This window comes from Oncorhynchus mykiss, chromosome 22 (genome assembly GCF_013265735.2).
Source record: "Oncorhynchus mykiss isolate Arlee chromosome 22, USDA_OmykA_1.1, whole genome shotgun sequence".
Classification (NCBI taxonomy): Eukaryota; Metazoa; Chordata; class Actinopteri; order Salmoniformes; family Salmonidae; genus Oncorhynchus; species Oncorhynchus mykiss.
Genome location: NC_048586.1, coordinates 27316215 through 27456121, shown reverse-complemented (window position 1 = coordinate 27456121; position 139907 = coordinate 27316215). Strand labels below are relative to the sequence as shown.

The window sequence follows — 139907 nt, the reverse complement described above, 5'->3', positions numbered from 1 at the left end:
ACCCATTTGTCTCACCACTGTGTGAATTGTATCTTCCCAATAGTTACGGAGTTTTCCTGGTTCTCCTCTTGGTATAAGGTTTTTAATCAGAACTCACTCGCCAGGCTGTAGCACTGAACTCCTAACTTTAGTGTCATAGTACTTCTTACTTCTTTCAGCGGCTTTCTGAGCATTTTCATTTGCAATGGTGTATGCTTCTTCCATCCCTCGTTTCCAGTTCTCCACGTAGTCTCAATGGTTACTGGAACCTGCCTCTGTGCACAATCCAAAGAGCATATCAACTGGAAGCCTGGGTGATCTCCCAAACAGAAGATAAAATGGTGAATAGCCAGTCACTTCGCAACGGGTGTAGTTATAGGCATAAACCAGTTTGTTCAGAGACTCCTTCCAATTTGACTTTTGTGTCTCAGTTAGTGTCTTTAACATTTGCAACAATGTTCTGTTCATGCGTTCCACTTGACCGTTTCCCATCGGGTGATAGGGTGTTGTCCTGGACCCCGCCATGCCACTGAGTTTCTTTAACTGATGGAACAACTGATTTTCAAATTCTCCCCCTTGGTCATGGTGGATGTGGGACGGGAACCCACACTTCAGGGCAAAGTCATTGAAGATGAGATTTGAGGCAGTTTTACCTGACTTTGACGTGGTGGCGTAGGCTTGAGTGAAACGTGTAAAATGATCAACAATCACGAAGATGTACTCATATCCCCCTTTGCATCTGTCGAGATGAAGGAAGTCTACACATACCAGTTCAAATGGCTGTGTTGTCACAATGTTTGTCAGAGGAGCTCTTGCTGCATGGGCTGGCTTTTTCTGCTTGACACAGCTACAAGTTTTAGTCACATAGTGCTCGATGTCAGATTGCATATATGGCCAGAAGAAGCGGTCACGTACTAGTGATACAGTGCGGTCAGTACCTTGGTGTCCCATGTTATTGTGCAACTCTTCCATCACTTTACCTTTGTACTGCTCTGGTAGAACTAACTGCTTGCGGGCTGTAGTGATTCTGTACAGAATGCCATCACTGTCTATTGTCAATTTGTCCCATTCTCTGAATAGGCATTTTGTCTTTTGCTCTTTAACTGGCGGTTTGGAACCAGACAGTTTGAAATTGAGCACAGGACGGATGACCGGATCAGATTCTTGTGCTTCTCTTATCCCATCTTTTGGGATCGAGCTGGTTGTTGCAGTGGTTGTCTCACCTTCAGCTGATACTGACATAGATGCAGCTGAAAATGACCAAGGTACAACAGCCTCTTTCTGTACCTCAACTGCTTGTATCGTGGCGGCAATGGTGTCTGGTGGAAGCTCCTCAGAACATTCTCTCATCAGTGACTCTACATCCAGTGGCATCCTTGACAAAGCATCTGCATCACCGTTCTCTCTGCCTGGTAATTTCTCTGAATCTGCTTTCAGGAGGTCATAGAAAAGTCTTTGATGTACTGTCTGTAGTAAGTGAGTAAACCAAGCAATTTTCTGAGCTGGCCCACAGTCTCTGGTCTGATTTCTTTCAATGCTCTTACTGCTTCAAAATCGGCTGGGTAAACTCGGCTGCCCTCTGCAGACACTATTCTGCCCAAATAACGGACCTGGGGTTTAAAAAGATCACACTTACTTGGTTTGAGTTTAATGCCATACTCTCTGAGACGCTGCAAAACTTTTCGCACATCATTCACATGGCTGTCGAATGTTTTACTGAAAACTAGCGTGTCGTCCAGATAAGGAATGCAGATGTTATCCCGGAGCCCTTCCAAACACTCCTCCATACACCGCTGAAAAGCTGCAGGAGCGTTCATGAGGCCGAATGGCATACGTAGAGTCCCCACGGTGTCACAAATGCTGTCAGTGGTCTGCTTTCTTCAGAGATGAACCCCTGGTGATAAACCCCTGGTGATTTCCCTGATCTAAGAGGGAGAACCAGGAATTACCACCTAAACTGTCCATGATGTCTTGGACCGGAGGGATTGGCTGGCGGTCGGGATGTGTCTTTCTGTTCAGGTCTCTGTAATCTATACACAACCGGAGGGTCCCGTCCTTCTTACGAACGCACACGACAGGTGAAGAATATGAAGAGTTTGACTTCCTAACCCAGCCCTGGACTATGAGGTCATAAAGGTAACCCTTCATCTCCTGATACAGTGGCCTGGGCACTGACATGTATGTGCGCTTTACTGGTTCAGAGTCCTTTAGAGAAATAGTTATTTTCAATCGTTCAATGCAGCCAATGTCATTGTCTGATCGGGAGAAGGAGTGGCACTCTTCTCTAAGCATTTGCCTAACAACTCCTCTCTGCTCTTGGGTTAGGTGAGTTAATTAAACCTACTGGTGGATCCCACTGTTCAGTAGCAGTACATGGGTTTCGAACGCTGTGATTCACTGTGGCTGGGGTGACAGTTTTTTCAAAGACTTGGGCAGGTAACACAGTCATAATGGTTTGTACTGTACCGATTATTGTGCGTCCTAGCAGGGCAATGTCGTTAGAGACATCAAGCAGGATAACTGGAAAAACACCTTTCCTGACTCTGACTAGTGTGTCAAAGAACTCAAGGTCGTCTGGCCACTGCGGGTTCAGATCTGTCTGGAAAAGCATTGTCATGTCATCTTTGAAAGGCAGGGAAGCTACACGGCACTCAATCTGAATGCTACTGTGTTTTGGTACAGCAACCTTCTCTTTCTTGGTTTTCACTGCGTATTCATCTGTCTGTTCTGCGCTAACAGCCTGTATAAAAGCTCTCACCTTGTTTCTTTTGAGGCTTGGGAAAGCTGTTTTTACTGTACTGTATCGTTTAGTCTTTTCGGTCATTGTCAGGATGTGCTCGATAACATTGAAACCTATGTTTGGATGAGATAGGTGACAGCCTTTCATTACCAGCACCGGGATGATCAGTTCCTTTGTTTGGTCAGTTTCAGAGGCTAGCCGAAAAGTTGTTTCAATCCATCCCAGGTACGGTATTTCAGTCCCATTTGCTGCAGTCAACCTTAGATCATCAGGTGAGTCCAGGATTTCTGAAACATCTCTCAGCCTTGCGTTTGGGAGAGATTCCTCTTTCCATCGTTCATCAATGACCGATACCTGAGAGCCTGTGTCCCATAGAGCTTGGAGGTGGTGGCGATTCAGGTGACACTCAATAAGGCACTGTCTGCCGACTAGCGAGGTGACCTTACGGGGGTGGCAACCTTGAGCTAGGGATGGTAAGGAGTGGGCATTTTCCTCTGTGCAGGAAAACCTTTCACTGGTAGAGTCAATTTTCAGGTGAGTGCATTTTTCCAAATGTTTAGTCCAATGTTGGTTCTGACATACTTTGGAACAGTACAGTGTCTCTTTACATGATGAACATTGTTTCAGGTTCTCAAATGAATCTTCTCTGGCACAATTTGCACATTTCTGGGACTTTTTGGTAGCTACGGTTAACACTCGTCCCTCAGCGGTAACCCGTTTCCGTTTAAAGGGGCCTCCCTCGATGGTCTGGCTCCCCGGATTTTACATCCAGCTTGAAAATGTTCTCCACTCCCACATCGGAAGCAGTGTGTGCAGCGTGCATCTGTTCTGGCCTGCTGGCAGACAAAACACCTCCTTGGAGCTTGAGCAGAGCGGTTGGTATACCGGTTAGGTGCATATTGATGCTGCGCAGGGTCAGGTGCTTGGGACCGACTGTAGTTGCTGTAATACTGCTGCTGGGAAACAGGTGGCTGGGGGTCCCTATTTGGCCTCCTAACTGGGGGTGGGTCATAGGTACAAGGCGGTGACTGAAACATAGGCTGCTGTAATGTCTCTTTAATCTGAGCACTGAGACCTTTTAGAGAAGCTACACCTGTCTTAAGTTCAGCTAACTCTGTTAACAGTCCTGCGGGTATCTTAGCTTTGGCTTCCTTCACAGGACACTTTGCAGATGGTGTATCTTCTAACTGGACTACACTTACAGTTGTAGCAGGCTGTGGGGCATTAAACCGCTTTTTGTTTCGTCTTTCTATCTCATTAGCACAAGCAATGTTAAGCTTCTCTAGCAAAACCTCATCTGATGTTTTGCTCTCTAGCAGGAGAGGCTGCACGTCTATCCTGATACTGTCACTCTGGAGACCCGTAAGGACTGTGTGTAAACACATGCTCTGGACTAGAGCAGGGTCATACTTAAGCCCTGATTCTGACTCCTGGGATGCAAACAGTACTTTCTGCCTCAAATCTAAGACGTGCATCAGGAAGCTTTGAGGGGTCTCCTTGCTATGCTGTGCTTCTGAAGCTAGCTGTTTGTAAAGCTCTGTTGCACTCTTCTCTTGGAAGTGGGAACGCAGGATACATCTAAGTGTGGGAAGAGTTAGCTGGGGTTTACCTTCCAAGTAGCTGCTTAGTTGTGAGCCTGGAGAAATAGCCCTGACTACTGCGTCTAATATTTCTACCTCAGGATAGCCTCTGTTAAGTCCATTCTCGATCTGATGGACAAGGCTGGAAAAAAATCAGTTTTTCTTTCTGGCCCGGTTCACCTATCTGACCAGAAATGTTAAACTCTTTGCGCCAGTATGGGCTGGGCTGTGCATTGGGTGAGAGCGGCACGCTCCCCTGAAGATTGGCATGGGGTTGAGGCTGATGCAGAGAATCACTGGCTTTGGCTGCAGTAATCTGCTCAGTTCCCACCCCTTGTTGTGGGGTTACAGTTCTTAGTTCCTCTATTCTGTGATGTGTTCCGGCTGGTTCAATATCATGGTCAATTTGTCCTGTTTTGTTATTTATGCCACTGACCATCTCTGTCATTTCGTCTTCAAGTAGCATCAATTCTGACATGCCACCATCTTCTAACTCTGCAACTTCCTCTCTTTCAAGGAACATCATAACGTGAGTCATTAATGATATGCAGGATTTGTTTTGAACATCTCTTCTCTGTTCGCCTGATATGTCAAGGAAATCACATATCTCTAGTAATTTGTCTTTAGTCAGGGTGTGCAATTCTCCTACTACCTCTTCCTGTAGTTCTTCCAAGGCGCTTGTCATGTTGAGGCAGGGCTCATATTACTCTCTTCAAACTTAACTCTAACTTCCTCATGATGTTACTAAGACACACCTTAAACACTCTTGACATGTTAGCGAGTTATAACATTTAAATTACTATTTTTTTTATCATCAATAACGTACCTGAAAACAGGGGAGAAATAATCACGAGAGTGATACGGTGTTGTTTTCTCAATAGTTCAATGAGAAAAGACCGCGATTTCCCCAGGAATATGGGTGGAGACCAGAGCAATCGATCTCCGGCTCATAGATTAAGAGCATTTTGTAGATCACAGATTAACACTTTTAGGCACCACAAAATAAAGTAATCAATATAATGTTTACACATTACTCTCACAATTCGTACCCTTTGTACGCTTGAAAAAAGTAGGAGGTTGTGGATTTCCCAGTAGCTTGTGTAGGTTTGCTACTTGTTTGCTAAGAGCAGCCACTTCACCCCTGTAGTCCTCTGCAAGCAAATAGTTGCTACATTAAAAGTCCGGGCGGTCCACATTGTGAAGAATGAAGAAAAGTAAACACAGCTCCTGCAGTGTTGAAAATGTTCAATAGCGACCTGCATTTGGGACTGCCGAGCCAGCTAGGCTAGCTGGGTTTCCATGTCTCTCTCTTTACATGGAATCTAGCGTTCACAGCAACTGAGCCCAACTGAGCTGCGGGATCCAAAATGTAAATAAAAAGGTATATAAAATCTTAGGTCTCTCGTTCAGCGTTCAGCGTTAAACAACATACAGTACCAGTCAAAAGTTTGGACACACCTACTTATTCAAGGGTTTTTCTTTATTTTTACTATTTCTACATTGTAGAATAATAGTAAAGACATCAAAACTATGAAATAACACATATGGAATCATATAGTTGTAACGGCTTTCTTCCGCTGAAGGAGAGGAGGACCAAAATGCAGCGTCGTTAGAGTTCAACATGTTTAATCAAGACCATACACGAGAACACTACAAAATACAAAACAACAAATGTGAAAACCGAAGCAGTAATATCTGGTGCAATGACACAAAGACAGAAGACAACCACCCACAAAGTACCCACAGAATATGGCTGCCTAAATATGGTTCCCAATCAGAGACAACTATAGACAACTGCCTTTAATTGGGAACCAATCTAGGCAACCATAGACCTACAAACTACCTAGAAAGGATACAGCCCCATAAACATACAAAAAACCCTAGACCAGACAAAACACATAAATCCCCCATGTCACACCCTGACCTAACCAAAATAATAAAGAAAACAAAGATAACTAAGGCCAGGGCGTGACAATAGTAACCAAAAAAGGGTTAAACAAATCAAAATATATTTTAGATTTTAGATTCTTCAAAGTAACCACCCTTTGCCTTGATGACAGCTTTGAACACTTCTGGCATTCTCTCAAACAGGTTAACCTGGAGATACTTTTCCAACAGTCTTGAAGGAATTCCCACATATGCTGCTTTTCCTTCACTCTGCGGTCCAACTCATCCCCAAACATCTCAATTGGGTGGAGGTCGGGTGATTGTGGAGGCCAGGTCATCTGATGCAGCACTCCGTCACTCTCCTTGGTCAGCCTGGAGGAGTGTTGGGTAAACCAGATGGGATGGCTTATCGCTGCGGAATGCTGTGGTAGCCATGCTGCTTAGGTGTGCCTTGAATTCTAAATAAATCACAGACAGTGTCACCAGCAAAGCACCCCCACACCATCACACCTCCTACTCTATGCTTCACGGTGGGAACCACACATGTGGAGATCATCCGTTTACCTACTAGTCTCACAAAGACAAAATCTCACATTTGGACTCATCAGACCAAAGGACAGATTTCCATCAGTCTAATGTCCATTGCTCATGTTTCTTGGCTCATGCAAATCTCTTATTATTATTGGTGTCCTTCAGTAGTGGTTTCTTTGCAGCAATTCGACCATGAAGGCCTGATTCAAGCGGTCTCCTCTGAACAGTTGATGTTGAGATGTGTCTGTTACTTGAACTCTGTAGCGTTTATTTGGGTTGCAATTTCTGAGGCTGGTAACTCTAATGAACTTATCTTCTGCAGCAGAGGTAACTCTGGGTCTTCCTTTTCTGTGGTGGTCCTCATGAGAGCCAGTTTTATCATAGGGCTTGATGGTTTTTGCGACTGCACTTGAAGACTGCACTTAAAATTTTCCGTACTGACTGAATTTCATGTCTTAAAGTAATGTTCGACTGTCGTTTCTCTTTGCTTATTTCAGCTGTTCTTTCCATAATATAATATAAAATATATATATATAATATATATTTTACCCCTTTTTCTCCCCAATTTCGTGGTATCCAATTGGTAGTTACAGTCTTGTCTCATCGCTGCAAGTCCTGCACGGTCTCAGGAGAGGCAAAGGTCGAGAGCCATGCGTCCTCCGGAACACAACCCAACCAAGCCGCACTGCTTCTTGACACATGCCCACTTAACCCGGAAGCCAACCACACCAATGGGTCGGAGGAAACACTGTACACCTGGCGACCGTGTCAGCGTGCACTGAGCACGGCCCGCCACAGGAGTTGCTAGTGCACGATGGGAAAGGACATCCCTGTTGGCCAAACCCTCCCTAAACCGGATGACGCTGGGCCAATTGTGCAATAATGCCTCCCGGGAGGCCGAGTGGCGCCCTCGGGAGGCCGAGTGGTCTAGCCCTATTTGGTAAAAGACCCAACTTGATCTTTTACCAAATAGGGCTATCTTCTGTATACTACCCCTACCTTTTCACAACACAACTGATTGGCTCAAACGCATTAAGAAGGAAAGAAATTCCATAAATGTACTTTTAATAAGGCACACTTGTTAATTGAAATGCATTCCAGGTGATTACCTCATGAAGCTGGTTGAGAGAATGCCAAGAGTTTGCAAAGCTGTCCTCAAGGCAAAGGGTGGCTGCTTTGAATAATCTCAAATATAAAATATTTGTTTAACACTTTTTTGGTTACTACATGATTACATGTGTTATTTCATAGTTGTAATGTCTTCACTATTATTCAACAATGTAGAAAATAGTAAAAAAATAAAGAAAAACCCTTGAATGAGTAGGTGTGTCCAAACGTTTGACTGGTACTGTACATCACACTCAATTGGCATGGTGACTTCAGGAATGTCCACCAGAGCTATTGCCAGAGAATTTAATGTTAATTTATCTACCATAAGTCGCCTCCAATGTTGTTTTAGAGAATTTGGCAGTACGTCCAACCGGCCTCACAACTGCAGACCATGTGTAACCATGCCAGCCCAGGACCTCCACACCTCTCTTCTTCACCTGCGGGTACGTCTGAGACCAGTCACCCAGAAAGCTGATGAAACTGTGGGTTCGCACAACCAAAGAATTTCTGCAGAAACTGTCAGAAACTGTCTCAGGGAAGCTCATCTGCGTGCTTGTCGTCCTCACCAGGGTCTTCACCTGACTGCAGTTCTGATTCATAACCAACTTAAGTGGGCAAATGCACAACTTCAAGGGCCACTGGCACGATGGAGAAGTGAATCCCACTTTCAACTGTACTGGGCAGATGACAGACGTTGTGTGGGCGAGCGGTTTGCTGATGTCAACGTTGTGAATAATGCCCCATCGTAGCAGTGGGGTTATGGTATGGGCAGGCATAAGCTACGGACAACAAACACAATTGCACTTTATTGATGGCAATTTGAATGCACAGAGATACCATGACGAGATCCTAAGGCCCATTGTTATGCAATTCATCCCCCACCATCATGTTTCAGCCTGATAATGCACGGCCTCATTTTGAAAGAATCTGTACACAATTCCTGGAAGCTGAAAATGTCCCAGTTCTTCCATGGCCTGCATAATCATCAGACATGTCACCCATTGAGCATGTTTGGGATGCTCTGGATCGTCTTCACTGCAACTTCACACAGCCATTAAAGTGGTGTGGAACAACATTCGCAGGCCACAATCAGCAGCCTGATCAACTCTATGCAAAGGAGATGTGTCGCACTCCAAGAGGCAAAGGGTAATTACACCAGATACTGACTGGTTTTCTGATCCGTTTTCTGCCCCAACCTTTTTTTTTAGGTATCAGTGACCAACAGATGCATATCTGTATAGTACCAGTCATATGGATTAGGGCCTAAGAAATGTATTTCCATTTTTGTTTATATTTTTGTTCAATGTAAATTGTGAGGGGAAAAGTTGGAACAAATGATGGTGAAATTGCAGGACAATAAAAGTTCCTACAAGTTTTACTTTAATAAAGTAAATCAACTGGTATTCCTGTTTTCAGAAGGCATCAATCAAAACAAACACGTTATACAGAAATCCACAATGCATTGACAAAAGGTGTAACGCATCTGTTACACAGGCACAGATATACAGTATGTGTTGTTTCTCTTTTTTCTACTGTGAACAATAGCGTGAAGAAACCCTCAAATGAACACACGAATGGCTGTAAATGTGATGTAGTGGATGAGTGACGGATGTCTCCAGTGTTCGACATTTGGGAGCAACTGGGAGCGAAACTCACAGTTTAACTGACAATGAGCCTTCAGGATTCAATTACATACCTACTGTATTATCAGGCCTCTCATCTACAGTATGTCCTACTGCAGGGGAAACTTTATACTGCTCCCTAAGCTGTCACCATTTTTAAGGTGAGTTCAGGTTGGTTTTAATATGGAGGTGGTCCCTGCACAGGGACAGCTCAGCGGAAATTTCAGAGCGCCACCTATAGTACTCGAGTATAGTACTCGTTAATCTCAAACTTTCATAAAAATACACATGCAAGGTACTGAATTAAAGCTACACTCGTTGTGAGTCTAGCCACCAAGTCAGATTTGTAAAATGCTTTTCGGCGAAAGCATGAGAAGCTATTATCTGATAGCATGCACCCCCCCCCCAAAATACCAGCACAACACGTAAACAACAGATTTTGCGGTAGCCGGCGCTACCCAAAACGCAGAAATAAAATATAAAACATTCATTACCTTGGACGAGCTTCTTTGTTGGCACTCCTATATGTCCCATAAACATCACAATTTGGTATTTTTCCCGATTAAATCCGTCATTGTATACCCAAAATGTAATTTGCTGAAGGCCAGTCTGATGCTGCAAAAAGCCCATTTACAAGACGCAACGTCACTTTTTAAAATTACAAAAGTCGCCTATAAACTTTTACAAATCACTTCAAACGACTTTTCTAAACCAACTTTAGGTATTAATAAACGTTAAGGATGTATCAAATTGATCACGGGGCGATCTGTATTCGATAGCAGCAAGTCTGGAAATCATCGTCCATTTTTTCAGTTTCACAACATACTGTGGTGCGCCTCAAGAAAGGAGGGGCTTATTCGTGTTGTAACCAAGGATAAATAAGTCAGAAAATGACAGCAATGGCGACATCGTGTGGAAGCTGTAGGCGTTTACAGGGGATCCTCATTTATTTTAGCCTTAAACAATACATTGAATGGCGGACAAATATTTTTTTTGTGTTTTTGGTAAACAGTTTTACCAGGGATTTTTACTCCTAAACACGTTCTGTTATAGCCACAGACCCGATTTAACCAGTTTTAGAGACTTCAGAGTGTTTTCTATCCACACATACTTATCATATGCATATACTATATTCCTGGCATGAGTAGCAGGACTTTGAAATGTTGCGCGATTTTTAACAAAAAGCTGCGAAAATTCGCATCATCCATAACAGGTGGTTATTTTCGTGTTCTTGTGCTGAGAAAGGTTGATCAGTGGAGTTCAGCACTATGGACAGCTCTCATGTGGGACAAGGGGAAACAAAAAAATTGCTCTGGCCAAAAGTAGTACAGCATACAGTGGTTCGTAGTGTGTGTGTGTGTGTGTGTGTGTGTGTGTGTGTGTGTTTTCTCAGGACTGTCTGTCTGGTTGGTTTGTGTCCTGTGTGTTAATGCCGTCTGTGGAGACTTCCCTGTCACTTCGGGTAGTTTTACACGAGAGCCAGAAGACCACAGTCAGGGCCAGAATCTCTCTACCCCACCACTCCAGTCTCTATACTGGATATACAGTGCTTTCGGGAAGTTTTCAGAACCCTTAACTTTTTCCACATTTTGTTAAGTTACAGCTTTATTCTACAATCAATTTAAATATTTTTTCCGCTCTTCAATCTACACACAATACCCCATAATGACAATGCAAAAACACGTTTTTAGAAATGTTTACTAATTTATTATGAATAAAAAACTGAAATGACACATTTCCATAAAAATTCAGACCCTTTACTTCGTACTTTGTTGAAGCACCTTTGGCAGTGCTTACAGCCTCAAGTCTTCTTGGGTATGACGCTACAAGCTTGGCACAACTGTATTTGGGGAGTTTCTCCCATTTGAATGTGAACCTTTGCCCCAGTCTCTGGTCCTGAGGTTTTCATCAACGATCTCACTGTACATTGCTCCGTTCATCTTTGCCTCGATCCTAACTAGTCTCTCAGTCCCTGCCGCTGAAAATCATCCTCTCAGCATGATGTTGCCACCACCATACTTCACCGTAGGGATGGTGCCAGGTTTCCTCCAGACGTGACACTTGGCATTCAGACCAAATAGTTCATGCTTTCATCAGACCAGAGAATCTTTAGGTGCCTTTTGGCAAACTCCAGGCTTCAGTCTGGCCACTCTACCATAAAAGCATTATTGGTGGTTTGCTTCAGAGATGATTGTCCTTCTGGAAGGTTTTCCCATCTCCACAGAGGAACTATTGATCTCTGTCAGAGTGACCATCAGATTCTTGGTCACCTCCCTGACCAAGGCCCTTCTCCCCCGATTGCTAGGTTTGGCCGGGTGGCCAGGTCTAGGAAGAGTCTCGGTGGTTCCAAACATCTTCCAATTAAGAATGATGGAGGCCACCGTGTTCTTGGGGACCTTCAATGCTGCAGAAAAGTTTTGGTACCCTTCCCCAGATCTGTGCCTTGACACAATCCAGCCTCGGAGCTCTACGGACAATTCCTTTGACCTTATGCCCTGGTTTTAACTCTGACATGCACTGTCAACTGTGGGACCTTATATAGACAGGTGTGTGCTTTTCCAAATCATGTCCAATCAGTTGAATTCACCACAGGTGGACTCCAATCAAGTTGTAGAAAGATCTCAAGGATGATCAATGGAAACAGGATGCACCAGAGCTCAATTTCGAGTATCATAGCAAAGGGTCTGAATACTTATATAAATAAGGTATTTCTGTTTAAAAAACTGTGTGTAGATTGCTTAGTTTACATTTTTTTAAATCCATTTTAGAATAGGGGCTGTAACGTAACAAAATATGCAAAAAGTCAAGGGGTCTGAATACTTTCCGAAGGCACTGAATAGACCAGATCTCCCTCATTGTATTCAAAGAAGATCTATTTGTCTGCCTCTCCCTTTCAAAGTGAAAGTCTAAAGCCAACCATAAACCTCACATGACCTCTTACCTTAGTCCACTTTTTTACTGGGGTGAATATTTTTGCTTGCTTCTAGAGACAGACAAAATCAGAGCAGACATGAAAGACATGGAAAAGACATGACGACACGTGACTCATCACAACTTTGTCATTTGTTGTAAATATCCTGGAATGAATCTGTCAGATCATCCAAAATCAATAAAATGTCAACATTATTTTATTTTATTTAGTATGCCTATGAAATAAGAGCACGATAACAGCACTCCAACTCTTTCTCTCTCTCTCTCTCTCGCTCTCTCTCTCTCTCTACAACTTTCCAATACTTTTCATGTCGTTCGGGCTAATTTAGGAGCTTCAAGGTCAATCAGTTGCTGCTGAAATCAGAATCTACTGTGACATCTCCTCTAATCAACTCTCTGTGTACCTCCCCACTCCTCTCACATATTATGCTATTTACTATACGCTATACTGGCCAATTAGAATCAAACCCAACTGCTGATTCAAATTACTAATTGGCCCTCGGCTTCCTCATCTGGGAGTATGCAAAGGACATCATCACAAGTCAAATCAAATCAAAATGTGTCACATGCGCCGAATACAACAGGTGTAGACTTTACAGTGAAATGCTTACTTACAAGCCCTTAACCAACCATGCAGTTTTAAGAAAATACCACAAAAAAAGCAAGAGATAACAAAAACCAAAAGTTAAAGAGCAGCAGTAAATAACAATAGTAGGGTTATATACAGGGGGGACCGGTACAGAGTCAATGTGTGGGGGCACCGGTGTCAAGGTAATTGAGGTAATATGTGCATGTAGGTAGAGTTATTAAAGTGACAATTCATAGATAATAACAAAGAGTAGCAGCAGCGTTCCAGAGGGGGGAGGGGCAATGTAAATAGTCTGGGTAGCTATTTGATCAGCTGTTCAGGAGTCTTATGGCTTGGGGGTAGAAGTTATTTAGGAGCCTCTTGGACCTAGACTTGGCACTCCGGTACCGCTTGCCATGCGGTAGCAGAGAGAACAGTCTATGACTAAGGTGTCCTGAGTCTTTGACAATTTTTTGGGCCTTCCTCTGACACCGCCTGGTATAGAAGTCCTGGATGGCAGGAAGCTCGGCGCCAGTGATGTACTGGGCCGTACGCAGTACCCTTGGAGGCCGAGCAGTTGCCGTACCAGGCAGTGTTGCAACCCGTCAGGATGCTCTCGATGGTGCAGCTGTAAAACCTTTTGAGGATCTGAGGACCCATGACAAATCTTTTCAGTCTCTTGAGGGGGAATAGGTTTAGTCCTGCCCTCTTAAAATACAATGTGCTCCTTAAAAAATGACTAAAAACTCAATCAAGGTCAGATTGTTATATCCCAGATGTACTTGTACAGGTGACGTGATGTGCTCCGTTTGTCTGAATCTGTCTTTTTTGGTCTTGACCATTGCAGTCTCGAGTCAATGTCTGACTGCATCAACTTTAGTTTTTTTGGCTCAGTATATTGGCTAGTCTTGGATCTTTAGTGCTTAAGCTGGAGCTGCCAATATTTTCTAAACTCTGACTACATCTGAGAGAACACAGTCATCTGGGATATAACAATCTGACCTTGATTGAGTTTAGTCCTTTTCTAAGCACAGAGCACATTGTCCTTTCATTCTGTCACAGTCTAGTATTTGTATTTCTCTGGCTTTATACTGTATTAATAATATTTTACTGCAGTGGGCTAGATCAGGGTCACACAGAGTGTTTCTTGGTAGTCTTAAACAAATCTACTTTGAAACAAAAGTATATGCCTCACACACATGGTTATGTTCTTACAAAGAAGAATAAACCTGCACCATGTCAGATATATAGTTGAAAAGTATTACATTGAGTTTGTATCCCAATATTACACTTTATATACATCACAGAAGACTGAAATATAACAAAACTGTTTGACATAGAAACACCAGATTTTCAGCTTTTAAAAAATATATATAATTATGAAATTATGAAAAATATTAATAACATTCCACCCATGAGGCCATTAGAGGGCGATTTGGTCTGCAGCAGGAAAGGGGTGGAGGTACAAACGCATCAATCTCCAGTGCAGTTCACATGTTGCGATGTGATGTTGTGTGACAGTAATTCATTTCAGGGGAGGGGGGATGCATGGGAACCTCAGCTTTCCTGATGACCTTGTTAGTGACAAACTAATGAGAATGAAACAACTAGACCCGTGACCTTTGCTGACGGGTCATAGAGGCCATGAGCCCACTCTCCGAGGGTGTCTCATTGGTGGGGGGGTTAGAGTTTTTTCCCCTCTAACTTTCACTTTCCCCTCTGTTTTGTTATGATGACAAATCTGTTGTGCTGCTTTGGATTCAGTGGTGGAGTCAATGTTTGTGTGTGTGTGAACCAAAATGTGCCCAAATCCCACACTCCAGCTTTCACCGAAAGCTGTCAATCACCTTTAATGCTAAAAAGATGAGTGCTCACATGCTGCACGCTACTCACTCACACGCTACAGGCCTCGGTACAGCCTCGGAAGCCCACCGATCTCTCCCCTCCGGAAAATAGAACCAGGGTGACAGAGACAAAAGCATATTTGCCAAATAAAAAGTGGCGCCAGATTAGCTTTACACAATTTTCTGTTTTATTCAACAAAGCATAAAATCCCCCAAATCAGCAATATCAGATGGCAAATGGAAAACATGAGCGTTAAAGAGTGTTGGAGGATGGACCTGTGGAAGGATGGTTTACCGTACCCAGACAGAGAAGGGGTGTTTCATTTAACCACTGGGTTAGGAACAGGCTTCCCAACGCTGTCACACAGCCAGGAAGGAAGGCTCACCCTCAGCCTTCGCCGTAAAACAGGCAGCCAGCAGCAGCCTGCTTCAGGACCACTGGGGGTGCAAATGAGAGTGGGAGAGAGTTAGCAAGGCTATGCCACGTTGCTTTGTTGAGACACATCAGCACTCTTGGAATTAATATGAATTTGAGCTTGTTTTGAGTTTCACACTCTAAACATGGTGTTGATGAGTACATGAACCCGGATGTGCATTAGCAGAGTGAGAATTACACCGTGACATTCAGGGGGGTCTCAAAACATTTTTATGGGCTTAAGTTACGGCTAGACGTTCCGTTAGCGGAAATTCAAATTCAATTCTTAGAAATATTGAACTTTCATAAAATCACAACTGCAATACACCAAAATAAAGCATAACTTCTTGTTAATCCAGCCACCGTGTCAGATTTGAAAAAGGCTTTACAGTGGAAGAAAACCATGTGATTATCTGAGGACAGCACCCCATCATACAAACACATGACAATCATATTTCAACCCGCCTGGCGCGACACAAAACTCAGAAATAACGATATAAATGTTGGCACTCCAAAATTCCCCATAAACATCACAAATGGTCCTTTTGTTCGATAAATTCCGTTGTTACATCCTCAAAATGTCCATTTATTTGGCGCGTTTGATTCAGAAAAACACCTGTTCCAACTCGCCCAACATGACAAGTTCTCGTAGTGACCAGACATCGTGCTAAAAGCGGTCTTCCATTTATCCCCCCCAGATGCAGATGAGATTGTAAGCACTACGCAGGTCCAATTTGGTAAAGAACCGGGCCCTGTGGAGCTGTTTGATGGCTGCCGGCACCAACAGGAGAGGATAACGATACTTGGTGGTGATCTCATTGAGTCCTCTGTAACCAATATACGGGCATAACCCTCCATCCTTCTTGACCACAAAGAAGAAGCCTGCAGACGCAGGAGAAGTGAACGTGCAGATGAAACCTTGTTGGAGAACCTCATGGATGTAGTCCTCCATGGCCTTGGTTTCAGTCACCGATAGAGGGTAGATCCATCTGTGCGGGAGCGCAGAGCCTGCAAGCAGGTCGATGGCACAGTCCCAGGGGCAATAAGGAGGGAGACAGGTAGCGCAGGTTTTGGAAAATACCTCCCGCAGGTCCTGGTATACATTTGAGATGTTGGGCTGAAGGGCAACCACAGGACTCTCAACCGACATGTGAAGGCAGGTCCTCTGGCATTCGGGTGCCCAGTCCTTGATTTTTATCCTCGACCATGAGATGGTGGGGTTATGGTGTTGAAACCAAAGGAGGCAGAGGATGATCTTGTGAGCTGGTGCACTGGAGATGAAGGGAATGTTCTCCTGATGGATGGACTCCATGGTGAGGGTGAATGGTTTGGTGATGTTTGTGATGGTCCCGGAACCTAATGGCCGAGTATCGAGGGCTTGAACCGGGAAAGGAGAGGAGAGCGGGAATGAGGTGATGTTAAGAGACGAGGCAAGGGTTGGGTCAATAAATTTCCCCGCGGCACTGGAATCCCCTAACGCTGTAGAAACAGTACATGAGGGACAGTCAACTATTGTGATCGACACCAAAAAGCGTTTGGCAGAAAGTGAAGGAGAAGGGATACTCACACCTGCCCCATGAGGTGGAAGATCACGTGATCGTCTCTCTGCTCTCGTGGATCCCGAGCTGGGACGTACCGGACACTGCTGGAGCCCTACTTGACCACAATAGAGACATAGCCGTCTGCGTCGTTCCACTGCGGGTTGGTGTGCGACCTCTACCTCCATGGGTTCAGGCTCTGATCTAAAGTGTTCACTAAGGGAGGGAAAGAAGTGATGAGATGCCGACACTCCCGAAGTAGGTTATCCAGATGGATGGCCATTGCCATGAGTGCATCCAAGGAGAGGTTGTTGTCTCGACAGGCCAGTTCTGTCTGGACCCCCTTCCGCAGTCCTCTTCTGAATAACGTTTGAACCACCGTTCCTTCCATCTGCTGGATGCTGCTACTGTCTGGAAGGTGAAAGTGTACTAGTTGTCCCTAGTTGTGCCAGCTGGTCGTGGTTGGCGACCGTCTGGGAGAGGTTCTGATTTCCTGCTGCTTCCATTTTGTGAGGCAGTATTCTGTAACATACATGCTGGGACTCGAGAAGCAGGTGGTACGTTTAATATAACAAAGAACATGGAACGATACAACATAGGAGTAGCATCTTGGCATGACACACAGAAACAATACTGCCTGGAGAAAGCACCTAAGGGAGTGCCAAAAAAAGGGGGAGGTAATTAGTGAGGTAATGGAGTTCAGGTGTGCCTCGTGATGAAGCGCAGGTGCGTGTAATGATGGTTACCAGGACCAGTGGTTAGTAAACGGACAACGTCGAACGCCGGAGGGGGGGAGCGGGAGTAGCTATGACACCATGTATTTTCCAACCCTGAAAACAACCAGTCATGATGTTTTCATCTGATTATCAAACAAATCACTTGTCGTGGTGGAAAAAAACATATACTTTTAATGTTTTTATTTCTTAAAAAGGTGAGTAAACTGCGTTGGCTTGCGTTTACCCTTTACTATGCCCACACCACTGTCGGTAGCCTACCCTCTCAGCCAAGGCAATTTTACAAACATGAACACACACAGAACAGGTAGCCTACATTCAATATAATACATGAGTTGAATCAAAACATGTTTACACCCTAGTTTGGGAGTTGTCCATAATTCACGAGTTGAATGCTTGGAGTCTTGCCAGATCGTATGACATAAAACACCACCTTTCTTTCCTTACTTTAATTACATTCATGACGGTGTTATTTGTCATTATTAAGCATTTGACAGTTGAATTAGAACATTGAACTTAAACCCTGTATGTCACATATACACAGGGAGTCAGGAAGCAGGTGTAGAAGGAGAGTTTAATAACGAAGGTGCAAGGCAAATGAACAAAACAGGAGATGCGTACTGAACATGTAAACAAACTAATACTAATACTAATGATGAGTGAGGCTACTGAGGGCTAAATAAAGGGAAAGTAATCAAGGTGATGTTGAAGTCCATGTGTGCGTAATGATGGGGAGCAGGTGTGTGTAATAATGGTTGCCAGGGCCGGTGTTTAGTCAACCGGCGATGTCAGGCGCTGGAGAGAGGGAGCGGGAGTAGGCGTGACACTGTATGATTCCTGTCTCTTGGCGATCTCGGAAAGTGCTCTGTAAGTGTAAGTATGCCTAAGTCATTATATTTTGCTGTGAAAACAATACTAATGGGCACACAAATCCAAAATAATGTAGTCCTATGCCATTGCAGAATCGAATCCATCTAACCGAAAGAGTCAACTATAGGACTACTGTCATTCATGATGGATGGATTGGATGCAAATTGGTGTCTGGCTATAGGCTAGTTGTCTAGTGATATTGGCGACCATAGTCAGCTGATCCAGCAAAGAAAATAAAGATCGATAGAAAATAATAAAGTTAAATAAATGGTCTACTTCTTGTGGCCACGGACATGACGGAGAACACCAATACGCCCTCACACCTGAAAAACAAAGCAGTGAGTTCTCTAAACAGCTGACTGACAAAAGCAAACAATGTTAAATCAACAGATAAATCTAATGCGTTGGAATAAAGGCTATTTTTTATCAAGGGCGCATGGCAAACAACTGGCAAAAATGATCAGGTACAAAGGAACATCTACGCGTTTAAAGGAACTCAGCTGATGCCGAAATCCAGCACTACTGAGTGGACAGCACTTTAGACAGGGAGACGGTGTGTGCAGCCACATAGAATAAATGGTTTAAACCATGGCAGAAAGGTGGGGGTGTTCATTTCATTTGGAAGCTTTTATTTTCACATTTAGCACAGTAAAATATATTTACCACTGTATTTAAACAAATAGAAGATTGGTTAAATTAGCATTATTTAGAGACACCCCCTCCAAGTTGGACTTTTGTTGCGTTTAGGGGAGCTAATGTCTCATTCAGGGGAGCTGAGCCCCCCCTGGATCCCCCGTAATTCGTACCCTGTGCATTAATGCAGTGTAAAAATATATATATTCTTGACTTATCCCTGAAAAATTGGTATCTGTATTTGATTAAATATCAGTCCCCTGTCAGTGGTCTGGTGTGTAACAGCTGGATAGCGAAAGATGGCGCTGACAGGTTAACACTCAGAAGGGATATTCTCTCTCTTTCTCTCTCTCTCTCTTGTTCTCGCTCTCTCTTTCGCTCTCTCTGGGGTTTCCTTCTCCTCTCCCTTTGTGTTAAGCAGATCTACCTGGTCAGAACTTCCCTAGGTCTCATACAGTAGAGTCCAGTCAATGTCCCCCACCCCTCCATGTCTCACTGACAGGTGAGGACATAGTTCATGCAGAGAGAAAGAGTCTGCACGTGGCATCAGGTTTAACAAGCTGTCACTAGGCCTTAGAAGATGGAGAAATGATGATGACGGTGTGTGTGTGTGTGTGTGTGTGGGTGTGTGTGTGTGTGGGACGCTCCAGAACACAGGAGAGTGGAGGGAGACCTGTTTCCAGTTAAAATCAGAAGCTCCCACAACAAAGGAATCGGCCGGGGGAGTCGTAACGAGAGGAATATCATTTTTCTTGGCCTCTGTGATCTGCCACTCTAGTGTTTCACTTTCAAAGCGCTGCTCGCTGGCAAACGTCCTCAGCGCTGCATCTCTGGTGGTAGGAAGGAAAGCTCCCATCAACTCCTCCCTGTTTTTCCAAAGAAGAGAAGAGCGAAGACATGAAGAAAAAAAATCGAATTTACTCCTCATATTCAGCCTGGCCTGGCTCAGCCAGAGAGGATACTAGGGTAATCCTCAGATGAAGTGTTTAATGCCACTGGGCTCTTTGTCTGGTTAAGACGTCTTAGAAGATTCCCCTCCTCAGACTCAGAACACACAGAGATCAGATAAACAGACAGACGTTGGGTGGTTGTTTGGAGCCCTCCGGGGTTGCAGCCAAAGCTGCAGTAAGTCAGGTGTGACCTCAGCTTCCGTCTGTCAGAGCCCACATCAAGGTTATGTCATTATCATAGAAATAGTATCGCTAGATGAGTCACTAACTTTCACTGTTGCTCTTCGACAGATTCCTTCTTTATACTGTGGGTAAATGTTGAATGTCTTCATGCTCAATCAAATAACTAGACTTCAGTCTCTGGAGGAGGGAGTGGGGAGCTCATGTGTTGACCAGATCTGAGGTTTACCATTGGATTGGTATTTATGAGGAGAAGGAAAGCGTCTTTGATAGAGAGCTTTTTTACTGCTCCTCTAGAGCAGAGATAGTCATGTCCTGAACCTCCTGGATCTTCCCCTCTTCACTTTTATCTTTATTTTCATTAAACACTTGGTTACCCAGCTAACAATTGTAGGGAGAGTTTTTGTTGTTACCTGTAGTGCTGAGCAATTAACCAAAATGTTGGTTTCTTTTCAGTTTTTAATAACTAATTGACCAAAGTCGGTTCAATTATTTTAATTCCAAGTATTAGCTAGAAAGCTAGACAAGCAGTCATCATCATGAATCACTTCTACAGTCTACTGGCAAATCCTATGAAGAGAAATGACAGATAAAACGTATCGGTGCTCATCGGCCATTGGACATAAACATTACACAACAAGTTGGAAATCGCAAATTCAACAATATGTGGTTTGGAAGGAATCGTCGGCTAACAGCAAGCGTTGAAAAGAAATCACTAGCCTGCTATTCAGCGGTGTGGGTGTGTGTGGTCCAAGTCTGGGTTTAAGGGTCTCTTTCCAAGCTTAAAATTCTAAACATTCAACACCATGGGCCTGAATAAGGTTGAATACATTGGCCATGCTGTCAATCCAGCATGATTTTGGCTGCATTCAAAACAACGTGAAACTCAGAACTGGGAAATCTCAGACTTCAGTGAGTTCAAGACAACTGGGAATTCTGAAAAAAAGATTTTCGACTGGGAAAATACGTTTTGAACGGTCATCCAACTCAGAATTCCAAGTCTGTAACTCTGGCCTCTTTCCAGAGTTCTGACGTGAAGATCACTGACATCATGATTCAACCTTGTTTTTTCCGAGTTCCCAGTTGTCATGAAAGCACCATAAATCCAGAGTATTACATTATTTGATGACAAAGTTTGATGACAAAATGTGCCCACAGAAGAACCGCCAGGCCACCTTCTGTTCAAGTGAGCACAGCACAACAAGGTGAATCCAAAAATGTATTGTATGCTGCTGCATAAATGATCTAATATGACAAGGAGATATGTACACTGTAGCTAAGAAAGTAATACTAAGCGTATGTTGTGTAGTAAGCTGTTAGTAGCCCATGTGCCGCACCCTAATAATTTGGTCCCTTTCCCCCTCATAACTTAGCCTACTGTTCTGACTTCATGGTGCACATGTAGCCTATAGCCTGTTTTAGATAAATGCAAAAATGTTATATTGTAAGAGCTTTCATTGTCTGCTTATATGCGCCCTTAATTTATCCTACAGCTCTGACTTGGTGTACAGGGAGAATACCTTAAGAACGGCCCATGTTCTGAATTCTGTGCTGAACAAATAGTTATATTGACTACGTCCGTCCTAGCTCACTAAAGCTTGTTGAGGATAGGGGGCAGTATTTTCACTTTGGATCAATTGTGTGCCCATAGTGAACTGCATCAAACTCTGTCCTAGATTGCTAATATATGCATATTAGTATTACTATTGCATAGAAAACACTCTGAAGTTTCTAAAACTGTTTGAATTATGTCTGTGAGTATAACAAAAATCATAGGCCAGGGAATCTTCCAAACAAGAAGTGAAATTCTGAAAGTTGGGACAACTTTAACGTCATCGCCCCTCCTTTCCCAACAAGATATGGATCTGGAAGCACTTCCTACGCCTTCCACTAGATGTCCTCATTCAGTAGAATGGAGCATTTGCTGTGAACTTTGACCTATAGGGAGGGGAAATAGTCAGTGTCCCGACAGAATGCCATTTTCCTGTGTCATTTCTCTATGGGTGCTACCGCTGTTCCATTTGGCTCCAGATGAAAACGTATGATCCGGTTGGAACGTTATTGGATATATATGATAATAACATCCTGAAGATTGATTACTTAGTTTGACCAGTTTATTCGACCTGGAATATATCTTTTGGAAGTTTTCGTGCGAGTTATCTTGGACCAGCAGTCAGTTTTTGGGCACGTGAGCTGAAAGTGATAGCAAATGCAGCTACTTGGACACTAGTATTGGACATTATGGAACAAAACAACAATTTATTGTGGAACTAGGACTCCTTGCACTACATTCTGATGAAAGATCATCAAAGGTAAGGGAATATTTATGTTGTACTTTCGTATTTCTGTTGACTCCAACATGGCGGAGAAATACTGTTACGTCTGAGCGCCGTCTCAGATTATTGCAATGTTAGACTTTTTCCGTAACGTTTAAAAAAAATCTGACACAGCGGTTGCATTAAGAACCAGTGTATCTTTAATTATATGTAGAACATGTATCTTTAGTCAAAGTTTATGATGAGTATTTCTGTTATCTGGCGTAGCTTTCTATAATTCCTCCGGATATTTTGGAGGAATTTCTGAACATGGCGTCAATGTAAACCGAGATTTGTGGATATAAAAATGCATATTATCGAACAAAATATAAATGTACTGTGTAACATGTCATATGACTGTCATCTGATGAAGATTTTCAAAAGGTTAGTGATTCATTTTATCTCTAATCCTGCTTTTGTGATTTTATCTTTGGCTGGAAAGAATGGCTGCGTTTTTCCTTTGATTTGGTGGTGGTCTAACATAAATATATGTTGTGTTTTCGCTGTAAAACATTTTAAAAAATCTGACATGATGGGCAGATGAACAAGATGTTTATCTTTCGTTTGAGGTATTGGACTTGTTAATGTGTGAAAGTTAAATATTTCTAAAGAATATTTTTGAATTCCCTGCGCCACCTTTTCAGCTGAACGGGGGGTGGAGTTCCCTGAGGGGAACTCCTTGCCATAACAGGTTTTTAATGTCTTAATAGAAATAACGGATTGCCTCTTATCTGCTCATTGCCCCTTTTGCCATAGTTTGTACATCTCAATTGTCAGTAGAAACCACGTTTGTTTAAAACCTCTATGGGATTGGTGTCCCTCCACCGGGATGGTTGAGCTAATGTGTGCTAATGTGATTAGCATGACGTTGTAAGTAACAAGAACATTTCTAAGGACATAGACATGTCTTATATGGGAGGAAAGCTTAAACCCGTGTTAATCTAACTGCACTGTCCAATTTACAGTAGCTATTACAGTGAAGAAATACCATGCTATTGTTTGAGGAGAGTGCACAACAACAACAAAAAAAACTATCCTGAGGGTCCTAGAGATAAAATGTAGCATAGTTTGGTTTGATAAAATCAATTTTGATTTTCTACAGTTTGAACCCCTGCTCTGTCTGACTCCTCACCCACCCTGCCCAGCCATCTAGATGTGTGAAAGTTAGTGTATAAGCTAATGCTCCATCATGTACGGCATTCCTGGGAGTGTGTAAACTTAAATGTAGTATTACCATATCATTTTTGTATGTTCTCTATAGCTATGTACTTGAAAATGTATCAATCAACCAATTCGGCACATTTGGGCGGACTTGATACAAAATATTGTCCAGTATTGCAATGCTTCACTGGAACAATCTGAAACTTTGCACACACACTGCTGCCATCTAGTGGCCAAAATCAAAATCTAGCGCATGAACTGCAATATTACATTATGGCCTTTCTCATGCATTTCAAAGATGACATAAAAAATAAAGGCATGTTTTTTGTATTGTATGTTTTACCAGATCTATATATATTCTCATACATTTTTTTCACATTTCCACAAACTTCAAGCTGTTTACAAATGGTATCAACAATATGCATATCCTTGCTTCAGGTCCTGAGCTAAAGGCAGTTAGACTTGGGGATGTCATTTTAGGCGAAAACTAAAAAAAGGGTCCAATCCTTAAGAGGACAAGTCAGCCATATCAGTTAGTTTAAAAAAAAGGCAGTAACTTTTTCACTGCCAGACAAGGTTCCACTGATAGCCAGGTGTAGCAGTGGTAAGGATTCACTCCATGATGCTGAAAAGAAAGCACTGCTGTTGGGACAGCTTTATGTAGGCCCTAACAGTTTGTGGGCACCGTTTGTCACCGTAAAAATAAAAATAAATGTCACCTTTACTTAACCCGGTAGGCTAGTTGAGAACAAGTTCTCATTTACAACTGTTTTAGTGCAATTCATGCATTGTTTAGTATTGTGCTGTGTAGTGGCTTTGCCGGCATGCATCTAAAAATATATATGTTTAGTTTGCCCCACCAAGATTTACATGCTAAATTCCCCACTGCATCTAAATGATTGATAATTGTTATTTAGCAGTCTTAAAAGTATGCCTTATGTACTTTGAAGAACTTCTGAAGTAGTGATTTCGTCAGCTAGACTAGCCTACGAGCCTGAAGGATGACTCTTTGGGGAGAGCAGATATAGATTGCTGGCTGGCTGACTGCTACTGCCTGAGCAGAGATGAGAAGATGACTTGGAATTAAATATTAAGTAATCCATTTAAAAAATATATATATATATATATATATATATATATATATATATATATATACACACACACAAGAACCAAAATATTTTATTAAATTAAAGTAATGTGAATAAATGATGGTTAGAGCCTAATAAGTGATAGTAATGGGCAGTGACTACCATCAATTGTTTTATTCTGTTTTGACAGCCTTGAACCCCCATAATGCATTTATTGTTTAAAAAAAAATCTAAACCGAAATTGAAAACTGTTTTTTATTTTTCAAACATCAATCCGAAACCGACCTCAGAAAGCAGTAGTCGCTCAGCACTAGTTACTCGTAATGTTCCCGTTATGTTTAAGCGTCCAGTTTTCCGTTAGTTAGGCAAACCTATTTAGCATGTTTTGGCGTTAGAGTTCCTTTAATGTCAAACAGAACTTACCCAGAATGTGGTTCCCATGTTCTCAGATAGTACAATATAAATGTTCAAGATACGTTTCATGGGACGTTGCAAAAACATGAATAGTTTTCTGAGGGTTAGGAAAATATTTCATCAACAGCACACCAAACATACACAGAACATGGTTGCCATGTTCTTACAATATAAGATATTAATGTTCTAGACACGTTTCATTGGAAGCTTGCAAGAACATTCTGTCCTGGTCCCCTGGAGGTTTTTGTCTAGTTCCTGGCTTGTTCCAGGGACGTCCATAAAGATGTTTTTATGTCACCTGATGGTCCCAAAGAAACGTTCTCCCCCCCAAAAAAGTACACATCATCCCTTGTTACTTTTGCCGAGCCCATCAAGGCCCTGATTGGTAAACCACGGATCCATTCACAGCTCTTTGTCTGTTGGCAAGGTTAGGGACATCCACACACACAGTGCTTTTAACATACAACCATGTTCTGTGTATGTTTGGTTTGACGTTGAGGCAGGAGGCAAACAAATACTTGTTTGAAAAATGAACGTTTTACATCAAATTATGAGGCATGTTTTACCTTGCTTCAAAGTACAATCCAACCATAGAAACATGGAGGCATTTATTTTATAAAGACTTCCTTCCATATGCCATTGAACCAGTAGCCTATTTCATGTTCTATTGGTTTACAAATCAACATTCTTTCATTGTACAGTAGCCAAAGGCACAATCCTAGTCATATTAGCAACCCATGCTAGTTGTTGCATCTTTAGATCTTCCTTCTTTCTAAATTTTAAACAGATATTTTAATCTCTGTCATATGAAACCTCTCGCAGGTGGGGTGTGATTTTGACAACAGTGTTTCCCGTTAACTACATTATGGAATGAACATTCGTGCGCAGCCTTTTAAGCTAAACGTTCTGATGTTTTGCATCAGACTCATTGCTTTAAACTTTTTTTTAAAAATGTAGCCTAGTTGGTTCTATGAATTTGGGATCTATCATCCCACAACTGTCCTTTCTCACACAGAATGACAAGCTGACCAGTAGAATGGGTAAACTTTTCTACTATGGGGGATATTAGTATGGAGGATATTAGATTGGTATAGGCTAGTGATTTTGCTGTTTGTTACTGGTCTTGTTGGCTGAGGAAAAGTAAATGTGGACAGTTATTCTAACATCTTCAAAGTGTGCATTAGAATTCGGTAAGAAGGACACATGCCATTGCAACCTCGAGTTGTACGTTTTGTTAAGATTAATAACAATAATCTAAATGTGATTTCTGTCATTCTGAGCATCGTGGGTGGACACTCTAATCAGGGTATGCACTCAATGCATATGGGAAATGCTGCCGGTCAAATGTCCGTGCCATATTTTCCTATCGGAAACCCTGACCTGAACGTTCTTTCAATGTTCCCATGAAACGTGTCTAGAACATGAATATCTTATATTCGGAGAACATGGTAACCATGTTCTTGGTATGTTTGGTGTGACGTTGTTGGAATATTCTCCTCTTAATTCTCAGTAAACTGGACACTGGAATGTTTTTGCAATGTTCAAATGAAACATGTCTAGAACATTACTATTGAATATTCTGAGAACATGGTAACCACGTTCTGGTAAGTTCTGTTTGACATTAAGGGAACGGTCTCTTGGAAACAGACCTAACACATCACTGGAACATTCCTATGTAAACCTTATGTAATGACCTAATGAGACTTAAGGGAACGTTCTCTAAAGAGTGAGAGGTGGTGTGGACTGGACCAGAGAGGGTATGCGAGGATATCTAACAGACTTCAGACTTGTTTCATGTTTTGATCCTCTCTCTCTCTCTCTCTCCGATCCTCTCCTTATCTTGGGCTCCATCTCAGTCTGAAACCTTGACGGTAAACCTCACAAAAGTGGCCGATACACCAGTAAAATCTGGCAGCTTCACATTTTAGTTTTTTTCAGTATTCTCAGATATAAATGTGAACACCTCATGCTGTTCTGAATTGGTAACTCTGCTAACACACATCTGTAGAGCACATTGAGTATCGTGGTGCTTGGCTGCGTGTGGACATCGATCTGCCTCAGGAGCCTGTCAGGCATGTGTGTGTCAGTGTGTGAACTGTATTTGGGAATGTGCTGTGTGTGTGTGTGTGTGTGTGTTTTTGTTCAACTATCCTTGTGGGTACCAGAAGTCCTCACAAGGATAGTAAAACAAGACAAGTGGGGACATTTTGCCAGTCCCCACATGCAAAAATTATATATTAGGTTTAGGGGTTAGGTTTTGGGTTACAATTAGGGTTAGGGTTCAAATTAAGGTTAGGGTTAGGGTTAAGCATAGTTTTAGGGTTAGGGGTTCAGGTTAGGTTTAGGTTTAGCGTTATGGTTTGGTTAAGGTCAGGGTTAGAGTTAGATTTAGGGGTTAGGGAAAATAGGATTTTGGATGGGAATCAATTCTATGGTCCCCACAAGGATAGCAATTGAACTGTTTTGATGCAGCTGTATTCCTACTCCCAGGCATCTCTCTGTTTTTGTAAACAAAAAAAAAAAAAGGTCAAATTAACAAGTCAACACGTAACCTAAGACAGGAGACCAATCCCAAATAATTTAGACAGAGAACCAACGTGAGAACCCCTCTCTCTCCCCATTGTCCCCCTCTATCCTCCCCTACTGTAACACCTCGCCCCTCCCTTCCCTCCCCTACTGTCCCCCCTCTCCCAAGGGGGTGACCCAGCAGTGGTGAGGAGTAATTGGGGAGATTGGAGCTGGCACCTCACACACTGCGAGAGCTCCATGGGGAAGAGGCCCTGCCCCGGGCGGTCTGTGCCCAGTGAGGGTGAGGGATTGTGGGGGAAAGGGGACCTGGCAGCTCCACTTCCTCTTGGCTCTGTGGAGGAGGCCTAATTAGTGCAGAGCCTACTCTCAGCTTTCCCCGGTTCTGGCCTGGCTGGCTTGCTGGCTGGGAAGACACTGCAGCACTAAGAGACTGAGGAGGAGGATGCAGAGAGAGAAATTAAGACCAGATGAGAACCAAGGAGGAGAGGGAGACAACAAATATCATCAGCGCTGATAATCTGTATCTATTCCCAACAGACACTCCCTAACTGGTCTCTGTCAGCATTTTATGCTGAACATAAATGTAAATGCAACATGCAACAATTTCAACAATTTTACTCAGTTACAGTTCACATAAGAAAATCAGTCAAATGTTAGAGAAATGGACATCAAATTCTCTGGCAACAGCTCTGGTGGATATTCCTGCAGTCAGCATGCCAATTGCATGCAATTGGCAATTGACCATTTTGAAGATGCTCCAGAGCAACATACAGGAGCAATTAGGGTTAAGTGCCTTGCTCAAGGGCACATAAACATAGCCTTGTCGGCTCGGGGATTTGAACCAGCAACCTTTCCATTACTGGCCCAACTCTCTAACAGCTAGGCTAACTGTGGTATTGTGTGAAAATATGAGAGAAATAAGCTTTTGTTCATATGGCATATTTCTGGGTTATTTTATTTCAACTCATGAGACCAATACTGTACATGTTGCGTTTATATTTTTGTTTAGTAGAGATTGATAATTGAAACATCAGCCACACAAATCCAGCCTGCTTTTTGGAGAATTCCAGGCCCGCGTTTAGGGCTTAGTATAGATGTTACACTGATGGTGGTGACATGCTGATCCACTGAGCTGTGTTGTGGACAGGTTCCAAAGACACTGTGCTGACTCTCTCTCTCCATCTCTGTCTCTGTTCCTCTGGTGTTGATTGGAGAGGTAGAGCAGAAGCTGTGGAGGGGTGGAGGTGTAGATAGGATGGGGGTGTAGATGCCTCGGTCCAGTTTTTGGTCTCACTTTCTTATCTCCTGTCTGCGATCTGGGCCTGTCATCTCTAGTGTGTGTGTGATAGCTGGCAGTTTTCCCCTCGCTCCCCATCAATGCCCTGATTGGTCTTTCCTGGCGCTGACACACACATGGGGGCTCTGAGGTTGGCGGTCCGCTACAATCAGCAACAAACACAGAGCTGAACTACTCTCCCAAGACTAACGCAGGACTGCAAAGAACATTTGGCCTACTGATCTGCTCGGGGAGAGGATTGAAAATAAAACCCAAGCAGTCTGAAGAGTCAGAAAAAGCAGCAGAGGCCCCAGAGAAGGCTACGCAGAAGAGCACAGCAGGTCTCTGGACATGGCTCGGATGGAAAAAGCATGCAGTGAGCAACTAACAGTAGATAAAGATTCCTCCTGTTCTGTTGATGGAGAGGCCAGAGCCCGTCTTCCCCAACTACAGCTCCCACTGGGGGAAGCTCTTGCTATGGCTGACTGAGAGGTGATTGGGTGTAACACGAGTTTGCTTGTGTTTTTAATCAGTAACAATGACACTGATCGGTTGGTACGAGAGGAACACAGAAAAAAAGAGTCAAGCTGAAGATAGACTGGTAGAGTTATTGACCACATATGATAAGAGGAAGAGAGAATGCTAAAGAATGAGAAGAGAGAGAGAATGGCGTTTTTCTGAGAACAGGAGTGAGGTGTAGAAGGGAGGAGGAAAAATAAGGAATGTAGAATGTTTGAAAGCTTCACTCAGAAAAAGTTGGATTGACTCAGAACTTGCTTGTATGGGTGCATACATATATGCTGTAAGTATTCTTTCTCTCTCTCTATCCCTTTTTCTCCATCACATCAGATTTTTAAAGCTATGATAAATACTTTGGCCAGGTCCCTCCCCCTCGCTGTGCACAAAGCAAAGAACTCTCCCTCTCTTTCTCTAGGTCTGGTTTACATTTCTGGAAAATGAAGAGGTTGTGAAAAGGACAAACTCATGACTTGTAAATCCATTATTGTTCGGGATATAACTGAGATCCATCTTTAATAGCTCTGTTTGTTTAGGATATACTCTCAATCCCCCACTACATAATCTCATTCGCCGACCAGGGTTTAGCTGCACAAATAAATACCGTAATGGATCCCTTCATATAGAGAGGAAGGCAGCGACGGCACCATGGTCCAATCTATTCCAGATGGCACCAATAGATCGCATTATTTACATGTACTGTATTCGGTTACCACGGCAACCCGGCTCCATTTAGATGGCTGCTGACCCGATTCCTCTTCTTCAAGGGCCCTTGATTAGCGGGATCGAAGATGGTTTTCATGGAGGGATGGGACTGCTGATGCGCAGATGTAGTGTCACACAGACGCACCTTCTCTTGAGTACAGTACACCCCTCCTTCCCTCACACATGCAAGCTCACACGCAACTGCACACACACACACACACACACACACTTCCCTCCCTATGATATTCAATCCCCCTGGGTTGAGAACACATTAAAGCCTGATCATTCTGTATCGTTTCCATTAGCGTAGCATGCCTCTGCTTCTCTCACCCGTAAACTGTGGTCAACGTTGGAACGTTGCCATGGATGGTAAACTCTCTTCATGACACTTAATTGTTTCTCTCTGTCTCTTCTGCTCAGGGAAGAGCCCGGTGGATCGGGCCCTGCTCTCTGAAGCACTTCTCAGTCTGGCCACTAGGCGGAGGCCTTCACACAGGAAAGATACCGGCTGCTTGTCCAGTACATAGGCCTACATGTATTGGGAACGCCACCTATTGTGTAAAGGTTTTACTCGTGATGTGTTTACTCTGTTCAGCAATCACATTTAATATTTTAGTGAAAATAATGATTTTGTAAAATTTGAATACCACTTGAATACATGGTGCATTACAGTATATACAGTACATCTTCTGCACTATTTGGGAATTGATAAAAGCTGTTATTTTTCACTATCTGAAGAGGATGATTGTTTGACATTGCTATAGTTGCAGTAGTGTTCTGCCAAGGCATGCTGTCTGCCTCTGGCATGGAGTCAAGGCTTCAGCCTGCTGGCACATGCATCCCTCCTAGAGAGGAAACCTGCAGAGGAAATGTGACATTACTGAGGAGACAAGCAGAGAGGACTTAGGTTGTAGAAGTCTGGTAGGCCTACAATATGTCTCTGCTTTTATGACCTGACTATCTCTGTCTGACTCATGTTGCCAGAGAACATATCTGAAAAAGATGTGCGTGTTTGTGTGTATTGAAATATGAAATGGGTAATATCTTTACCTTGCCCTCTGATAGGCTGATAGAACTTAACCTTTAAAGTTTAGGGGTGGAGGTGGTTGGATTTGGGATTGATGCTGTGTTCACTTGCCATTTGGAACTAGGAAACTCAGAAATGTCTGACTTGCTGACTGGTTGTAGTTATACAAGCACAGCATTCAACCAGTTAGCAAGTCAGAAATGTCTGTGTTTCCTAGTTCCGACTAGCACGTGAACACAGCATTAGTGTAGGACTACAACATTCGGACAACCCCAGCCAGTAGTGTCAGGAGAGACCAGCTGACCAATCAGAACCAGTAGAGGTCCCAACCTCCCTCTCCTCTTTAAACTATAACATGTTTAAATATCATACCTCCATGAATCAAATAAATCAACACTCTAAAGACAAATACATTACTCAGCCGTAAGACATGAAGTGACTCGGTTAATTGGGAAAATCAGGAAATGTAATTATTGTTAACGTTTTTGCTCAGGCTGCTGTGGGCAGGGTGGACAGGTAGCAAAGGCAGTCTGTTCTGATTCTTGGACCAGAAGGTTGTGGGTGTGAATCCCTTGTGAGGTGAGAAGCTGTTTAACCTGAGGTAGGACCCAGCTGAACAAACGGCTGGAGGAATGTGGGAGATGTCTGAAATACTAAGTGAAGAGAGTCATTGGGTAACATATAGTCACATTAGAGGATGTGGGTTACAAAGGCAGGCAGGCTGTTAGGAAGCACCACTGCTGAGACCAGGCAGATGTATAGGATCCATTTCTCTGTTTCCCTTTCTGTGAGAACACGATCCCCCTATCCGTAAAAGGGCTGGTTTCTTCCGCTAGCTGACACTTTCCTGGTTTTAAAGAGAGGGACCGTGGCCAGTTATGATCTATGATCTAAATTATATAATTATTATAGAAATTATGAATACGTTTTCATTCACTTATCTGAGACCATAATGTAGTTCTTAATCAAGTATTCAGTCAACATATGAAATACTTTGTTAAGAACATAGCAATAGAAAAAGACATGTTTAGTGTGATCATGCTTGTTTATTAGACTATTTCAGTTTGGTATCTATATTTTGCACAAGTAATTTCTGAAAATGAATAATATCTTTGCAAAAATATTAGTGCAAATACAAATTTGCTCAAATGTGTCCATTTAACTCATTTGAGATGTTTTATTTTCAAAAGAAATGTAATCAATAAATATATAGAGCAAAATGTAACAGAAAACTAACAAAGTCAAAGCTTCAGACTGAATTTTAATTGAAAGAACAACAATCTGTGAACTTGTGACTTTTAGACAGAAACATAAACAACAACGTTTGAGTTGATGATCGTGTTAACTAATGATCGTGCTATCTGAAATGTTTGCAGTTGTTTTAAAAACCTGTTCATCTGGGAGCAGTCATATTTAGGATATGAGTAGAAACTCCAGCTGGGGCAGGTATGCCTGGGCTCCTCTACGCTTCATTATTAGAGAGAGAACCGTAAACTAAGCAGCCTGCAGATCCTGTGTCTCAGAGCCATCTGTTGTGTGCTGTAATTTCTAATTACATGCCAGTGCTGGAGGACTGTAGGACTCTTTCTGTTGGTGGCAGTGTTTGTCGGGCCTAAGCCTACTCATTTTCTAGGAGCGATTTATTACTGATTGTGCACATCAGAAACCTTGAGAGAGAGAAGCAGAGGCAATTGCAGAGAGCGACAAATAAGTTTTCAGACAGTGGCCTGAAATTTGACAGAGATTATTGACCTCATATCCAGTGTTAATCATGTCTTTGGGCCTTAATGCAACTTACTGTATTTACTGTCTCCTATACTAGCCCAGCAGGATGTCACACCTTAACAAACATTACCACGAAGGCAGATAAGAGACTGCATGTTTGGTTCTCGGCAAAGTCAAAATACTTAACACACTTTACTCCCACAAGAATCTGATCATTACGATGTCACTTGACATTAATCACCTGTGCTCCATGCAGCAGTCTCCTAGGACTTGACCCAACAACCATCTGGCCCCAAATCCCTGAGCCCTGACTGCAGCTGGGCATCCATCTGACAGCTGGTCGGTTCTCAATGGTCCCCCTCGCTCCACTCCCTTCCACACAATAACACCAGGTCTGTTTGCAACATGGAGAATGTAAAGAGATTACACCAAAATTAAATGCAAATTGAAATGACAGGGTTTGGTTCAGAGAGAGGGAGGAGGTTCCAGAGCTATGAGGACTTCAGTGTAAAGCGATACCCTTCCTAGACTGAAGAGCAACGTGCTGACAGCGATGGGCCCCACAGCATATATTACACATAGGCGCACAAACACATGTAAACACACACATGCACGCGTGCACAGACAGACACACGGAAATACACACAAATGTCACTACCTTAAAACAGTCTCCATCTTGATTTGTGCTTACTCATGAAAGTGAACCATGAACCAGGTGATGCTAGACTTTTGCACCAGGTGAGCTTGGAGCAGGTAACGTTCTAGGGACCAGTTAAAATAATGTAGATATCAAAATCGTGTTAATTAGTTGTTAATTAATCATGAATTAACCATCACTAATTAATCTAGATAATTGCAGCTGAATCTTTTCTGTAAACTGACGGAGTGCTTTGAACATCTGTATAGAGACAAAACGTCTGAACTTCACTCCCTCTCTGACTTTTAAACTATACAAAATGAGATGTTATAATGTTGAGGGTGTTTGTTTTTAGCAACCCTTGAACATACACATACACACACACACTCCTGCAAGTTCACACTGGATTACTGACACTTGAGGGAACAGTGTTTTCAGTGTTCTGACGCTTCATCAGTCATCAGGTTGTGAGAGAGGCGGGCGATGCTGTCGTCATTGCCGCCCTCCACCATGTGTTAATACAGGGTAATGATTTAATCATCAGAGACATATAGGCTGAGCCAAAGTAAACCCCATTCTCTAGCTGGGATCAACCACAGTACCTCGCTCCATGCAGAGTTCATTCACTGTATGTGAGTTTGTGTGTGTGCCATGCAAGGCTGTTTAGCTACAATCTTGTAAAAACTATTTTATTTTTCCTCCCACATTATTGAACCCACTGTCACCCAAATTGAGTTTGGCTCTGTGGAACCCAGTCTCAGCATGGATTCAGGGAGACTTCACATCTAAAGAGACAGTCATTATTTTACTGCATGGACACTAAATTAATAATGTCAGTCTGACTAATCATGGTCCTCAATTGTGGTCAAATCAGGAGAAGTCTCGTTCTACTAGCATCAGTCGTTTTCTGATAAACCCGAGCATTGATTTATGCAGGAGGCTGGCTTTGATTACACGCTAACTGACATGTAGTCATCCCCAGACCTTTGATATTGTGGAGATGAGCAGCGAACACACACTCTTGTGTGTTGTCTTGATCCGACTTGACACTTCCTCTCTTGTAGAAATAGCTTTCATGGAAATTCACATCTATTAGATAGGCTCATAGTCTTAAAATCACATTAGAGAAAACCTACTGGACAAACTGGTTGAATGCCATTTTCACAATATTTCAACAACGAAATATACCTAAGGACGATATATCAATGAGGAAAGGTCCTTGGATTCACGAAAAGTCACCAATGTAACCTATTTCTCGAACACAATGCAAAACAGGTTGTATGTTTAATTTTCGGTGTAGACATGCTAACATTACAGTACCTGCTCACTCATTGTATAATGAATATATACCTATACAAAATAGATGTTACGGTGCTGTCTAGCAGGGTTCTAGTCCTCTGGACTGAGTAGCAGTGAGTGTCCCCCCGCCGCTCTGTCAGCACTACAACAGAAAACAAGACAAGGTGCTGAAATAGACCCCCCTCAGGGACCCCCTACCCCCCTCCCTCTTTTTTTTCTCTCTCTCTCTCACACACACACACACACACACACACACACACACACGTGAGAGAGAAAAAGAAAGCCAGAGAGAAAGAGAGACTATGACGATCTCTCTTGCTTCATGGCGGTTGGTTGATGTCCAGGCCCAGGTGACCCCTGGTCGTGTGGTTGGTGTTCTGGTGTCAGTCACATCCGATGCTGCCTGTGACAAGAGATAATTCACTTTAAGCCCCTCTCTGTCAGGCCTGGGGGGTTCTAGCCCGGTTGCTCTGCTCTGCCTGTCTCTCTCTGCTGCCTGCCTGCAGGCTACAACAGACAGACAGACATGCTGCTGCTTTAATAAAAGCCAGACCCTCCTCAGGGAAGAAAACATTGCTTTACACAAAATACTTTAGTGCAAAAAATGTTTATTATCCTTCCAGAGACTTTCACTCTAAGAAAATAATAGAAGGAGTTTGGGGAATGTTCCTGCAGGCCTTACGCGGCCGGCCCATAGAGGAACCTTCCATTAAATAAAGCAGTGATATTCATATTTTTTTCTGACCTTCCCAGCCCCCTCCTTTTCCTCAATCCATCCATCCATCCCTCCACTCATCTGTCCATCCACTTGGGTGGCGGATACCCCGTGGTCTCACCCGGCCACAGTGTCAGAGGGGAGGGCCTGTCTTTCAGTGTCAGGATACAGCCGTGTCGGGGATCCGTTGATCCACACTGAGGCCAATACACAGCGCTGCAGAGCCCCAGGCCTCCCAGCCCAGGCCCACGGTGGGCCGCTGCCCCCTGCCTGGCTCTATTATCACAGGTGGGCCGTCGGTCGCCACCACCCTGCCCATTCTTTCCTCAGCTCAGGAGGGGTGGTCAACAGGTCTCAGGCCCAATACATATGCCTGGACAAGGGGGTAGGCCCAAATACATAGCCTTTTGGAAGGGGATAGGGCCACAACGTTGCAAGGTTGGTGATGGTCGTGGAGGAGGGTGAGGAGTCGAGGATCAAAAATAAATCCCCCAAATGGCTGTGTGGTGAAAGAACAGACAATTAGTAATCTGTGGAGAGTGATGAAAGGGTGAGGCTGTCACTCATCGAGCTGGCAGCTTCGCACCGCTTTTCAGCAGGCTGCTGGACAGGCAGGAGGGGCCTCAGGAGATCTGCTGGCTCCAGCACAAAATGGTCCTTGTTGTTTTTCCCTCCATTTTCCACAGATGGACTGTCTTTCAGAATTAAATTGAAAAGTCTGCAAAAATTCTGTAGATGGCAATGTACAGTACGCAGTCAATGAAGGAAGGCCCAACCTCCATACATTTACTTAAACTCACATTTGACTTGGGTGCTAATTTAACAAACCATGTGTGAGAAGAAGAGAGGAGGGCAATAGCAAAAAAGAGGGGATAAAACAAAACCCTCCTTCCCTGTACCAACAGAGATGAAGTGGAAGAACCTGCAGACACACTTTGATACAAGGGGATGAAATTCTTATTAAGTGAGGGAGGAGGAGAGAAGAGTAGAGCAGGAGAGACCAACCTCATGTGGAGGGCCAGGAAACGGGGCTAGAGTGGGAGAAATGGTAGAGCAGGAGAAACCAGCTGACCTACACCGGGCCCATCACACACACACACAAACACATACTGTATACTCTAGCAAAGCGCATGCCCCGCACACCTGAGGATCTGTATTTTTCAGTCATCTATTTCCTGTGTTTGAAGGTTGCAAAATCCACTTGTCACTTAAATCTCGTTGGATTGATTGCTATCATTTTACTCTTGCAACTCTTTCATGCTCCTGCTGTGCCTGTCGTTTTTTCCCATTTCCATGACGACTGTGAAAATTGTTTTAACATCCTGGTAATGGCTGAAATGAGAACATTTTGATGGATGTTAATTTCTTGTGAAAGTAATCATTTAATACAGTTGAAATGTTTACAAATTAGATGCTCTGAAATTAAAGCAACTTCCAAAAATGAACACTTGGATTATAGTGATATTTGCAAACAATTAAGTATGTATAGAATAGATAGGTGTAATCTAGAGCCAAGCCTGTTGATTTTTAATCTAAGGGTATCCTGCTATTGACACACTTGTTAAATTATGCAAAAAAACGTGACAACAACAGTAATTAATGAGGCAGTCTCGACCGTGCAGGTGAGTGCAGGAGGCCTAAACAGAGCAAGTTGTTGGTGGTTGCAGCCCTGTTCCACCCCTTTATGTTAATTTATTCATATATACAAATTGTGTAAATTAGGCACACATACAGTTGAAGTCGGAAGTACACCTTAGCCAAATACATTAAACTTAGTTTTTCACAATTCCTGACATTTAATCCTAGTAAAAATCCCCTGTTTTAGGTGGTAGCGTCCCACCTCGCCAACAGCCAGTGAAATTGAAGGGCGCCAAATTCAAAACAACAGAAATCCCATAATAAAAATTCCTCAAAACATACAAGTATTATACACCATTTTAAAGATAAGCTTCTTGTAAATCCAGCCACAGTATCCGATTTCAAATAGGCTTTACGGCGAAAGCACACCAAACTATTATGTTAGGTCAGCACCTAGTAACAGAAAACCATACAGCCATTTTCCAGCCAAAGAAGCCCTCACAAAAGTCAGAAATAGCGATTAAATTAATCACTAACCTTTGATGATCTTCATCAGATGGCACTCACAGGACTTCATGTTACACAATAAAAGTGTGTTTTGTTTGATAAAGTTAATCTTTATGTCCTAAAACCTCATTTGAAATTGGTGTGTTATGTTCAGAAATGCATTGTCTCAAACAAACATCCGGTGAAAGTGCAGAGAGCCACATCAAATTACAGAAATACTCATCATAAACATTGATAAAAGATACAAGTGTTATGCATGGAATTATAGATAAACTTCTCCTTAATGCAACCGCTGTGACAGATTTCAAAAAGGCTTTTATGGCAAAAGCACACCTTGAGATTATGTTAGGTCAGCACCTAGCCACAGAAAAACATGCAGCCATTTTCCAAAGGAGAGGTGTCAGAAAAGTCAGAAATAGCATTATAAATATTCAATTACCTTTGATGATCTTGATCGAAATGCACTCCCAGGAATCCCAGTTCCACAATAAATGTTTGTTTTGTTCGATAAAGTCCATCATTTATGTACAAATACCTCCTTTTTGTTTGCGCGTTTAATCCAAATGCTCAATGCGCAATCGCTTAGTTCCGACGAAAAGTTCAAAAAGTTATATTACAGTTCGTAAAAACATGTCAAACGATGTATAGAATCAATCTTTAGGATGTTTTTATCATAAATCTTCAATAATGTTTCAACCGGACAATTCCTTTGTCTTTAGAAATGAAAAGGAACTCATCGACCTCTCGCGGCCACGAGCATGATTTAGCTCATGGCATTCTGCCAGACACCTGACTCAAACATCTCTCATTCACTCCCCCTTCACAGTAGAAGCCTGAAACAAGGTTCTAAAGACTGTTGACATCTAGTGGAAGCCTTTGGAAGTGCAATATGACCCCATAGACACTGTATATTGGATAGGAAAAGACTTGAAAACCCTCAGATTTCCCACTTCCTAGTTTGATTTTTTCTCAGGCCATATGAGTTATGTTATACTCACAGACATCATTCAAACAGTTTTAGAAACATCAGAGTGTTTTCTATCCAAATCTACCAATATGCATATTCTAGCTTTTGGGCCTGAGTAGCAGGCAGTTGACTCCGGGCACCTTATTATCCAAGCTACTCAATACTGGCCCCCAGTCCCAAAGAAGTTCACCTTTAAAGGCACAGTCAACTTAGTGCATGTAAACTTCTGACCCACTGGAATTGTGATACAGTGAATTATAAGTGAAATAATCTGTCTGTAAACAATTGTTGGAAAAATGACTTGTCATGCACAAAGTAGATGCCCTAACCGAACTATAGTTTGTTAACAAGAAATTAGTGGTGTGGTTGAAAAACAAGTTTTAATGACTTCAACCTAAGTGTATGTATGTAAACTTCCGGCTTCAACTGTAGCTATATTTTAATACAAAATATATATTTTAAATTCCTGATACCATTACAAAATGTATATATGAGAGCATTCTAAGATAAAAAATGTTTAAAAAAAATCTATTATAGGTCTACCGCTGGCCAATTGGATGGCTCAGATGACCATGTCTACAGGAATGTAGTGGGCATAAAAGAAAGCTACAGCAAAGTTTAGATCTCAAAACCATGACTAGAGAGAGAATGTCAATGAATACAGCAAAATGGTGGTTTTATGAGTGAGTTCTTACTCAGCACTGTCAACACTTTGTATTCAACACTTTTAGAAGGCATAAAATGAGAGTTCTTCCTATTTCCAGCGCTACAAGCAGCACTGCAGCAGTAATGAATGAGTAGGAAAGTGTATCTCTAGGATTGCGTTGTTGTTATTATTAGCGGCTTGTGTCTTTTTTAATTTTAATGAATATTTCACTTTCTCTGTTCATAGGAGTAACAACATGAATTTATGCATGAGGCAGAAATAATGTGGTGCAACTTGAGTTTCACCATCAGCTGGAGGATGGTGTCCCTTTTTGGTCAGTGTCAGTGGAGGAAAGAGAGAGTGGAGGTATGTTGAGAGGCGGACCCTCACTCTGCTGCTCTCTCCCTCCACTGAGACTGACCATCAGATGCAGGCACCATCAGCCCAGCAAAATTATTTGAATGCATGCTCACTCAGCTGTGCTTCACAAGTAATACAACAACGGATCTATCACCGGTGTGACCATATAGCCTACCCCAAAATGGCCCAAACAACAATGAATTCATTGGCAGGGCAATTCAAGCAAGGCCAATATGCGGTGATAATGTATTGGACCTATAGCTTACTGCACAAACCTCACTGCTACAATGCTGTTTTTAATTGGTTAAAACCTTGTGACTAAACCTCATGTTTTGAAAGCTCTGCGTTCCAATGCGTCCCTATTGAGCAGTGAATGGGCTATCAACCAGATTACTTTTTCTACGTATTCCCCTAGGTGTCTACAGCATTGTGACGTAGTTTTACGCCTTTATGTTGAAGAATACCCGTAAGCGGCTACATTGTGTAAGTGGTCACCTGATGGCTCTCAGAGTGATTCTCGCGTAAAATACAGAGGTAGCCATTTTTCCAATCGGTCCTACTGAAAAACCAATTGTCCCGGTGGATATACAGTGCCTTGCGAAAGTATTCGGCCCCCTTGAACTTTGCGACCTTTTGCCACATTTCAGGCTTCAAACATAAAGATATAAAACTGTATTTTTTTGTGAAGAATCAACAACAAGTGGGACACAATCATGAAGTGGAACGACATTTATTGGATATTTCAAACTTTTTTAACAAATCAAAAACTGAAAAATTGGGAGTGCAAAATTATTCAGCCCCTTTACTTTCAGTGCAGCAAACTCTCTCCAGAAGTTCAGTGAGGATCTCTGAATGATCCAATGTTGACCTAAATGACTAATGATGATAAATACAATTCACCTGTGTGTAATCAAGTCTCCATATAAATGCACCTGCACTGTGATAGTCTCAGAGGTCCGTTAAAAGCGCAGAGAGCATCATGAAGAACAAGGAACACACCAGGCAGGTCCGAGATACTGTTGTGAAGAAGTTTAAAGCCGGATTTGGATACAAAAAGATTTCCCAAGCTTTAAACATCCCAAGGAGCACTGTGCAAGCGATAATATTGAAATGGAAGGAGTATCAGACCACTGCAAATCTACCAAGACCTGGCCGTCCCTCTAAACTTTCAGCTCATACAAGGAGAAGACTGATCAGAGATGCAGCCAAGAGGCCCATGATCACTCTGGATGAACTGCAGAGATCTACAGCTGAGGTGGGAGACTCAGTCCATAGGACAACAATCAGTCGTATGTTGCACAAATCTGGCCTTTATGGAAGAGTGGCAATAAGAAAGCCATTTCTTAAAGATATCCATAAAAAGTGTCGTTTAAAGTTTGCCACAAGCCACCTGGGAGACACACCAAACATGTGGAAGAAGGTGCTCTGGTCAGATGAAAACAAAATTGAACTTTTTGGCAACAATGCAAAACGTTATGTTTGGCGTAAAAGCAACACAGCTGAACACACCATCCCCACTGTCAAACATGGTGGTGGCAGCATCATGGTTTGGGCCTGCTTTTCTTCAGCAGGGACAGGGAAGATGGTTAAAATTGATGTGAAGATGGATGGAGCCAAATACAGGACCATTCTGGAAAAAAACCTGATGGAGTCTGCAAAAGACCTGAGACTGGGACGGAGATTTGTCTTCCAACAAGACAATGATCCAAAACATAAAGCAAAATCTACAATGGAATGGTTCAAAAATAAACATATCCAGGTGTTAGAATGGCCAAGTCAAAGTCCAGACCTGAATCCAATCAAGAATCTGTGGAAAGAACTGAAAACTGCTGTTCACAAATGCTCTCCATCCAACCTCACTGAGCTCGAGCTGTTTTGCAAGGAGGAATGGGAAAAAATGTCAGTCTCTCGATGTGCAAAACTGATAAAGGCATACCCCAAGCGACTTACAGCTGTAATCACAGCAAAAGGTGGCGCTACAAAGTATTAACTTAAGGGGGCTGAATAATTTTGCACGCCCAATTTTTCAGTTTTTGATTTGTTAAAAAAGTTTGAAATATCCAATAAATGTCGTTCCACTTTATGATTGTTTCCCACTTGTTGTTGATTCTTCACAAATTAATACCGTTTTATATCTTTATGTTTGAAGCCTGAAATGTGGCAAAAGGTCGCAAAGTTCAAGGGGGCCGAATACTTTCGCAAGGCACTGTATTATCAAATAGATTTTTGAAAAACACCTTGAGGATTGATTATAAACAACGTTTGCCATGTTTCTGTCGATATTATGGAGCTAATTTGGAATATTTTTCGGCGGAGTCGTGACCACAATTTCCGGTCGATTTCTCAGCCAAACGTGAAGAACAAACGGAGCTATTTCGCCTACAAAAATAATATTTTTGGAAAAAAGGAACATTGGCTATCTAACTGGGAGTCTCGTGAGTGAAAACATCCGAAGCTCATCAAAAGTAAACTATTTAATTTGATTGCTTTTCTGATTTTCGTGACCAAGTTACCTGCTGCTAGCTGGAGATAATGCTATGCTAGGCTATCGATAAACTTACACAAATGCTTGTCTTGCTTTGGCTGTAAAGCATATTTTGAAAATCTGAGATGACAGGGTGATTAACAAAAGGCTAAGCTGTGTCTCAATATATTTCACTTGTGATTTTCATGAATAGGAATATTTTCTAGTAATATTTATGTCCGTTGCGTTATGCTAATTAGTGTCAGTCGATGATTACGCTCCCGGATCCGGGATGGGGTGTCACTAGAGGTTATTAATGTTGCACAGGCTTACATTTAAAAAGAAATCTGAGTGGCAAATCTCGGCAAGTATCACTCAGTGATTTTGACTCAGAAAAGTTAAGGTGACCACTGTTCTAGAGTTTCCCCTGTTAACACTATCAACGTTTCCCTTTACTGTGGCAATTGTGATAGAATCAATGTAATATTAGCCACTTTCAATGCAACAAACCAAAACAAAACTTTACATAGACCGATGTGGCATAGACCAACAGACCACTACCATATATGGATCTGTGCCATTTACTTTGAAATGGACTGTGTTCACAGCATGAGCAGTGAGTACTGTAGAGTGAGTACTGTAGATGTGCTTGTTTTGAGATCAAAACGAAGGCTGCATGTAGCCATGTGTGCACATTTTGTTCATATCCTTCGCTAGTTAGTCAGTTATTAGCCCAGTTATAGATCATTTGTAGTCAGCAATAAGGGAGTGATTGCTTCCTACAAGAGCACAAAACATGTATATATCTAGACATCTTTGAAATGCAAGTTAGGTAAAGAGCTTTTATGTCATAAAGGGGTAGTGTTGTATTTTGAGACAGGCTTGAATAAGCTAAGTGACCAATAGGCAGAGGGTAGCAAAATTTGAATGATTCTCTATAATAATGGTATGGGAAAAACAATGCATTTTATTTTGTAAAGTGGTTTCTTGCAACAAACAACGCAACCACATTGTCAGTCACCTCCTTGTCTGAAGGACAAGTGGATAAACAGGTTAATGTCAAGCCCTGTATGTTTTTTTTTCAAAAGTCTCATGGAATGTAGGCCTACATTGAACACCACACATTGTCTGCTACTGCAGGCTGAATGACAGAACAGCTATTTCCATGTTAAAATGTTATGATGTGTATTTTCTCTATTGTTTTTGATAGTAGGCAATCCTGGTAGGTCTACGTTATGATCAAATAGCCACAGTAGCCTACATGGCCACTGTTAAAACTGTAATTTAAAGCCTAGAGCTTCAGTGTTCACAGTAAACATGCGCTGGAAGTTGCACAGAACTTTTACAACATTTAAGTTTGTGCTCAGCAGACCTGAAATTTTCCCCAGTACCAGAAAAAATTTGAGGGAACATTGGTTAGAATTGCTTTTAACATTATACTTGTTTTTAAAACCTTTTAACTATTTGGATGACCATTACTATACACACATATGCTGCTAGCCACACCAACCTCTAACCCAGATGGGAGAGGATCCCCACAGAGACCTTGTGAATTAGGAGCTCCGCGCCTCAGGAACTAATAATGAATATGGAATGATATTTGTGCAAATACAACCAGATGCAAAGGTGGGGAAAACCAGGAGCAGATGTTGGTTACGGGGACAAAATAAGGGGTCTGAAGTGAACTCTGAGGACTCAGAGGACCGAGTGTGCCCTCCAAACATGTGAAATCCAATCCGCCTCAGTGTATAATCATATCGCCCTTGTAATGAGGGAGGTATGGAGCAGAGTTCTGCAGCTGCTGGGGAAGGTTTAGGAGCTGGCCAGACACAACACCAACCAATTAGAGATAGGTTTCAGACAGAGACCACACGTCTGTCACACAGCTATTCATGTGTGTAAATATGGTAGGAGGATAGCGTAAACTAAAGCATAGCCTATACTGTGCTTACCCAATACACAAGAAAAAGACATGCAAAAGACAAACAACCTTTAAAGGAATTGAAAATATAGGGTTTTTACCAAATACACGGTTTTTGTTCATTATCAAAAAATTTTTTTTTTACCACAGTCATAGGAATCATACAAATAGCCTGTGTTTATTAAAACATTTATCATTAAAGGGCTCAATTGTATTTTTTAACCATGAAATAACTTAATGGCTCAGAAATAATAATATTATTGCCTACAAACATTTGCTGTCTCCCCATTTCAAAGGAATAGACCAATTGAGCGTAGGTCAGCTTTTCTGAGGATGACTGCGGATTCACTGTTTTAAGTATACTGGGATTGAGTCTTCATGCCTTTGTGATCAAGCACATGGTTTGAAAATGGAGTATAGACCAGAGATCCGGGAATGATTACACCACAGGGCGTAGAATGTCCCTCGAGGAGGCAAGAAAGGGATTTTGAATGGGAAAAGTGGAATATTTTCAGAAGGAGTCGGGTAATTGGTTAAGGGAGGAGGATTGGAGGGAAAGAGAAGAGGTTGAAAAGACTGAGGAAGGCAGAGGATGGGTGTGAATCTGTTGAAGCTAGCAATAACAAGGGAGAGGGTATGTTGAGCAAGATTGGTGTCAAGTTCAAACAGAGTGAGCCGGACACCAGTTCGAGTTCTGGAGGTGAAATTGGCGGATCTATGAGTGGTTTTAGGTTGGGTGGAAAACCCAGGTTTGGTGGGTCCTGTTCAGAAGGGAGTGATTTCTGGGGTAACATTAGGTGTGGAGGTGGAGCAATTGAAATGGAATATTCCTGTGAAGCATGTCGTTTGGTGCGACACAGACCCAGTGGAGGGAGTGGTGAAACAGAGGTGACACATTGTTATTTTGAGCTTTATTTTTATTTTTATGGAAAAACATTTTTTTAAGGCTTTACCTGACAAAGTAATGTTAGGATAAATGAGTTATAAATCCACTGCGATGTTATAGGTGTCATGTTTATGGGCATGTCACAGCAGTGTGTAGGAGGGAGATTCCAAGATGTGGGAAGTTTGCAGGACATGGGACCGAGGAAGGTGTTGTTTCGGCGAAAAAGTTGTGTGTTTCAACTGTAGGGGTATCTATGTCGCTATGGATCAGAGGTGTCCGGTGCGAGAGAGACAGGTTGAGGTGGCAAGGGTCAGAGTAGTGCAGAAGGTACCGAGGCTGAGGCAGTGAAGAAAGTAGAAGATGGTGGATCAAGGGTGAGGGATTCTGAGAGGATCCCTGTGAATAGTAGATCTGTGCCAAAACAGAGGGATTGGCCAATGTTTCAGTAAGGTTGACTTCTTAGCGTTCATAGCAATGGTTATTAACTGTACCACAGAGATGGAATGTAAGCGGTGGAAAAAGTACCCGATTGTCATTCTTGAGTAAAAGTATAGATACTTTAATAGAAAATAACTTAAGTAAAAGTGAAAGTCACCTAGTAAAATACTTCTTGAGTAAGTCTAAAAGTATTTGGTTTTAAATATACTTAAGTATCAAAGCCAATTGCTAAAATATAGTATCAAAACTAAAAGTAAAAGTATACATTTCTAATTCCTTATATTAAGCAAAGCAGACAGCACCATTTTCTTGTCTTTAAAATGTACAAATAGCCTGGGGCACATTCCAACATTCAGACATTATTTACAGAAGATGCATGTGTGTTTAGTAAGTCCACTAGAACATAGGCAATAGGAATGACCACGTTTTCTCTTCACAATTTTTTACTCTGGGTAGTCAGGTAAAATGTAAGGAGCAAAAAGTACATTATTTTCTTTAGGAATGTTGTGACGTAAAAGTTGTGAAAAACATAAATAGTAAAGTACAGATACTCCAAAACAACTACTTAAGTTTTGTATATTTGTATTTTTCCCGTTTTTTATAACAAAGTGTAATGGATCTATACTATAGTTCAGCTGGGGGCGGTAATGCAACATATTGGATGCCAACCGCAGTTAAACCCCACCGAAGAAGAAGAAGCAGCTAGGCTACAGTAGCTGAGTATTATTTTTATTGCGCTGTTCAAATCATCAAATCTAATCAAATTGTATTGGTCACAAACACATGGTTAGCAGATGTTAATGCGCGTGTAGCAAAATGCTTGTGCTTCTAGTTCCGACATTGCAGTAATTTCTAACAAGTAATCTAACAAATTCACAACGACTACCTTATACACACAAGTGTAAAGGGATGAATAAGAATATGTACATATAAATATATGGATGAGCGATGGCCGAACGGCATAGGCAAGATGCAGTAGATGGTATATAATACAGTATATATGAGATGAGTAATGTAGGAAATGTAAACATTATTAAAGTGGCATTATTTAAAGTTTAAATCCATTTATTAAAGTGGCCAGAGATTATGTCAGTATGTTGGCAGCAACCTCTATGTTAGTGATGGCTGTTTAACAGTCTGATGGCCTTGAGATAGAAGCTGTTTTCAGTCTCTCGGTCCCAGCTGTGATGCACCTGTACTGACCTCGCCTTCTGGATGATAGTGGGGTGAACAGGCAGTGGCTCGGGTGGTTGTTGTCCTAGATGATCTTTTTGCTACACCTACATCAGCAGGACATGGGACCGGATCAGCTTGTCTGGCTGCAAAACAGTTAATTCAGCCTCATTTACTGCCTTTAAAAAAAACATAGCTGATATGGCTGACTTGCTTAAAGAAATGTGGCCTCTGCTGACAATTGAGATGTACAAACTGCGGCATAAGGGGACAACAAGCGGATAAGAGGCAATCTGTAACGCAGGAGAGTCAATGAGGAAGAGGCTGATTTTCTCCTCATGATCCCCCTGCATAACCATGGCCAAGGAGATGGTGGCCTCCCTGATTAGCCCGGACCCTAATGGTTGACTATCCAGAGCGTGAACCGGGAAGGGTCTAACTACAGGAAAAATGGGGATCCCTAAACTAATGGCTAACGCTTTGTCGATAAAATTCCCAGCTGCGCCTGAATCGACGGGCGCCTTATGCTGGGAATGTGGAGAAAACTCGGGGAAACAAACAGGCACAAACAGTTGATCAACAGAGGACTCTGGATAAGTGTGGTGTGAACTCACCTGGGGTGACGCCAGAGTGCCCTGCCTGTTGCCTCGACTCCCAGAGGAACCAACACGGCACCGACCGGCAGTGTGTCCTCTGCGGCCACAGATGGCACACGTGATGGCTCCTCCTCCAGTCTCCCTATGAGCAGCCCCCCCTAACTCCATGGGCACCGGAGCAGGGGTGCTGGAAGATGGCAACGACAGAGCCCCCTCTGGACATCCTCGGGTGACCAGCAGGTTATCCAACCGGATGGACAAATCCACCAGTTGGTCAAAGGAGATGGTGGCATCCCTGCAGGCCAGCTCACGTTGGACGTCCTCTCATAGGCTGCATCGATAGTGGTCGATGAGGGCCCTGTTGTTCCAGCCTGCTCCAGCGGCCAAGGTCCGGAATTCCAGAGCGATTTCCTGGTCGCTCCTCGTCCCCTGTCTCAAATGGAAGAGCCTTTCCCCCTCCGCTCTACCTTCGGGTGGATGGTCGAAGACTGCCCGGAAGCAATGGGTGAACTCCTCGAAGTGGTCCAAAGCAGCGTCCTCCTCTCTCCACATGGTGTTTGCCCACTCCAGCGCTCTTCCTGTGAGACAGGAAACTAGGGCAGCTACTCTCTCCCTTCCTGAGGGAGCTGGGTGCACAGTGGCAGAGACTCCCTGTCTCTCCCAGCGGTCCATGGTTTGAACATTGCGATCCATCATGGCACCAAGTTGACTTAACATTGCCGAATGTTCCTGGACTCCTCTAACCGGGGTACCTGCTCCTGCTGATTCCATTGTTTGGGGTGTAATTCTGTCAAAGGTATGTACGGGAGGCAAAGTCAGGTGCAGGAGAGCAGAGTACACAGCACATAAAAACAATAACGTTCTAAAAACATGGAACATGACATAAGTAAAGCACCCAACAATTATCCACAATACCAAACAAACAATTACACACAAAGACATGATGGGAAACAGAGGGCTAAATACATGTAGAATGATTAGGGAATGAAAACCAGGTGTGTATGGGACAAGACAAAACAAATAGATATATGAAAAAGGGAGCGGCGATGGCTAGAAAGCCGGTGACGTCTATCGCCGAACGAACAAGGAGAGGAGCCGACTTCGGCGGAAGTCGTGACAGTTGAATCAAGATGAGGTCAGTGATCTTCAGGTCGTAGCTCTAGAAAGGTCTGAGTTCCCGATTTACAATTCTGAGATGGACGAAAGTTCAAAATGTATTTTTCCAGTCGTAGCTCATTTTTCTCAAGTTTCCAGTTGTCTTGAACTCACAGTTAGCCATTGATTACTTCCAAACCACTCATTATTGAATTTGGGATTTCCAACTTTTTCTGTACCGTTTGTCCAATGGCCGATGAGCACCGATACGTTTTATTTTTAAATTCTCTTCATTTTTTTCTCTTCATATGACAAGGATTAAAAAGGATTTGCCAATAGATTGACGACTTAATTCATGATGATGACTGCTAGCTAAGATTTTTCAAGTATGATGTTGACATGATCAGTCTGTAGATTTAACATAATTTGGCGTCATTATACTGTGGCCAATGGCCTTGAGCGTTCTTGGATGGGCACTTCTAATGTAACTCTATGGCAGCCGACAAGGGGCTCGAATTTTAAAAGTCTACTCTTACAGGCGGACCAAACCAAAGCCATCACGCTCATGTTGATTTTGTACCCCCACAACAGACACGATCAGGACACGCAGGTTGAAATATCAAAACAAACTCTGAACCAATTATATTAATTTGGGGACAGGTCGAAAAGCATTAAACATTTATAGCAATTGATCTAGCTAGCTTGTTGTGGCAAGCTACTTTGTCTTGGGATATAAACATTGGGTTGTTATTTTACCTGAAATGCACAAGGTCCTCTACTCTGACAATTAATCCACGGATAAAACGGTAAACCTCGTCATCTTTCTTCCTTCCTCAGGCTTCTTTTTTACTTCTTTGGACTTTATATGGCGGTTGGCAACCAACTTTACAGTGTATTTCTATAACTGACTGGAGTGTTGATGTCAGTTCATCTTTCAATCACCCACGTGGGTATATGCTCCTAAACACCAATGAGGAGATGGGAGAGGCCAGACTTGCAGCATGTTGAGCATCACAAAAATAGCCCATTTCTATTTTAACCTGACCATGCAGATGCTCGCTGAGGCGCAGGAGCAGTGTGGGTGCAATGATTGAATAACATGTATGTGTACATTTATTTTGCAACGCGAGCGGTGTGGTCAGCATCTTCGACTTGGCGGTGATGTAGTTTACTCAACAAAACAAAAAAGAGACCATGTTTGTACACAGCTTTATTAACTCAGTGATATACACTACAACACCTACTCATTCAAGGGTTTTTCTTTATTTTTGACTATTTTCTACATTGTATAGAAAATAGTGAAGACATCAAAACCATGAAATAACACATATTCATGTAGTAACCAAAGAAGTGTTAAACAAATCAAAATATAGTTGGCCCAAGCAAGTCTCTTCTTATTATTGGTGTCCTTTATTAGTGGTTTCTTTGCAGCAATTCGGCCATGAAGGCCTGATTCACATAGTCCCCTCTGAGCAGTTGATGTTGAAACATTTATTTGGGCTGACATTTCTGAGGCTGGTAACTAATGAACTTATCCTCTGCAACTCTGGGTCTTCCATTCCTGTGGCGGTCCTCAGGAGAGCCAGTTTCATCATATTCACATAATCAGTGTCTGGGAAACCAGCACTTAGAATCTATAATGTAATTTATAAACTAGGCTACTTATAAACAAACCCTTCATAATATATGATCATGTTAAGTAAAGGGATTCTCTGATACTTTTGTATACTTTTTAGCCAGTAGTTCTGAAAGTAGCACTCACGAGCCAAAAGTTGTCCCCAAAAATTGCCAACTACGTCACATACTGTATATGCAGATTTGTACAGCACGTCTTTTGCTCTCTCTCTCACTCTGTTGTGGGTGCAAGATTTCATATGGTCAGCCCCTCACTCATATGGTGAGGGGCTGAAGTTCATTGTTTAAAATCGAATTGCTAAGGGGCTGGCCCATGTGGGGGAAAATTTTAGGGGAAATGGTGCAGCATAGCTTCCAGACAAAGTTGCTTTCAAACTAAGGATTTCATGGGTACTTGAGGTACGATAATAATTCTGCTCATAGATTATGCATGTATGAACTAAGCTACACATTGACACATCCATCCCAAAGCAGGAGGTTTCAAAATATACATAGTAGTCGCCAACGTTCCGGAACATGTCTTCAATGTCATATTTAATGGATGCTCTCAAATAAGTGTTATTTTAGTGTATTTGCTTGAACAGTGTTCAGTCACCAACCCTGGTACTGGTCATGCATGCTTCTAACCTACCAGTACCACTGATGCAAACCCTCAGGTGTATGTGTATTAGTACTAGGCTGGAACAAAATCCTGCACACTGGAGTATGGAGTTTTGAACAGCATGGCCCACTTAACCCACTTAGCTTGTGTTGGTATGCTCAATCTGCTTATATAGTAATGATTTGGACTGTTGCATAAAGACATGTCCTCAGAAAATATGACATTTTTGATAATACATTTTGTCATTAAATTCAGGTCACTAGAATATTACCTAGAGTGGCCAACCTTGACTCAGTAGAGTGAATGCAACACCTGTAAATACTGACCTCCTCAACCCAGGGTTTCCGGCCATGGAATGAGCGCCTGGGACAAGCTAATGGAGTGTTAAATCCAATAGCTAGTACCTCGTTGCAGGTAACAAAAGTTAGAGCGTTTTGGCACAGTAAGGACGCTAATTACTACGACCCAGTTATATATACACGATCCACTTCTCACTCGGTGATGTACGAACTGCCCGCCTTAATGACTGCCTGGTGGTGCCGAGGAAAGGAATGCGCGCTCACCGCTGGTGCGTCTGTGTTTTGTTAAGGCGATATCTCTTGAGATGTTGAGAAGTGTACGTCGAGGCGGGAGGCTAGATGGAAGTGGAGGAACTGAAAGCATCACAGCACTGCTTCATTTACAGAAATAACATCAGAAATGAAGTGTTGGTTTTCATTTGTTAAAATGTTCTCCAAATGTGAGTGGCTGCGCGCAAACACAGATACACAATGCCCGAGGTGTGATGTGTGTCAAGACATTGAGCTGGAAATAGTCACTGAACCTCAGCAGACCAATAGAGAGATGAACTATAACCTGTATGACGGATCTAGAGCAGACCAGACCTTTTAGCTTGACCTTCATAAATCAGACTTTAGCCCACTTTGTAGCCATATTGTCTTGATAACCATTTATTTGAAAAACACAACTTATAGTGAGTCTCTTTTTGTGCTTATAGTATGGAATATTGTAGAGCTATTTTCAGTCAACCTGGAAAAGAACGTGGAAAAGCATCCCTAAGGTTGATGTTAAAACGCAGTGACATAGTTTTTGTATTTGTCGATTTTTACCACACGTTTAAGCACATTTTCATTAAGTATATTGCAGGATGAGATTGTGGGCAATTGATGGACTTGAATATATAACTGGCCTGAGAGAGCCATAATGGTGAATCTATTTTGGGTCAGGATGTGATGTAGGCAGAACTGATATTAAATCAGTTGATACGGGCAGAGAGACTAACCTGAGTGCAGACTTGCAGCAGCTTTGGGTAGACATGATTCTTCACAGCTCTGCGTAACATGGTGCTCCATCCATTCCTTAACTTGACTGTGGTCCCAGTGGCTGATATCAGTCATCTCAACCCAATGCTCCAGGAAGGAGGAAGTGACTTCTAATTCATCTCTGTGCTCTGCTCAGTTCCATGTTCACTCACTGTGGTGTCAGCAAAAACCATTAGAACAGCTCACCAGCCCCATATGGGAGGGAGAGGAGAACAGGGAAACATCATGGACTTTAGGTTGCGTATATTCATTAATTGCCCTATTTATTTTAACCTGTCAGAAAAGCCCACTAATTCTCACCAGTCCCCTCCAAACAGGATAATTAGGTATGTCACAGTCCTGCTAGGCCCATGAATGCTTTGCACATTAGCCATTTGTCCAAATTTCATTTTTTGACATACCTAAACTGAATTACAGAATAAATCTGTCTCTGTAATATGTCCATCTTAATACCAAGGGAGCCTTACACGTTTCCCAATCCCATGTCTTACACTGTGGAGACCCAGAGGTTGGACAGAAGGTCTGACACTTTTAATTAAAATTTACCAAGTATCTGGTATCGCACTTTTGGGTCAAGCTCAAGTCAACAGATGCTGCCTGTGCAGGAGGAAATTACTGGACTCTTCAGAGAAAGAGAGAGGGATGGAGAGAGACAGCTGACAGTGGTTGGCCCTGGCCTGAGTGTTACCATAATTATAGATAGAATAATTGATGAAGTGTGTGAAGGTTATTTTTGCTGTGTTGTGACTTATGTGCTTATTGTATTATTAGTTCCACTTTCGTTTTCCAGTCTGGAGTCAAATTAAACAACTCCATCATTAAGTCATTGAGGGAGGAAATATTTTTATAGAGAAATTCTAAACCCTCCTTATTTAATGCAAAGGCCTATTGATGTTACCAAATGCTATTGGAAAGGACCTCATTTGTCCAATGTCTTGATTTGTACACGTTGTGCCCAACAAAGCTGTAGCTGTATAAGGTTAGCTAGGCCTGTGCTGTAGCTGTATTAGGTTAGCTAGGCCTGTGCTGTAGCTGTATTAGCTTAGCTAGGCCTGTGCTGTAGCTGTATAAGGTTAGGTAGGCCTGGGCTGTATCTGTATAAGGTTAGCTAGGCCTGTGCTGTAGCTGTATAAGGTTAGCTAGGCCTGGGCTGTATATGTACCAGGTAAACTAGGCCTGGGCTGTATCAGGTTAGCTAGGCCTGTGCTGTATCAGGTTAGCTAGGCCTGGGCTGTATCAGGTTAGCTAGGCCTGGGCTGTATCAGGTTAGCTAGACCTGGGCTGTATCAGGTTAGCTAGACCTGGGCTGTAGCTGTATCGGGTTAGCTAGGCCTGGACTGTAAGCTGTATAAGGTTAGCTAGGCCTGGGCCATAGTTGTGGCGGGTTAGCTATGCCTGGGTCGTACCTGTAGTGCGTTAGCTAGGCCTGGGCCGTAGCGGTATTGGGTTTGTTAGACCAGGGCTCTAGTTCTGGCAGGATTGGGTAGGCATACGGTTAGGCCTGAGCTCAGACTTTAACTATAGCTTTGTATCGCGGTAGTCTTGGGCCTAGGCTTTAGCCGTAGCTGTAGATATATATTGTGACAGTCCTGGGCCTAGGCTTTAGCAGTAGCTGTCTGTATATTGGGGCAGTCCTGGGCCCGGGCTTTAGCAGTAGCTGTAGATATATATTGGGGTAGTCCTGGGCCCATGCTTTAGCCGTAGCTGTAGATATATATTGGGGTATTCCTGGGCCCATGCTTTAGCCGTAGCTGTAGATATATATTGGGGCAGTCCTGGGCCTGGGCGTTAGCAGTAGCTGTCTGTATATTGGGACAGTCCTGGGCGTTAGCAGTAGCTCTAGATATATATTGGGGTAGTCCTGGGCCTAGGCTTTAGCAGTAGCTGTATATATATACAGTTGAAGTCGAAAGTTTACATACACCATAGCCAAATACATTTAAACTCAGTTTCACAATAAAAATTCCCTGTCTTAGGTCAGTTAGGATCACCACTTTATTTTAAGAATGTGAAATGTCAGAAGAGTGATTTATTTCAGCTTTTATTTATTTATTTCATCACATTCACAGTGGGTCAGAAGTTTACATACACTCAATTAGTATTTGGTAGCATTGCCTATACATTTCTGAACTTGGGTCAAATATTTTGGGTAGCTTCCCACAATAAGTTGGGTGAATATTGGCCCATTCCTCCTGGCAGAGCTGGTATAACTGAGTCAGGTTAGTAGGCCTCCTTGCTTGCACACGCTTTTTCAGTTCTGCCCACACATTTTCTAATGGGATTGAGGTCAGGGCGTTGTGATGGCAACTTCAATCCCTTTACTTTGTTGTCCTCAAGCCATTTTGCCACAACTTTGGAAGTATGCTTGGGGTCATTGTCCATTTGGAAGACCCATTTGTGACCAAACTTTAACTTCCTGACTGATGTCTTGAGATGTTGCTTCAATATATCCACATAATTTTCCATCCTCATGATGATATTTTGTGAAGTGCACCAGTCCCTCCTGCAGCAAACCACCCCCAAAACATGATGCTGCCACCCCCGTGCTTGAACGGTTGGGATGGTGTTCTTCGGCTGGCAAGCCACCGCCTTTTTCCTCCAAACATAACGATGGTCATTATGGCCAAACAGTTCTTTTTTTGTTTCATCAGACCAGAGGACATTTCTCCAAAAAGTACGATCTTTGTCCCCATGTGCAGTTGCAAACCGTAGTCTGGCTTTTTTATGGTGGTTTTGGAGCAGTGGCTTCTTCCTTGCTGAGCAGCCTTTCAGGTTATGTCGATATTGGACTCGTTTTACTGTGGATATAGATACTTTTGTTCCATCTTCACAAGGTCCTTTGCTGTTGTTCTGGGATTGATTTGCACTTTTCGCACCAAAGTACGTTCATCTCTAGGAGACAGAACGCGTCTCCTTCCTGAGTGGTATGACGGCTGTGGTCCCCATAGTCTTTATACTTGCGTACTATTGTTTGTACAGATGAATGTGGTACCTTCAGCCGTTTGTAAATTGTTTCCAAGGATGAGCCAGACTTGTGGAGGTTTACAATTATTGTTCTGAGGTCTTGGCTGATTTCTTTTGATTTCCCCATGATGTCAAGCAAAGAGGCACTGAGTTTGAAGCTAGGCCTTGAAATACATCCCCAGGTACACCTCCAATTGAGAAATTATGTCAATTAGTCTGTCAGAAGCTTCTAAAGCCATGACATACTTTTCTGGAATTTTCCAAGCTGTTTAAAAGGCACAGTCAACTTAGTGTATGTAAACTTCTGACCCACTGGAATTGTGATACAGTGAAATAATCTGTCTGTAAACAATTGTTGGAAAAATTACTTGTGTCATGCACAAAGTAGATGTCCTGACCAACTTGCCAAAACTATAGTTTGTTAACACAAATTTGTGGAGTGGTTGAAAACGAGTTTTAATGACTCAACCTAAGTGTGTGTAGACTAACAACTTCAACTGTATATTGGGGTAGTCCTGGGCCCGGGCTTTAGCCGTAGCTGTAGATATCTATTGGGGTAGTCCTGGGCCTGCACTTTAGCAGTATAGCTCTGTATTGGGTTAGCTAGGGCCGGGCTGGGCTGCCTCCTGGTTATTTTTGGAGTGCTCTCGGTCTGTCTGCAGGGAGTACTGTTTTTGAAGGGCCTCCAGTCCCATTAATCAGACAGGGGACCCCACGGCGTGAGCGGGCCCTGTTCCCTGGCTCGCCACACTGCCACGTTCTGTTCCTACCCCCCCTCCCCATCCCCGCTCTCTGCACAGTGTGACGCACAGAGGAACCTCATCAATCTCACCTGTCTCACACGTCAACCACAGATTTAATCAAACGCTCCGTTTGGGCCCCCCGCTCCTGCATCCATACCAGTCACACCAACTTTTCAGAGAAAAATAAACTCTCTCTCTCTCGCTCACCCTGACCTACTCACTCTTTCTTCCCCTCTAGTTTCTCCATTGCTCTCTTTCATTTTGCCCCTGTGTTTTCTCTGTGGTCATTCACACTTTGTTTCAAGCTGGGGTGTGATCTGAAACAGGCTACACACACACACACACACACACACACACACTGCTCTATCACCCTCTAAAAGGGAGGATGCACATTAAACACCATTTCCTGCTCAATAGCTCACTGAAGTGGGGCTCTGTTGATCGCCTGCCTTAACAGGTCTCGATGCGCGATAGAGAGAAAGAGGGATGGAGGGGGGAGATGAGGAAGGCAGTAGTGATAGAGCAGAAGCGGCTAGACCAAGGCCTGTTTTAGGGGTTGGTTCAGCATGGTGTCTGTGTTTTAATGGGGTGTGCGGGTTTGAGGGGGAACACTGGAACCTGTGTGTGTGTATGTCTCAGTTGGAGAGAGAGAGAGAGAGACCCAGGCGGACGGACACAAGAAACAGAGAGGGCCTAATCCCCTCTGCTTAGGCCCAGCTCAGTGCTCCCCATGCTGGGTCTGATCTGGATAGCTTCCCTGGGCTCACGAGAGGCTGATGGTACCCTGCAAGGGTGGCCGGTGCCCCCGGTGGCGACTCTGAGAAGTGTTGAAATTGGCATACTGGAGTGGTGGCCACTGCAGCGGCTGGTCTTCTGGAAGCCCTGTGAGGGGGATGTCAGTGAGCCACTCTGATATGATGTATGAGGAGAAAATCCCTGAGAAGAGAAACGGCCTCTTGCCCAATCCAATGACTCAGGTGATTTATGGTGTTGGCTGGCTGGACAGCAGCCAGTCAACTCAAATGACATTGGAAGTCTAGATCTTGCAATGTAGGCCTACACAACATGCTTGGAAAACTGTTAAGAAAGCAGACTTATATTTTTGTGGTAACTTAAGAGCACAAGATTCATCATTCAGTAGCTAGGTTTCCAACCAACTGGCGAACAGAATTTAATGCGATTATTCTAAAATCTGCATAAAAACAACATGTACATTTTCCCACCAGTGAAGTGTTTCCATCAAATTGACAAAAAGGCTGTGCATGATGATGTAGTGCACATAAAAAATACCTTTTGCGGTTAAACTCCCATGTACACAATAAAAAATACAAGTTAAATGGGTTTCTATCGCATTTTTAACTCACAAAATAAATTGCGTTATATAGCGTGTGTCCATTCTGGTATTGGCACGTGCTCTAGCCAACAGTTTGCGGATACAATGCTGGTATTGTCTACATGATGAGATTATTATGGACAAAAGAGAAAGATTATTTTACTTTGTCAAACTGCAGCCAACCGTCGATGATCATGTCACCAAAATAAGACCCAAAATATTTATTGGAAAAGGAGCATCATCACCATGCACTTTTACCACCCTGTGAATTCATCATAATTTATTTAATCTGTAGCCTAATAAACTGCATGCTTTCCAGACGAGTCGTGGTTGGAAGATTGCACATGTCATTACGTTGATATGATGGTTATATCAATATTTGTACATGAAATCGTTACCACCGACATGTCTCGCATAATTAATTTTACAGACACAAAAAGATCCCACCTTGTCTAGCGTAATTTGTTTTGAAAACATTTGGTAAGTTTACCAACACATTTTCGGTTTCCATCAGGCATGTCATTACGTTTCTTTTTATCCGACATGTACTTTACTCGCATAAAAAGTTGGATGGAAACCTGGTTAGTGAGAAATATTTTCACTCTCTGTCCTTGCAGATCCTCCCATTGTATAGCAATATATTTGACATCTTTACACATTCTAGTGGAAAGATGTCACAGCACTTTACTTTGCACTGAAGTTTAAGATTTCTGGCATTTCTCTTCATCCATATGCTGTGATCCACATGTGTTTCAAAGATCTGGGAGAGTGCGGAAAGAGAAGAGACTTGTGCTCCTTCATGGAATTTTGGCCTGAGGTCTTCTCATGATAAAAAAATACACAGTTGTTTTCCCAACTAACTGAATCAGTTTCAAAATGTCCAATCAACGATTGTTTGTTTTTAAGCCGCTCTGTAGAAGAGCGTCTGCTAATTGACCATTATTTTTAAATATATGCTTAATAGAAGCCTTGCGTTACATTCCTGTGTAATGTCATTAGTGCTGTTTTGATGTCAGATGTGATTGTCTTTTTCCACCTGTGATGAGTTCTGTCATTCCTGCTTCACTCAGGTTGATAAGACACACACACACACACACACACACACACACCCACACACTCCAGCAATACCCTTCTACACGTAAGGACACATACAGTGGGGCAAAAAAGTATTTAGTCAGCCACCAATTGTGCAAGTTCTCCCACTTAAAAAGATGAGAGAGGCCTGTAATTTTCATCATAGGTACACTTCAACTATGACAGACGAAATTAGAAAAAAAGAATCCAGAAAATCACATTATAGGATTTTTAAGGAATTTATTTGCAAATTATGGTGGAAAATAAGTATTTGGTCAATAACAAAAGTTTATCTCAATGCTTTGTTATATACCCTTTGTTGGCAATGACAGAGGTCAAACGTTTTCTGTAAGTCTTCACAAGGTTTTCACACACTGTTGCTGGCATTCCTCCATGCAGATCTCCTCTAGAGCAGTGATGTTTTGGGGCTGTTGTTGGGCAACACGGACTTTCAACTCCCTCCTAAGATTTTCTATGGGGTTGAGATCTGGAGACTGGCTAGGCCACTCCACGACCTTGAAATGCTTCTTACGAAGCCACTCCTTCGTTGCCCGGGCGGTGTGTTTGGGATCATTGTCATGCTGAAAGACCCAGCCACGTTTCATCTTCAATGCCCTTGCTGATGGAAGGAGGTTTTCACTCAAAATCTCACGATACATGGCCCCATTCATTCACACGGATCAGTCGTCCTGGTCCCCTTGCAGAAAAACAGCCCCAAAGCATGATGTTTCCACCCCCATGCTTCACAGTAGGTAGTGTGTTCTTTGGATGCAACTCAGCATTCTTTGTCCTCCAAACACGACAAGTTGAGTTTTCACCAAAAAGTTATATTTTGGTTTCATCTGACCATATGACATTCTCCCAATCTTCTGGATCATCCAAATGCTCTCTATTAAACTTCAGACGGGCCTGGACATGTACTGGCTTAAGCAGGGGGACACGTCTGGCACAGCAGCATTTGAGTCCCTGGCGGCGTAGTGTGTTACTGATGGTAGGCTTTGTTACTTTGGTCCCAGCTCTCTGCAGGTCATTCACTAGGTCCCCCCGTGTGGTTCTGGGATTTTTGCTCACCGTTCTTGTGATCATTTTGACCCCATGGGGTGAGATCTTGTGTGGAGCCCCAGATCGAGGGAGATTATCAGGGGTGTTGTATGTCTTCCATTTCCTAATAATTGCTCCCACAGTTGATTTCTTCAAACCAAGCTGCTTACCTATTGCAGATTCAGTCTTCCCAACCTGGTGCAGGTCTACAATTTTGTTTCTGGTGTCCTTTGACAGCTCTTTGGTCTTGGCCATAATGGAGTTTGGAGTGTGACTGTTTGAGGTTGTGGACAGGTGTCTTTTATACTGATAACAAGTTCAAAAGGTGCCATTAATACAGGTAACGAGTGGAGGACAGAAGAGCCTCTTAAAGAAGAAGTTACAGGTCTGTGAGAGCCAGAAATCTTGCTTGTTTGTAGGTGACCAAATACTTATTTTCCACCATAACTTGCAAATAAATTAATAAAAAATCCTACAATGTGATTTTCTGGGTTTTTTTTTTCAATTTGTCTGTCATAGTTGAAGTGTTCCTATGATGCAAATTACAGGCCTCTCTCATCTTTTTAAGTGGGAGAACTTGCACAATTGGTGGCTGACTAAATACTTTTTTTGCCCCACTGTATAACGTGTGTATATATATGAACACACATTCCCGGAAAGTGTCTGCAAGTGTGAAAACATGTCCTGAAAGTGTACGTAACCCTTCTAGCTGTTGGCATTAATGTCACACTCGCACACAGTGTGTAATGTATTCACCATATGCTAGATGTGGATGAAGAAACCTTTCGTCACCTAGGCTACACTGTGGTAGGACCGCGACGCACCTGTCAGAGTAAAATATGAGGAGAGAACACCCAAAGTTACCGCTGCTGCTACGTGTCATCAACAGGCCCACATTTGGTGGGAGAGATGGAGTAAGGGAAAATGGAGAGACACAAATGAGTAAGGAGAGAGTGCAGGAAGAGCGAGTGGGGGAGTGAGAAAAAGTTGGACAGGTTGAGGGGGTTTGGTCATGAATGGAAGAGTTTCTGCATCGTCTTTTTATCTTTTCTTTTCAGTTAATGGCAACGGCGAATAACGCCGCATTCACATTCTATGTTTGCCTTAAAATTACACCAATACTGTCGTGCTGCCAACATTTATCAGATTTTCCAAATGCTCTGTCTCTATCCTCATAACTGTAGTGGCACAAGTTAAAAATACGTTTATTTTCTCTGACCAAATGCAACACAGAGCAGATGTGTCAGGCAGGCGCTGTGACGTGTGATAGCCTGATTACCCAGTGGCTAGTTAAGAGTTAGCACTGACTCAGTTTGCCTGTTATTGTCTCAAATGACACCATTACCATGTCTGCATGGCTAAAAGCCTCCCCCGGGGCAAGGGGGGAACATGCTTTTGGCGTGTCAACACGAGGTGAGAACACACATGAGCCAGATTCAGGCCGTCCGCACCCAAATCACTCCTGACACCTCTTAAGGGGCCCTCAGCATCAATGGCTCTCTGCTACAATTACCCCCTCAGTAATAATGACATAAGCACCCAGTTCCTTCCTGCCATCACCTTTTACTGACCTGAAATCTGATACCAGAGGGTAGATATCTGATCCTTTAAGCCCAAAAAAACGAGACAGACAGGACTGTTCTCAGAACAGTGGTTATCTGATCCCAGAGGCCGTAGAAGGCTGTTGGTTCCTCAGATAAACTGATTGTTATTCAGAGTACTATTGCTGTTTGCCAAATTTACAAGAGCGAGAGTATCCTCTGAGTGTTTTCTAATTAGTTATGATAACCTAAAAAATAAAATACTGTACAATTTCCTGCACAAACTTTGAGATTAAGTTTCTAAAGATTTGTAAAGATAAAGAATTTCAAAGATGGCAGCCCAAGTTACACAGCAAGGATTTCAACATGATTTTCTTGGTTGCAAGCAGGGCTCTAAATGAACACTTTTCATTGGTAGTACTGGTGCTCCCAACTTAAAAGTTACAAACACAACATAAAATGTAGGACCACCCGAAAATATGTTTTTTTAATTGATTGAGATATAGCCTATATTGGGCCTAGCCTATATGAATTATAGCTATTTTTGAAGCACATGTTGTGCACTAGAAGCCTAAAACCTAATATTTAACAGTGTAAAGACATTTGTTTATTATAAAAAGCTAAAATATTGATACAAAAACCTGTATTACAAAGTAATTTGTTGAAATATTAAGTTTCTACATTGTGTAAAAGCAGTACCTACTGAGATGCATTACATTGGAAAATTGTACACGGTTTCTTTAAGAGCATCAAGTTTGTGAGTGAAGACATGCAAGAGATCGTCCCACCTTCAAGACAACTCGGAAACTTCCATATGTCCGACTTGGAAACTTGTAGAAAGATGAGGTAGGAGTTTCCCACTTGGAAAGTATCAAAATCAACCAATAGAAAGCTCTATGCAAAAAAAAGTATGTACATGTTACCTCTGAGTTTCTGAGTTGTCTTGTACGTGGCAACACTGGCGTAGCACACACTCCTGCAACCCCTTCAAGGTGGGGGGCCCACGAGTTTTGGGAGCCCCGAACCCAAGAAAAAAATATAATATTCACAATGGTATTATTTTTAAAAAATTGGGGTTGGGCCCCCCAGATAGCATATGAACACGTCATAAGCCATGAAAATATATTTTGAATAACAGGGAATTAGCTTTAAAACATTTTCTCTCAGCCTCATGGCAAAATGTGCAGAATAGCAGGAAATTAGCTCAGAGATTCATGAGTTGGGACAATCCTTGTCCGGCAAGGAAACTTTTATTTTTAATTCGATTTTGTTGCATTATTTGAGTTTACAAGTTATGTTTTTGGTAATTTAAAGGAAAATATTTAGAGAAAATATTTGTTTTGGGAATTTTCTAAATGTTTTAAATATGATTCATTTAATAGGCTCTATGCCTGGACATGCCCTTGTCCGGAGCAAAGGATCTACATTTCAAACTCTCCAAAAAATGACAATAATGGATATTATATGACAAATTATATTATGTCATTTCTTGCAATAGGCCTCTCTCTGTGACATTAAATAATATTTATCTCAAAATTGTGATTCCTAAAAGACGTCAGATTTGTATAAAATCCTAAATTAATCAGGAATGAGCAGGGTCAGCTATACCATAAGGACCCCTTATTCATGTCCTCATTACATGTAGTGCAATAAGACCACTCATGGTCTGTAAAGTTCTCTACTTTTTATCAGACAATATTGGAATCACCTTGGTCACAACCATACGTATAACCCCATCTGCCTGATAGAATTTGAATTTTGGTTCCAATATGTTAGACCTACATTTCTTTAGGTTTTAGTCAAATTAATGACTGATTACGAGGAAAACAACATTGCTACTGTGTATACAACTTGAATGAAATATAACATTTTTGTCAACTCCGTGAAAACCAACTTCGTTAGATTTTTGTTTAACGTCAACTCAACCAATGCTTAAAGATCTGATAGAATGGTTGTTTTTATTGGGGATTTTCAAATGATTAATCGTTTTCAGTGGCTTGTCAACTCAGTCAATTATAGCTTAAGACCTTAATATTCTGATAATCACTGTTCTGTAACATAGGCTTAAACTACTGAAGTATTTGCTCTGCAAGACCTAATGAATAATGTTTGCTTCATAAAATGTATTTAATAGTGCTAACGGCATCAGTCATTCATTAATTGCTAATGATATTGATCTCCTGAAGAAGCTATCCCTTTTTCTCTCTTTCTGTGCCCTGAAATTGTGGGAAATAGGTAAAGTAACCACGATTAACAGATAAACCAAAAATTATCGACACCGACTACAACGATCAGGCATTTTGCTGATATCATTCATTACGATAAGTAGCCTATACTAGAGAAATGTGAAGTTTGAAATGGAATTAGTTTGCTAATATGTGTGATTGTTAATGGGACAATTGATGGATACAACCATCAAACTAGTAGTAGTTAAAAAGGTCTAAGGGTCCGGGGGTTGGGTTTCTACTTGGCTAAAAAATGGAATTGTTTTTAAGATAGTCATACCAAGGATCATTTAGATATTGATTTTTAACTTTTGGACCCCTGTAAATACAGTGCATTCAGAAAGTATTCAGACCCCTTGACTTTTCCACATTTTGTTAGGTTACAGCCTTATTCTAAAATGTATTAAATTGTTTGTTTTTTCTCATCAATCTACAAACAATACGCCTTAATGACAGAGCAAAAACAGGTTTTTGGAAATATTTGCTCATTTATTACAGATAAAAAACAGATCACATTTACATAGGTATTCAGACCCTTACTCAGTACTTTGTTGAAGCACCTTTGGCTTACAGCCTCAAGTCTTCTTGGGTATGACGCTACAAGCTTGGCACACCTGTATTTGGGGAGTTTATCCTATTTCTCTGTGCAGATCCTCTCAAGCTCTGTCAGGTTGGATGGGGAGCATTGCTGCACAGCTATTTTCAGGTCTCTCCAGAGATGTTCAATCGGGTCAAGTCTGGGCACTGGCTGGGCCTCTCAAGGACATTCAGAGGCTTGTCGTGAAGCCACTTCTGCTGTGTCTCGGCAGTGTGCTTAGGGTTGCTGTCCTGTTGGAAGGTGAACCTTCGCCTCAGTCTGAGGCCCTGAGCACTCTGGAGCAGGTTTTCATCAAGGATCTCCCTGTACTTTGCTCCGTTCATCTTTGCCTTGATCCTGACTAGTCTCCCAGTCCCTGCTGCTGAAAAACATCCCCACAGCATGATGCTGCCACCACCATGCTTCATCGTAGGGATGGTGCCAGGTTTCCTCCAGAAGTGACGCTTGGCATTCAGGCCAAAGAGCTCAATCTTGGTTTCATCAAACCAGAGAATCTTGTTTCTCATGGTCAGAGTCCTTTAGGTGCCTTTTTAGCAAACTCCAAGCAGGCTGTCATGTGCCTTTTACTGAGGAGTGGCTTCCATCTGGCCACTCTACCATAAAGGCATGATTGATGGAGTGCTGCAGAGATGGTTGTCCTTCTGGAAGGTTATCCATCCTAACAGAGGAACTCTGGAGCTCTGTCAGAGTGACCATCGGGTTCTTGGTCACCTCCCTGACCAAGGCCCTTCTCCCCCGATTGCTCAGTTTGGCCGGGCAACCAGCTCTAGGAAGAGTCTTGGTGGTTCCAAACATCTTCCATTTAAGAATGATGGAGGCCACTGTGTTCTTGGGGACCTTCAATGCTGCATAAATCTTTTGGTACCCTTCCTCAGATCTGTGCCTCAACACAATCCTGTCTCGGAGCTCTACGGACAATTCCTTCGACTTTATGTCTTAGTTTTAGCTCTGACATGTACTGTCAACTGCGGGACCTTATATAGACAGGTGTGTGTGTAACAGTTGTTAAAGTACTATGTGAATTTCACCAGGTTCATATATCAATATGTTGTGTTGATTTGTTATGCATGCCTGCATCCTGGGAGAAGGGGAGTGTGTACTTACGTTTTGCCCGGAGTGCTCGTGCTCAAATCATTTTGATGCACAGAGGTAGGCACGCTTTTTCTGTATTCAGAAAAGTTTGATTCTTTTAAGTACAAAGTCATACACACAGTGTTTTGTTCATGAATAATGATGTATATTTAGAGGCTACTCATAAGTGGATGGTATTGTTAAGATGCACTTGTAATTGTACTTTTTAGGATGATATCAACATTCTGAATTCAACATGTGGTTAATAGCTAGCTAAGGTATTAGCAGGCTATTGTATGTGTGAACGATGGCTAGCTCCTCGAATGATCCCAGTCCCTCCTATTGTGCATCTGTTGTAGAAAGAGGCGACGATTCTCAGAACAGATGTGCTCTACAAATGTTTTATTTCCTTTTGGATGCAGGTATGTGGTTTTATCAATGTAAAATATGTTATGTATAATAAGGAGAGAGTGTATTAATTTTTGTATTCGAAAATCATTTTTGATGCACTGAGAGAGAAAGAGGCGACGATTCTCAGAACATATGTGCTCTACAAATGTTTTATTTCCTTTTGGATGCAGATGTAGGATGCAGAGAGTCAGTTCTGCTTGATTAAAACTACCTGATCTCCAAAGTCCACGTTTATAGTCTATCAACCACACACAACGCAGAGTTACAGCGGTGCAGTATAGCACACATGTGCATTTCCAAATAATGTCTAATCAATTGAATTTACCACAGGTGGACCAATCAAGTTGTAGAAAGATCTCAAGGAGGATCAATGGAAACAGGATGCACCAGAGCTCAATTTCGAGTCTCATAGCAAAGGGTCTGAATACTTTTGTAAATAAGGTATTTCTGTTTGTTTTTTTAAATAAAATGTAGATTTTTTTTGTTGCTTTTTCATTATGGGATATTGTGTGTAGATTGGTGAGGAATTTTTTTTATTTAATCAATTTTAGAATTAGGCTGTAACAAAATGTGGAAAAAGTCAAGGGGTCTGAATACTTTCCAGATGCACTGTATAGCACACTATTTTACATACAGTAGGTTTTTAAAGGACCAAAGAGTTTGGTCTGCTTCGTGTTTTCAATTACGGGGATGCGGCCTCAACAAAAGTCAGAGCATTCATACTTCTTGTGCTTCGGGGCGCTGACATACGCATCCAATAAATTGGTTTTCACCGCACTACTCGTAGTGATTCAGGGTTAATCTCTATAGCCATCCAGCTAATTACGAGCAACTTTCTAAATGAAAAGACCTTACTTCTTGTGAGATGTTGGGGAGTCCGTTTCCCGGTGCTCTGCCATGATAGCATGAAGTAAAAAGGCTGCACCGTTTTCCCACCTGCATCTCCATCCTGAATCTCCTCAGGAAAATTTGCCTACTATTTATGTGTATTTCACACTATGTGGAGGAAAGAATCGGAGTATAATGCTTGTTCTGATGTCAACCCCAAGGGTCCCAGCTACAACATGAATGGTTGTTTTTTTAGATAAAATCCTTCTTTATATCCCAAAAAGTCTGTTTACTTGGCACCATCAATTTCAGTAATCCACTCATTCAACATGCAGACAAAGGAGTCCAAAAAGCTACTGCTAAACTTCGTCCAAACAAGTCAAACAACTTTTCTATTTAATCCTCAGATACTCTAAAATGTAATTAAACTATATATTTAATAGGGAAAGTAGTATGTTCAATAGGAAAGCTAAATTAGTAAGCGCGCACCCTCTCCCTCGCGCGCCGAAAGACAGATTTTGCCGGTGTTCTCCTAACCAAAACTCTAAATTCGTGCTTCAAGCCTTAAACCTTGAATAAAGACTGTTGACATCTACTGGAAGCCATAGGAATTGCAATCTGGGAGACAAATTTACTTAGGAACAATAGGTTTCAATTATAAGAGCCTTGGACCTCAAAAAATAATTATGGTTGGTTTTTCTTCGGATATTCGCCTGCCATTTCAATTCTGTTATAGTTTCAGGCATTATTTTAACAGTTTTAGAAACTTCAAAGTGTTTTCTATCCAATGCTACCAATTATATGCATATTCTGGCTTCTGTGCCTGAGTAACAGGCAGTTTACTTTGGGCACGTCTGTCAGGCGGAAATTCAGGAAACTAGACCCTATCCCAGAGAGGATTTATACAGGATGTGTCTCCCCCACCTACCATCAACCAATCATGTCATTGCGGAGCTATGCAGAGCCCTCCACATTGTTACAAAATTTTGTGTATTTTTTTTCTAGTCGCACTGGTGCTCCCAGAATAAATGTCAGGTCACACAGCAAAATATTTAGGAGAGTGTGCTTTGGTCGCACTTTAGAGCCATGGTTGCAAGGTATCCCAACCGCATATCTACCGCATTTTATGACAGCTGTTTTTGCTTGTGGTGTGGAGGGTATTGTGTCGATACATTTTCAAGCACTGTGCATAACTGGCTTTAGAGAAAATATTTAGACAGGCATTGCTGACAGTCTCTTCTAACATATTAAAATGGTTCCAATTGACAATTGTTTACGCTATTTGTTTACGCTGCTTAATAACAGAAGCCTTGCGCTGCTGTTTAATATATTTAGCCAAGAAACCTCTCTAGTCATTAGTAAAGTTCCAGGTCCCCTTTCATGCCACTCCCCTTGCCCCCTCAGTAACACAGTATTTTAGTACAGGCCAGGGAAAGTGCCATGACTAGTAGGAATGGACCAAGGCCAGAATCAGTATACTTTATCGATGCCAAGGCTCAATGGAGTAGGTCAATGCCAGACTCAAGCCTGCCAGAACCCAGCAGAACCAGAAACACAATATTTACCCACAGATCAGAATGCGAAAAGTGATCTCTTTTAGAGTCGAAAGGGCATAGGGATGTAACATTTAAACAACTATTTTCATATCGTCTTTCTGTTAAAATTCCATGTGAATTCACAATGCTGCTGCCAGCAATGGTTTGGGTCTCACGATGTGTCCCTTTTCAGATGGTTAAGCATTGCACCTGTACTGCCATTACTGTACCCCAATTCGACCTCGCAATGCTTGCATTTCCTTCTCATTTAACTTCTCAAAAGTATTGCCATACAGGATGTTGGTGCTGTTGCTTGCATTTTTCCAAAGTTACTGACGATGACTTGGTGATTGAGAGTTGACTACAAAATAATTGATTCCTCAACTCCTTGGATGTCCACTGCCATTTCTGAGTGTCAACAGAGATCTGTATATGATGACGAGATGCTCATGTCTCCGCCCTAACAATGGGAGTCGTCCTAAACGAGAGAAGGCAGGTGACAAGTTTAGGTCCGAAACAAGCCCAAAGAAATGCATTGGGCTTATCTTGGTGAGAGTGAAATCTCTCGCTTCACCCCTTCCTCTCTGGTGTCAGGATTAAATTCAAATCAAATCAAAGTTTATTTGTCACGTACGCCGAATACAACAGGACCTTACAGTGAAATGCTTACTTACAGACTCTAACCAATAGTGCAAAAAAAGGTATTAGGTGAACAATAGGTAAGTAAAGAAAGTAAAACAACAGTAAAAAGACAGTGAAAAACATTAGTGAGAATATATACAGTAATAAGGCTACATACAGACACCGGTTAGTCAGGCTGATTGGGGTAGTACGTACATGTAGATATGGTTAAAGTGACTGCATATATGATGAACAGAGAGTAGCAGTTGCGTAAAGAGGGGTTGGCGGGTGGTGGGTGGTGGGACACAATGCAGATAGCCTGGTTAGCCAATGTGCGGGAGCACTGGTTGGTCGGGCCAATTGAGGTAGGATGTACATATGTACATTCCTCTAATAATCGCCTCCTAAGAGTCAGTATTTTTGAAACAGAGGAGACTGATTTAGTTGCCGTACTTCCGAGAACACAAGCACTTGCATCTTTCATAGTGAGCCAACAAGGGACAGAGAGAGAGCTGAGGGGCACAGTAAGGGCAGGTTCGGCCACCAGGCAGACGGAGTCAAAACCCTGCACTAGGCTTGCAATGTCTCGCAATTTCTGTAAAGCAGGGCCTGTCAGTAATGAATAGGCTAGGATATTCTACACGCAACAGACTGAAGTCTGAACACGCTCGCTTCATTAGCGATGAGCAAGGGCAGGTGGGCAAGCGTGAGGGAGAGAGAAGAGGGGGCAGACAGAAAGAATGTCTTGGTAATCTGTATCGCAACGTCTTGTTTTGTAAGCCTCGCAAAGTAGCCTAAAGTTTGTCTTTTTCTCTTGGTTTAATTTAAATTACACAACTTTCCCCCTGGCCTTTATAGCCTACTGTCTAAGTAGGCTATAACACGGAGAATAACATTTTGTGATAACTGCACTGTGATTTTAAATTTGGGAAAAAAACAACAATTGAAATCGGTTAGGGATTTTTCTTAACGTTAAGGATCCCAATTTTAAAAAGAGCCTATTGCTCAACTCCCACCAAGGCTTTAAAATAAGGTCTTCATGTAATTGTTTCTGATAGCTGTGGTTTATGATGCTCTTGAGTATAGACTCTCACTCACACACACCCCACACACTTGATTTCTGCTCTGACTATATACCTAAACCTACATTTTCTTTCAACTCTTATTGATTTATTTTCCACTTCCCTGCTTTCATTGGCCATTTGTAGTTGTTGCTCTGGCCTCATTGGCTGGCTGGAGAGTGTTCTATATTTTTATTGGACATCTGGGGGTTACGTTCTCCCATTGACTGTTACAGAGGTGCTAGGTATGGATTTTATTAAGCATCTCCATAACAGCAACACAACCATGACCACTGCCTCCCAATCTGCCAGTTGGCAGCATGCAGTACAAACACCTCTGCAGGTGACTTCACTTTTTCTTTCTCTCCTTAATGTCTTATTTTCTTTCTCTTGATGTTGTCTTGAAGTCTTGTTACTTTTATTACTCTTGTTCAAATCATGTCAAACTTTATTTGTCACATGCACCGAATTAAACAAGTGTAGACCTTGCCGTGAAATGCTTACTTACAAGCCCTTAACCAACAGTGCTGTTCAAGAAGAGTTAAGAAAATATTTACCAAATTTTCTAAAGTAAAAAAGAAATTAAAATAAAAGGTAACACAATAACATAACAATAATGAGGCAATATATAGGGGGTACCGATACCAGTGTGTGGGGCTACAGGTTAGCTGAGGTCATTTGTATATGTAGGTAGGACTGAAGTGACTATACATAGATAATAAACAGCGAGTAGCAGCAGTGGACAGCAGACAACAAATGGAAGGGGGGTCAATGTAATTGTCCGGAGGCCATTTGCTTAATTGTTCAGCAGTCTTATGGCTTTGGGGTAGAAGCTGTTAAGGAGCCTTTTGGACCTAGACTTGGCACTCCGGTAACGCTTGCTGTGCGGTAGCAGAGAAAACAGTCTATGACTTGGGTGACTGGAGTCTCTGACAATTTTATGGGCTTTCCTCTGACACCGCCTATTATATAGGTCCTGGATTGCAGGAAGCTTGGCCCCAGTGATGTACTGGGCCGTACGCACTACCCTCTGCAGTGCCTTACGGTCAGATGCTGAGAAGTTGCCATACCAGGCGGTGATGCAACTGGTCAGGATGCTCTCGATGGTGCAGCTGTATAATTTTTGAGGATCTGGGGACCCATGCCAAATCTTTTCAGTCTCCTGAGGGGGAAAAGGTTTTGTCTTGCCCTCTTCATGACTGTCTTGGTGTGTTTGGACTAGAGGTCGACCGATTAATCGGAATGGCTGATTAATTAGGGCCGATTTCAAGGTTTTCATAACAATCAGAAAACCCATTTTTGTTTTTTACACCTTTATTTAATCATTATTTAACTATGCAAGTCAGTTAAGAACACATTCTTATTTTCAATGACGGCCTAGAAACAGTGGGTCAACCTCCTTGTTCAGGGGCAGAACGACAGATTTGCACCTTGTCAGCTCGGGGGATCCAATCTTGCAACCTTACAGTTAACTAGTCCAACGCAATAACGACCTGCCTCTCTCTCGTTGCACTCCGCAAGGAGACTGCCTGTTACGCAAATGCAGTAAGCCAAGGTAAGTTGCTAGCTAGCATTAAACTTATCTTATAAAAAACAATCAATCATAATCACTAGTTAACCAGACATGGTTGATGATATTACTAGATATTATCTAGCGTGTCCTGCGTTGCATATAATCTGACTAAGCATACAAGTATCTGACTGAGCGGTGGTAGGCAGAAGCAGGCGCGTAAACATTCATTCAAACAGCACTCTCGTGCGTTTTGCCAGCAGCTCTTCGTTGTGCATCAAGCCGTTTGACTTCAAGCCTATCAACTCCCGAGATGAGGCTGGTGTAACCGAAGTGAAATGGCTAGCTAGTTAGCGAGCGCTACTCGCTCTGAGCCTTAGGGGTGGTTGTTTCCCTTGCTCTGCATGGGTAACGCTGCTTCGATGTGGTGGCTGTTGTCGTTGTGTTGCTGGTTCGAGCCCAGGGAGGAGCGAGGAGAGGGACGGAAGCTATATTGTTACACTGGCAATACTAAAGTGCCTATAAGAACATCCAATAGTCAACGGTTAATTAAATACAAATGGTATAGAGTGAAATAGTCCTATAATTCCTATAATAGCTACAACCTAAAACTTCTTACCTGGGAATATTGAAGACTCATGTTAAAAGGAACCACCAGCTTTCATATGTTCTCATGTTCTGAGCAAGGAACTGAAACGTTAGCTTTCTTACATGGCACATATTTTACATGGAGCATATTGCACTTTTACTTTCTTCCCCAACACTTTGTTTTTGCATTATTTAAACCAAATTGAACATGTTTAATTATTTACTTGAGGCTAAATTGATTTTATTGATGTATTATATTAAGTTAAAATAAGTGTTAATTCAGTAATGTTGTAATTGTCATTATTACAAATACATTAAAAAAATAATAATAATTGTCCGATTGATCGGTATTGGCTCTTTTGGTCCTCCAATAATCGGTATCGGCGTTGAAAAATCATAATCGGTCAACCTCTAGTTTGGACCGTGATAGTACTTCGATGATGTGGACACCAAGGAACTTGAAACTCTCGACCCGCTCCACTACAGCCCCATTGATGTTAACGGGGGCCTGTTCGGCCTGCCTTTTCCTGTGGTCCACGATCAGCTCCGTTGTCTTGCTCACATTGAGGGAAAGGTTGTTGTCCTGGTACCACTCTGCCAGTTCTCTGACCTCCTCCCTATAGGCAGTCTCATCGTTGTCGGTGATCAGGCCTACCACTGTTGTGTCGTCAGCAAACTTAATGATGGTGTTGGAGTCGTGCTTGGCCACGCAGTCGTGGGTGAACAGGGAGTACAGGAGGGGACTAAGTACACACCCCTGAGGGGCCCCGGTGTTGAGGATCAGCGTGGCAGACGTGTTGTTGCCTACCCTTACCACCTGGGGGCGGCCCATCAGGAAGTTTCTTCTCCCTCTCAAGTTCCATCTCTTTTCAAACCCTTCTCTCTCCACCGCTTCTCAACAGGAGCCTCCAGGAGGGTATGTGTTCTCTGGGATCCAGCCCACGTCTGTGCCCCACCTAGGGAATTACCTTGGGGCTCTGAAGAGCTGGGTGTCCCTGCAGAGCCAGTACCCCTCAGTGCTCTACAGCATAGTGGACCTGCACTCCATCACCCAGTCCCAGGACCTCGCCCTTCTGCGGGTCAACACACTGGTCATGGTTGCCAGCCTGCTGGCCTGTGGCATTGAGACATCTATCCTCTTCCAGCAGTCACAGGTTAGTCAGACACACATGCAGGCAGGGACACACTCATGCATACACACACACACACAATCACTTCTCTATTAAAAGAGTTTGAGCCTATTTTCTAATGTGGTGTTGCAAACAGTTGGAAAAGCTGAGAGTGTGTTTGTGACTTGGTGGTCTGAGCAGGCTGCTTTGGATCTGTTTCCCAGCATGTCATCAAGAAAGTCAGCTGAAGTGGTGGCCATATTGGAATGTTTATTTTATCATGGCAAGCTCTGAATGGTTACCTAATGCAGGCAATTTAAAACGCTTATTTTATCACTCCAATCCTTATCTTCACTGTGTGCTCTGCAAATTCACAGGGATTATGAAAACACATACCACCATTTACTTCAGAGGAAGCCACATGAAGGGGATAAGAATTTTTTGGGGTAAACTCCTGAGTTAGGAAAGGAAGTGTAATCCGAATAGACATTTTCTTCTCCCTGGACAATTCAAATGTGTGTTTGTATGTGTGTGTGTGTCAGACTATCTCTGCAAGTGACGTATTTGTTTTGTTAGTGTGGTCCATCTGTGATATTTCTCTCACACACGCACCAAGGCCTATTTTTATTCCCATTTAGCTTCATGCCACATATCTTGGCAGCGAAGGGGATCTCCTATTGAACAAACAAACCAGAGTCTGTTCCACATGTACAAATACCATTACCGCCCAAAGAAAACACTTGACTTCATTGAAAAAATGGTGACCAGTTGAAATCAATAGTGTCTTAAGTGAAGGGCCTTCAGCTTGAAAAGATTGCGCGAATGTGTGTGCGTGGGCATATGTGTGTCTGAGAGAAATACCACAGTAAAGTTACACCAATGGAATATCCTCAGAGGAGGAAGGGGAAAACCATCCTACTCAGTGAACTTCATAAAAGATAAAAAATAGTGAAACGTCTGTTATGCTTTTTAGATAAAACTATACTAAATATATACACGTCACCAAATTAAAACACAATGTTTTGCAATGAAGGTCTACAGTAGCCTCAACAGCACTGTGCTACCCTACAGGACAGCTATTTTCCGTCCTCTGGGTGCATTGACTTCAATACAAAACCTAGGAGGCTCATGGTTCTCACCCACTTCCATAGACTTATACAGTAATTATGACGACTTCCAGAGGACACCCTCCGACCCATCAGATCTCTTGCAGCATGAACTGACATGTTGTTCATCCAATCAAAGAATCAGAGCATGAATATAGTACTGAACACATAAGCTGCAGCTAGCTAGCACTGCAGTGCATAACATTTGGTGAGTAGTTGACTCAGAGAGAGAAAGGCAATAGTTGAAGAGTTTTGAACAAATTCATTTCTTAATAAATGACTCACTAGTCACTTTAAACAACGCCACCTTTAATGCCATTTTAATAATGTTACATATCTTCCATTAATCATTTCACATGTACAGTGCCTTGCGAAAGTATTCGGCCCCCTTGAACTTTGCGACCTTTTGCCACATTTCAGGCTTCAAACATAAAGATATAAAACTGTATTTTTTTGTGAAGAATCAACAACAAGTGGGACACAATCATGAAGTGGAACAACATTTATTGGATATTTCAAACTTTTTTAACAAATCAAAAACTGAAAAATTGGGCGGGCAAAATTATTCAGCCCCTTTACTTTCAGTGCAGCAAACTCTCTCCAGAAGTTCAGTGAGGATCTCTGAATGATCCAATGTTGACCTAAATGACTAATGATGATAAATACAATCCACCTGTGTGTAATCAAGTCTCCGTATAAATGCACCTGCACTGTGATAGTCTCAGAGGTCCGTCAAAAGCGTAGAGAGCATCATGAAGAACAAGGAACACACCAGGCAGGTCCGAGATACTGCTGTGAAGAAGTTTAAAGCTGGATTTGGATACAAAAAGATTTCCCAAGCTTTAAACATCCCAAGGAGCACTGTGCAAGCGATAATATTGAAATGGAAGGAGTATCAGACCACTGCAAATCTACCAAGACCTGGCCGTCCCTCTAAACTTTCAGCTCATACAAGGAGAAGACTGATCAGAGATGCAGCCAAGAGGTCCATGATCACTCTGGATGAACTGCAGAGATCTACAGCTGAGGTGGGAGACTCTGTCCATAGGACAACAATCAGTCGTATATTGCACAAATCTGTCCTTTATGGAAGAGTGGCAAGAAGAAAGCCATTTCTTAAAGATATCCATAAAAAGTATTGTTTAAAGTTTGCCACAAGCCACCTGGGAGACACACCAAACAAGTGGAAGAAGGTGCTCTGGTTTGGCGTAAATGCAACACAGCTGAACACACCATCCCCACTGTCAAATATGGTGGTGGCAGCATCATGGTTTGGACCTGCTTTTCTTCAGCAGGGACAGGGAAGATGGTTAAAATTGAATGGAAGATGGATGGAGCCAAATACAGGACCATTCTGGAAGACTGACCTGAGACTGGGACGGAGATTTGTCTTCCAACAAGACAATGATCCAAAACATAAAGCAAAATCTACAATGGAATGGTTCAAAAATAAACATATCCAGGTGTTAGAATGGCCAAGTCAAAGTCCAGACCTGAATCCAATCGAGAATCTGTGGAAAGAACTGAAAACTGCTGTTCACAAATGCTCTCCATCCAACCTCACTGAGCTCGAGCTGTTTTGCAAGGAGGAATGGGAAAAAATTTCAGTCTCTCGATGTGCAAAACTGATAGAGACATACCCCAAGCGACTTACAGCTGTAATCGCAGCAAAAGGTGGCGCTACAAAGTATTAACTTAAGGGGGCTGAATAATTTTGCACGCCCAATTTTTCAGTTTTTGATTTGTTAAAAAAGTTTGAAATATCCAATAAATGTCGTTCCACTTCATGTGCCACTTGTTGTTGATTCTTCACAAAAAAATACAGTTTTATATCTTTATGTTTGAAGCCTGAAATGTGGCAAAAGGTCGCAAAGTTCAAGGGGGCCGAATACTTTCGCAAGGCACTGTAATATACTGTATTGAGACCCAATCACTGGACACTTTAATAAATGGATCACTAGTCACTTTAAATAATGCCACTTTAATCATGTTTGTATATCTTACATTACTCATTCCGCATGTATATACTGTATTTTATATCATCTACTGCACCTTGCCTATGCCGCTCTGCCATCGCTCATCCATATACTTATATATACATATTCTCATTCACCCCTTTAAATTCGTGTGTATTAGGTAGTTGTTGGGGAATTGTTAGATTACTTGTTAGATATTACTGCACTTTTGGAACTAGAAGCACAAGCATTTCGCTACACTCGCATAAACATCTGCTAACCAAGTGTATGTGACCAAAATGTTTTTATTTAATTTGATTTGGTAAGCTGCCTAAATGACTACCGCCCCATAGTACTCACATCGGTAGCCATGAAGTGCTTTGAAAGACTGGTGACAACACAACACCACCATCCCGGAAACCCTAGACCAACTCCAATCTACATACCGCCCTAACAGATTCACAGATAACGCAATCTCAATCGCACTCCACACTGTCCTTTCCCACCTGGACAAAAGGAACACCTAGTTCTCATTAGGAAACTATATTTCTTAGGCACTTGTTTTCAGTTCCTACCACTTCCACTGGATGTCACCAGTCTTTGGAATTTGGTTGAGGTTATTCCTTTGTGCAATGAAGAAGTACGGCCATCTTGGAAAAAGGTAACGCTGTTGAGAGTGCGCAAGACTTGAAAAGTAGTGTTAGTTTCCTCTCGTCCTCTATTGAAAACAGATAGACCCGTCTTCAATTTGATCGATTATTAACGTTTAAAAATACCTAAAGTTGTATTACAAAAGTAGTTTCAAATGTTTTGGCAAAGTTTACATGCAACTTTTGAAATATTTTGTAAGTGACGTTGCACAATTTGGAAGCTGTTTTTTTCTGGATCAAACGCGCCAAATAAATTGACATTTTGGATATATATGGACGGAATTAATCGAACAAAAGGACCAATTGTGATGTTTATGGGACATATTGGAGTGCCAACAAAAGAAGCTCGTCAAAGGTAAGGTATGTTTTATATTTTATTTCTGTGTTTTGTGTAGCGCCTGCAGGGTTGAAATATGCTACTCTCTTTGTTTACTGTTGTGCTATCATCAGATAGTAGCTTCTTATGCTTTCGCTGTAAAGCCTTTTTAAAATCTGACATGTTGGCTGGATTCACAATGAGTGTAGCTTTAATTTAGTATCTTACATGTGTGATTTAATGAAAGTTTGATTTTTATATCATTTTATTTTAATTTGTAGCGCTGCATTTTCCCTGGCTTTTGGCCAAGTGGGACGCAAGCATCCCCTATACCATGAGAAATTAATTAACAGCTTCTACCCCAAAGCCATAAGACTGCTGAACAATTAAGCAAAAGGCCAGCCAGAAGATTTCCCCCCACCCCCCGTTTTTACACTGCTGCTACTCGCTGTTTATTATCTATGCATAGTCACTTCACCCCTACCTACATGTACAAATGACCTTGTTTAACCTGTACCCCCACACATTGGCTCAGTACCGGTACATAGCCTTAATATTGTAACTTTGTTATTTTTGTAAATATTTTCTTAACTCTATTTCTTGAACTGCATTGTTGGCTAAGGACTTGTTAGTAAGCATTTCACAGTGAGTTCTACACCTGTGTGTATTTGGCGCATGTGACAAATATGTTACAATTTGATTTGATTGAGTATAAATATATGTGTGAGTGAGCAAATTATGGAGTGAGTGTTTGTATGTGTGTTGGAGTGACAGTGTGTGTGAGTGTTTAAGACCATCTGAGAATGCATAACAACAGTGCAAAGATTGAAATAAAAGGTCAATAAAGATGCAAGGTTAACGCAGATAGTCCGTGTAGCTATTTTGATAGTTATTTAACAGTCATATTGCTTGGGGATAGAAGCTGTGACAGTCCGTGTAGCTATTTTGGTAATTATTTAACAGTCATATTGCTTGGGGATAGAAGCTGTGACCGGTATGTCTTGTCGTGCGGCACCGGTACCTCTTGCCTGCATCTAGCTGATCTGGGGAGTAATCATTAGTCTAAAATGTGTTTATTTTGGACAAATTCAGGTAGGTCCATCCAGAATCGGTAGAATGAATACACTCCTGATCACCAGTCACACACAGTTCACTTTCATAGCAGCCACGTACAGCATCATCACTTTGCTCATTGTATAATTTCTTATCGCATCTGCACGCTCTCCTCCTCTCTCTTTCCCTTAGCTGTTGTGTTGTGCAGTGAAGTCCACAAACAATCTGTGACAAGGCACAAAAACCTCTCCAAGCCAAACATTCAAACCATAAATGCTAACCCCTACAGAGTCTCCATCGTTGTAACCATATTAGATAATGTCATACTCAACAAACTCAAAATCAAATGAAATTGTATTTGTCACATGCGCTGAATACAACAGGTGTAGACTTACAAGCCCTTAACCAACAATGCAGTTTTAAGAAAAAAAAAAGAAATAAGATATTTATAGAAATATTTACTAAAATAAACTGAAGTAAAACTAACGCTTTAGTAAACCCACAATCAAATCCATGTGCACAATCAGGCATAACAATTGCAAAGCAGTTTGCAATTACACCGGTGGCAATACATTTATAAAACCAAAAGCTTACCTTGACTTGGAAGAGATGCAGTGTTGATGGCCTTAGCCAGCTAGCTAACAGAAATAGCATTCCTCTCTGTTTGAGTCAGGTTGTTGAGTAGGCTAAATTAGCTGCATTAGCTAAGTAAGTGAAAGGTAAAAAAAAAATATATATATATATATATATTTTTTAAATATAGCTAGCTCTCCCCCTCTGCTGCTTCTCCATATAATTAATATTACACATCGCGCATAAGCTGTTATTGACAAATGGACTCACACCCCCAACCCTCGTCTTACCAGACGTAGATGTTCTGTCCTGCTGATGCACCGAAAACCCAGCTAACTGTATATTATCTGTTTCGTCATTCAGCCACGACTCTGTGAAACATAAGATATTACAGTTTTTAATGTCCAGTTAGTAGTATAGTCTCGAATAGAGCTCCTCCAGTTTTATTCTCCAGTGATTGCACGTTACCTAATAGAACGTATGGTAGAGGCAGGTTAACCACTCGCAGACTAATTCTCACAAGACACCCTGATCTACACCCCCTGTATTTCCTCATTTTCTTCATGTGAATTACAGGGATTTGGGCCTTGCCTGGGAGCAATATCATATCCTTTGCGTCAGATTCATTATTTAATTTTTGGGGGGCCAGTTCGAGGTGAGTAATTGCTGTTCTGATATCCAGAAGCTATTTTTGGTCAATAGAGATGGTAGCACCAATATTATGCACAAAATAAGTGCGAAAAAAAACACACAACTGGTTGGGAGCCCGTAAAACAGTAGCCATCCCCTCCGGCACCATTCTTCCATCTGACTCTACACTCTATACACATGCACACCCATTCACATACAAGCTGCTACTACTCTGTTTATCTTATATCCAGTTGCCTAGTCCCCTTACCCCTATCAATATCTACCTCCATCACTCCAGTATCCCTGCACATGTAAATATGGTAGTGGAACTGGCTTTTTAAATATTTTCTGAAATCAGTATGCTACTTACTTTGTGTGCAAGGCCCTATTGAATGTGTCACTGGCTGAGTCTGAAATCCGTTTTGCCTACTACTTACTTAAACTGCATACTGTCTACTAATTGTACTACATACTATTTAGCACGTACTGTTTAGAAAAAGAATGCAGTATGCCACACCCGAAACGTCTTACTTTTGGTGCATTCAAGACAACTAGGAATTCGTCAACAAAATTAGCTCAGACTGTGTAAAATCAGGATGTCTGTGATCTTCAAGGCGAAGAAGTGCCTGAGTTTCTGACTATTGGGATGACCGTTCAAAACTAATTTTCCCAGTCGGAGCAGGTTTTTTTCCAAGGTCCATCAGTGTCGGCTTCACATATGAACCGGAAAGGATGGTCTGTAGCCCAACCCAGTGACCTTTCATGTTATTGTTGTGGGCTAAGTAGCTAGCATTTGGAATGACTTCTTTGGAGTGAACTTGAGTGTACCGTAGGCCTGCACATGTATCAATGGCAGTCACCTGGAGCTTGAGAGGAGTGGGAAAAGCAGTAGAGGAATGCAGTGGTGAGGCAAAGGACTTGTAATGAGGACAACTGGCTACTACTAGATTTCTGGTGCCCAGCGCTGGGTAGGTGCCATACATTGTGAAGGATGCTAGTGGCTACATGACTCAAGCTGGTTCCCAGAGTAGCTATTCCTATACAAGATCGTCACCAGACTCCATCTTCATCACCCATCTCCCTGACCACCTTCCTCTGATCAAGCCATGAGCTGTCCCTCTCCATCTTTGGAGGATATATGCACTCAAAGACTTGGCCTCTATTGGTTGACCTAACTATAGTTAGGCTACTCATGAAATTGCTTGTTTGTTTTTTGCTTTTGATGCGCTTTGAGATTGTTATGAAAAGCATTAAAGAAATTCAATTTATTATTATACCAAAGCGACAGCAGTGTGCACGGTTTCCTTTCAATTTGAACTTATCTAATTGTTACCATGCACCTGCAACAAGATAGCTCAGATGTGCGAGTGCATTTTTTTATGTTGAAAGTAAAACACACCAACAGTAAATGTACCGGTATCAAATAAATAAAAAACATTACAAACAAGAAGCACTTTCAATGAGAACAGAAATCCACGTTGGTTTTAAAAAAACGAACTTCACCAAAAACAGTAACAAATGAATACATTAACAGCTATGAATAAAATGCATACAAAATACATAAAACTACTTCTTAGTCATGGCCTCTAAAATGGCCATAAAGAGTGCCTCACAGGCTGTCACCTCCTTCTCCCACCTCCCCATCTGGACCCTTTGGGGAGAAAGAGGAGCCCACATTTATTCTTGCTTAAGCCTAAGGTTCACCCACTTGCAGCTTCCCCTCCAGCTCACACTCCTTTATCTAGATCCTGAAAAGACATGAGATTAAGTACATTAACCAAAACATGAGGAAAGTAAAGTTGTTTGAACTTTATGTAGCTAGATGGCCACATACTTTATAAAATTGGAGTGCCAAGGTGAAACAGTAATGAGTGCAGCTTACCATTACTTTTACCTTAACAAGGGTGTATTATCCATACATTTGCAAAACGTTTTGCAACAAAAACTAGCATTTCTATTGGAAAGGTTCAGCAAACGAAAGTGAACCTGCCTGAATCTGTCCAATAGAAACACTAGTTTCAGAATATTTTGCAACAGTTTGGGCTAATGATTACACCCATATGTGCAATGAAACTAACCAGCTAGCTAACTGGGCTAAAGTTAAATCTGAAGTTGATGGTGAACAGCAAGTAACCATGTAGCTAGCAAACGTTACTGATCGAACAGTTATAACTTCTTGTCCTAGCTAACTACTAAAGCACATAGCTAGTTAAAGGCACAGCAGGCAGCTACAAATCAGCTGCAAAGCGAAAATGAGTATAACATCCTGGCATTTACAGCATACTCTATTTTTAAAAAGTGACATACTATAAAACATATTTTTGTATACTGAGAATGTGTCATGTGTGATTGTGTTGTTTCCTGCTTTTGGTTCATTTCGGTAGTGCATCTCCATATCTAATTGACAGCTTATTATCAGCTGTTGTCAAAGGAGAAATGATTATGACATTTGGGCATCGAAAATATACTTGATTTTCGAAATGTCACATACTATAAAACATTTTTTTTTTTTTTTTTTGCATATGCCAACGGCCTACTATTTAGGACGCAAGTATGGGTATTCGGACACAACCACTATCTGTCACCTTGATTACTCCAATTTGTCTCTCGATCTGTGCATCTACGTTATAAACTTTCATTTATAGGCTAGGTTGTAGCATGATGGGTATAGGTCAAATTGGAGTATCATGTAGCAGCCTAAACCTATTGATGTTATATTGAGCTTGGTGAATGGAATATGAATGACAGTCATGCCAATATGCTGTAATAGAAATAAGGCCATGCACCCTAACAACTAGTCTTCCCTAGTATTAAAACGCCACCGACCGCCACTGAGTTGCTCCATTTCTTACTGGAATAACAGCAGCAGATCCACAAAGCTCTGAGGTTTATAGGAATATTTTGGCTTTCGCCTAAATAAATAAAAAATTAGTCCTATAGTCACATAATCCATAACATTACTAGTAGTGTGTTTGTTTCATATACTACGAAGAAAGATCACATTCAATATGAATGGAGTTGATGTTCATTCTAAAATGTATTTTATTTCACCTAGATCTATATCAGTGTCTCCTTCCTCACTCTGCTGACATCGACATCTGTCCTATTTCACGTTCATAGTCTGTATGTAACAAGTCCCCCCCTCTCTAGCTACAAGTATTCAGTGTAAAATGTTTGTTTATGTCCGTGCTGTCTTGAGTTTACGTCACACTCTTTCGAATCCGTTTTAAGCGGAGAGGGATGGCAGTCACTTCGCCAGCACCCATAAACTCTAAGTCTCTGAAGCAGAAGGATTTTGCGCCTTTTTTTCATGTTGGCAAGGCCCAAAGGTTTTAGAGAGACCCATGTTGAGAGAGAGAAAGAAGTATGGGATGGCTGTAGTGTGATGCAGAGAGGGAGTCGTTAAATCCAGCCCTGCTAATGTCCAGGAGATTGGAGTTATTTAATGGCTCTAATGCCTTGTCACTGATGTAGTATAATGGAGTATGGCTATTGGCTATGCATCTGGGCAACATAGTACCTGGTTGTTAGGGCACAGGGAAGATCCAGTATAGTTCCTATTTCTGCCACATGGTGGGGCTGAAGAGTCCCACCATGTGAGGATCTGGAAGGTTTTTACTTATGTTTATTTGAGGTGGTGGAGAAGATACTTGATGTTTAATTTTACATGTGGGCTTAGTTTAAAACCAATAATAACATTTAGGCTTGGAACATGTTGAGTGACTGGTTGTGGTGTCTTCCTCCCTTCCACAGGTCTCTGAACACACTGAACTGTCCTGGATCCTGGGCTGCCTTGCCAGTATTCCCCCAACTCAGACACCTGCCTCAGTGAAAGGTACATAACAGCGTGGGAATACTGTAGGATTTGAAATGAAGTGATACAACCACTGAATGAGTTTACATGGGGACTAATCCTGACTTTTTGTGTAAATTATGCATTAATATCAATGGCTGCACAATTGAGTTGATGATCAGTTAAATTGTTAGTCAAGTTACAAATGGTTGAAAGTTCAATGGTATCCTTCCTTTTCCCTCTATTTCCTTTCTCATGTTCAGCATCCTGACTATTGTTAGTCCTGTTTGTTTCTCATAGTAGCACCTCACCTGCCAGATCTGTTTAAATGTTCTCATAATGACAGTGATTTCCTTGGCCACATGCAGTTTTACTAGAAGGCCAGAGGGAAGGAAAGGACGGCCAGCAGTGTTCTGGTTCTACACTGAAAACACCTTTTGTTTACTCAACAGCTGACTTCACGTCAAACGTGGTGGAAAATGTCCTGTGATTCAGCCATGTTGAGTTTGTATGAGCGAGAGCTCTTCACTCGTAAAGAGAACAGGCCGCCTTAAAGACAAGCTAACCTGTTTTCTTTTTCTTCTTTTTGTCTTTCATTTTCTACATTTCTCTCTTTGCAATGTTTCTTTTTCTTTCTTCTTGCTACACGCCTCTCCCCTATTTCTCTTGCTCTCTCTCCAGATGAAAAGTAAACAGAAGAATGAGGGGAGTGTGGGGCTGTAGTCTTTCCCCGTCCTGCAGGCTGCGGATATTCTCCTTTACAAGTGAGCTCAGTCTCTATTAAGTGTGGGTGTGCAGCAGCAAATAATTTAAATTAATATTTTAAAAAATAAATTCACTGAGTGTAAGGTTTTCTATGTTGTATGTTGTTACGGGTCCACTCACATCCCAGTAGGATAAGATCAGGTCCAACATCTGGACTTGGCTCAGGACCTAGCCCGCATCTTCAAGAACACATATGGAGACTTATTCCCTGAGCCACGTGTTCTGCTCAGTGAATTACTGTGTACCACACAGGGGTTACATCTATGGATGCAGGCAGTGTAGTATTTTTTCTCTTACTCAGACACTCACTCAGACGTAAACATACTCACAATCCAACTCTCTCTTTCTCATTTTCTCTCTCTCATACACAACACATAGATATACCCGTATGGATACATACATCCAGATGCACATGCACAAAGACACATGGCCAGCATGTCCTACTGATGGATACTTAACCCCACTCTGATACACTCCGTTTTATACTCCTTCATTATCGCCATCATGAAAGCACAAGATGTAACCAGCCATGCGTGCAATGGAGCTTTGATTAAAGGACCGTTCCCTTCCTCATATATCTGAGAAATAAAGTGATAATAGATTTGGGGAGGCGGGAGGGGGTATGTCCTCAAGACGACTTCAGAGATGTGTGTGTGCGCCCGCGTGTTGAGATGGATAGATGAAAGTGTGTGTGTGTATTACAGGGGCGGGTTAGGGACAGTGGTTGGCTCAGGCTGATTGATGCTGTCTTTTGGTGCTGTCTTTGGCTGTTTACCGATGGACGTTGTGTGGGAAAGAGACCAGAGCAACAGCTTCTGGCAGAACTGCCAGTCATCCGCCACCACTTTGATTCCCAATCAAAGATGTCCTCTTAAATCACCCTGAAACAAAGAGCTCATCAGGAAAGAGACCCTCCCCATTCATCCTCCAGTGCCACCCCCCATGCAACCCTGACTTCTCTGCTGACAGCATCCTGCCAGGACCTGGTTCTTCTTATCGGGATATGATTAACTGATGTAATGATATCCCATGCATACATTCACCTTAATAACAATAATAGCCATATCGCTGCCAAACACAACCCAGCCTTAACAAGGCCTATTCTCTTTTCATCCCAATCAAGCTTCACACAGAAGGTCAAATCCCTCCGCGACCCCTCCAAGATGTCCAAGTCAGACCCCCAGAAGATGGCCACCGTCAACCTCATTGACTCGCCCGACGACATCGTCCTCAAAATCCGCTGTACCGTCAGACTTCACCTTCGTGGTGACCTTTGACCCTGCGGCACGCCTGGGTGTGTCCAACCTGGTGCTGATGCACGCAGCAGGTTGCACGGTGGAGGAGGCGGTGGGGCTAGACACGGGGAAGTACAAACAGCTGGTCGCCGAGGCCATGGAGGTGCGGCTCACACCAATCAGGGAGGAGATTACTTAAACAATAAATATATGCATAGGATATGCTATGGGATTTCTGTGGAAAGTCCAATGAGAACTCTCAAGCTCTAATACAATAAACAGACACACACGCACGTCATCAGACACAGTCTGTGGGTAGTGAGTAATGAGTAGGCCAATGCCCTGTCAATAGTAGGCATTCTGCCTGTTCAGTTCTGGGCTCTTGTCTGCAGATGGAACATAAAGAAGAGCTCAGCCTCACTGTGATACTTGGATAGACTAACCTGGGATCCTGACTGCTTAGGATAATATTTTCACCCTCTTTGCTCACACCATCCTGGTGATGGAGCAGATCATCTGTGGGAGCTGGACTCTGATGTAGTTTTCCAGATCCATATTTACCTGGGAACTAACTAGTCAGATCACATCCAACTGCAGTTTATTTCAACTTTAGTATTTGCAGTGGCATAAGCAGCAGACTGAAAATACAGCCTATTCATATGAGCCAACAATAGCCTACAATGACTAAGGACTGTAAGCTACCAAATTTAATTTAATTCTAGACTCAGCGCAATGATGTTGGCACGAGCAGCACCGCAGATATTGAGATGAGCGAGATGCAACACTTTGCTCTCACGCAGTATCTGTGCAGAGATTCGCTTCACGCTGTTACAGCATGGTAGCCACAGGACTTTCATTTGCATTTCTTTTTTTGTCAACGATATACACAAAACTCTCTTAATGTCAAAATGGAAGAAATATTTTAACATGTATTTTTTTTAAAGATGAAAAATAAAACGGGAATATCATGATTTATATAAGTTGGCCTATTCAACCCCCTGAGTCAATAAATGTTGGAATCACCTTGGGCAGTGATTACAGCTGTGAGTCTTTCTGGGTGAGTGTAAGAGCTGTGGTTGTTGATCATTGCTAAACAAACATTTTTCAGATCTTGCCATAGATTTTCAAGCAGATTTAACTCCAAACTGTAACTAGGCCACTCAGGAACATTCAATGTCGTCTTGGTAAGCAACTCCAGTGTATATTTGGCCTTGTGCTTTAGGTTATTGTCCTGCTGAAAGGGGAATTTGTCTCCCAGTGTCTGTTGGAAAGCAGACTGAACCAGGTTTTCCTGTAGGATTTCGCCTGTGCTTAGCTCTATTCCGTTTCTTTTTACCCTAAAAAAAACTCCCTAGTCCTTGCCGATGACAAGCATACCCATAACATGATACAGCCACCACCATGCTTGAAAATATGATGAGTGGTACTCAGCAATGTATTAAAATTTGCCCTAAACATAACACTTTGTATTCAGGACAAAAACTGAATTGCTTTGCCACATTTTTTGCAGTTTTACTTCAGTGCCTTATTGCAAACAGGATTCATGTTTTGGAATATTTTTATTCTGCACAGGGTTTTTCCTTTTCACTGTCAATTAGGTGAGTATTGTGGAGTAACTATGTTGTTGATCCATCCTCAGTTTTCCCCTATCACAGCCATTAAACTCTGTTTTAAAGTCAACAGTGGCATGAACCGGCTCCCGAGTGACGCAGCAGTCTAAGGCACTGCATCTCAGTGCAAGAGGCGTTTACTGCAGTCCCTGGTTTGAATCCAGGCTGCATCACATCCGGACATGATTGAGTGTCCCATAGGGCGGCACACAATTGGCCCAGCATTGGCCGGGGTAGGCCGTCATTGTAAATGACTGTACTGATACACCGGCCAAAGTGTAGTTTAACTTCACCATGCTCAAAGGGATATTCGATGTCTGCTTTTTTTTTTTTTTAACCGATCTACTAAAAAGGTGCTCTTCTTTGTGAGGCACTGGAAAACCTCTGGTCTTTGTGGTTGAATCTGTGTTTGAAATTCACTGCTCGACTGAGGGACCTTACAATTATCTGTATGTGTGGCGTACAGAGATGAGTTAAACACAATTATTGCAACTTATGTGACTTGATACATTTTTACTTACTCCTGAACTTATTTTGGCTTACCATAACAAAGGCTGTGTCTAGACTTGACAGTTCATGCAGTTTTAGTATTCTGATCATAGAGTTCTGATCATGGAATTCCGTACACGTCATGCGTCTACCCCTACATTTAAATACCTTGTCTACAGTGTGTCCGGATTCTCTTTTCCCGCTCTATATTCAAATGTCAGCATGCATTCTACAAACGGTGGAATAGGCTAAACATGATAAACACAACAACTGATGACAGTAGCTAACTACTGTAGCTAATTAGCCAGCTTACCTCTGTAGCCTGCTAAAGGGATTGCAAATGGGTTAGCATAACTCGAGCCTAAGAAACGTTGTTTTTCTTCTAATTATTTGCTAGCTGGCTAGCATTTATGAGGCCAGCAAACACGTTCCTCACAAGCTAGGAATGTATTTCCTTCAACGCTAGTGACAACAAAATCTCAAAGTAATCCATTTCAAATTCAGGCTGTCACAACAACAGTGGAAAAGGGGTGTGAATACTTTCTGAAGGCACTGTAATATTTTACTAAATCAATCATTTCAAACCTTGCTTACATTTGTATATGTCTCTGATGTGTGTGGGAATACTTGTGAAACGATTTTCAAAATGTAAATCAATTGGAGCTGATTTCCTGGTATTTAATATTTTATGTCCAACAATGAAAAAATATATAATAATGAGGATAATAAAAACAAATTGCTCAGAACTTGGGGAGCCAAATAAGACCACCTGCGGGCCAAATTCAGCACGTGGGCCGCTAATTGAGGAAACCTGATCTCCATCACATGGCTGACTCTACCTTTAAGACATACAGTATGATATGCTATTTTTATAGAATATTAACTTGCAGGATCTTTCCGTAGACTATAAAACCTTTCATATATGTCAAGGTAATTTGAATAGAAATGTAGGCCTAATGGAATCGAGCGTCGTTGAGTACACATATAAAGGTCTCGATTCGAATTTCTAACGTTTTTACGCAGGTCGACTTGATTTATTTTAAAACATATAGGCCTGTTTCGTTTTTGTTGCTTGCCTCGGCTGAATCTCTCTCCTCTCGGTCTTATATTATGTCCAGACTTCATATGTAGCCGAAATGTGTCCGGTTTATAGGCATGTGTATAATACACTGAAATGGAGTGTATGCCCAATTTGCCCACCTGAAAAGCTGTACATGTATCTCAATGGAGGCTATATTCCATCAGAGCATAGGCCAAAACTTGGAAAAAGCCTGCACCCCCAGAGCCGCTGAAGTACTCTGACTGGACTATAAGGCACTTTCATTCGCAACACATGTAGCCGGACTCAGATACTTTATGAAGTGTTAGATTCATTTCATTTAAATTGAAAACGTAACGGAGGCAAATGCATTTTTATTTCACCTTTATTTAACCAGGTAGGCCAGTTGAGAACAAGAACTCATTTACAACTGCGTCCTGGACAAGATAAAGCAAAGCAGTGCGACATAAACAACAGTGTTACATGGGATTAAAAAAAAACGTACAGTCAATAACACAATAGAAAAATATATGTACAATGTGTGCAAGTGTAGTAAGATTAGGAAGGTAAGGCAATAAATAGGCCATAGAGGCGAAATAATTACAATTTAGCATGAACACTGGAGTGATAGATGTGCAGATGATGATGTGCAAGTAGAATACAACGTTTAGGAAATGTAGCCTATTTAAATGTGCATTTTTATTTGACGTTAGTCAATGAAACAAAAAACAAACATTGAGGGTTTTATATGCATGTTTGAATTTGTGTTTGACTTTTGTACTATAGTCCTATTGGTAATATATTTATTGATTTACTCAGAAGTTTGAAATAACATAAACCTGAAATAACCCACTGGGCAAAAACTGTTTGAATCAACGTGGTTTCCACGTCATTTCAACCCCCCCCCAAAACGATGACATTGAATCAACGTGGAAAACTAACTGCATTTGCAAAAAGTAATCAAGGTAAGGACATTTCTTTATTTTTATTAACTTTTAACCTAAATCCAATTACATGGTGAAATTGTTTGTTGTATTTCACGTTAGTTGACGACTCAATCAAAGTAAATCAAAACTAGATATATAACTGACATCCGTGCAATTACATTTTCTTTCCAAACGGAAATATTTGTCGGAGCAAACAATCACGTTCAGAAAATAAACTGATTATTTCCACGCTCCTTAAAATTCCCATGCATGGTCAACTCAAAATAGTATTTGTATAGGCCATTCTGCTGTGTTATCTGAAGGCATAGGTCGAAACCAGATAATAGCATTGAACTCCTCCCGATCGAGTTTTCATTTGTTATACCCTGCAGCAGCTCACTATGTAAGCACCGAATCAACTGAAGAGATCTGCGTGATTTCTAGGATTTGGCCCTTAATTCAGAATTTTGCGTTCAGTGTTTGGAAATACCTGACCTGTCAGTTGACGTAGAGGAGACCGGGTCGCCTATAGCCTGAACTGCCAGTTCATTTGGAAGTTTTATAAACAGCCGATGTGTCGTCATTTTGGATGGTTTACTGCGCCGGGACATGTTTCCTCTGTTGCATGGTTTACTTCCCCGAGGTCACGGGGTCAAACGACTTCTTGCACATATTGAATGTGAACCGTGGGTGTTGAAGTCTTTAGCCACTTCATAATCAACAAAATGATATCCGGCTACAGTGAAAACTGAAAAGTAACCCATATCTTATTCCGCTGATTAGCTCAAATAGGGCCGTTATGAAAAACCCTCATGATCATCTGAAATGGAAATCCTGCATACTTTCTGGTGAGACATTTTTACATTTTCCAGTAACAGAAATTGGGATCTAAATGGTTTTAGAATGGGCGACAGTGCTCGAGTATTTTGATATTATAGGCCCAATTCTTTCCTGAGGCTCTGAGGGATTTACACTCTTTGTCCTGGAATATTGGACATTATGCACACATTTGCCTTGTGCAATTTTAGGGCTATAGGTGTGAAATACTCTACATGGCCACCGTAGGGCGGGAGACACTAAAAATCCAGGCATGATGGCAACATGCTTACCACATTTTAGGTATAAGCGTTTGCACATTGCCAAATGTTGCTAATAGTCCTATCTTAAAGTTTGTTTGATGGTATCATTTCAATATTGTTTTCCTATATGACCGTGTTGATGCTGCTACACCCACCGCTTTGTTATACTCCTATTACAAACCTTCCCTCGCAGATATTAGGCTAGCTATCTATTATTTACTTAACCTCGTTCCCGTTTTTAATTATGGTTGACAAATCATTTTAATTTCACGTGTAGCTCAGTAGGACTGTAGCCTATGCGATAAATTCATATCTGGATGAGAAAGGACCACGACGATTGACTGTTTTTATGGTATTTTTGTTCATTTTGTATTTTAATATTTTCAAAATTAATGCATTATGAACTTCAAGTTCTACATTGATAGGCATTCAGCAATCACATCTTGAATTACAATGATCTTCGTTTACTACTTTTATTTTCTAATAATTTCAGGATGAATTAACATTTCCATCTTGTTGTCGTTAATGATCATTTAGACTGCTTATTAATTATTATTTACTCTGAATTAATAGCTATATTCATGCATCAATAATGTGTCAAGCTCAGGTGGTGATTGACATTCAGTTGATTTAGCCTGACACACGTAGTCCGGTTTGTTTCGTTGATGCACCAGGTTTGGATTTAGGCTAGGATGATTTCCACAACTCAAAGACTGTTGTTAACATTTTGACATAGACTACGTTGTAGAATAATTAATTTAATTTCTACAGCACTTTTCATTACAGAGGCATCTCAATAGGCTACTATATGCAGAAAAAATGAAAAATACATAGTCCTACATTCATTATAATAATAAAATAAAGGTTATGCTTGTTTGAAAATTAATGGTTTACCAAGCGACTTTGTATTTTCTGTAGTGCGGACTTGGCTCAGGGAACGCTCATTTGATTCAAGTCAAGGGGTCTAATACCACAACTTTCCCAATAAAAAACAGTAATCTAAAAGTGTTAATTCATGGTCAATTTTGTGCGCTGTGGTTTTATTTCATACTTAACGTTTGTACAAATGCTGTATAGCGTAGACCTACATCTAGAGAAAGATACTGTATATCACTTCTTAGTTCAACATTTTATTTAGATCATGGCCTATGTATATCATAGGACATATATGTTTCGGTGTTTGCCCAGTCTCTCTTTTTTCTAAAGAGGCACACTTCTGAAAAATCCTGACTTTATTCATGTCATGATTAATAGAAAAGATGATTAGGTCTACCATAAAAACCATGTATAACTCAATAATTCCATTTTATATTCCGTTGTGTTACATCTTCTCCACTTTGAAAGATATGATAAGAAAATATTGTCTATCCTTCGTTTTAAACGTGTGAGTGTGTAAACGTTATTCATTAGATAAGCTATTTAGGTTGCTTTGCTGAACTGGTTCTAATATTTAGGCTACCAGCGATTGCGCACTGACCGCACCAGTTCAGTTAGGATTAAAACAACCGAGGCAAATAAAACTATAAACAAAACATTGTTTTCAGTGTCTTCTGCAATTTAGTGCACAGTGCACAACTAGAGGCTATAACCGGGTTCAATTACCTAATAAAGATAACTATTGTCGTCTATATTTTTCCCTCAGTCAAATAGGCTACTATTGGTTCTGACCAGGCCACCTGTCACGGTCTTTGAGCTCGCTCTGTTTTTCAGCTGTTCATGAAGCTGTGATGTAACTTAATTCAGTCTGGTAATATTGAAATCAATAAAGCCCTATTTATGCATTAGAGTAGACTATGATACGTGGTGATAAAAAGTAAGTGGACAGTGTTCCGACATTGTATGGATCCTAATACAAATTCGGAAACATAGCCAACCTTTGTATAATACCGCATTATAAATGTGGTTAGTTGGAAACATCACTTGTTCTTTGCCCTTTATACATGTCTTTGCACATTCAGTAGCTGTGCATGGAGGCTTTCAGTGACAGTTTATCATTGCACAATGATTTCATACAGGTAATTCAAGTAAATCTTAGTAACATATTTGTAGAGGGGGTAGGAGGTTCGGATGGGGGGCAGGAGGGGGACATGGGCGCAGGTAGCTGGCCATAATATTTATGAAATACGTTTAGTTCTATTTTTCCCCCATAAAGCCCTGACGATGTTAATTCGGTGTTGGATGGTCAGTTACAAGGGTCGGGTTTAGGATTCTTGCTTCAGGAGTTGGTGTTTCTCTCATTTGCTATTGGTTAACAGATTTTGGTTCTCTCTCTTTCCAAACTTCTCATTGGACGTGTGCGATTTGACAGTGAGCGAAAGGGTTGCCCTTAACGCTTAAAAAAAAAAGTTATCCAGAAGTGAGTATCAATCAGAGAGAGGGGAGAAGGACAGAAAGGGGAAGAGAAAGAGGCAGGAGAGCAGGACGGAGAGACAAAAAGCGGTAGATAGCCAGGAATATATTTAATGCTAACTTTCGAGCAATTAAATGCGCCGTGGGGATGGCGTATCATATCTTTAGAGGTTTGAAACACCATTTCTAGACATAGTTTTTGGATTACTTTCGTCATTGGCGACTTTTGCACCGTTTTAAACATTGACGTGTGCATTTTCCTTGTGCTCGCTGCGTGGACGGAGTTTTTGTTTTCCCTCTGGTGGATTTGCCTTGAGAGAAATGAGTGACAGAAGGCGATCTGCTGCTGCTCTGAGCTCAAGAGCGCACGCCTTTTCGGTGGAAGCCCTGATCGGGTCAAATAAGAAGAGAAAGCTCCGGGGCTGGGAGGAAAAGGATCTGGAGTTGTCTATGGAGAGCCTCGCCAACAACGGACAATTAGGAGACGGCGACGACCCTGTGCATTGTTTGGATATCGACCCCGGTCAGTGCATAACCACCATCACTTCATTTTTTTTTTTTTTTTGTTGAATATTGTTATGCTTCCAAAACAAAACTACGGATTGGCCTATCTCACGGAAAAGAGGAATACAGAAAAGGCTACTATTTCATCACCATTTCAAAGATAACTAGTTATAACCTTTTCCTCAGATAGGCCTACTAATGTGGAATAATAACATCTGTAGGCTAATAGTGTCCATAATTAATATGTATGTAGTTTAAAAAAGCGTAACTATTAAACCGTAATAGTGGTGTTTTAACTTTGCATAAATTATCAAAGGAGTTAACCAACCCCAAATTATTGATTTTGTATAAATGCCATCACTTTAACAAATGAATAGGCCTGTCACACCTCGGTCAGATCGACAGGGACAATGCATCAATGGGGCATAATAAATTCTGCAGTCAAACTTTATTCATAAATTACATTTTTTTTACTGGATATGTGTGCAACAAAAGTTCAACATTCACCTTTTGCTGCTATACTAAACAAAAATATTAACGCAACATGCAAGAATTTCAAAGATTTTACTAAATTACAGTTCATATGAGGAAGTCAGTCAATTGAAATAAATTCATTAGGCCTAATCTGTGGATTTCACAGACTGGTCACAGATAATAAAAAATAAAAAATGAGCTTCACAATGGTCCTCAGGATCTCATCACAGTATTTTTTGTGCATTCAAATTGCTATCAATAAAATGCAATTGTGTTCATTGTTCGGAGCTTATGCCTGCCCATACCATAACCCCACCACCACCATGGGGCACTCTGTTCACAACGTTGACATCAGCAAACGTGGTCTGCGGTTGTGAGCACAATTAGACATACTGCCAAATTCTCTAAAACGATGTTGTAGGTGGCTTATGGTAGATAAATTAACATTAAATTATCTGACAACAGCTCTATTGGACATTCCTGTAGTCAGCATGCCAATTGCATGCTCCCTCAACTTGAGACATCTATGGCATTGTGTTGTGTGACAAAACTGCACATGTTAGAGTGGCATTTTATTGTACCCAGCACAAGGTGAACCTGTGTAATGATCATGCTGTTATAATCAGCTTTTTGATATGCCAAACCTGTCAGGTGGATGGATTATCTTGGCATGGGGGAAATGCTTACTAATAGGGATGTAAACAAATTTGTGCGCACAATCTGAGATAAATAAGCTTTTTGTGCATATGGACCATTTCTGGGATATTTTCTTTCGGCTCATGAAACATGGGACCAACAGTTTACATGTTGCGTTCATATTTTTGTTCAGTGTACTTCTGTCACATCTACGCATGCAATTTGATCCATATTTGGATAAATGGAACTGAATGTTCTTCTGGTGTATCAGAATGCAAGGTCACTGTCGGTCTGATCGAGGCGTCACTAAGCCATGACGCACCCAGAAAAACGCAGTAGCCTATTGCAGCAGAGCACGGTTAATTTTATTTTTGCGCAGTTATATTCCTTAATTTTTAATTTATTGTAATGTATCCTTTATTTAACTAGGCAAGTCAGTTAAGAACATATTCTTATTTACAATGACGGCCTACCCCGGCCAAACCTGGACGACGCTGGGCCAATTGTACTCCGCCCTATGGGACTCCCAATCACGGCCGGATGTGATACAGCCTATGATCATAAATATCATAAGCGGTTACGTTAAAAGTTATATTACCATTGTTTCACAAATTACTACACATGGGTACAAAATGATGGTTGCATGTGGGGCCATTGTCCCTTCTCCATTTACAGAAGCCTAGCTGCATAAAATTGCTCCGGCTCTCTTTCACGCGTGCCTCTCTTGATACAAAACAATTGGCCATGCCAGTGACTTAAGTGGAGACATGGTCAGTTGTAATTCATATTCACTTAAGATGGTTTTGAATTGGGGGAATTTTTTTGCTGAGATTATGAAGGCCTACATTGGTTTCTGTGATTCAATGCAAATTCTGAATTTTTGGCGCATGGCACAATATATAGAAATTAGCCATCACATGCCACAATGCGTGTGTTTTCGTGTGAAGAGAGTTTGTTTGAATGTAGGCCTGTTGTGTGCTTGTTCTTTTCACTTGGTTAGCCTGTGTGCCCTGTATTTTCTATTCTAATTTCGTGAAGCATATCTATAGCCTATAGGCTAACTCCATCCCTTTTCCTATGTGGGAAACAATAGGCCAATAAAACGTAGACCTACGTTTAAACTATTTTTATTATTATCTTTTAGTACTTTACTTTTCCAATAATATAGGCTAAACTATGTATCTATATGAAATGGAATGGACACGCAACCTCTGCCATAAGGCTACGGAAAATATCAACTCAGCTTTCAGTCCATTTTTGACAATTTAAGCAAATTGGATATCAATGTTTATTTAATTAAAATTGATAATATTAATTTTGTAAATCTGAAATCGCAAAATCAAAAGGCTCAGGCTAATCTTTAAAGCCTATGAATCACGCAGGCTTTTTATTACTGTCAAAACACTTGATATTCCTAAATGGCAATTATATTTAGGTAAACCATTTGTTTTTGCTTTTCTTTGTTGCAAATGTTGTAATAATAAGTAGCCTGGGCTATCCCGATTTTCAAGTCACATTCGATTCAAGATGGGCATATCATATCATTTTTAATTCTAGATTTTTCCAAATTATTTACAAAGACGTCTATGACTTAATTTTTATACAAATTTAAAACGAACTAATAAGTTATTGAATATGTCACAAAATCAATTGACTCTCGTCTTTTCTAAGTCTTGGGGGATTTGGGTAGGTTTGAATTTAAGAACATTGAACTCATCGAAGAGATATTTATGTCAAAAGCTAGCATGAATGACTCAATCTCGAAGCTTTGAGTTTGAATATCCTTACTTTTTTAAATACATCAATGAATGATGATGGATATATTCTCTATCCCATTCTAACCCTCCCAGGCCGCAAATATGAATCATAATCCTAATATGAATTGCTATCTCCTCTCAGCTCAGTTTAGCCTACATTGAATTTCAACAGACACGTAAACCAACATCTCAATATTACAATCCCCATTACAATTGGATTCACAATAGGCCTAGTAGCGAAGTCCCACCTGCTTTTTATCAAATAGGCTATAGGCCTACATTTTTTTTGTATCTAAAAGGATCTCAAACTAATAGCCTACCCACATTATATACTATATGCCTATACATAGAAAATATATATCTTATTTGGTTCATTAGAACCTAATTTAGCGTCACGTGCATGGCTTAATGATCTAGGCCTACACATTTATTTTCTAATTGTACAGTTCATTTTAGAACTGCAAAGCTTTGTGGTTTGCCTACAGCAACATGACTTGAACCTCATGCACAGAGGCTCTTGTCTGACGCGTGAAGTGCAGCAGCAAGTGTTGTGCGTTTGGGGGATGCCTCACAAATGCGGAGGACCGAACTAAATTTGTTCACAGCTGAGATGCAGGGTTTCAGTACTACCATTGACTGCGATTCAGTCAGTTAAGGAAATGTTATATATCCTCCACGGTTTTACATTAAGTTAGAGTCGTCGTTGATTGAAAAGGAACGTTGTCTCGCGAGCTCCAAGTAATTTAGGAGCCATATTCCTGGCAGAGTCGCAAGTAGTTTGAGTATCCAATCTTGACTAGCCTCCAGTTGACACGTATAGATAGACCAGCCATCACTGATAACAGCTAGTCTTTGTGGTCAGTTTGTGCGGTTTAGATTTTTTACATAATGATTTTGCCTCCATGTGAGTCTTTCAAACCGACATGGTCAAACAACATTCTCATTGAAAGACACGTCATGGGAAAAAATATAAAGTGTAAGAAAACCACCCCTACTCAATAGTTTAAATTGGATGAATAACAATCCCGTTTCCCAGAGAGCCAGCATGTATGACACATTACCTTTGTTTCAGACAAGCACATGTAGGCCTATCTGCAGAATTAACCTCTCCAATATTACATTGCCTACCTTAAATGTAAACATCAGCACTGTCAGCAGTTTGTGTGTGTGCGCGCGCTTGCTTGTGTCAGAGAGAGTTTGAGCGAGAGAGACTGCTTTTCTTTTATGGATTTACAAATAAATGTAAATATCCAGACTGTGAAATATATCACTACAGATGATCTTTAATCTCACTCTTAAACCTATTACTGGCCTATAAGGCTTGAACAGTAGTCTGTCTCACTCAGAATCTGTAATTATATTATGGATAACCATGTAGACTGTTTTATGTTTTTAGTCTATGGAGTGACACTGATTTTTAAGTGACAGAATGTTTAATCTTATTCTGTCCGTACTTCATATAGCTCTGAGGTTTCAATATTGTTAACCTATTCTATATAATAATATATGATATAGCCTAATATGTGATATATAAATTGTCACTTGGTACTTCTGGGGTGATGATTCCTCTTTCACAAAATGCAAATTGCTGCTGATCGTCTCTAAATAATGTTGTATCTTAGAAACCCAACTTTTAAAATGATGCCTCTGAGAAAAGCTTAACTCCAAGCCAACAGATGTTTGTACTATTAAAAGGGTTTAATCCTTATTTTATTGCCTCTCCCTAACATGGGCCTGAATTAATTACAGGCGGAAACAGGTGGTTCTGATTCTTGTGGATTGGGTTACTCTGCAATTTCAAGGTTGGTAGATTGCTACTTGCCCACTCTGTTACAACTCTATTAAATGCATTTTCTATTCATAAACTTGTTTCCATAGAAAGGTCTTTGCGATTTTATTCGTAACATTTTTGTCCAAATTAGATAATCACATAGTGAATAAGTTTGTGTATGAATAATTAGCTGAAATCCCTCCTCTTTGCACCTACAAGCCGTTATTATTCACATTCAACTAGCTCGATTTCCTGTGTGAACCCAAGCTTTGACAAACAGAAAATGGCATTATTGTTATCTTTTTTAGACCTGGTAGACATATCAGTTGAGGAGATCTATGTTCTCCATTGAGGCTCACCGCTTGATTTCTTTGTGCCTAACCACAAGATAGTTCATTTGGGTTTTGAAAAAGTGGTTGCTGCTCTCCACAGTTTAGCAGAGGTTGGCTACTGTCTATGATTGGCTAGTTAGTCAGCATTAGTCATGCACTTAAGGTTAGTACCAGATTTCTGACTCTGCTTCCACCTTTCTATCTGTAAGCTGCCACGAGGTGCTACTTTCTTCAATATATTTATTTATTTGTCGCTCACTCCATCTCTCTCATTGTTTCCCCTTCTCTCAAGACATGCGTCTTTCTACCCAGCAATATCCTGTGTAATGTGGGACAGATGTGTGTAGTTCTTCTCACACTTTTGTAGCTCTGCTCTGTTCCTGCTGGTTATAGTGGGTGTGACTGAGAGCAGGCTGTCCGTGTGGAGGGGGACAGGGGGATAGCGGTGGAGGACAGGGACTGGTCTGTTGACATGTAAGGGACAGCATGGTGACTCTGAGTGCTAGTGGATGGACGTGGTGTAGCTTGATGACAGTAAAGCGCCGAGACAACAGCAGCAGCAGCCATGATGGCTCTGAGCAGGCCCAGATCTCTGGCCTGGCCCGCTGTGTGGCTGATGGCTGCTGGATGCATGATGGCTGTATGGGCCAATCAACAGTTGCACTGTCTTACCATGTTCCTTGGCTCACACAAAGAGAGTCATCACTGCCATCATACTGAAAGGATCTCTCAAGAGGATGATGAAAATGATTTTTTTCTCCTCTCACTCTTTCGCTCCCCTTCTATGGACCTCTCTCATCTTCCTCTCTGTCTCTGGGGTAGAGCTGTCCTGCCTGCAGTGTCTTCATGTCTCCACTCCATGCTCTTGTCTCTTGTTTTGGGGTCGTGATCACTTGGTGGTTAGTCCTGGGCCACACTCCAGTCTCTCAGCAGTCCTGAATCTGCATAAAAGCCTGTTTGCATGGTGTGTCCTGCCAAAGCAACCTACTCATGTCAGGGCCCTCAATAAATCATATAATATTACATATTGGCACATAATAACAGAGACAAGTACATTAATAAGAAATTGAAATATACAATTCATAACTTTACTGTGTGCTGTATAGATTAAAAATATATATATTTATGAGCTGATACATGGCTAAATGTTTTTTTTTCACTACATAGTGTTGTCAATGTCAAATATAAAATGCTGAAGCCAGTAGTAATGTAAGCCTATAGGTTTATTTGGAAGTTAAGATCTGGAACAGTTATTCTGGAAAAATTCCTTGACTATTCAAGTTCTATATGCAGGTTATACATTTATTTTGCTATTGTTGTTGTTCTTATTGTGTTGCCAGAGATTCCATTGGGGAAAATATAACTTTTTTCCTAACTTTGTTGTGGGTTCTTTTCATAGCCTATGTGACATCGTAATATATGACATTTGTAGACATAGTGATATGAATGATAGTAGTTTGTAGTTGGCATGACAATCAGTTGGGCTAAATATAGCTTTTAGAATTTTTGTAAAAAATATAAAAAAAATTGTAAAATGCGCATTTCATTTGATGCAAGCGTTACTATTGTGGACAATTTATGACATTTCAAACGTAAATGGAATCGTTTTAGAGTCAGATTTATTTTTTATTATTTGAAATCCAATCAAACCCATATGATTTGAGTGAGTCAGATTCGGTGCTTTCTCGGAGTTCATGCTACAGATGATTTCGCCTCAACGGTCAATACTCAACTAATTTTCCTTAGGTCCCAGTTTTACCGGGGCTACATTTTTTCCTAATCCTGTAAATCTCCACAGATTCTGAGGCGAGCCCGGGTTCAGATGGCGAGGGTCTGGCGGAGAGGACGTCGTGCTCCTTCGGCTCCCCTGAGGACCTAGCCCCGGCGGCCTGCGAGCTGTCTCCCGCTGCCTCAATGGAGGAGATTCAGGTGGAGCTGCAGTGCGCGGACCTCTGGAAGCGCTTCCATGAAATTGGCACGGAGATGATCATCACTAAAGCCGGGAGGTAAAGCAGCTGCTGCATATTTATGATTTAAAGGACTCCGCTGATTAATATATTTTCTTCTTGCACCTACCATGCATGCACTCTTAGAAAAAATGGTTCCAAAGGGCTCATTCGGCCGTCCCCATAGGATAACTATTTTTGGCTCATGGTGGAACCATTTTTAGTTCCTCTGTGGAAAGGTTTCTTCATGAAACCCAAAAGAGTTCTACCTCGAACCAAAAGGGTTCTACCTGTAAAAAGGGTTATTCAAAGGGTTCTCCTATGGGGACAGCCGAATAACCCTTTTAGGTTTGATATCACCTTTTTTCTAAGGTGACACACATGTTGCCTACTTTTGCGCAAAATATCCCCGTGCGCTATGCATTACCCCTGTAGTACGCATGTTTTTGAGGGGTGCTAATGGGTTGCACATGGGGGCAAGGGCTCCGGACGCGAGAGGGCCGCTCTGTAATCACAGGCCATAAATGACGTATGAGGGTATTCCATGGCTGATGTCAGAGAATAGCCGGGGAAGAAAGGAACTGTTTCTAATTAATCTCTTTGAAACATGTTTTCGGTTCTTGCTCTTTTGGGCAGTGTTACGTACTGGGGAACGTAACAGGCAGCAATTACAACCCAAACCGAGCATATAACTTAACCTACACTGTTCTCATGAAGACTTTCCCTCCTCGCCAGGAACACCAGGTATTTCCCGTCCATTTTGAATTTAACGATCAAGCAATAGGCGGACGATGAATTTATGTAGTCGACTGATTCACGAAGTAGGCCTAGCAATAAAGCGGTCGCGGTTATGACTTTTTCCTCCATAAAACAAACGAAAAACACTGAAAGCATATGGTCTTCTGTAGGCCTATAGTTTATAATGCATAATTTGTTTATTTCAAAACTAGGTTTAATATAGATGGTGTTCATCTTAAATCTAACCTAACAGGTTTTAGTTTCAAAGGCCACTTTATTTTACTCTGGATTGTGAAATTCGATTTAGCCAGTTGCCCATTTCAAAATAGTTGTAATTAATTTGGAATATTAGGTATGTTTCAGGCTCCCATTTTATGTCAATCAGCATCAAGCCTTTTGATTTTTCCACATTTGTAACCGTGTATGGTCCTGTATTGCTTAGTTGATAGAGCATCTCGCTTGCATCACCAGGGCCGCGAGTTCGATTCCCGGGGCCACCCATACGTAAAATGTATGCACGCATGACTGTAAGTCGTTTTGGACAAAAGCGTCTGCTAAATGGCATATATTATTATTACTTTTAGGCTAATATAGGCCTACTACCTTTAATAACAGAACATATTATGAAGTTTAACAACAGAAAATAGTATGATATTAATCACATTTAACAAACATAGGCCTATGATGATTCCTCTGTATATGTGTCATGCATTAGAAGGGAGTTAGGGCAAAGCAGTATAGGCTATATATGGCCTAACACGGGGATGCGGCATATTTCTCTTAGTCTTCTAATTGGAAAAGCATGCTTTCCATTTCCTTAGACTAGATTGGCTATCCACTGATTGTTTTCGTCAATGTATCTTAATTTATTTGAAGCTGACCAATTAGTCGACATGTTTTTATGGAGAAATGGCAAGGGCCAAGTTGTTTGCGTGTTTAATTTTCTTTTGGTAGGCCTCTATCAAATTACATAACAAGATTTTAAAGTTGTATTGTATTTTCGCGTTTGTTCTTCTGTTTTAATAACACATGTACGCCAACTTTACAGTTAACCTATACATCTGACTTACCTAAACAATATATGATCAACGTTGTTTTCGTGATATTCATGAATCAGATTTACGTTGTTAATAGCCCCATATATATAATCCGTGTCTGTTTAAAGGCAATATAGTTTAAACGACTAGCTGCGTGTATTTCATGCCTCTGCTAATAATAACCCTATAAATTCAGAGGAGAAAGAAAGTGAGAAAACAGAACTTATTTGTCATTATGAGGGCAAAGATTTATGACGTTTAAATGAAAAGAAAAATGCAGCTTTTGAAGTGTAAAACGAGGAATTAACTTGAAAATGTCTCTGTGTATGTAGTCCTACTTTTAATGACTTTTTTTTTGTTTTTCCTGGTTTGGTTTGCATCGAATTACCAAAAAAAAAACATCTCATGATTGGGTGCATATTTTCAAGGAAGAGTGAGTTTGTTGCCAGCTCGTGCATTAAAACAGTTTTAATCTTCTTTGAGGATGAAATGACCTACTTTCTTTAATCTGAATAATATTTATTTAATGAAGCCGTGGAATGTTGATACAGACATTTTAAGGAATTATCATAAAATTATGTTTGTGGCGCTGTTATGAGTGGATGAGGGGTGGAAATTGGCTATATGACTGGCAAGACATTGGTCAAACTTTAAACCATGCCCAATGGCGCACTATAGTATATTTCTAGTGGCATGAGTGGAATTATACTTAATGTCTACATGGTGCAGGGTTCCATTTGTAATGCTGATACTCATAATATAATATTAAACTTAAGCTATATTGCTAATCTCCCTCTCGCTCTCTCTCTCAGGCGGATGTTCCCTGCAATGAGAGTAAAGATTGTGGGTCTGGACCCCCATCAGCAGTATTACATAGCCATGGATATTGTTCCTGTGGACAATAAGAGATACAGGTATGCTCCTATCTTCCTAAGGTATGCTCACACTTATTAGCGTTTCCTAACATTTCCTATCTTCCCGTTACTCATTCAGATGGGTGTGTACTATCGTGTGTGCACGGTGATGTACAGATATATACACAACATGTGCTATTGGAACATTACACTATCCATGTCTGAGATTGATGTTCTTATTCAGTCAAACCAAAATAGGCTCTACCCCCAATTTGGACAACATAGCTGATAAATAGATGTTGTGTATTTTAAGATGGAGAGTCGTCCTCATGAACCCCAAACAACATGCACAGATCATTGCAAAATTCAAATGGTATGCTGATATGCACATAAATCTGAATGGAACCTGAAACAATGACCTTTACAGTTGTCCATCTTGGGGATAGGTTTTTATGATGGATATCTCCGGCCAAAGTATCTGAATGAATTTCTGGCATAGAGCACAATGTCTGGAGAGAAAGAGACCATAGGAGAGGAGAATTAAAATTATTTATCATATGTGTGTATGGTTAGAGTGAGACCATAATATTGATAGCATTATTCACTATGGAAATGGCAAAACATCTTTCTACCCTAAACCTGGTTCTTTGACCATGGCGGAATACAATTTTTATGCCGTAAGATATTGTTTTAATGTACTACCTCAGCTGAAGGACGCAGTTCAATGTGTCATACATTGGTGACGTGGCAGAGCGACAGACAAGTGGCAAAGTGTCATAGTTGCATTAATGTTATAGCAGCGCTACAGATGGGTTACAATGCATTTGTTACATTTATTTTCTAATTTCACAGTGTACATCTTCAGTTTATATATCAATAACATGCATTTATGTTATATTATTGTTACAGATATTTTTTACTATGTTTACATTTTATTTGAGAAACAGGACTTGGTTTTTTTGAATGGAACACTGAGGAACCACTTTAACAATGCATTCATATTATTTCCCCCAGTTGTTTGATTATGTAAATGTGCCATTGAAGGATCGTAGAACCCTGGCTCTCTCACTGACTGAAGTGTTTGTCTACGAGGGGATGGTCTAGAGAACCAACATATTATGGAGGATTTTGAGAAGCCAAAAGATCTTGTAAAATTAAATAGGATTTTCTTCCTGGCTGGGGACTTTACCACAGGGCTTTGCAGACTGAGCTCCGAGCTGTCACTGGAATGTCTCATAGTTCTCATAGAGTTGGGGTCTGGAAATAGTCTTTATTGAAATTGACTTGCTTTACTTAGGCTCTCTGCCTCTCTTCAGGAGTGTCTCGTTTATACTGGGCTCGTTAAATCTCCATATTTTACTTGTCTTTTATGTGGACAGTTGGTATGTTCTAAATTTGAATCACAAACAAAAAGTGCAGACACCAGCACTGTCTAGCTCTTCAAATTGACTTTGTCCTCTATATTTGAAAACACACACAAACACACACACACACACACACACACACACACACACACACACACACACACACACACACACACACACACACACACACACACACACACACACAGACACACACACACACACACACACACACACACACACACACACACACACGAAAATATGTTCACATACAAGGACTTTACTTAATGATGTAAACTCTGAACACACACCAGTCAACCCTGTAGGGCAGGAATGATCAACTAGATTCAATCACGGGTCATTTTGTTTTGAGCGGATGGTCGGGGGGCCAGAACATAATTATAAATAATTTTAGACTGCAAATTGACTGCAAGCCCAAACAGATATAACATTTGACTAAAATATTATAATTTCAAACCTTGCTTACTTTTGTAAACAAGCTCGTGTCTCGCTATTATGCAAGGGAATATTTGGGAATATTCAAAACATTAAAATCACTTGGAGGCGATTACCTGGTGTTTTTACATTCGTTTATGTCCCCCCTAAAATAAAAATAATAATACTTATTTTTGCTCAGAAAACCTGGGGGGCCAAATAAAACCATGTGTGGGCCAAATTCGGCCTGCAGACCACCAGTTGGGGAACCTTGCTGTAGGGAAATGTAATAGTGATACTTACTCTGTCAGTTAAGGTAACCCAATATACAGTACAGCCCGGGTTTGGCAAGTGTGTGTGAGTATTTTAATGTGTGTCTGTCTGAATTTCTTGTCCATAAAAGTATATATCTGTTTGATGAGTTGTATGCATACATATGTTGTCTGTGGTCTGTGTGTGTGTGTGGGGGTGTGTGTGTCTGTGTGTGTGTAAAGTGTGTAAATTGTGTGGTGTTGGGTGAGCGGGCTAGGCTACCCCCATCTGTCCGAATGGTGTCACATAAAGTCAGATCTTTATTGATTGTGCTGGAGCCAGATGGCAGATTTATGGAAGATGAAAGGGGGCTAATCAAATTTCCAGTCCTGTTTGGGGCTAAGGTCTCTCTCTTCTTCAACACTTTCCCTGTTACACGGAACTTAACCCTAAACAGCAATCCAAACAGGAAATTACACAAACGGCGGGCATTCTGTGTGTTTGTTTGGTCTGGTGTGTGTTGTGTGTGTGTGTTCTTGTGTGCTAAAGAGGTGAGAGAGTGTGCATGTGTCTTCAGGGTGCTCAAGGCTCTGTGTGTGAGAGAGAGAGAGAGAGACCGAGAGGGTGGTGTAACGCTGCTAGACAATAACAAAGAGGCCAAATTAGAGTTTTGTCCATGTTTTACCACTCAGTGATGACTATGGAAGAGATGTTGCAGCTAAGCACTTTCAACTGTGCGCATGGCCAGAACTAAAGGAAAACAGCTGTGCTTGGGGCTACAGTGGATTGGAGTCCCTCTCTTGCTTCAGTCAGTCAGTGAGGGGAATGCTCTATGCTGGGCGGGGCAGTCATATTGTACCCTAACTCGCAATGCAACATAAAATGTTATGACTGAGCTTAGTTGTGAATATGTCGTTAAAAGCATGTGTAGTATGTGTGGGGATATTTGATGTCTCTATTGTGAGCAAGCTCTGCATCTGCAACACATGAACTCCCTGACTTCAATGCTTCACAATAACATGTGCAAAACCTGTGGAAAAAAAAAACAGAGAACCAAATGTGAAATAAGGTTTGGTGCTGATACGTCTGTCACTGTGTGTCTGTCCTCCAGGTATGTGTACCACAGCTCCAAGTGGATGGTGGCGGGGAACGCGGACTCCCCCGTGCCCCCGCGGGTCTACATCCACCCAGACTCCCTGGCCTCTGGAGACACCTGGATGAGGCAGGTGGTCAGCTTCGACAAACTCAAACTCACCAACAATGAGCTGGACGACCAGGGCCATGTGAGTGAGCCGGTGAGCCGGCTTAACTTGACACACCATATTCTTGCCTCCCTCCTACACCTGTACACCTTTACACCTGGACACTAATACAAAGACATAAGTAATTGTACTGTTTCAGTATTTCTCAAAGTGTTTTACATTGTAATATGGGAATTTACTTCACCCCACCCATGTGTAGATAAGACTATTCTTAGAGAAGAAGACTGCTGCCTTTATTGACTGATGCTGAAATAGTTGATCGGCATTGATGTAGTTATGGCACAAGATGGATCTCCTCATGACATGAAGTCCGTGCTGTTACAGGCCAGATTGCTTTTATTACGGGGCCTTGACGTTGTTGAAACAGTCAGAAGAGCCAGTGCAAATCCATTTCTCCATAGAGGTCCTGATGTAGGGATGCCAGGTAATGTAATTACTCAAGATGGACCCAACCTCCCTAGCCATGATGGAGAGATACATACGTTTTTAGAATCTTCTCTCAAAATGGATGCCAGTGGCTTCATGTAGCTTAGGGAGGCAATGATGGGCCGGCACATTCTGGTCCTCCTATGGGCCTGTTTTCCGACCAGCCAGCTGATGCTAGCACAGCTTCTGACAAACGTAATAACAGATGGGTGTTAGATGCAGCAGTGGGTACATATTTTGGGGGGGGGGGGGGGGGAGTCAGGCAAGGCCCCTTTCTCTCCCACAGCCGCGTCATAAGGCCTTTGTTCCGCTGAAGGCATCGAGGCGAGAGGAAATTAACTTTGGAACTTCATGTGTGGGAAACCTCACCGCAAATAGGCGGGTATCTGTCCCATCGCTCTTCTCTTCTTCCTCCGTCTTGCCATAGTATCAAACCTCTCCATTAACAGTGGTTGCTATAATAAAGGGAAAGGGGGATACCTAATCAATTGTGCAACTGAATGCATTCAACTGAAATGTGTCTTCCGCATTTAACCCAACCCCTCTGAATCACATAAGCAGGGCTATTGGTTCTTAAAAAACTCTAAAAGTCTAAGCCGTTGGAGGGGCTAACATATGGAATTGTTTTAAGATGGTCATACCATGGATCATTTAGCTTTTTGATTTAGAACTTTAGGACCTCTTTAGGTATACATTATTTGGGGATAAAATATTGAATATGGTCTTTACTGCTATAGCCCATAGAAACGCATTGAATAAATGTTAATAAATGTTTTTTTAAAAAGACAGACAAAAAATGTATCATAAGGTTTTGAAGTGTCTGTTCTATGTCTCTAAGAGATATAAGAAAGCTCAGGAAATATTTTAGTTTAACCCCTTATTTTTGTTGTCGCAAAACTACCTCCATACTTCCGTTCATTTGTATGGGTTACCTTCAGACGAGTCCCGTGACACTTGTGGGGGTTGTAGACCAAAACGGAGAGAGTCTCCCCTTTCCATATAGTGGTCACAATAGTATAGATGTTTTCGTGAGAAGACCAATTTTGTCTCATGGTCTGACAAACACCGCTGTAGCTCAGCCACCTTCCACTGCAGATGCAGAAGGCCGACATAGGGGGATGCTGTGAATTGAGACCAGCCCATGCAAAAAGATATCTCTAGTTTAAACTAACGTTTTTTTTTTTATGTTACTTAGATTGACGCACAGGTGATTAACCAAGCTGATTGGCTTTTGCTTGTTATTCATATAAATAAGTAATAAATATGTAACTGAAATCACTTTATTGCTACAGTAGGCCTCTTATTTTAAGGACACTACTAGATGTATTGTTTTGATAATAGATCCGTCAGATAAGTCCCTTGTCTGCTCTGTGTTGTTGTGAGCTCAGTGTGTGTATGTGTGACTGGGGAGGGTTTGACCTGACCCAGAACCCTGGCCCTGACTTGGGGTCCCCTGGGCTGAGCAGGGGGAAAGGTGAAGAGGATGGGGGGCTGGAATATTACATTTACTGTCAATGTTATTCGTTACTGTTTCACCAATCTGTTTGAAATGACCCCCTTAGTTGTTTGTGGCTCCAGGGAGGCTTCTCACTCGGGCTGTAATCAAGAGCAGACAGAGAGCCGGAGGGAAGGCTGGGCCGCCATAGCCTGAAGCCTCGGCTCTGCTCTCTGGTGTTAAATACTTACCTTACCACCTCTCTTATCATAAGTGTGGACTTGTGTTCCTCTTAATCATACAGCCCTGATATGAACTCAGACTTGCTTAGACACACATAGGCACATGCACACACATGCACTCACAATGTAACCATTACGATCTCTCTGTGGTTTCAGATCATCCTCCACTCCATGCATAAGTACCAGCCTCGTGTCCATGTGATCAGGAAGGACTTCAGCAGTGACCTGTCCCCCACAAAGCCTGTTCCCAGCGGAGAGGGAGTGAAGACCTTTAGCTTCCCTGAGACTGTCTTCACCACCGTCACGGCCTACCAGAACCAACAGGTCTGAGGCCAGACACTTTTATCTTTGTTGCTACGATGCTGTTGCCACTCAATTGGTTTATCTGCACCAGGGTCAATTCAAGTTTAATTGGAGTCAATTCTGGAAGTGAACTTAATGCGGAACTGACACCGTTTTAACTACTTTGCAGATATGAATGAAATAAACAGACAATCATAATATCAGTCCAAAATATCAAATTCACAGTTTATGCCTTAAAACATACTTTGTAAGAGGTTTAAAAAAAAAGGGGTATATTTGACTCAAAATTCCATTACATATAGTCAGGTATTGTTTGCAGAATAGATGGATGCAATCAATGCATGATTAATATACAGTTGAAGTCGGAAGTTTACATACACTTAGGTTGGAGTCATTAAAACTCATTTTTCAATCACTCTACAAATTTCTTGTTAACAAACTATAGTTTTGGCAAGTCGGTTAGGACATCTACTTTGTGCATGACACAAGTAATTTTTCCAACAATTATTTACAGACAGATTATTTCACTTATAATTCACTGTATCACAATTCCAGTGGGTCAGAAGTTTACATACACAAAGTTGACTGTGCCTTGGAAAAGTCCAGAAAATTATGTCATGGCTTTAGCAGCTTCTGATAGGCTAATTGACATAATTTGAGTCAATTGGAGGTGTACCCGTGAATGTATTTCAAGGCCTACCTTCAAACACAGTGCCTCTTTGCTTGACATCATGGGGAAATCAAAGGAAATCTGCCAAGACCTCAAAAAAAATTTGTAGACCTCCACAAGTCTGGTTCATCCTTGGGAGCAATTTCCAAACATCTGAAGGTACCACGTTCATCTGTACAAACAATAGTACATAAGTATAAACACCATGGGACCACGCAGCCATCATACCGCTCAGGAAGGAGACGCGTTCTGTCTCCTAGAGATTAACGTACTTTGGTGCGAAAAGTGCAAATCAATCCCAGAACAACAGCAAATGACCTTGTGTAGATGCTGGAGGAAACAGGTACAAAGTATCTATATCCACAGTAAAACGAGTCCTATATCGACATAAACTGAAAGGCCGCTCAACAAGGAAGAAGCCACTGCTCCAAAACTGCCATAAAAAAGCCAGACTACGGTTTGGCTTGCAAGCCGAAGTACTCCATCCCAACCGTGAAGCACGGGGGGTGGCAGCATCATGTTGTGGGAGTGCATTGCTGCAGGAGGGACTGGTGCACTTCACAAAATAGATGGCATCCTGAGGATGGAAATGATGTGGATATATATAGCAACATCTCCCGACATCAGTCAGGAAGTTAAAGCTTGGTCGCAAACGGGTCTTCTAAATGGACAATGACCCCAAGCATACTTCCAAAGTTGTGGCAAAATGGCTTAAGGACAACACTGTCAAGGTATTGGAGTGGCCAACAAAAAGCCCTGACCTCAATCCTATAGAAAATGTTTGGGCAGAACTGTTAAAGCGTGTGCGAGGAAGGAGGCCTACAAACCTGACTCAGTTACACCAGCTCTGTCAGGAGGAATGGGCCAAAATTCACCCAACTTATTGTGGGAAGCTTGTGGAAGGCTACCCGAAATATTTGACTCAAGTGCAACAATTTAATGACAATGTTTCCAAATACTAATGGAGTGTATGTCAACTTCTGACCCACTGGGAATGTGATGAAAGATATAAATGCTGAAATAAATAATTCTCACTACTATTATTCTGACATTTCACATTCTTAAAATAAAGTGGTGATCCTAACTGACCTAAGCCAGGGAATTTTTACTAGGATTAAAGGTCAGGAATTGTGAAAACTGAGTTTAAATGTATTTGGCTAAGGTGTATGTAAACCTCCGACTTCAACTGTAATTAACCAATGCAATGCTTGGCAGCAAAAATAAAGATTGCTATCAGGTTGTAAATCACAGATCATGCATTGTTTGGATCCTGAAGCCATTTGGTTGATGCAAAAAGGGTGAAAGTTAGGTGGATATCTCAACACAATCAAACTATCATGGGCAATGATCATGAGTCATAACGTGGCTATATAATGTGGCTAATATTTAGCAAGCTAAAAACACAGAGCTTTGATGTAGCTAGCTAGCTGCTGGGAGGATGTAATGTCATCATTCGGACGAGTAGGTAAATGGCAGACTTTTCCCCAAAAAGTTTTTAGCAGCTTAGGTGGCGACAGCTAAGTTGCAGGTGTCATTTGATTAGCTAGCTAACAAGAAATGTGACTCGCTTCTGAACTTGAACAACTGTTAACCACAGGAAACTCTTATTTGTCAATCAAATGCATCTGTCATCGATCAAATATGCAGCCACGCAAGCAAGCTAATAAATCCAATTCAGTTGTCAAAAACATAGGTTATGGGACATAAGTAGGTATTGGAAGGCAGGCTGCAATAGGGCAAGCGAGCAGGCTACTATTCCCCATCCTCTCAGTCCAACTACATGCTGAAACATTTGACAGTTTATCCAAAGATACTGGTTTCCCCTTTTGTCTGTACATTTATCCATCACTAGATTTCATGTTAGCTCATCTGGCTCTTTCTAAAGTCGTTGTAGCTGCCTGTAAACATACAGTTAAAAGTGAATGGCATACCCCAGTATGGCAATGAATTATTTGCATATACCGCCAACTGTAACTCTGATTGGTTATGGTGCACCGGACTGTGTAGAGTCTGGGCCTGGACAAGACAGATACGTTTTTATTTGTTTTTATTTTTCTATTAATTGCCCAAATGCACGGCAGCTTTCCCACTCATATTACTGTAGCATTTTCACAAATTCCCAAAATATTCTATGAATGTGTCAAAAAGTTTTTAAAAATCACCATATTCTTCCCAAGGGTGTACAGTATATAAACATATTTTAAGGAATTGTATGGTGCTAAAACGGTGTGAGTTCCTCTTTAAATTCAGTTTATGAATGGAAAATGACCAATTATTATTATTATTATTATTACATTTAAAAAAAAGATTTTCATGAATTGCTTTATTCATACATTCCTTAATTTCCCCTTTGATTTCTTTGAAATCTTTATACTGATACATTTCCCCCCTCTCTAACATGTGCATCGGTCATATGTATGACATTTGTTTTGATTGTCATGTTTTTCTTTCCCGCAGATAACTAGACTAAAGATTGATCGCAACCCATTTGCTAAAGGATTTCGGGATTCAGGTAGAAACAGGTATACATTCCTCCACTAACCCGAGGTCCGTGTAATGCAACCTGTCTCAGCGTTCACCAGGCTGTGTGCCGCAAATCTGTCCTTTTGTCCAACGTGGCCTTTAATATGGTAATAATCCCCTGGAGATACCTCCTAATCCCATATGCTGCTCCATATAAAATTAGTCACTCTCTCCCCAGCCAAGAAAACCCCACTAGATCTGAGATAGAAACACAGGTTCTGGGTAGGGGAGAGCTCTCTCTCTTTCTCGCTCCCTCTCTCAGTCCGGATTATCATATGTAACAGGGGAAACACTGAACCAGACCCTCAGCACATGAAAGCTCCCCTCCCATCTGGAGCGCATTATCGGCACAGTTATTTGAGACATATTTTTTCATTTTTCAAACAATACAGTGCATGATTTATGAACTAGCGTTAGAATTTCATTGCAGAAAACTACAGATGAAAAGATTATGTAGAAATAAGATATTTATAGACAGAAAATGTATTTATCCTCACACATATCCCCCTAACTACTCATACCAATGCATTATAGTAATTTACTACATCACTGTTAAGCTGTCAGTTATTCCACATTATGGCGAACTGAAATGAATTAAAACGACATATGACTAAAGCTAATTCGTTAATTAACTACTGAGTTGTTTCCCCTCTATTAATTTATATCTTAATATAGAGCTCTCTCAGGCATTAAATTATGATTGTCATCAATCAGATTTTTTGACTGGTGACATTTGACTTTATGAGGTAAAACAGGGCAGAGCTCATTTGTTGGGTTTTGGTCCTGAGCGCTATGAATGAGCGCACTGATGGCCAGGGCCAGTGTGATTAGCGTAGCGCGCAAATGAGCTGGAATGGCCCTGGAGTTACTGGCCCTAAAATAACATGGTCGGGACAGGCCCTCGTTTCCCTGGGACAGGGCCCAGCGGCGCACACGGGAGTAAATCATGCAGTAAGGAGAACCGTGTACAGATTCTAGATGAAACGTCACTCAGATTTATGATCACAGTAAAAACCTGCACATTTTAATGGCTCCAGTTTCCTCTCAGTCTGACTCTACTTCTCTTCCTCCCTCTTCTCTCATTCTCACTTACACTCCTTCCTTTCTCTATGTCCCTCTCTCTCTCTTCGACTATCTGTTTTGCCATCACAACTCTTCCTTCCTCTTTCTCCTACCCCGCCTTTGTTATGTTTTATGTATCCGTCCCTCACACTGACCCCCTTTTTTTTTTCTCCACTGTTTCAGTCTCTCGTTCTCTCTCTCACACAGGACTGGGCTAGAGGCGATCATGGAGACCTATGCATTCTGGAGACCGCCTGTGAGGACACTCACGTTTGAGGACTTCACCAACATGCAGAAACAGCAAGGTGTGTACAACTGTCTCTAAACTATGGCCTAATCTCTACAATCTTCTACAATATACACTCTTTCACTGTCACTTCATAGCTTTCCTTTACCTCACAACACATCAATTCTCTTCATCGGTCTGGTCATCACCACCTGTTTTGGCACCTAACTTGGAATCTGCTGAACTTTTTATTAAATTAACCCTGTTGCTTTTGGACGGGTTTGTGACACGAGTGGAATCAGTGAAAGCTCAGCGTCTTGGTCATGGCTCGTATCACAGGCCCCGATGCTTTAAAGCAAGCCAATTTCTTCAGCGCTCCTTCCTCCGAGGTTATGATGACGTTACACCACTCAGTATTTTGTCTGTCCCGACATCTGTTTGTTATCACAAACTCCTCCAAACCTATTAGACATTAATTAGAGTCCTCACGCCGCTGATGAACTCAGTAAGTGCTCGGAGCTAGAGCGTGTGTCGTCCCCCCACCTCCACTCCTGTCCCCCCCAGCGGCACCAGATGCCCTTCCAGCGGGGTAATCAACAGCCCTTCCAGCGGGGTAATCAACAGTTCCCCTCAATAACGCTGAAGCTGCTCTAACCCCTGCCCGACCAGAGAGGAAAATATGACATCACTATGATATCCCCCTCTCCTGGCCAACAGAACCCTGCAGAACTGAGCTGAACATTATCGAAGGCATATGGTGCAGTCAGAATCAGAACCCTGGCCAAGAGAGAGTCATGAAGTTTTTCTTTTCTTTAGCTGGTTTCAAACTGAATTTCTCTAACATTAAAATTAATGCGGACCAAATTCTCATCAATAAAGAAATATTTGAGTGATATCCCACAGCTATCCGTCAATTCCAAAAGCTTGACTTATTGCATGTAAACCTGTGCCAAGATAAAAACATATTTTTACGTCAATACATGTCTAAATTATGAATGCATGGTTCTTTGAGAAAAGGGGCAAGCTCGGAGCTCTGTTGACCAGACATGTACTGTATCAAACTGAAGCCACATTTATGCTCAGAAACAAGTACTGTTATTTTAGGGTTTAGGATCCAATAAATACTACTATTTCAAAGAAGTAATGATGTCATGCAATTAGTCCTTAAAATCAGATGTTGAGCATATGAAAGTGGTAAAGTCAGCTGAAATTGACCAGTAAGTGTAATATCAAATTCTTTAATACATGTGAATTAAGTGGCTTTATGTACCAGCCTTAAACAGGGCTCTCATATTTGACCGGTTAAGATCAAACGGCAGCAGTCACTGGAATAAGACATTCTGGCAGCGATAGGTCGAATGGCTGAAATGAGAGATACTCTGAGTGTGATTGTTGGCCAATGCTTCTGTTGTTGTTTCACTCTGTAGCATTGGCTCTGTCTCACTGTCTTTGCGTTGAGTGTGTGTGTGTCCCTGTGTGTTTTTCAGGAGGAAGTACGGGCACCTCTCCCACCACCTCCAGCACAGGAGCCCCCTCCCCTTCTGGCACGGCCCACCTCCTGTCCCCCTCCTGCTCCCCGCCCACCTTCCACCTGGCCCCCAACACCTTCAACGTGGGTTGCAGGGAGAGCCAGCTGTGCAGCATGGGCTTGTCTGAGTATCCGGCTTGCGCCCGCAGCAACATGGCGGCCCTGCAGGGCTACGGGGGACTGGCCGACAGCTCCTATGGACGCCTCCAAGCAGCAGGAAGCGCTGTGGCCTCCACCCAGCAGTCTGAATCCTTCCTGCCCCAGAGGACGTCCTCCCTGATCGCTGCAGGCATGCAAGGGGGTCATGGTCCTCTGTCTGGAAGCAGCGGTGGCGGGAAGATGGATGCCTACGGAAGTCAGCTGACCTCGTTTCCGGCATCCCAGCTGCAGTATGTGATGCAGGGTGGAGCTAGCTCTACCTCTGGCTCCTCCTCCTCCTCAGGCTCCTCCCCCTCTTCTGCCCACATGTTCAGCGGGGGCCACCACCACGTGCAGCAGGGATCCTACAACGCCTTCTCACTCCACAACCCCTACAACCTGTATGGATACAACTTCCCCACTTCCCCTCGCCTGGCTTCCAGCCCTGAGAAGACTCAGGGTGGCCTCCTGTGCTCCTCCTCCTCTGCCGGGGTGTTTGCCGAGCGCCAGTACCTGTCCAACGGTGGCATGGACAGCATGCACATGATCGGCAATCCCTCCGCTGGCCAGCAGGGGGCTGGCTCCTGTGATGGCCGTCAGTATGGCTCCTCCTCTCAGATGTCAATGCACATGGTGTAAAAACTGTCCTGTTATTTCAAGAAGTTCTGTCTCTTCTACTAAGATATGCTATTGATGAGTCATTTTACATTTAGCGTTGTTTGTAATACTGAGGTACAAAGTGAACCTTTCAAAAAACAGACTTTTCATCTCATTGTGTTTAAAAAAAATAACAATTCACCTCACATGCTTTAAACACGGAGGTGGAACTGTTATTTAATTACCACAATAGTGTTAAAAAGGGGAAGTGGAACCATATACCGTGCTCTCAGTGCACATGTGGCTGTTTAGAACATTAACCCCAACCATGGGGACATACAGGGGGATACGTGAAAGAGAGGAGACCACATACTCTTACTGTCGAGGGATTCTCAGGAGTGAACCCATTATGGTGCAATAGTAATGACAGTCTACAGTAACTCAGCCTTGTTGCTATGGACTCTATCCAGTCCCGGACAGGATGTGACAGAGGCTCTGTGTGATCCAGAAACTTCACCTCCACTGCTCTAGTTTTAACAAGACATTTATCCAACATTATGCCATAACGTTGTGGCAACATTGGGAGAGAACTGAGAGGGTTGTGGCAGTGCCAGATATATATGAAGGACTTCAATATGAAGGTTTTCCCCTCTGGCCACTCAGCGGGGATGATGGGAGGATGATGGATGAGGCACAGAGGGTGAATATAATATAATACAGCACATGCTGGAAGGATGAAGTCACAAAACTAAAGGTCAGGGTGAGGGAGGAACTATGTGTGTCTGACAGTGGGGTCCAGTTGTTGACCCTGCACCTCTCGGTGGACACGCTGGACGAGAAGCTCTGTTCATGTGGACACTGAACATATAGTGAAATACAGTGAAATCACCACAATCTTATCAACACCTTTCCTCACAGACTGGAATGGCTTCACTATTTTTGAGTGGATTACCTTTTTAAAAGCATATATAAGATGGCGAATGCAAGCAAAAACCATAAGCTTTACAGTTGTTGTGTGAAAGGTTATAAAGATAGAATAGGAAACAGAGTAATTATAGTATGTTTTGGTGTGTTGTAGATAATTGTATTTAAGTGCCAAGCAATAATACAATAATATGGGCCAATCTATCATGAAAACAAATGTGAGAAAAAATGGAAATAGCAAAATTATTATTTTGAAAGGCCTTTTTAAAAAACTGTAAATACAGGTGCCAAGCACACAAAAGTTCAATAAACATTTTAATTCATTTACATGTTTTTGATTCATTTACAGCTGTCACTCTCTGTAAGATGTGCCTATATTCAAAAAAGTGGACCACTAACAAAAACACAAGCAATAGAGTAAATGCATCCCCTGACATTTTCCCATGCAAATAGAACTTGATTACTATGATATTCTACCATATATCTATATATATGGTATACAGTGCCTTCAGAAAGTATTCATACCCCTTTACTTATTCCACATGCTGTTGTTACAACCTGAATTCAAAAAATGTATTAAATATATATTTTTCTCACCCATCTACACATAATACCCCATAATGACAAAGCAAAAACATGTTTTTATCCTTTGTATTCCAAATGATTGAAAATTAAATACAAAAATACAGTATCTCATTTAAATAAGTATTCACATTTGACAGCAATTACAGCTGTGAGTCCTTCTGGTGTAAGTCTCTAAGAGCTTTGCACACCAGCACAAAATTTGCACATTATTCTTTTTTTTTTTATTCTTCAAGCTCTGTCAAGTTGGTTGTTGACCATTGCTAAACAGACATTTTTTATTCTTGCCATAGATTTTCAAGCCGATTTAAGTAAAAACTGTAACTAGGTCACACAGGAACATTCAACATAGTCTTTCTTGGTAAGCAACTCCAGTGTATATTTGCCCTTGTGTTTTAGGTTATTTTCTTGCTGGAAGGTGAATTTGAAATCCCAGGGTCTGTTGGAAAGCAGACTGAACCAGGTTTTCCTATAGGATTTTGCCTGTGTTTAGCTCTATTCCGATTATTTTTATGCCCAAAATCTCCCTAGTCTCCTCTTGCCAATGACAAGCATACCCATAACATGATGCAGCCACCACCATGCAAAAAAAATAGTTGTGTTGGATTTGCCCCAAACATAAAGGACATAAAGTTAATTTATTTGCCACATTTTTGCAGTTTTACTTTGGTGCCTTATTGCAAACAAGATGCATGTTTTGGATTTTTTAAAATTCTATCCAGGCTTCCTTCTTTTCACTCTGCCATGTAAGTTAATAGTGTGGAGTAACTACAATGTTGTTGTTCCATCCTCAGTTTCTCTTATCACAGCCATTAAACTCTGTAACTGTTTTAAAGTCACCATTGGCCTAATGGTGAAATCCCTGAGTGGTTTCCTGCCTCTACGGGCAACTGAGTTAGGAATAATGTCTTTACATTTGTAGTGACTGGGTGAATTGACACAGTACACCATCCAAAGTGAAATTAATAACTTCACCATGCTCAAAGGGATATTCATTGTCTACTCTCGTTTTTTTGTATCCATCTACCAATAGGTGCCCTTCTTTGTGAGGCATTGGAAAACCTCCCTGGCCTTTGTGGTTGAATTTGTGTTTGAAATTCACTGCCCGACTAAGGGATTTTACAGATAATTGTAAGTGTGGGGTATCTTAGATGAGGTAGTCATTCATAAATCATGTTAAACAATAGTATTGCCCACAGAGTGAGTCCATGCAACTTATGTGACTTGTTGACCAAAATTGTACTCCTGAACTTATTTAGGCTTGTCATAACAAAGGGCTTGAATAATACGTATTGACTCAAGACATTTCAGCTGTTAATTTTTTATTAATTTGTAAAAATGTCTTAAACGTAATTCCTCTTTTGAAATGTGGGGTATTGTGTGTAGGCCAGTGACGCAAAATCTCAATTTATTATATTTTAAATTCAGGATGTAACACAACAAAATGTGGAAAAAGTCAAGGGGTACTTTCTGAAGGCACTGAATATACAGCATGATATATTATTCAAAATCAAGCAAGTTTATTTCATTAGTTGAAATAACAGGACATCTTACTAACTGTGCCTTTAACATAGGACATCTGCAATACTATATAACTATTCAAGTATGGAACAGTAAAGATAGAGAAAATGATTAACCAGTATATCATGTATTTAAGAAACAGTATTCAAGAATGATCTTATTCTCACAAGCTTAAGGCCCTGTAAACAAACATCTGCTCTCGTTGGTTTTAATCAATGACTCAACAACACATCTATCAAACTGAAAAAACACAGCCCAGTCCTGCTGGTTCTGTCTGCCAGAGAAAAGTAGCTCGTAATCATTTGAACATTTGAGAGAGAGAGAGAGAGAGAAGGAAACCCTACAGTATTTATGATGATTCTATTCTTGATCTGTGCTGTCCCTCATTAGAGTCTTACAGACCACAGTGATTTAGCAGGCCAATCAGCATCCATTACATAGATGTCCTCAGAGGAGAATGTTCCTGCCCAATCACTTCCTATCATGAGTACGGTTCTACCCATGAAATATCATATCTGAACCATCATCAGAAAATGAAGGGGGTCTGGGACCGTGGAGACAGGGCTCTATTGGAAACACCTGTTTTCCAACCGTGACCACAGTAATGAGTAGATGTACTGGAGAGAAGAGCAGCAATGATTTCATAATTTGGCATAACTCCATGTATCTGAATATTATTTGCAATAATTATTCACGTTATTTGTCTGATATCCCCCTACTCGGTTCCAGGAGCATTTAAAATCAACTTCTCTTCACCGCAAACTTACCTTAGCTTCACAGAGGAAAGGCACGTACATGGTAAGAAGAACACAGAGTAGAAATCTACAAAGCATAGGATATTATACACCGCAGTCTGTTATAGCACAGCACTACCGTATCAAAACATTGTCTTCCAAAGTCAGATCAGTTCTGAAGTGGAAAAGAATGGCTTGAATAACAACCCCCTCACATCCTTTCATCTAGGCTTCTTTCATTAGCAGTAGAATATGCAAACAATCTGATTGATTGATTAATAGATGTATGCCTGCCATATAGTAAAATATGAAACTGGAACAATTTAAGATTCCAAAAACACTTCTGACAGGCTGGATATTTTACGAGACACTCTAGCAAAGTTGAGAGGGTTCCAGTGCCTGCTGGGCTTTGAGGCCCTTTTTGAGTGACAGCACACTGACTGGAAGGTATCCCATAATGCTCTCTGCAGTCATTGATCTTTCTCTCAGAGCAGATTTCAGAAGTTTTACATACTCCCAAAACGTGCAATCTGTCCCCAGGGAACCCTACTGGGCAAGTCTGGCTGAAGACCATTAGTGAAACTGTGCAAAAAAAATGGATAAAAAAAACGTTGCTTTGATTGGGGACACTAGGATAGTTTTTCTTTTTTATAGTCCGGACTGCTGGTTGGGTATATAAGACAGTATGCTAAGATTTCTGGTAAACTATTGCCCTCTTGTGTTTATTCTCCTCTTTGCCGTGGATTGTTAAGTATTACTGGCCCATCATGAGTCACTAACTGTCAGCAGATTCACTATCTCAATGTGTTACTGTACAACTGACAAGTGTATTACAAAACTAAATCACCTGTATGTCACAACTGAGATTCCAATGCCTTCAAGTACCTTGCATACCTTATTTATTTTACATATTGACTGTATTTTGAGAGTAACACCTCAAGATGCAGATCTGAGCACTGAGTGTCCAACTAAAGCAACACGTTGATTCATTGCCAACTGCGACACATTAAATGACACATTAAACGCTTTAAATACTTTTTCAAAATCTCATTTCATTAAGTAATGTAAAGTTACAGCCGGCTATCAAATTTGACTTACGAACTTTACTGGAAGTATGAGAAAATAATTCCTCTCTGTTTCTAGTTTTTAGTCCATATTCAGGGAGGAGAGGAGGAGGGGGAGGAAAGGAGATGAGAAGGAGGAGGAGAGGGGGAGGAGAAGAGGAGGGGGAGGAGAGGAGAAGGAGGACAGAACGTGTTCTGGATCCAACTGGTTGGTGATTCATGGTTTCCCTTTGCTCTGTGTGAGAAAAACAGCATAGAGCAGCTCATATGTCTATGAGGTAACACACACACACACACACACACACACACACACACACACACACACACACACACACACACACACACACACACACACACACACACACACACACACACACACCCCTTCTCTGAAATGTGGATGCACAGGTCAACAGGAAATTATTTTTAAATTATAATTTTTCTCTTCTGGAGGGAACAGAGATGTTTGAGATACCATCACCCCAGAGGCAGGTGTTTCTGATCAACCTGAGGGCCTAGATGGAAGCGGCCGGAGGACTCATGTGGCGGGTGGCCTGCTGAGTACATAGATGTCCCACCGGGTCACCTCCCTGGCTTAATGAAAGAGGTCCGGTCCGGAGCGGCCTGGACGGCTGACCCGGAACTGACCTGGACGGCTGACCCGGATACTGAACTCCGATAAGGGCCAGACTGAGCTGTGTGGGAATAGGAATGGCCAGGGTTTGAGAAAAGGTATGAACGCAGAGGGGAGAGCGAAGTGATGTTGAGCGATTAAAAGTTATGGGTTTCAAATTGCCTTCAGAGCTGAGCAAAACCTGCACTTGAGTAAGAGATCTGGTTGAGAAAAAGGCCTGGTGTTGGGGTGGCTTGGGTGGTGGTGGTGGAATAGCACACATATGTGAATTCGTTGGTGGGGTGGAAGGTACGGTGTGCTGGGAAGGTGGGGTTGGAGGGTGCCCAGATACAGCGAAACAGGTGTCCCTGTGCCTCCACCAGGAGAAAATAAAATTAGGAACGGCAGCTCATTTTGTCTGGAGCCTGCGCAGCTCAAACATGATCTGAATACGATGATTGGTGGCAATAAAATGAGAGATTTCTTAGGGATATCCTTTAATGCCATCACTGATCTCCTCAAGATTGTGATGACAATGTGTGAGTGTGAGTGTGGTAGTAGACAGTGTTACTGCACAGGTGTAAATAGCAACTTCATGTAAAGTGTTATCTAGGACACTGAGTCTACATTGAGAAATCTCAGGGGTGATCATGGGGTAAATAATACAAGTGGTTCTTGATGTATAACCAGCATTATAGGGGTATAGCAAAGTTCCGTGCAATAAATAAAAAGGGCCGTAAAACAACACAATGCTTTTAATTGGCACATTTCCCAGCTCTGGCACGGAATGCATCTCTTGTCCTTGACTGGCCTTCAGAATAGGCATTCTGAGTCACCATTCGCTGCGCTCGTTATTTTCAGATGAAGTTTGTTTAACAGTCGATAGATGGACGCGGTGGACAACCATCATTCAAGCATTTGAAAATGCCCAGCTAATCCCCCCATCTAAATATTCTGGAAAATATTCTGCCAACACACATGCATACTGTAAATCACCTTTATAATGCTTGTCACATAAAATGTTACTAGGACTGTGGGCTTAAGAGCGTGTCTGTTGTGTTAAGACCAACATGGCTGGCTGGGGCTGATTTTGGGACTGTCATGCGGCGCTCGCTCGGCTCCCCCACCATCAATCTATCTATGGAGGCTGCATATGCCATGGGTGCGTGTCTGAATGCAGGTTTGTGGCTGGCAGCTGCATTCCATCATGACCCTCACCTGGATCTATTGGACAGAAACGAGACAAAGATGGTTTCACAGACATTTCACGGCGACCTTTCCCAAAGCACAGGTCTGACTGATAACTTGGATAAACTGCGTTCTATTCTGGTAACGATAGCGCTATTAAACAACACAGACATAATCCCCGGTAACAGGGCCGCTGAAAGTTGTCTCGCCACCCGTTGCTCATCATGCTTGTCGGAGGGCTTGGCCCGGGTCACATTGCGACGTGTGTTGATTTCGGAAAACAGGAAGCTGGGTTAGCTCGCTCCTTCCCCTGATGGAATTTGGCATTGCTGCACACGGTCAGTAAGTGCCTGAAACCCACGTCTTTCTGAGGACTGTGACCCTGACCAACTGCTTTCCCTCAACCAAAGCCCATTTTAAGTCCCTGACATGCAGATAGTTGGAAAACAAAGGTTGTCTGTGCATGTGTGTGAGTGTCAGTACTTAGTTACTGATACTGATACACACACCAGTCCGAGGCCGAGCATGTGAAAGGATGTTTATTTGTGTGTTTGTTTTCTTTTGTGTGTGTGTGTGGTGATATGCCAAAGGCAGTTACAGTGTGAAAGAGAATAGGGAGGCCTGGATTCTTGGATTCTCAATATCTTACTGAGGCTTTTGTTTCACATCCATCAGGCTTTTAAAGGAAACAAGAGGTTACAACAGGCTTAGGCTGTTCACAAGCAACACTTGTCTTCTCAGTATAGATGGCAGGTGCTGAGAGGGATGGAGGAGCAGGGAGTCAGGTGGGAGAGGTGTGGCAGGTGGGGCTCCAGCATAACAACACACAACCAGCACTACACAGGGCAAAGAGGTGCTGAGAGGGATGGAGGAGCAGGGAATCAGGTGGGAGAGGTGTGGCAGGTGGGGCTCCAGCATAACAACACACAACCAGCACTACACAGGGCAAAGAGGTGCTGAGAGGCATGGAGGAGCAGGGAGTCAGGTGGGAGAGGTGTGGCAGGTGGGGCTCCAGCATAACAACACACAACCAGCACTACACAGGGCAAAGAGGTGCTGAGAGGGATGGAGGAGCAGGGAATCAGGTGGGAGAGGTGTGGCAGGTGGGGCTCCAGCATAACAACACACAACCAGCACTACACAGGGCAAAGAGGAATGGACTATTTTTAGAGAAAGGATTCAATTAATATGGTTGAAGGATAATGTTTGCTCTTTGAACTCTTGTCCTTGTCACATTGCTCTCTTCCTGTGTGATGTATGTTTCATGCATTCCTTTCAAAGCAATGCCTCTAGAAGAAAATATGAGGACCTTACTTTGTAGGAAAAAACAGGCTTAACATAGGATAGACACAAAGTTCAAATTCAGATGTCCTACAACAACTGTACCCTGCAGTCTTGTTTTTTACACATCCCTGCCAATGCCCCATCCCCCTCTCTCCTCAGACCAAGCAGTTTGCTTCGTAATCCCCAACACCTGCTTCACAAAGGAATGCCAAGTTAAATTTACAACAGCAAGGAAGGAGAGACACACTGGAAAGCAGAGGTGTCATGCCCATAGGGGGCACAGGGGCACGTGCCCCCTCAATATAATTTTTTTTTTTACATTGAATTAAGTATAATGATTATGGCTCTAAATTGCAGGGAAAATCTGTTTCAAAAAGCTGTTCCAGCCATCCTCACATACTTTGTGTCCCCTCAGATTTTTGGGGGGCATGACGCCCCTGCTAGAAAGAGCCTGTTGATAAACAGGGTTCTCTAATCAATGAAGTAAGCTGTATTTAACTTGATGAGAGGAAATTACATGCAGTCAGAGGCCTTAGGCTTCTGGGTTGATTTAATGTTAATAGAGAAATAAACAGGGCTCAATGTTGAAGACATCATTCAGCCCAGTTCAGTGTTGAGGTCAATGTAGTTTTCAATTCACTTAATTTAGGAAGTTAATACAAATGTAATTAAGGAATTAAAAAATCCCTAAAGAAAACAATTCTTCAATTCACTTCCTGAATTGACTGAATTGAAATCTTAATTGACCCCAACCCATGCCTTAAGTAATAGTTAGGTGCCGACTGCCGACTGAGGCCTAAACGGTCTCAGTAGCACCGCTTGTCTCCTAGAGCAATGTTCCCGAACTGGCGGCCAGCGGGTTAAATTGAGTTTTATTTGTCCCCTCCCAAGTTTTCTGAGCAAATTATTATTTTTTATTTTTTGTTGGACAAAAGATTGTAAAAATACCAGGAAATCGGCACCAAGTTAATTTTGGAAATCTGTTCCCAAGTATTCCCAACCATACCAGAGAGACACATGATGGTGTACAAATGTAAGTAAGGTTTAAAATGATTATGTTTTAGTCAAATATTATATCTGTTTGGGCTTCTTGCGGTCAATTTGCAGTCTACAAATTATTTGTAACTGTGTTGCGGCCCCCCGACCATCCGCTCAAGAAGAAATCGTCCCGTGACTGAATTTAGCTGATGATCCCTCTCCTAGGGGCTAGTTCCCCCAGACCTCATACTCATTCACCACAGCACAGATCGTCCCAGCTCAGTCCAGTCCAGCCAAGGCAGCAGGCTGTGTAGCTGTCTCACTCTCCAGGCCAGAGCAGCTCTGCCTGCCATGCCTCTGGCCTAATCCACTTAAAGCCAATTACAAGGCTATTACTGTGATCGCCCTCCTGAAAATGACAATGGAGCCAGTTGGGGAGCCCGAGAACAATCACAGCTACTCAGGCCCTTTTTCTCTTGCCTTTGGAAATCCCTTGGCGCTGGTATCTCTATCACTAAGAGCGACGATTGACACAATTAGTATTTGGGCAAGAGGTGTCGACTGACGGGTCCCGGGGCTGGAGAGGCAGTTCAGTGCTTTAGATGGTGTTTTTGGAGCTGTTTTGGGGTCATGGGACCAAGGGCCAGACAAACATCCGTACTATACACACACACGGCCTCTCACACTTTAATTGGCATACATTTTCAGATTGGAAGCTAGGCCGTTTGGTATGTGCAGTAGTCCTACCTTATTCAACGTAAATATTTATGTCAAGCATATTTCAGGTGCCGCTGCCTGTTCAAATAGACTAAACTATTCATGTAATTACAATGTGACTGTTTGAAATGACAATCAGTGGTCGGATATTTTCCATTACCATTCCACTCAAAATGCATTATCATGCATGATTATTCTATGTGGTCAGAGCTTATTCTCTCATCTTGGCTGTGTCTACTGGCTCCAGTCAAGTCTTTATTAAGTTTTCCTCATTCATTATTTCTTGAAGGCCATAATATAATAAAGGCCTATCCATAACGGGGAAAGCAGCCACCCACACTAAATTCAGCCAGTGTTAAAGCAGCTCACTGCCATGACTGGTAAAGCCCTTTTCCTCCCCAAATGCGGTCAAGTGCCATTTATAAAACCAGACTGGAGCTGGAGCTCTGCCTTCAGCCCTCAGCCTTCCCTATTAAGAGATCAGGAAACTGCTTTATGTTCATTCATACAAACACATTCATGCATGTGTGGAGGCGAGAGAGAGAAAGTGTGTGTGCGTGTGTGTATGTGTGTATCATACATACATATGGTGCACACACACAACAGCAGGCATTCAAAGCATCACACGCAGCACGTTTCTTTAATTATACAGGAAGTTGGCCTGCTACATTCTTCCTCTTATTTATGACCTGTGGCGGCCATCACTCCATCCAAACAGCCCGACAGGGGGACGCCCCCAGTTTGTTAGCAACACATTTATTCAGAGTCATAATTCTTTGTAGCATTATTGTTCAACTAGATATTGGACCTGCAGGCGCAATTAGTGAGGAATTTCAACCACTTGTAGGTGGGTGTAAAACAGTGATTCACTGTGAAGTTTGAACCATAGAAATAACAGATAATAGTTCTGATGGATTTTTATTCTCAGTCGTTTGTTTATGATGTTTTACAAACTGGTTGTCAATTAACCAAGCTGGGCTCTTTTTTTACAATCAACATCACTCCATCAAAGGAAGTATAGTATTCTTTCTATCAAAGATAACTACACATATTTCAGGATGTTGTGCATCCCTGGAAATAATACGATTTCATTACAGTTTTGAAAACTTAGCTTGGCACAACTTATTCTGGAGAAATTTGAGCCACAGGACCGGGTACATTAAGCCGCCTACAAATGTATATTCTGAATGAAATACAGTGCCTTCAGAAAGCATTCACACTCCTTGACTTATTCCACATTTTGTCTCCGGGATGCTGGCCTTGAGGCAGAGTTGCAAAGAAAAAGCCAGACTGTCCAATAAAAAGAAAATATTAAGGTGGACAAAAGAACACAGACACTGGACAGGGGAACTCTGCCAAGAAGGCCAGCATCCCGGAGTCACCTCTTCACTGTTGACGTTGAGACTGGTGTTTTGCGGGTACTATTTAATGAAGCTGCCAGTTGAGGACTTATGTTTCTCAAACTAGACACTCTAATGGTACTTGTCCTCTTGATCAGTTGTGCACCGGGGCCTCCCACTCCTCTTCCTATTCTGGTTAGAGACAGTTTGCGCTGTTCTGTGAAGGGAGTAGTACACAGCGTTGTACGAGATCTTCAGTTTCTTGCCAATTTCTCGCATGGAATAGCCTTCATTTCTCAGAACAAGAATAGACTGACGAGTTTCAGAAGAAAGTTATTTGTTTCTGGCCATTTTGAACCTCTAATCAAACCCACAAATGCTGATGCTCCAGATACTCAACTAGTCTAAAGAAGATATGGTAGATATTGTAGATAAAAAAATAACAAATCTGCTGTTTCCAGCTACAATAGTCATTTACAACATTAACAATGTCTACACTGTATTTCGGATCAATTTGATGTTATTATAATGGACAAAAAGGTTTGAACGGTAGTGTAAGTATTCACACCTCTGAGTCAATACTTTGCAGAAGCAGCTTTGGCAGTGATTAAAAATTCTTAAAGATCCGTCAAATTGGTTGTTGATCATTGCTAGACAACCACATTCAGGTCTTGCCATAGATTTTCAAGTAGATTTAAGGCAAAACTGTAACTTGGCCACTCAGGAACATTCACTCTTTTCTTGATAAGCAACTCCAGTGTGGATTTGGTTTTAAGTTACTGTCCTGCTGAAAGGTGAATGACTCTCCCAGTGTCTGGTGGAAAGCAGACTGAACCTGGCTTTCCTATAGGAATCTGCTTGTGCTTAGCTCCAACCCGTTTATTTTTTTATTATGAAATAATCCCCAGTCCTTAAAGTTTAGAAGGATACCCATAACATGATGCAGCCACCACAATGCTTAAAACTTCTTACGGCTGAAATCCCGTTAACCGGATCGATATGACAACAGCCAGTGAAAGTGCAGGGCGCCAAATTCAAACAACAGAAATCTCATTATTAAAATTCCTCAAACATACAAGTATTATACACCATTTTCAAGATAAACTTGTTGTTAATCCCACCACAGTGTCCGATTTCAAAAAGGCTTTATGACGAAAGCATACCATGCGATTATGTTAGGTCAGCACCTAGTCACAGAAAAACACAGCCATTTTTCCAGCCAAAGAGAGGAGTCACATAAAGCAGAAATAGAGATAAAATTAATCACTAACCTTTGATGATCTTCATCAGATGGCATTCAAAGGACTTCATGTTACACAATATAAGTATGTTTTGTTCGATAAAGTTCATATTTATATCCAAAAATCTCAGTTTACATTGGCGCGCTATGTTCAGAAATGCATTGTCTCAAACAAACATCCGGTGAAAGTGCAGAGAGCCACATCAAATTACAGAAATACTCATCATAAATGTTGATCAAAATACAAGTGTTATGCATGGAATTGAAGATATACTTCTCTTTAATGCAACCGCTGTGTCAGATTTCAAAAAAGCTTTACCGCGAAAGCACACCATGCAATAATCTGAGTACAGCGCTCAGGCACCAAAACAAGCCATGCAGTTACCCGCGATGTTGTGGAGTCAACAGAAGTCAGAAATGGCATTATAAATATTCACTTACCTTTGATGATCTGGATCGGAATGCACTCCCGGGAATCCCAGTTCCACAATAAATGTTTGTTATGTTGGAAAAAGTCCATCATTTATGTCCAAATACCTCCTTTTTGTTTGCGTGTTTAGTTCACAAATCCAAATTCACAAGGCGCGAGTACTAGGTCCAGACAAAAGTCAAAAAGTTCCATTACAGTTCGTAGAAACATGTCAAACGATGTATAGAATCAATCTTTAGGATGTTTTTATCATAAATCTTCAATAATGTTCCAACCGGACAATTCCTTTGTCTTCAGAAATTAAAGGGAACGCAGCTCGCTTTCACGGCTGCGCGCGTGACTTAGCTCATGGCATTCTGCCAGACCTCTTAGTCAAACAGCTCTTATTTGCTCCCCCTTCACAGTAGAAGCCTGAAACAAGGTTCCAAAGACGGTTGACATCTAGTGGAAGCCTTAGGAAGTGCAATCGGACCAAATGTATACTGTATCTTGGATAGGCAAAGACTTGAAAACCTACAAACCTCAGATTTCCCACTTCCTGGTTGGATTTTGTCTCATGTTTTTGCCTGCCATATGAGTTCTGTTATACTCACAGACATAATGCAAACAGTTTTAGAAACTTCTTAGCTTCTGGGCCTGAGGAGCAGGCAGTTTACTCTGGGCACCTTATTCATCCAAGCTACTCAATACTGCCCCCCAGCCATAAGAGGTTTAAAAAATATGAGGAGTGCAGTGGTGCAAAGTACTTAAGTAAAACATACTTTAAAGTAATACTTAAGTAGTAGTTCTACTTTTGAGATATCTGTACTTTACTATTTATGTTTTTGACAACTTCTACTTTTACTTCACTGCATTTCTAAAGAAAATATTGTACTTTTTACTCCATACATTTTCCCTGACACCCAAAAGTACTTGTTACATTTTGACAGGAAAATGGTCCAATTCCCTGTCACACCCTGACCATAGTTTACTTTGTATATTTCTATGTTTTTGTTGGTCAGGGTGTGAGCTGGGTGGGCATTCTATGTTTCATTGTCTAGTTCGTCTATTTCTATGTCTGGCCTGATATGGTTCTCAATCAGAGGCAGGTGTTAGTCATTGTCTCTGATTGGTAATATTTTACTGGGTGACTTTCACTTTTAGTTGAGTCATTTTCTATTGAGGTATCTTTACTTTCACTCAAGTATGACTTTTGAGCACGTTTTCCACCAGTGGAGGAGTGATACTCAGTAATTTGTTGTATTGGACAACACTTTTGTATTGAGGACAAAAAGTGAATAGCTTTGAAGTATTACTTTAGTGTCTTGTTGCAAACAGGATGCATGTTTTGGAATATTTGTTTTCTGTACAGGCTTCCTTTTTTTCACTCTGTCAATTAGGTTAGTATTGTGAAGCAACTGCAATGTTGTTAATCCATCCTCAGTTTTCTTCTATATATACTGTATATATGTCACAGCCATTAAACCCTGTAACTGTTTTAAAGTCACCATTGGCCTCATGGTGAAATCCCTGAGCGGTTTCCTTCCTCTACGGCAACTGAGTTAGGAAGGATGGCTATATTTTTGTAGTGACTGGGTGTATTGATACACCATCCAAAGTGTGATTAATAACCTCACCATGCATAAAGGGATATTCAATGTCTGCTTTTGATATTTTTACCCATCAACCAATATGTGCTCTTCTTTGCGAGGCATTGGAAAACCTCCCTGGTCTTTGTGGTTGAATCTGTGTTTGAAATTCATTGCTCGACTGAGGGACTTTACAGATCATTGTATGTATGGGGTACAGAGATGGGGGAGTCATTCAAAATCATGTTAAGCACTGTTATTGAACACGGAATAAGTCCATGCAACCTATTACGTGACTTGTTTTTACTCCTAAACTTATTTAGGCTTGTCATAACAAAGAGGTTGAATACTTGTTGACTCAAGACATTTCAGCTGTTTCTTTTTAATGAATTCCACTTTGACATGGGGTTTTGTGTTTAGGCCAGTGACAAAAAAAAATCTCAATTGAATCCATTTTGAAATTCAGACTGTAACACAACAAAATGTGAAAAAAGTCAAGGAGTATGAATACTTTCTTAAGGCACTATAGTACCACTACCTTTTTAAAACCATGTCTATCTTTATCTCCCAAGCAGAATTCAACACAATCACGATTGCTTTTTTTGTCTTTAATAATTTTAAGCATATTTTAGCACAGGCTTAACACCTAACAAACACTTTGTACCTTTTAAAAAAAAAGCTTTTAACATAGGCCAAGCCATTTTGTTACCTCATATTCTAGCAATAATAATTTATATTATGCCTGGGAACAAAACACTTCAATTTGCTCAACTAGCGTTTGACTCAACCATTGGCTGAACTGTTTGATTATATTAGCCCACACAGCTACAAGGACAGACTTTCATTCTAGGTTTATGACCTCATATTGAAGCTTATAGAGACACCAACTGAACAATCTTTAAATGATCTATTTTAGTTTAGATACAAGCATCATGAAACCTCTAACACAATCAATTAATTTGACTTGGTGAAAATCTGTTTTTTGGACCTAACTTGCTTACAACCTTTTCCATTTGGTTTCTCCATCTTCACAGACTCCATGAGATGATGCCCTCTTCCTAAATATGATGTATTCACAATTTACCTGGTAACTATTATACTAGTATACATTAACTATTACATAATGACTTCTCTTTAGAATCTCTTTGGAATTCTAGATCAAGTGTCACTATTTACCATTTTCTACATCCACTTTTAATTGGAATAGTTTTGTCTTTCAGAGAAGTCGGCAGTGCTGATTTGAATGACCTGGGGATATATAAATGCTATAGAGAGTACTCTGCATTAGTTCCGGGGTATTTTGTGTTATAGACTGGTATAGTGCTCATCTTGCACTTAGAGGTTTAAGTAAACACTACAGTTTTGGAACATTGAGACATGCTCTCAGGATGCTTGGACGTCTCTGTGTCATTTTATATCTATTTTTTTTCTACAACGACTGAGTTGCCAGCTTGAGTAGTATAGGTTACAGACCAGACACGCTGAGGCCTATTTAGTTACAACTGCGCGCAAACTTCTGTGTATGGTGTGTTGTGTGTGTGTGTGTGTGTGTGTGTGTGTGTATTCGTGAGTTAGGCGCTTTAGTTGAGTGGAAAATGTCCTCTAAAGCTCCTCTACTCACCTTTCACAGTAGCAACATTTAGCAAGGTGCACCCCTCTCCACCTCCTCCTACCACTCACCACCCTTCTGCCGTCCCCTCACCCCACATTCACCCCTATTTCCATATTAATTTTTCACGACCTGTTTTAGGAGCGATAGAAGGATAAAGTGATTTTACATGAGGAATTCCCCTTGAACAGATGGTCAGACACGAAGGAGAATGGGGTTGGGGGGAGCGGGCGGTGGGGCGGTGGGTGGGGTGGGGATGGAGGAGGGGATCTGGGAGGGGGGGGGTGAATGTGACAAAATGCAAAGTGGAATTCGCCAGCCACTCCAATCCAGAATTGGCTCACAGAAAGAGCATGCGAGATGTGCGATGGCATGTCCTTGGCGGTCCAGGCGAGCTTGGGTGACAGCTGCGATGTTCATAGGCCGGCTTCGATGACAGTCAGGAGGGGATGGCTCGGCTCTTTTCAGACAGGAATGAGGTTTTGTCATTAGATTCTAAAATCTGTCTGATTTATGATATTTCCACCCCCCCCCCCCCCCCCCCCCCCCCCCCCCCCCACAGATAACCCTTGTTGGGGGGCCATGACATTTACCGGAGTTGTTGTTGTTTGTTTACTTCTAACTTTCACCAGAAAGATAATCTGCTCCCATCAGAACACTCAGTTGTTATCTCAGGGTGCAGAAATGTGAGATAGAAGCGGTGATATGTTGCTTGATTTAAACACTAAATCCAGTGTTTATATATACATACTCCCACCCCACTCTATTATCCCTACCCTGATAGTGCTCACAAAGCTCATCACTAAGCTAAGGACCCTGGAACTGAACACCTCCCTCTGCAACTGGATCCTGGACTTCCTGACGGGCCGCCCCCAGGTGGTAAGGGAAGGCAACAACACATCTGCCGTGCTGATCCCTCAGGGATGCATGCTTAGTCTCCTCCTGTAGTCCCGGTTCACCCACAACTGCGTGTCCAAGCACGACTCCAACACTGTCAAGGTATTGAAGTGGCCATCACTAAGCCCTGACCTCAATCCTATAAAACAGTTCTTGGCAGAACTGAAAAAGCGTCTGTGAGGAAGTAGGCATATAAACAGAGATAGCCTACAGAGTTCTGTCTTACTATCCAGGTATGTGCCCAAACAATTTGAGCTTCTACTTATAAAAATCCACCCTCAATCTCACAAAAAGTATCAATGAATCTACCAGGTACAACCCCAAATCTGTAAACACAGGCCCCCTCATAGATATCATGATAACCAACCTGCCCTCCTAATACACTGTTTAAAGCTCCCTAAAACACTTCAGCGAGCAGGCCTTTCTAATCGACCTGGCCCGGGTATCCTGGAAGGATATTGACCTCATTCCGTCAGTAGAGGATGCCTGGTTATTCTTTAAAAGTGCTTTCCTCACCATCTTAAATAAGCATGCTCCATTCAAAAAATGTAGAACCAGGAATAGATATAGCCCTTGGTTCACTCCAGACTTGACTGCCCTTGACCAGCACAAAAACATCCTGTGGCGTTCTGCATTAGCATTGAATAGCCCCCGCGAAATGCAACTTTTCAGGGAAGTTAGGAACCAATATACACAGGCAGTTAGGAAAGCAAAGGCTAGCTTTTTGAAACAGAAATTTGTATCCTGTAGTACAAACTCCAAAAAGTTCTGGGACACTGTAAAGCCCATGGAGAATAAGAGAACCTCATCCCAGCTGCCCATTGCACTGAGGCTAGGAAACACTGTCACCATTGATAAATCCGCGATAATTGAGAATTTCAATTATCCGAACCCCCCCTCCCGAACCCCCCCTCACTGCTGCTACTCACTATTTGTTTGTTACCTGTGCATAATCACTTCGCCCCCACCTACATGTACAGATGACCTCAACTAGTCTGTACCCCCGCACACTGATTCAGTACCGGTGCCCCCTGCATATAGCCTCGTTATTGTTATTCTTATTGTGTTAGTTTTTATTATTACTTTTTATTTTAGCCTACTTGGTAAATATTTTCTTGTTCTTGAACTGCACTGTTGCTTAAGGGCTTGTAAGTAAGCATTTCACAGTAAATTCTACACTTGTTGTATTCGGAGCATGTGGCAAATAAAGTTTGATTTGATTTATTTCAGATTTTTAAGTTCAATGGACATAATACATAGAGAGAGGTATGGTGACAGAGGGCAACCTTGATTTGCGCCTCTTGACAATTCAAAGTTCTCAGAGAAGTAACCGTGGTTTATTATTTTACATAAAGGATTATTTTCTTTCTTTTTTATCCCGTTTTCTCCCCAATTTCGTGGTATCCAATTGTTTTTAGTAGCTACTATCTTGTCTCATCGCTACAACTCCCGTACGGGATCGGTAGAGACGAAGGCTGAAAGTCATGCGTCCTCCGATACACAACCCAACCAAGCCGCACTGCTTCTTAACACGGCGCGCATCCAACCCAGAAGCCAGCCGCACCAATGTGTCAGAGGAAACACCGTGCACCTGGCAACCTGGTTAGCGTGCACTGCGACCGTCCCGCCACAGGAGTCGCTGGTGTGCGATGAGACAAGGATATCCCTTCCGGTCAACCCCTCCCTAACCCGGGCGACGCTAGGCCAATTGTGCGTCGCCCCACGGACCTACCGGTCGTGGCCGGTTACGACAGAGCCTGGGCGCAAACCCAGAGTCTCTGGTGGTACAGCGCCCTTAACCACTGCGCCACCCGGGAGGACCTCATAAAGGATTCTTGTACATTACTTATACCCATGAGAGATTCTCCAAAGTTGAAAAAAATTCAGGCTCTTATACAGATTCTAGATTTACTGAATCAAAGGCTTTCTCAAAATCTGCTATAAAGATTATTCCTTGTTTTCCAGCATTCTCATAGTTTCCCATTGTTTCTCCCCAATTTCATGATATCCAATTGTCTCATTGCTGAAACTCCTGTACAGACTCAGTAGGTAAAGGTCAAGAAACACAACCCAACCAAGCCAAGCCACACTGCTTCTTGACACAACGAAGAGGAAACATCATACACCAGCATGCACAGCCCACCACAGGACTCACTAGTGCACAATGAGACAAGGATATCCCTGCCAGCCATGCCCTCCCTAACCCAGGGTCAATTGTGTATTGCCCCATGAGCCTCTCGGTCCCGGCAGAGCCTGGGCTTGAACGTAGAATCTCTGGTGGCACCACCCAGGAGGCCCTTAAAAATTTAATTTAAACAATCTATGTAGTCACATTAAACCAGTGCTTGAGTTGTAGTGGTTCTCTACTGTGACTGAAAACTTGGCACATTACATTTCTGAAATTAGATTTTGTCGAAGTGTGTGGAGGTACTTTTCTTCAGTGATCAGCTTCTACAGCTTAAGGTAAACTTTTTCTCCACCGTGTAAAATATTGCTATGTTTAGTCAGGTTTAGTAATGTACAAAAGTTTGTTTTACTGATAGGCATAAAGGAAAAAGGAAAAGTGAAGGCCTGTTATTTGTGTAATAGAACCCAAGAATCAATGTCAATCATTGGTTTAACCAGCAGGACAGATGGACGCAGGTTCTGCTGCCTCCATAAAAGTGTACGCAGCACATCAGGTATTGTTGTATTTCAAAAAGAAATCAAGCCCAGTGGAATTTCCTCACATCTTAAAAAGAATGACACCCAACTATGCGACACTTCCCCTCTCCTTATTGGAGGAATTTATACGCTCCTCTCCAGACCAGGTGCAACTCTCTCTCTCTCTCTCTCTCTCTCTCTCTCTCTCTCTCTCTCTCTCTCTCTCTCTCTCTCTCTCTCTCTCTCTCTCTCTCAAATTCTTGGTTCCTACTCCTGCAGGACAGATCCATTGTTTCTGTGTGCCCCCAACCCCCCACACCCACCCTAAGTTCTCCCGTCTGCTGTTAACTGAGAGTATTTCACAAGCTGTAAATTCAGAGCAGATATATAAATCACAAAGGGCACAGTGGGCTTAGGGGGTTCAGTAACGGGATCTGCAGACTTTCGCCCCGGGGGTAGCCGGTGCTATTCCAAACCTGGCCATGTGGATGGAAGAGGGAGCACCACTCATATGGACAGGGGGGTCAACGCTTTGCCCCCATATGGACCACAACTTTGGGGAGACGGGGACTTGTGATGTGTGGTTAGATATATAGTACCAGTCAAAAAGTTTGGACACACCTACTCATTCAAGGGTTTTTCTTTATTTTTACTATTTTCTACATTGTGGAATAATAGTGAAGACATCAAAACTATGCAATAACACAAAAAAAGTGATCAACAAATCAAAAAAGATTTTAGATTCTTCAAAGTAGCCACCCTTTGCCATGATGACAGCTTTGCACACTCTTGGCATTCTCTCAACCTGCTTCACTTGGAATGCTTCTCCAACAGTCTTGAAGGAGTTCCCACATATGCTGAGCACTTGGCTGATTTTTCTTCACTCTGCGGTCCAACACATCCCAAACCATCTCAATTGGGTTGAGGTCGGATGATTGTGGAGGCCAGGTCATCTGATGCAGCACTCCATCACTCTCCTTCTTGGTCAAATACACCTTACACAGCCTGGAGGGGTGTTTTGGGTCATTGTCCTGTTGAAAAACAAATGATGGTCCACTAAGCTCAAACCAGATGGAATGGCCTGTCACTGCAGAATGCTGTGGTAGCCATGCTGGCTAAGTGTGCCTTGAATTCTAAATAAATTCATGACAGTGTCACTAGCGAAGCACCCCCACACCATCACACCTCCTCCTCTTTTCTGCATGGTGGGAACCACACATGCGGAGATCATCTGTTCACCTACTCTGCATCTCACAAAGACACAGCGGTTGGAACCAAAAATCTCAAATTTGGACTCATCAGACCAAAGGACAGATTTCCACCAGTCTAATGTCCATTGCTCATGTTTCTTGGCTCAAGTAAGTCTCTTATTATTATTTGTGTCCTTTAGTAGTGGTTTCTTTGCAGCAATTTGACCATGAAGGCCTGATTCACACAGTCTCCTCTGAACAGTTGATGTTGAATTGTGTCTGTTACTTGAACTCTGTGAAGCATTTATTTGGACTGTAATCTGAGGTGCAGTTAACTAATGAACTTATTCTCTGCAGCAGAGGTAACTCTGGGTCTTCCCTTCCTGTGGTGGTCCTCACGAGAGCTAGTTTCATCATAGTGCTTGATGGTTTTTGCGACTGCACTTGAATAAACTTTTTTAAGTTCTTGAAATGTTCCATATTGACTGACCTTCATGTCTTAAAGTAATGATGGACTGTCATTTCTCTTTGCTTATTTGAGCTGTTCTTGCCATAATATGGACTTGGTCTTTTACCAATTAGGGATATCATCTGTATCCACCCCTACCTTGTCACAACACAAATGATTGGCTCAAACACATTAAGAAGGAAAGAGATTCCACAAATGAACTTTTAACAAGGAACACCTGTTAATTGAAATGCATTCCAGGTGACTACCTCATGAAGCTGGTTGAGAGAATGCCAAGAGTGTGCAAAGCTGTCATCAAGGCAAAGGGTGGCTACTTTGAAGAATCTCAAATTTAACATTTATTTTGTTTAACATTTGTTTGGTTACTACATGATTCCATATGTGTTATTTCATGGTTTTGATGTCTTCACTATTATTCTACAATGTAGAAAATAGTAAAAATAAAGAAAAACCCTTGAATGAGTAGGTGTGTCCAAACCTTTTACTGGTGCTGTGTATTGTGGTGGAATCATTGGTTTACAGTCCATGGCAGTGCTGGAGGTCAGGTATATTGTTATGGTAAATAACGCCAAAGGGCACCTGCAAATGGGATATTTAGTGTAAAATGGGCATGACACATTGGAAACCAAGTGTGCATGGAAACTAAGCTTATTATCTGGATCTCATGATTAGAAACATTATGATTAGAAACATTATTTGTAAAACCATGTATAGACGAGGTGTTACTCATTGTTGACAGGAACATTGTGGCCTAAGTTAGGACATTTAGAGTTGTAGGTATGCATTGGGGCATTGTGGACTTTAATTAACTTCTCAACTCTGACAGACAGATCTGAGGTCAGTGATTTTCCAGACATGATTCACTATTGCAACAGGTCTCATGTCAGGCAAAATGTTTCCCCCCAAAACCCCAGTGTTGCATTAAGCTGCCCTATCCCCCCTCCCTTGCTCCACTTCTCCCCTTGTCCCCTGTCACACCCTCTCCTCTGCCCTGCTTCCATGCTTCTCTCTATCCCACTGATCCATCATGGGATGACAGTCTGTGTCAGTAGCTGAATTTCTGCTCCACAAATAGCTCTGCCAGACGAGCCTCTCTTTTTGGTCCCTCCCACAATGATCTGCTATCCCTGTCCCGTGTGCTGGCCTGTGAACACACATCTCCAGCAGCCAGCACGACCCCTGAGCAGCCCTGACCGTCCCCACGCCAGGTTAATTTTAGACTTTCTCTCCCGTGTGCTGGCCTGTGAACACACATCTCCAGCAGCCAGCACGACCCCTGAGCAGCCCTGACCGTCCCCACGCCAGGTTAATTTTAGACTTTCTCTCTCTCTCTCGCTCTCTCTCTGCAGTCAACCATCATCAATCACAGGCCTGTTGGAGGTGAAACAAACTAACAATACCCCTTGAAGACATGAGGGTCGATTTTGGAGTGGTGGCAACAACTTTGCAACTTTTCAAAAATACTCCGTCCCCAGCAGGGTTTCAGCCCAATGAATCTGCCAGCCGATTAATGTTTGCACTCAGCGGAGACTGTCAGTAACCCACCCCAATCTGCATGAGAGACATTCACACCAACAATTAGTACTTAATAAATCAGGGTCTTGTTTTAACACCTTTATTCTCCACACCAAGGGGTGCCTCAGGACAATGGAGATGTCTTGGAGATATACATTATCCTCTCATCAACAGCACCATGTTTATTGACTGGTATCCTAATGGAAAGGTGGTTATCAAAGTTATATTACCTTTTAGGGAGGATTTACATTAGTAAAATATGTGTAGTAAGATCTATCTCTCTTCAACATCAGATTTGCAATTTGTCTGTTTACACTATCCTTACTTTAGCCTTGGATGTGATGTGGCCAAAGCCATATGCATGCTTCATGTGCGAGTGCAGTTATTAGCATACTGCAAATATAGTATATAGACAAACAAAATAAGGATAGCAATTCAAACTATACAGGAGCTCCTCATCTAAACCATATTGCACACTTGATTAATGCAACAATTCACAAATGCATGGATATTTTCAATTTGGCTAACAGAGCAAAAATGCAGTCTACTGGTATTAAAGTAACTGTCCAGTGTTCCCAGGTTTCTATGAAATATGACCTATAAGTAATTACAGTATGAGTAAAAAATAGAAATAATAATTGAGTATGTTAAAAAGCAGCTTTTCTGTGTTGGAATGGAGTGGACATACCTCAAATCAAATCAAATCAAATTTTATTTGTCACATACACATGGTTAGCAGATGTTAATGCGAGTGTAGCGAAATGCTTGTGCTTCTAGTTCCGACAATGCAGTAATAACCAACAAGTAATCTAACTAACAATTCCAAAACTACTGCCTTGTACACAGTGTAAGGGGATAAAGAATATGTACATAAGGATATATGAATGAGTGATGGTACAGAGCAGCATAGGCAAGATACAGTAGATGGTATCGAGTACAGTATGTACAAATGAGATAAGTATGTAAACAAAGTGGCATAGTTTAAAGTGGCTAGTGATACATGTATTACATAAGGATACAGTCGATGATATAGAGTACAGTATATACGTATGCATATGAGATGAATAATGTAGGGTAAGTAACATTATATAAGGTAGCATTGTTTAAAGTGGCTAGTGATATATTTACATCATTTCCCATCAATTCCCATTATTAAAGTGGCTGGAGTTGAGTCAGTGTCAGTGTGTTGGCAGCAGCCACTCAATGTTAGTGGTGGCTGTTTAACAGTCTGATGGCCTTGAGATAGAAGCTGTTTTTCAGTCTCTCGGTCCCAGCTTTGATGCACCTGTACTGACCTCGCCTTCTGGATGATAGCGGGGTGAACAGGCAGTGGCTCGGGTGGTTGATGTCCTTGATGATCTTTATGGCCTTCCTGTGACATCGGGTGGTGTAGGTGTCCTGGAGGGCAGGTAGTTTGCCCCCGGTGATGCGTTGTGCAGACCTCACCACCCTCTGGAGAGCCTTACGGTTGAGGGCGAATGGTGTGGGCGTATACCGATCATAAAAAATATTATTGCGAGTAGACAGCTGATTGGCCAGCTTCGTCAATGAGCCAACATGACACCATGTTCTATGAGGAAACAGCAAGCATTTTTTAAATGGTCTGTTTGAGATACAGGTGGGGTTTTGAGGTGCTTTTTATCCAATATATGATTTGGCCACAAATATGAGTATTTAAAAAAAAAACGTATTTCACCTTTATTTAACCAGATAGACCAGTTGAGAACAAGTTCTCATTTACAACTGCGACCTGGCCAAGATAAAGCAAAGCAGTGCGACACAAACAACACAGAGTTACACATGGGATAAACAAACGTACAGTCAATAACACAATAGAAAAATCTATATGCAGTGTGTGCAAATGAAGTAAGATTAGGGAGGTAAGGCAATAAATAGGCCATAGTGGTGAAATAATTACAATTTAGCAAGGCAATAAATAGGCCATAGTGGTGAAATAATTACAATTAAACAATGGAGTGATAGATGTGCAGAAGATGAATGTGCAAGTAGTGATACCAGGGTGCAAAGGAGCAGAAAAATAAATAACAATATGGGGATGAGGTAGTTGGGTGGGCTATTTACAGATAGGCAATGTACAGGTTCAATGATCTGTAAGCTGAGTCTCCAGCTTCAGTGATTTTTGCTATTCGTTCCAGTCATTGGCAGCAGAGAACTGGAAGGAAAGGCGGCCAAAGAGGAGTTGGCTTTGGGGGTGACCAGTGAAATATACCTGCTGGAGCATGTGCTATGGGTGTGTGCTGCTATGGTGACCAGTGAGCTGAGATAAGGCGGGGCTTTACATAACAAAACTTATAGACGACCTGGAGCCAGTGGGTTTGGCGACAAATATGAAGTGAGGGCCAGCCAACTAGAGCATACAGGCTAGTATATGGGGCTTTGGTGACAAAACGGATGACACTGTGATAGACTGCATCCAATTTGCTGAGTGTAGGACTAGTCAACAACATTATTTGGGTACGAGCTAACAGAATATGAACTTTCAAAGTATGGTTTTCACTGGACAGTTACTTGTAATTAAGGTAATTCTTGCAGGGACATGTGGTGTGGGAAAGTTGTTGTCTTTACACTATACCACTCAGAGGGGGGTATGTGGTGTAAATGTCTCCCACACTACCTACGTAGGTAAGACTAAGAACTTTTAGGCAAAAACGTCAACAATAATTACAGATTTCTTGAGTTATCTGAGATTAGTTCTGACTATTCAAGGGAGTATGCGAGCACACTCGGTCGGTTCGGCTAGCCGAGTTCGGCTAGACGCAAGCGAACTGAAGCATGCTGACACCTTTACACTACAAAAGTATCTTTCCTTGGACTAGTGTCGTCAAAGTAGTGTAGTGCAAAGAGGCCCTTAGCATAGTTGATGTGCATGTCCTGAGTGCCTGGCTAAAAGGTTATTCAGGTCTGTGCTATGGTAAATTATAATATACTTTGCATACTACACTGATAAGATAATTACCATTATTAACTAGGCAAGTCAGTTAAGAACAAATTCTTATTTACAATGATGGCCTACCAGGAAACAGTGGGTTAACTGCCTTGTTCAGAACAAGAGATTTTATGTTGTCAGCTCAAGGATTCAATCCAGCAAACTTTACATTTACCAGCCCAACGCTCTAACCACTAGGCTACCTGCCGCCCCCATATTTACAAAGCTGAGAGACATTTGTGTACTAACTAGAGGCCTGGCCCTTGATCATGACTCTCAGTGCCATTACATTGCACATGAGAGTCATTTGATGAAGGCGTCCTCTGTACGGGGGGAGTGTTTTTAAGAGCCCCGGAACATTAACACGCATCGCCTAAGGTACGGTTTTGAAAGCACCTTATCTTTCACATCAGCGTCAA

The 139907-nt window shown here is 41.8% G+C and overlaps 1 protein-coding gene and 1 pseudogene across 6 annotated transcripts; both read left to right on the top strand.

The window, feature by feature from the left end:
- Nucleotides 1-18642: 18642 nt before the first annotated feature.
- On the top strand, nucleotides 18643-85055 carry LOC110502080 (annotated as a pseudogene).
- A 6473-nt stretch (nucleotides 85056-91528) lies between these two features.
- Nucleotides 91529-115289, top strand: LOC110501665 (T-box transcription factor TBX15). Of its 6 annotated transcripts, none has more exons than XM_036959020.1 (8): nucleotides 91529-92052; nucleotides 98802-99009; nucleotides 101537-101659; nucleotides 104738-104921; nucleotides 107148-107315; nucleotides 110422-110486; nucleotides 111733-111854; nucleotides 113263-115289. In XM_036959020.1, the coding sequence occupies exons 1-8, from the start codon at nucleotides 91851-91853 to the stop codon at nucleotides 114078-114080; spliced, it is 1890 nt and encodes a 629-aa protein (XP_036814915.1). In that variant the 5' UTR covers nucleotides 91529-91850; the 3' UTR covers nucleotides 114081-115289. The 6 variants fall into 6 exon arrangements, with proteins under 6 accessions (XP_036814915.1, XP_021435050.2, XP_036814916.1 ...); XM_021579375.2 differs by having other exon boundaries at nucleotides 91530-92052; nucleotides 101537-101638; XM_036959021.1 differs by having other exon boundaries at nucleotides 91530-92052; nucleotides 104738-104909.
- The last annotated feature ends 24618 nt before the right edge of the window (nucleotides 115290-139907 follow it).

What these genes read in the sequence shown, in the direction of transcription:
- LOC110501665 (XM_036959020.1), top strand. Translation starts at nt 91,851, where the DNA reads ATGAGTGACAGAAGGCGATCTGCTGCTGCTCTGAGCTCAAGAGCGCAC. An exon ending in AGGGCCATGTGAGTGAGCCG is followed by an intron (nt 104,922 to 107,147) that starts GTGAGCCGGCTT and finishes CTGTGGTTTCAG; the next exon opens with ATCATCCTCCACTCCATGCA. An exon ending in CGGGATTCAGGTAGAAACAG is followed by an intron (nt 110,487 to 111,732) that starts GTATACATTCCT and finishes CCACTGTTTCAG; the next exon opens with TCTCTCGTTCTCTCTCTCAC.